The sequence below is a fragment of the Numida meleagris genome, chromosome 14 (assembly GCF_002078875.1).
Source record: "Numida meleagris isolate 19003 breed g44 Domestic line chromosome 14, NumMel1.0, whole genome shotgun sequence".
NCBI classification, from domain to species: Eukaryota; Metazoa; Chordata; class Aves; order Galliformes; family Numididae; genus Numida; species Numida meleagris.
Window position 1 is genome coordinate 11,830,137 of NC_034422.1, and position 143,268 is coordinate 11,973,404.

Here is a 143,268-nt window from a genome sequence, read left to right on the forward strand (position 1 = left end):
CTGGGCAGTGCTGTCAGTGCGTGGGACCGGGCTTGGGCGCTGCCTTCCTGCCCCTCGCTTTGCCTGGTTGCAGCGGTTGGAAGTGAAGCCAGCCGTGTGGCGTGCGTGTGCCTGATTGTGCTCAAGAAAAGTTGGAATCCGCGGGGAAGTGCATTGCTCTCCCTTATCTGGAATCCCAAGTGTGCTGCTCTCTTACAGCCCAGGGAATTCCCCTGCCCAGAGTGGGCATTGCTCGGCGCAGAGCAGGGGCGGGTGGGAAGGAGCCCAAGGCTGCTGGATTTCAGGTTTCTGTGCAGGTTTGCATGGCTTTGGCTATGTGGATTTTTCCCCGATCTCTTCTGTTGTTGGCCCAGCGCAGCCCTCATCCCCACTGGCTGTGTGCACGCCAGGCCCAGCAGAACCCAGGTACTTAATGTGGCTTTGAGGAAGATGCAGCAGAAAAGCAGTGTTACCCTCAGCACAGTGTAGCTCCTTGGGCACGCACGGCCAACCTCTGACTTCAGCAGCTACTGCAGGCAGCATGTGCTGAGCTGCTCCGCAGCATCATGGACATGAACACCAAGGGTGGTTTCTGCAAAGCAGATGCTGGTGTGGGACGTGAGGCAGTGTCAGGGACAGAGCAGCCAGGTGTGGGGCTGTGGGGCAGTAAGAGGCTAGAAACTCTCCAGGTGGCCCTGTGTGTGGTGCAGCCCTGTCCGACTGCTGGCAGCCTGTGGCTGAGCTGCAGTGCAACCTCAGAGTGGTAAATGCATCCTCTACATCTCAGTTCCCGTGCTATTTCTGCCATTAGTTTGTTTATTCTTTTTCTTGGGTAATGCTTTGCTCACATGATGGGGTCAGCTGATTGTCTGCAATGTCTCAGAGCCAAGTGGTAGCAGAGAGCACTTGGGTTAGATGTGGACAGCACAGGTATCCTCCTGCCATCCTCAGAGGCACTCCTGAGTGCCAATAGCTTAGTTCTCCAACAAGATGGGAAGCCCAGGCTCTGAGCACTCATGGTCCTGGCACTACATAGAACAGCGCCTAAGAGGACAGCAACTTGTACACTTAGTAAGCACGCTGCCGCGGCAGCATTTGTTTACGGTCTAGTGGCCACAGAAAGAATAAAGAAGATAGAGGAAAAGGGCAGCTTCAGCTTGGCAAACTGCTTGAGTCCCCCTGTGCTCTTCCAGGCGGTGCTGGGAGCTGTCCCTTAGGGTTGGGAGCCATCCCTCAGGGCTGCATGTGGGCAGGGGCTCAGGACACAGCCCCCTGTGCCAGGGAACTTCTGCTCCCAGCTGCAGGTGATGGCAGCGGAGGGAGGATGGGGGCCGCTGCGTGTGACCAACGTTTTGTCTCTGTAGACCATGCTTGGGATGTGGAGATGAAGGCTTTGCAAATGGCAGTTTGATAATCTATAATCTGACATCACCTTGAAATATCCAGCCAGGGCATGAAGTATAGTTGTCAGCGCCAGTTTGGCATACAATGTCACTTGTATTTCGCTCTATTAGTTCAGAAGTGGCAGTGTATTAAAATCGAACCCTGCTTGTCCCTGCCAGCTCCAGCAGCCTGGTGCTGTGCCCACCGTGCTGCCAGCAGTTCCCCCGCTGTTTGCTGCTAGGTTCATGCAGAGCCACTCTGTCCAAAGTCTCAATGCAGTTAATTATCTGTGTTAAAATGGGGTTGATAAGATTTCTGGAGATGTCACGCAGAGCGGTGCAGAAGTGCGGAGAAAACAAAGGCCCAGAGGCAGTGCCGCTGACACGGGTGGGCTGAGGGGCTCAGTGGTGCTGCCGCTCTGCAGGACAGGCGTTCACAGGGCCATGGCACAGAGGCAGTGCTCTCGATCTCCTCCTGGAAGGCAGGAGCCTGCCCTTGCTGCTGGCAGCACCGCACGCACCAACCCCACCAGCCCGTGCCCAAGGGTCAAAGTGTGCAGGGGAAACCTTCAGCGTTAACTTCCACGACGAACAAGCAGCAGAACTGTCAAAAATAAGCAGCTGTCCAGAAATGCGTCTTTCCTCAGGCAGGCGGTGGCCAGGCAGGCTGGTCCTCTTTGGGGAGGTCTGACCCCCCATGCACTTTACCCACTCCTCCTGCAGCGAGCTCTCCCGTACACATCATCCTTCCCATTTCCTCTCCTGCAGATCCACTCTTTTTCCATCTTACCCCTCGAGCCCCCTCCTAATAGCTTTCTTTTCCTTGCAAGGTACCCTCCTGTCTCCCACAGAGATGCTAATGAAGTGTGAGTGTACGCGGATGCGGGCTGCTTGGGAATTTGACAGGGCTCTTGCCTAGCCCTTGTTTTCTTATTAACCTTCTGCTGCGTGAGCGAGGAAGCAGGAGTGCCTTGTTTTGTTCCTACCTTCAGCTTTCTGAGCCCTCAGATATAATTTTTTCTTTAAATGTATTAATAACTGTTATTTTGTTTACCAGGAGTGGGACGCGTGCCAGTTGAATTGCCGGTGTAATCCGTTTAGATCAAGAAGTTACACGCTGCCGTGTTAGCTGTGAGCAGAGCTCCTTTTGCCAACTGCTTTAGAGGCACGGGTCAGCTTTTCCTAGGGCTGTAGGCAGGTGGTACCCAACCACGGCCTCGTGTCGTGTTTCTGAATAAAGATGAGCTAAAGAAATGCTGAGATCAGAGCAGGGACCTCCCGCCCGAGTCAGTTCGTGTCTGTCCTATGCAGCACAGAGTAGAGCGGCTTTCTTTTTTCAGGGGAACAGCAGCTCAGCGGGCTCTGCGAGAAAATGGGAGGATTTAAGGCCGGAGAGTTCAAAGTAATCAGGAAGTGTAGATGTCCGGATCTATAAAAGCAATGGGATGTGCCAGGGCTGGCTGAGATGGTTTTGCAAATACCAGCCGACGCGATCTGTTGTCCGCCAGGCTGACTGCTGAACATACGACATGAGCACGGGAAGCGTTCTGAGTGGGTCCTGCACCTCCCCACGTGCCCAGGAGAGGAGGGATACGTCACCAGAGGGAAAGGCCTCTCGTGAAAAATTTCAAAGCAAAGTGATATTTTTTCTTTCCCACGTTTTCAGTCCACGTTTTCGATAGACACTGTATTTTGCTTAAGGGAAGTCAGTTATAATTCCTTCATTTTTAATGAATAAATGGAAAAAAAGAAATTGGTAGGAGTGGACAATCCCGCCAGACAGTTTCAGCATTATAGGAGCGAGATGTAAAATAAACACATTGTCAGCAGCACTACAGAGGGACCGTGCTGGCACTCCTGTCAGCTTACCATCCACCCCACCACTGCAAACAGGATGCCGTTTGGCTTTACTGAGCCTTTTTCGGACCCAAAGTACCAAATTTGATCTATCTGCCGAGTGCCTATTGTGGGAAATTTGGAGTAACTCCACTGAAGTCAAATGGGTTGCCCTGGATTTACAGTGCTGTAAGTGAGAGCAGAATTTGGCTCAAAGTGTATTCCATTAATGAGTCAGATACTGGCGCTGCAGCCAGCGTGCACCCAGAAATGGCTTTCACATAGCCTAGGGTACTCAGAGTTGTTTTATTGGCGGGCGGGCTGAAGGCCAAGGTTCTGGGGCTCTCTTTTATCCCTTCTATGAAATTCACCTTTCTGCAGAAGGCCAGCACGAGGCTGATGCAAAACCAGGGAGTCATTTAATCTCTCAAACACTGAGCTCGTGAGATGCGTGAACGTCGAGCTGAGCTCCCTGCCTGCCCCGCAGCAGATTTATCACCCGGAGTTCAGGATGTTGTAGGATTTATCAACTTTTACGGGTTTTTAAAGATTTTCTGTATGTTAAGTGACACAGAGAGGCAGTCTGTAAAATATGATGATCTGTAGCGGGCCGGGTATGGCAGAGTAGGGCAGGGGTCCAGGGCTGGTGTCTGGGAGTGCTGCTCCAGGAGAAACAATAAATGCGGACTGAGTGGTTTTGCTTGCAAGAAATCGTTCAGTGAAATCTTGAAGTCTTTACACAAAGGTAACTCGAGTAAATACCTCTGTGTGTGTAAGCATTGATGTTGCCGGCTCGCCCTCAGCACCGCCAGCCCCGTTGCTCAGGACCCTGCGGCCGCTCAGGCTGTGCCGTGCCTTCCCATCGGCGGATGCGGTGTGTTTTGAAGGCCTCTCTATGAAGTCACTGTGTGTGAGAAGTGTAGGAGCTGGGAATCCCCTCCTTGGGATGTTCCATCGGGCTGGACGTGGCGGGGCACTTCAGGTGTGTGTGTGTGTGCGAGCCTGTGTACGCGCACACAGGGAAGCTGCAGAAACGGTGCGGCTAGCTGGTAGCACTGATCACAGCAGGACGGGTGAAAATGTGCTTCACGTCTCGATGATTCATTCTGGCTTCAGTCCTTCGAGCTATTTGTGCTGTTGCTTTGGATTCCTCGAAACTAGAAAGCAAAAACCATAAGCAGAGGGGGAGAAGCTGCGCTTGCCGCATCCCATGCACGCAGCAGCTGGGCAGCCGGCAGCAGGTGGGACGGAGCAGGCAGGCAGCAATGGCTCGAGGCTGACCCAGGCAGCAATGGCACGAGGCTGACCAGGGCTGCGGGCAGTGCCTTCCGCCCTCCTGCCCACCCCAGGTAATCCCTTGGGCAGTGCTGCTGGTCCGTCGTCACCTTGGCAGCGGCACAAGCAGAGCAGAACCACGGGAGGCGGGGAAGCGACTCTGGGTTTACACCGGAGTAATGCTGATCCGAATGTGCCTCAAAGCTGTTTGCAGTCCTAATTATACTCTGACTTCATAGCTGATGCAGTTGCAGAGTCAGCTGCTCCCCCTCCCTCCTCCCGCCTGGGTGAAATCACCTCATCCTGAAGGCCAGCAGAGATTTCTCTGCCGAGGTTGCTGTAAGATCGCTCCTTGCTGTGGTATCTGCAGCCTGAACGTTGGGATGTGCCCCAGCGAAGGCTGGCACCGACAGACCTAGGTATCGGTGCGGGAAATGGGAATGTCAGAGCAGATGCCCCTTGGGCACCTCTCCTGCTAATTTGCACTTAGATGGGTGCCTTTCTCTGAGCACTTTATTAATTAAGGCTTGCAGCCCACCTGTGAGGCAAATAAGTTATTACTGCCCTCATTTTCCAGCAGCAGCTGAAGGAGGTGGTTTGCCCGAGGCCGCAAATCTAATCAGTGGCAGAACCAGGAGCGAGTGAGTTCTGCCAGTCTCTCGTGATGCGCGGTGCACCCCACTGCCAACCTGTAGCAAAATGAACGGCTTCCCTAAAAGTTCACAGTTTTGTTAGCACGATGTGAGTGAAGATGGTGCATCCAAAGGAAGCCTCACAAAGTGGGAGCGCACCAGAAGCCCTGCACAGCGCAGGGATAACGGCGTCATCTTTGTGTGGAACCACAAATCCAATCTTCCCCATAAATTATATACCTCTTCCAGTCAGTAAATTTAGCAGGAGGGTTCAAGCATAAATTTTAAGGAAGCTTTTATTGTAACCAATGCATCAATATAATTAAAACCAAACACAATTCTTTTGCTTTCTTAGGCTGGAGAAAACCCTGTGCCCTTGGAGAAAATTGTTTCCCCTCTTCCTACAGGGAATCCAGAGCCTGAGCAGCAGCTGTGAAGAGTGGAGATAAAGAAAGAAGTGGAAGATGTTGGAAGCGCTTTGGGCAACGTGAAGAAGGATTTGCACTGAAGGAGCTGTTCAAGGGCCCAGCCGCAAAACAGAGACACATACATGCTTATATATAGAAGAATGTAAACCCTCCTGTATGCATACGTTAAAACGTGCATGCCTTGTTGAGAACGTAAGCAACATTCCTTGTAGATGATGGTGGTCTGAGCATTCGTGCTCCTGCAGTCTGAGTCAAAAGATTAGTGATGTCCTTGCTGTAATGCTAGCGTTGTCTCCTCTGCACCTTGTCTATGGTGGCATAAGTGTCCCTTTCGATGCAGCAGGCAAGAAAGAATAGATACACATCTGGAGTTAAATCATATCTGCTGCAACGTGGGCATGTTCTAACCGTGGTGGTGGGGGAAGAGGTGCTTAGCAGCTCGGACAGCAGACAGTTTGTGTGTGTATATATTAAGCGCTATAGCACCAGGTGAGATAAGCTTTTCTTATGGTTTTTGTTTCTCTGGTGCTACATTTACTATTTGTCTGGGGCTAGATTGCCTCTCTTGTGGTGCTACAGTTTCCCCAAGAGGATGTTCTGAAACATGGGACAAGGAGAAATCTATTTTGGTTATTGATATTTATACACAAAAGAGCAAAAAATACTACTTGTTGAGAAGGTGCTATTTTTTTTTTTCTTTCTTTCAGCCTCTGCAAAAACTAAGACAAAACAAATCATCTAGCTCAGAACTTTATAAACCTAATTTTCTTTGGGGCAGCTCTTTTTCTTTGGACAGTTCTGAGCTTGGGAAGCAGCATTCACGGAGGTGGCAAGGACACATCAGCTTCTGTCACAGCTGTGTCCACGTCAAAGTCTGCCACTGCAGACTCTCCTGGACGGGGCTGTAATCGGTCTCAACTCCTGTGATCCAGGGGCAGGAGTGACATCTAGGCTCAGCAAGAGACTCGTTGACAGTAATTCTTACGCACATTTTTTAGAAACATTTTTCCCAGCTTCAGATATTTGCAGCACAAAATTGACCTTCATGTGGCGGGGCAACTTCCAAAGGCATATGGGGATGTTAAGAATCCAGTTTCCAAAGGAAGTTCCTTGTCTCTTGACACTTCCTAACCCACGACCAATCGAGGAGCAAACCCAGGGGCTGCTCTGTCCCAGTCCAACTTTGCGTTTTTCACTACTGCAGGAGAAATGTTTCTAAGCAATCTAAAAGCTAAATTGTCTCTTTATCAAATATTCTCCGATGTGTTTTGGGCACCTGCAGACGTGTTCATGGGGAATATTGATCCGAGTCAGTTCACAAACAGCAGAAGGGCTACGCTGAAAGAGCAAATTGTTCCTAATGAGTAACCTTGCCCTACTTTATATCATGTGCAGTGGTGGGAGGGATCATGTAGCTAAGTGTATTTTGTCTGTGGATAGGGTGTGGACGGCCTCGGAGCCGCAGGGATTCGCCACCCATCAAATGTTTTTCTGCCACTTGTGGCCTGATGCTCACTGATACTCGGCATCCTACATCCCTGCCCGCTCAGCCTCCTACTGATCTAAGTAAGAATTCTTCTAGCAAAAGGAGGAGCCCCAGCTGATTTCAGCGGTGTTGCAAGGATTAGTGACTGCTGGATCAGATACAGTCTAAAAAAATACAGTTTTCTGCAAAAAAAGCCAGGGGAGTTGGCTTACACACCTCAGTGCAAGAGAGAGGGCTCTCCCACGTATCCCTCACCCTTAACACTTATTACTAGCTCCTGAGATCTGAATGTTTATAATAAACTTCTAACCTGGAATATGCATTATTACTTTTTCCCTTCTCTCTCCCGTGCAAACAGTTTGCACCGCATTGGTTTTGCTGCCTTGCTGGCTCTCCGGGCCTGCAGCCTGGAGACTTGTAGCATTTCTCCCAAACGGCAATTCCCCTGAAACATTACAGCACAGCAAAGAAAGGAGAAGGTTCTGCTCTTACCATAGCATTACTATGGTAGGCTTTGGGAAAGCCCCTTCAGTCAGCACCAACGTCAGAAACAGGGACTGGCTCGTGTTCCTCAGTCCGAACTCACCACGGACAGGCTCTTCTGGAGAGCAAATGAGCCAAACCACAAGCAAAGCAACAGAACCAGGGCGGACTTCCCAGGGGATCTCTTCCCTGCTTGTCCCCAGCGCCCAGCCCAAGCGGCCGAAGTGTGGTGCCTGTTGTTCCCCTCGTGGCACGACAGCCAAACCCGTGGTGCTTCCCAAGCGTAGGCAAGAGCAGGAATGGAACCCAGTCCTGCTTTCACCCCGATCGACTTCACTTTTGTAGTTCTAAATTGGGTGTTCAGTGTGAACCAAGGGTTAACTTCTGGAGACTTTGATCTATTAGTTGCTGGTCAAGCAAGCTTTGCCAGAGAGCAGCCTCCCAGCACTTTATAGCCAGCATTCGCTGTACATAAATCGCATTACTTACTAGAGGGTATCTATTTGTCAAAGCCTTACGTTTTCTGGTATAATTGCCATTCTTGAATGCCTCCGTTTTTTGAAAAGGGGTGTTTTTATCCTTTCTAAAATACCTGCTCTCACCCTGGTTGATGTTTGTACTGGACAACAAAGCACGCTGTACGCTCCCCTGGTGCTGTTCGTGCCGCGTCGCAGCGGCTGGGTAAGCTGCTACTGATGGGAAGGAAACCGGCACAGTTCCTCTCTCTCCCGCTCGCTCCTCTCCTCTCTTATTTTTTTACAGCAGCCAAGAAGTCATTGATTTTGATTAGCTCCGCAGTTGTGCCTCTGTGAAGACTGGGGAGTGCTCTCTAAATGAAAAAAAAAGCCCTCATCTTGGGTTTCAGCAGCCGGCGCGTGCGAAGCCGGAGGAGGAGGTTATGAGATCATAGTCTATATAGAACGCCGCATAATGTGGCTGTGAGAAAAGTCTTTATTAATTTTTAAAGCTGCTCTCCACCAAGGCAGCTCCCATCACACGGCGGAATTTCATATTTCGAGTTAAAACGGCGGTGCAGCACGGGCTGCTCACCGGCTCCGTCCCCGCCTGCTACAAGTCACTTGGCCGGATTAATTCTGCTTACAGGCAGCTGCCTTACACCCAGGGCAGACTCGAGCCCGTTGGGTCCGGATTCCTTCTTAGAATTGTTGTAGGTAGGCAAGGAAATAGGGAACGGGAGTCACACCTCCTGTCTCGTGCCTGGGACAAGTGCCACCCAGTAAAAATGCAGTTAACAGCCACGGGGCCTGAGAAACTCCTCCCGCTTCTGTTTTAGCGCATGTTGGCATGCAGAAATTATCCTAATTTAGCTAAGCCCATTACTCAAGCAATTTCCTGAAATCAGAAACACTTGTTAAATCAGCTTAATCCGATCTGCGAAGTTGTTTTGTTTCCATATCGTGCTAAAATTACACGAGGCTTCACTGCACCGCAGAAGCAGGAGCAGCACTCTGTCTGCTGAAAGTGATTGGAAACATCTGCTGGCAGCTGGTTGCTGTGTCCGCAGGCGCCAGGAGCCAGGAGCCAGGAGCCAGCCCCGTCCCTGCCCTGCTAGCACGGAGCCGTGCACTGAAGTTGCTGTGGGCCGAGCAGGAGAGCAGTGTTTTGCAGTGGGGCAGCGCGGGAAGGGGACGTGAACCCAAAGGGGATCCTTCCCTTCCGTGCCACTGTACGCAATGGCTGTGTCAGATGGGATAACACATCTCCCTTCATATGTGTTGTTCATTTTCTTACATTGTTGTAAGACAGCTGTCCTAATCTTAACAGAAGGCCGAGTTATATATAGCAAACTACCTATGGCTCTGAACGAAGCGCCTGTCAGTTTCCTGGCTCTGTCCTGCCTCCAGCACAGGCTGAGCAGTATCCTCACCACTGTTCTTAGAGCAGATCTGATTTGGAATCTCAGCTGCGCAGTCCAGCCGCGTCCCCCGCCTCAGTGTAACGCCGTGAGAGCTCACGCCCTCAGTACACGGAGTTAAACTGGTTCGTGTCTCCTTCCAAATATTAGGAGACACCGGCATGTGCACTCGAAATCCAAGGGAAAACCCCCGTCTGAATGGGGGAGGGGCTGCTGCCTTCCCCTCTCATTCTGCCCTGCTCTGAATGCACGAGCCCTTCTAACTCAGAGGGAGATGTTTGGTGCAGCTTTATTCCTTCCCCCGCCGTAAGATGTCTGTGCTCTCCCCTGCCTGTCCTGGCTGCAGTCCTGGTCCCGCTGCACGCAGCCAGTCTCCATCAGGACGCACTCCCAAACGTGGCTCCTCTTTGAGTACTTGAATTTCACAAGTTTTTCAATATTTACAGAAAGTGACTTTGGAGCTTGACGGCGTCTGGGCCTGGAGCTGTCGGTCTCCTCCCATTAGTAGCTACAGCTGCCACAGAACTGCACTGGGCGTTGTGTCCGGGGACGTTCACAGCATCACCTTTCCAGTCACTCCATGACTGCAGCTTAGCAAAAGAAGAAATCTCCCCCTTAACTTCAATCCTTGGGACGTTTGACAAGTGTCCGTTCTGCTCCCAGCTGCATTTCTAACAGAACAAAACAGATGAGATGCATTGAGTACACAATTCCTTGCACGTGTCTGGTTTAGCACGGCTCGGATGTAAACTCTTGCAGAGTCACTGTGCAAGTTTCCACCCTCAGAAAAGCGAGAGCAAAGCGTACGCTTGCTGCTGATACAGATTCACAGTCTCCTGTTTATAGTTGGATGTGGCTTCTCTCTTTTGTAAAAGGAATTTCATATGCTGAGACTCTTTGTACATATTTATAATGACTTTATTAAAAAAAAAAAAAAAAAAACTACTGTTCAATGGCAAAAAAAATGGCTCCGTTTTTTTATTTCTGCTCCAAAGTTCGAGAGAATAACTTCCTTCCACACGAACCCACTGTTTGCTCGTGGAAACCAACCCAAGTTTCCCGTGAGCTGTCATTCCCCGTCCCTCTGGTCCATGGGTTCCCTTTTGTGGGGATGCACCGGGCTGTCACCGCATTTCTGGGTGCACCGAGAGCCGTGCTTGCTTCCCTCCTGGGCTCTCCATCCCCATCCCAGGCAGTGCGTTCCCACTGGAGGTAGCCACTGGATTCCTTGCCTCGGTTTTCCACTTTCATGGGATCCATTTGCTAGGAATCAAAGTGCGTTGTTATGAGAAGTACGGCTGTTCCTCCTCCGCTTCCCTGCATCTCTCAAAGCAGATGCGGGCTATCTCCCCTGTTCAGGCTCTGCCTCTCCTCCTCTCTCCTCCAGCCATACTTAACTATTCTTTCCAACAGAATGTGAGCCTTAATCCCGTTACCATTAGCTGCTGTTTGCTTTAATTCTTCTCCCCGTGGAGTTCCGCAGCAGGAGGGGATGGCGGCACTCAGTGTCCCCCAGGTACAGCTCTTCCTGATTATCCACTCAAGTGGGATTGTAACCTTACGGCCATTTCCATAGCAATGAGCACAGAAGATGCCACAAAGCTTAATGAGACACCCTCTCTGGGCAAGGAGCACAAAGCAGAGGTTTTGCAGTGAAGGAGAAGGCTCTAGCAAAGGAACAGCAACTCCATCCGCATGTTGGTGCTCCTGCAGCACACTCAGCAGGGATGGAAACCGCAGCAATCTCTTCTTCCTCAGACACGAGGAGTGCAAATTCTTTTGTTAACAACACCAGGCATCTCCTTGAAGAGCTTTTTCTGAAGCGGAGCTGCTTGAATGAAGCCTGAACCTCTCAGGTGGGCAATCCAGCTTGGATATGAACCAGGCTGGCTCTCAGAGCAATGCAGCTGCTCCTGTATAATCCTGCCCTCCAGCCAGCAAATCTCACTGCAGCCAGTCTCTGCAGGGGCCCTGCATCCCATGCCCCAGCCCTTCTGCTAGCAACAGTGCTACCTGGGCCCCGCGCTGCACCAGGGCTCTTGGAGCAGGCAGCCTGGAGTGCAAAGCAGAGCGCTGAGGTGTGCTGGGGAGCGCGGTGCACCTTCACTTGTGAGGTTGGCCTGGTTAGCACCTTACATTCAAATCAAACCTGACTTTACTCTCTCCTTGCCTCCCACGGCTCTTCCCATCTGCCAAGAAATAGGAAAGCCCCTCATGAAAACTAAAGAGGAAAAACATTCCCGAGGAAAGAAAGCATCAGCTCCAGCTCCACCAGCACCGAGCTCCTGGAGGCGTTGGGAAGATGGCAACACAGCACGCACAGTTTGTGAAGCGGTCACTGGGACACGACGTGTCTCCAGCACCCAAACAGTCTTTGGGAACATGGTTCTAAAGAGTGGTTTGGAAGAGTTCTCTAAGGTAATGTAACAGCAACTGTGAAGTGCTATGAGGTTACAAATTCAAGGAAGCTACAGCCAGAGAATGACAGCTTTTTCCAGCATACCAGGTTATGCACGTGCAGTGGGGACTGCTGGTACAGCCTCCTCCATGCAACGCTTACCTCTACTAGAAGGACAGGAAGAAGGAAACACACCAATCAGTTTCAAGTCACGTAAGTTCAAGAAAAATTCTTGGCCATAGCTTAGCTACAGAGGTTGCCACAACATGAAGCACATCTCCCTTGCCTTTGAGGATGACTTTTCTGGCTACCAACAATTGCTGTTCTGCTGGCTGCTGGAGAGAGAGTGCTGGGAGAATGAGACAGCGACTAAACAGGGGCATGGGGTCAGCAGATGTTCTGCTCTTCCTTCTCTCCCCATGCCATTCCGTTGGGTGGCACGCGTTGGCTTTAATACACCTGGAAATGAGCGGAGGTGGTGCCGTCCTTCCAGCAACGCAGGGTTTCTACTGTGACAGAACGGCAAAGGGGACAGGTCTTCTCCCTGTCAAACCAGAGGCAGAGGCATTCTTCACAAAACACGTGCTGCGGAGACAAAAGGGCATTGTCACAACACAGGCAGCGGGTCTGTGCACGTCCCTATGTGTGCATGCCCCACAGCACGGCCTGGGGAGCAACAAACCATTGAGGTTCATGGGGACAGAGAAGCCAACTAGCAGTCCTCGGGTGATAGGAAAAACAAATCCCAGCATCATTAGTACATCAGTTGGCCCAAAGGAAAGGATATGTGATTCTATCTCTTAATATATCTCTAGAAAGGATGAAAAGAGCCCAAGAAATTTGCTCTAATGAAATAGTTGAGGATAGAAACAAGCTTTCATTCCAACTCTCCTTTACCCTGTTTCCACCCTCAGCACACTGGGTTAGTTTACAGCCCTTTGCTTAGCTCAGACAACCTCCTTTCTTCCTCCTCCCCCTTATGGCATTTGTTTCTGCTCACAGCACCTAGTCCTGGTCAGTGGCTTCCACAGCCCCAGTTTCCCCTTCTGTATAACACTCAGTTTTCAACCCTTATCTTATCTCGCATCCACACCGACCACAGAGGTCTCCCCTTCCCTCCTGCCTTGGGTGCCAGCAGACATCATTGTGCGGGCCAGCACACAACCCAGCTGTTCCCAGCCTGGAAGAGCAGGAACAGGGCAAGGCAATGCATTTAGGAGCTGAGGCCTTCTCAATACATGTGGAGTCAGCAGTATCAGCTCTTGACGAGCACACACAAAAATAGCTTCCTCTGGGGCTTACAGCTTGCTAACATCTGCACAGATGTTCACAGGAATGGAAAGAGGCACAGGTGAGCGACTTGCTTGAATCTGAAACCTCTGTTATAAGGCATGAGAATGTGAGAGCTCTTCAACAAAGGGCTCCAGAGCTTTCTGTTGACAAGAGAGCATGTAATCTATCAAGTCTTCCCTGCATGCACCCACACAACACCTGCAATCTCCAGGATGCAGAATTTCATCCCAACAGACAAAGCCTGACCAGGTTACGATGAGCAACTGAAGGGAAATTCTTGGGGAATATCACCAGCCTCACCGTAGGCAGTGCCTTCAGCTGGCCCCTGGCAGCTGAACAAACACACGGCAGTGCCCTGTGCTCCAAGGGATGTGCCAGCACCAGGTTAGGACTGATGCATTTCTCGGAGCACGCCACTCTCACACTGTAGCTTTCACCAGTGTTTACCAAATGAGAAACAGAACAACTCCCATGCACTGCCCGGGGGGACCACTTCTATATGCAGCACTACTTTTATTGCTGGCCAGACGTTCAGAGACCATGAGTACCTGGTGCTGCACCAGTACGAACGCATCCTAACGTGCATTCTGGATCTGTGCCCCTCTTGCAGCACTTGCTTGCAGTTCAGTGGGCTTATCTCCATCTCTCCAAGGGTCAGATAAAAACACCTTGCATTCCAGATCCAAGGTCTGGACTGCCAGCGGGGAGTCCTGGGACTGCAGGGCTCATCTTCTCCATCCAAGAGCTGTAATCAGACCCTATGGAGTGGAGTTCATACGGCTCAGCTATCATGAATCACTGGCTATCCAGAAGGGGATATATCCAATGGATATCCTATATCCAACAGGACCCAGCAAGAGCTGCCAGAATTGTCTAGGCTGGCTGTGCCTCTCCCTAGCTGCAGAAATGCCAGCAGGGGAAGGTGACGTGCGAAGCTTGGGGTCTTACCTGGCACATAAGGATCAAAGGTTCCCTGAACTCTGCTTGGCAGATGGCACAGATGTCCCCTGCCTCACTGCACTGCTGGCTGGTGGCACGGGCCCCGTAGGTCTGTTAGGAAGAACAGAGGAAAAAAAAAACACTGTCAAAAGGTTTGAAGATAACCTGGTTTGTGCCTGAGAATACACGCAGCGCTTTTCACACTCAGATTTCCTGCGTGATGCGGGAAGGAAAGTGGTGCTACTCCGCTGTGTGTGGGGAAGAGAGATGTGGGAACCAGCATGCAGAACCTGGGGAGTCTGGGGTCCTGTGCTCTGCCTTGTTTCCCCCTCGAGCCGACTCCATCTTTTAGCATTTCCACTTGCGGAGTAATGATAATGAAATTTAATGAGCTCAACAGGGAGCTGAAAGGATTAATTCAGCATCATTTGCAGAGGTGTTTAGATGGTGGGAGGCGTTACTATTAGCAAGTCAGGCAACAGAAGAAGGGTAACAGCAGCAGCACCCGGGGCTTCCCACTTTTCTTTTTCAGGATGTGGAAGGTAAATGTTGCTTCTCCTACTGTAACACTGTCGTAAGGGGAATGGAGACATGCTGAGGAAAAATGCCTGCTCCAAACCCACAGGACAAGCAAGGTGAACTCTAACAAACTTCCACAGTGTTACATTCCTTTCCTCTACATCTTTGGCTTTAACACTTTAAAACACAAATCACAGTGTTTCACCGCAGCAGATCTGAACATCAGCCCTGTACAACGCCACACCGGGGCGACTGCCGTGCTCTGTAGCATCGCTTTGGATGGCAACACACACCAGGCATCGCATCCGCTGCTTTGCCATCTTTCCCACACAGCACAGCTCCAAGTATTGCCAGCTTTGTGTCGGTGGGTGAACCCACGCTATGCAGGGCCCCCAGCAGCCTCTATGGCAGGCAGGACGGGGCAGATGTCAGAAAGGTTCCCAGCCAAGGGATGCTGGCTTACCCAGCCATGGGACAACGCGCTGTTTTGATTCTACAGTTCTGATACACTGAGCCATTTTCAACTCCGTCACTCAATAGGAGGAAAGTTCCACCTATGAAGCAGATGACCACTCACCTGTGGGGTGCAAAGGACCTTCAGCGCTTTCCGGACACTTCCCACACGGCCACAGATGTCAAAAGACTGCAACAAAGACATTTGGTAGCAGATATTTTTCACAACATGCACATGTACACAACTCAGAGACTCAGGAAACGTGCGGCAGAGTCTCTGCAAACGGATCCTTGGAGGGAGCAAAGATCCTAAGGAACAACGGAGCTGAAAACGTTCCATGGCGATTATGAAATGCAGTCAATGTGAACCAACAGTGCAGCAATGGGCTACAGCTCAGGGACTTCACAGGCCAGAAGGAGGAGCAGAAATCAGAGCGTTGCAGTAGGACAGCGTGCCCACCATAATACAGACCCTTTCCCACCCTAAGAACTGAGGGTGCCCAGAAATAAGGCCAGAAAACACCACGGCCAGCTTGAGAGAGAGGGAGGGGGAATGTGGAAGAGCTGGAAACGGCTTTCCTTAGCCTCCGGGGAAAAGAGGATTTCCAGGGCTGCAAGGCTCTGCCATACAGCTTGGGACTCCAGGGCCCAGCCAGTGTTAGGAGGGAAGGAGTGGGAATTGCCTGTCCTGCTGGAGAGGAGTGCAGTGATGAAATACCACCAAGAGAAGGAAGGCCTGCGGAATGAGAAGCAGGACTGAGGCTGGCTTGCTCCCATTTCCCTAAAGAAACCTTAAAAGCCAGGAAGGAAATGAGTTCCCAGCACCCACAGTTCAGAAAAGGGCAGATAGTAAGGCTGCAGAAAATGATTTCTGAAGTGCGACTGAAAGACGTGGATATTTACAGCTTGGCCAAGAAGTACAGAAATAAGCTCCCTACAAATACATAGGGGCTCAGCAAGAGAGGAGACACTGGCAAGTAAAGACACAGCACTACTACTAAAAGGGAAACCAGCTGAAAACCTGATCTGACTTGCCATCTTCCCTACCTGCTGGCAGGGCTCTATGAACTAGATAAGAAGAAATAATTGGGCAGAGAACAGTTCTGCATCAGTCGGGAGAAAGGCCAGAGCTCATCACAGGACCCTTCCGCTTCTAACCTGGGTGAGGAGGAGCTCGGAGGGCAGGGATGCAGAACGTGTGCAGCGGCAGCGGACCAGCAGCGCAGAGACACCAGAATGCCTGGGGTTGGCTTTCTTCTTTTCTTTTTTTTTTTTTTGGTGTGTGAGCATGATGAAGTGGGCTCACTGCAGGGAATGCCAATGAGATCATCGTGCAATAGACGTGGAATCAAATGAAGGCACCGATAATGCTTCCAGTCAGCATGTAAAAAGCTCCCAGGGTCCTTCCAGTAATGCTTCCAGTCAGCAGCTAGCACTTGAGGCTGCCGACTGCTACAGATTTTTTCTCCTCTAACAAGGATGGGGATCAGCTCCCTCCCACAGCACAGCTCACAGCCGTTTCTGGTTGCTTTGCCTGTAACGTGACTCTGAATGCCTTTGCTCTGGTTCTGATGTCTCCTGTTCTTCCAGCCTGTTTCCCCTCCTTTATTTTTCCTCCAGAGTTTCCTGTACCCCTGAAAGATGCACGTCCTACGAGTCCCTTTGACATCCCTTCATCTCCCCGTGCACTGAAATCTATGTTGCACCCGTCATCCTTCCAGCAGGTGGACTGCAAATCGGGTTCACAGCCAACGAGTGCTCTCTTTTGTCAACAGAGGAGCAGCTGCAGTGTTGCCATCACAGCCCAATGAACTAGCCTGAAGAGTATACACCTGAGACAGGACTCAAAGCAAACGCTGTCATACCACTTGGTCATTTCTTCCCTCCAGTATCACTTCCACCCTCAGCTGGTGCTTCTGTTCAGGACAGGGAACTGTAAGAGCTCGATGCCTTTATTCACAAACAAACATCTCCCAAAATCAGAGGTTTCCATTGACACAGTCTGGTCAGAGCGCCCAGACAGCTCCCACTGGGCGCACTACTTAGTGCACTTTGTGTGGGCAAAGGGGACGCAGCCCCAGCCAGGCCCTGGCCTTCTGCCAGAAGTGCAGAAGGTCTGAGTGCCAAATTGGCTTCTGTGGTTTTTCTAATGTGGTTTGTGGCTTTGCTAATGTGAACTCCTCTGGGTATATTTTCAGCGTCTCAGGCAAGGAATGAGACCTGCAACTCTTGTGATAGTAAATGGGATGCACGCACCTAGTATTACATGGACCTGTATTGGAAGGGTGCTCCCACTGCTCCTGCTCTTCTCTCTCATTTCCAATCAAAGCCTCCAGCAGGCACAGGTCTGCTCCTAACCTGGCCACATGTGCTGTTCTGAGCTGCTGCCACACACTGACACGGGACATACAGGCCCTTGTCCCTCCACCTTGCTCTGCCCGGCTCCCCTTCCCACAGGAGCAGGTGGCTCCCACTGCTCACTGACCGGTCCAGATGGGAGAAACAGCACACAGAAGTGCAGGACAGCAGCCCTTCTGCACGTGTCCCTTCCCTTGCACAAACAAGGATGCCAGACAGATCACTTGAAGTCTGCCCCCGTGTTGTGATCTGACTACCTGACCCCCACAAGGCCACAAAGCCTTGCAGGGGTTCCCCAGAGGAGATTCAGACAATGACATCTCTGTCCATCACGTGGACATCACATGCCCGCTATTCAGGCAGCGTACTGCCTTGACTTGGACACAACAGATTCCCATGACCTCCTCTGCCTCCCATCTCCACAAAAGCCCTGAGTGCCCTGGCAGCAGGGGCTGCACGCCTGACTCCTGCACTACACGTAGTTGCAGCTGCAGGCACAGCTTGGATTAACAGCCGTTATTTGATTGTTACGTGGTTCAGCAACCCACCAGCTCTCAGCTCTTTTCAGTTCAGGCTTTCTTTTCTCTCAGTTCTTCCATCCCACACTCCCTTTTTCCTATGCTGAGACAAGCATCAGCGGTGCAGTGAGCCAGACTTCCTTGGACCTTCTCGGTGCAATGGGTAACAGTGCATCTGTCTGCTTCAGCTGCCACCCTGCCCCGACATAACGAGACTCGCAGCTATTTCTAGACCTCAGGTTTGTGACATGTCTACATAAAGTCACACCTATTCGTTTATGATTTTAAAGGCAGACTCTGTGCCTCGTTATTTTTGAGCAAGCATCAACTGCGTTTCTCTGTCACCGAGACCCTCGACTTGTCCCAGAGACACCCGTCCCTAGAATGGGGCCAGAACGGCGTGATTCATCCAGGCAGGACCTGTAAGTCCCTTAATCTGCCTGCTGCACTCAGTGCTGCAACAGAACACCTGCTCTCTCTCACAAGACAGAGGAAGGCTTAGAAACATTTAACTGCGGCGATCCCTCGTGGTGCAGAACCCACAAGCCTGGAGGCAGCGAAGCTCTCTTCCGATGCTGGCCCCCCACGGCTCCGCTGTCATTCTCTTCTAGCCATCACGGAACAGAGAGTATTAGAGAGCAGCAATGATTTCATCAGCCTGATGCAACACTGCCTGAGCAGCCACACTTCTCCCTCCAGCTCACCGATGCCCGTACAGCAGCGAAGCAGAATGCTTTGGCAGCCAAAGCACGGGGCTGTCCCCAGCTGCTGCAGCTTCCCTTCCTGCCTAGCGATGGCAACACCTAGAGGTGCATTTCTCCCCCTCAGCTGTGCTTCTGGCTCTGCTCTTGCTTATTAATGAGGCGCTGCTCACCTTGCAGAGGCTGTACAGGATGATCAGGATCCCGCCCAGGAAGTAACTGCTGGATGGGTCGTCTCCCATGATGTATTTGTACCATAACTGGATGGGGACAAGGGATCGGAACAACTGGCTCAGCTCTTCAATAACCAAATAAAACTTCCCCTGTAAAAAAAAGATAGGTGATGAGTATCAGGAAATCCAAAGAAGAGCATTTAAGAGGTGCAAGGCTTGAAGCATATAGGACTTGCGTTCACAAGTGCACAGTCACCCGGTGCAAAGACTCAAGAGATGCAGTTATCTCTGTGGCCATCTAACCCAGTGCCTACAAAGGATAACTGCAGTGCTTCGTAGTGCTCCTCTCGATCTCTGACTTATCCAACTGTTATTTCACACTTGTGAATCTGAAGCTTTTAGAGCAGGTTATGGGTGTATATCTTCTTGCATATCTGTACAACGCTACAGCACGTTAGCAGTAGGGGTTAAGGCTTACAAGCTTTACATATATAAAATGTAGATACTATCAGTAATGAGAAAAGGAAAACAAGACAGGTCTTCTTCATGCTATACATATTCTGAAGGAACAGAGATTTAAATGCAAGGTGACACCAGACTTCTTGACAGCTTTGCAGATCATCCTGAAGAATCTCATTGTCTATTTGCCAGTATCCTTCCCCTACCACTCAGGTGTTGGAATGTCTACACTGCCTCTGAAAAACCACTAAGGCACGCTGCACTCCAAGATGCCAATGTTCCTCTCCTCCTTCCCCTTTCCCAACCCTTTGTTTCTCTGATTCAGACAGGAAGGAACCAGAAATCAGAGAAGTGTCCATGCAGTACACTATGGGATTCCTATGGATGTTGTCTGCTAAATGCAAAATAACTGCAACAAATTGGCACTCCTGTGTGACCTAATCTAGGTGTTCCTGCCCCGGTTTGGGCACTGGACTAGATGATCTTCCAAGGTTGTTTCTAATGCCTGACATTCTGTGATTCTGTCAAGCAATCCTATCTCCAGTAAGGGGGAGGCTGAGCCGTGCCTGCAGGTGTAGACAAAGGGTTGCTAAAGCAAACTTCATTCCAATGTTGGATTTAATGCCACAAGTGCAGCAAGGCAAACTTTCCTGAGGACCTTAAGGTAGTAAACCAGGGGGCGGGGGTCTCCCAGCCTCAACAAGGAGCTACTTGCGTTCTGTCCCACAGAGTGTAAGAGGGAGAAGTGGTGACAGCACAGCGAGTTCAAGCTGCGAGCCCAGAACTCCGCTTAAAGCATAATGACATTATCCAAGCCAAAGAAATATTTTAATGTCAGCTTCTATTTGATCGTAACAGGGAGAAGGGGGGAAATTCCCCTGGAATTTTGCTGTGCTGTCCCAGTCAGCTTTGTCATCAGCGATGTCATCACGGGTCAGCAGGCGACCGCTGAGCTGTGGAGGGGGATGAGCAGGACAGGATCCCGCAGGACAGCGGCAGCCAGCGCCCTTCCCCGGGGGCCGGGGGATGAGATCACTCGCGGCCATCCCACCGTCCCCAGCAAATCGAATCCTTCGGAGAGCTCTGGCATTCTCATGATCTCATATCCCCCCCGGGACAGGGAGTGAGGTCACACCAGCAGTTGCTAACGGACCCGGGCTGTTTTCTTCCTCTCCCCACACCCTCCCCCCCTCCCCTCGCTAATCCCAGGTGGCATCACATAGCACAAATGTAACGGCGACAATCCGGGGGCCTGAATGCAAGCAATTTATTAAATTAGCGCAGAGGGCTCCGCGCCGCCTCGTGCCTCGATACGATCATCGGTTATTTCTGGAGCCTTTGTGACAGAGGGTCGCAGCCTGCTAATGACTGCGCTGTCACTTCCTTCCCTTCACATGGGCGCTTCTCCACCTCCCCCTCCTCAGCCAGCTCTGATGAAAGCTACCAGCAAGCTCCAGGCTGCAAGCTGCTTGCCTCCTCGTTCCTCCCGCCGCGCTCAGCATCTTTCATTCGGCCTTGCTTCCCCGGCAGGCCGGGCCGTGCCAGGTCACTGCTTGCCTTCCCATTGCATCAGATGGATTTGGGCGCACCCGTGAGCTCCGTTCTCTGAAGCCTGAAATCAGGGCGAAGCTGGAACTCTTCTCCCTCAAAGCTTTAGAGACACTGAAGCAGCCGAGCACCACGTGAAGGTGGGCCACTGGCTGAAACGAATCTGCCGCGAGTGACAGAACTCCAGGTTTTCCAGCCACAAAACTTCAACCCTTCACAAAGCTTCAATAATTCCTCCCTGCTATGACGTGAGTCTGCAGCTTGCCATGCACCAGGACCGCTTAGCACCCTCACAGGAGCGCAGGGAGGTTTTCAATCGAGGCACGCTTCCACTCCGCCTGTTCCCACCACTGCTCGGCCCGCCAGGAGAGGCCTTTTGGTAGCTCAGTGATTACAGAAGGGGAAAGCAGCACAAGGACAGCAGAGCAGCACTGAGAAGAGAATTAGTGCTACAGTAAATGTTTACAGAGATAGAGCTTGTCAGGCACCTCAGTGCAACACCAGCCCTTGTCTAAGCTAGGGAAAGTGCCAAGGAAATAGAAGTGATTCTGCAGAGGGCCGTGCTGGGGATAAGTGCGGCCTTCTGAGCCACAAGCTTAGAAAACAAGGTTGTTACCTACAACTTCAGCAGCAAAATATAGTATTCTGATAGCAGGAAACCGCTGCAGGCAGCACCCATCATCTGTAAGTGCACTCAGTGCTCCTTTCTGCCTTCTGCTCTTCAGCTCTGTTATTTCTTGGCTATCTAGGCTGAAGTTTTCTGAGCTAAACATCTTTTTTCCAGCCGCACTTTGTGTGAAATCTTGAACTTCAGCTATTTTTCATCCAGATTAGGAAGAATTGCGTGTTCTATTGAGTGTGAATACAACTATTTCTCCTATACAGATCTGCTTTGGAACGATAACCAGAGGTAAGGCAAGGGCTGCTTCTCCTTCAGGTGACTTCTCTTATTTCATGGAAATCCACACAAATCTAAGCACTCGGACCTGGGAACCTTCTCTTGGACATGGTGTGATGCATGTCTGGGTTGTGCAGGATGCAGTCCTTGGGAGCAAGCCTGCTGCCATGCTGGGCTGCAGTGACCAACTAGGATATTAACGGGAATTACAGCTCTGCTGGGGGGAGTCAGGCACCAGAACAGTCCGTGCTCGGCTCTCATTAAGCTCTAGCACCAGGCTGAGTTGAGGTACACTGCTGAACCTCTGTCGGGTCAGTCACTGAGCAGAAAAGGGCCAAGGAGCCCTGCCTCTTTTTATGACGCTGCCACTGCTCGTTTGCATTGCTGGCTGATGCACGGGACAGCTATTAGCTGCTGCTTCTAGAAGAAAATTTGAGATGCTGAAGGACTAAGGCGAAGGTAAAGTTGTTTTTAGTGTCCAAGCTGGGACGTCTGGGCTTAGAGTTTTTCAAGCACTTACATTTACAGATCACATTACCTTTAAATGTTAAACCACTGACTTCAGATTGCGGCTTTAAGAGGCTTCTCTACCATCACATAGGAATTATTTGGCAAAGAAAAGGATGGAATTTAATTCTCCAGCGTAGCATTCAGCTTTAACCTACACAACACTCTTTTTCTTCCAGTGCCCTCTTTGCTCACTATGCACTTCCCAGTTTGTACAACAGCTTCTCTCAATGTACCCCTCGTTTCACCCATGGGGTATGGCATACCACGTCTGCTGATGGACAAAGAGGTCTTACAGAAAAATAACATGAAATCGCATAATTAAAAAATTAATCACAATACACACATACCAGAGGGGGAGGCGATTACAGCTGCAGAAGCACCGCTAACTCCCACACAGCCTAACCGAGCGTTGACTTTGGGCTCTCATTTGACATAAGGCTTTGCATCAGCGTGCATGTGCTTCCACAGAAGGAAATGGAGAGAGGCATGCTAAGGTTTTACACCGCGGAATTAAAACGGGATGTAAAAGAAGTGAGAGAAGTTGCAATGAGACAACTGTAAGTCGTGATTAGCACTCAAGGGAAGTTCCAAGTCTCACTTGTTCCGCTGCCAGCAGCATTAGGACATATACTAAGGCAGGAAGATGCTAGAAAAACTTCGAGACCTGCTGGCAATTTGGATCAGAGGAGAGCAGACTCTGCTGAGATTTCAGACCAGATTGCCAATTTAAGGAAGGAGCAGTAAACAGCACTGTGACACGGAGGATGCTGGTGAAAATCCATGCAAGGCTAATGAGAAGCAATTCCAAAGTGGGTCTAGAGGGACTAGGAGGTTTTCATGGTTAGTGTGCAGCACTTCCGACAGTCACACCTTAGACAGATTAAACGGGGAAGGTGCTTGAGAGCACTGTTTTCTTTAAAGTTTAGTAGCAGTGACTTTCAGAGCCTGTTAGGGAGAAGAAAGAGTCCCAGTTTCTCAGCACTTAGTCTTATGCTTTAGTTTCTTTCTTTAACAAATCTCTTAAAGCTGCTGTAGGCTGCAGGAGGGAAGTCTTAGCAGAACCATCAGACTTCCCGTGGCTCTAGAGGCGCAATGCTCACTGTTCTCCAAGCAGAGTGAACCTATTTCTGAGCGAGTTTCCGCCGGAGAGCATCCAAGATCCTCAAGGAGAGGATAGCAAGAGGATAGGCCATTGTCTATCTAGACACACCAGTTCAGCCACACTGCTGGGGAAGATTAGGATTAACTCAGGCACCACACAGACAAGGAACAGGAAGACCTTACTTGGATATTTTTTGTGCCGCACCACTTATGTTCCTACTCCCAGTACTTGTGCAACTTGTTTTAATGCCTCCATATTTTCAGTGAGTGGCATCTAGAGGACACAAACATTCCAAGCAGTATTTTTTTGTCCCCTAGGATGGAGAAAAGTACTACACCAGCTTCTTATTAAATGACTGATATGTACTCAGCCCTGTGATGAAAGAGGGGCTGCAGCAGGCATCAGGAGAAGGCTGCTGCCGTCGCTATTGCAGATAGCACAATCTCTCTCTGGCGTCTTCCCTCTTAACATAAGCTTTCTGGAAGAGGCTGCAGCCTAGAGGAATTGCAGTGGCAGCAGCAAGCTGCTCCTCCTTCCAATGATCCAATGGGACCCGTTCTATGTGATGTTCTACAGGATCGCTGTGTGCAAGAGGAGCTAAGTGTTCAAGGAACTTAAAATTCTGCACGTGCAAGTCATTTGTGTGACTAAGGAAGGGTCAGTCTGACCAGTGAGAGGCTGGGTCCCAACATTTTGAACCATGATATCTCATGGTGCTGAGCTCTGATGAAAGATGGAAGCAGACTGCTGAAACCCCTAACCATTGTGCTCACTTTCCTTACAATAATTGTCTAACTATACATGGCTGTTCACAGAGACAGAAGCAGGTGGTAACATGATAACCAAAGTAACTACAAACATCCTCATGCTCCATTCTTACATGGAAGAGCACTGGGACTACTCTAAATTAAGCCAGTTTCCATGATAGATCTGTAACCATCCTACACCAGAAAATTTAGGATGCACCTGAAAAGGGTATTTGGTCCAAAGTCCGAGGACAAAATTATGTGAAGAATGTCTGTCACATACAGACTAAGTTTTTTCCATCCCATTTTGTTCAGATGGTACTTAAAGAAAAACCAAACAAAACTAAACACACAAAACTAACCAGCCAAAAACGAACAAGCAACCAGAGATGCAGTGAGGAGTCAATAGTGCTAGTCTGTACACTGATGCAACTTGAACAGTCTATAGAAAAGACCTCACATGAGTAATGCCAGTATGACCCCAGACTTAAGCTCATTTGCAATGTCTAGATTCATCTTTCAAACAGAACGGACAAGTATTTACTCAAACAGTAATTTCATGCTATGTTTTCAACAAATGTTAGTGTTTTCCTTGTGAATTTCCAGCCTTCCAGACATGTAGCTCTGGGATTCCCTGGTGTTCTTGTAACTGGGCTGCACACCTGTACTGAACATGCAATGAAAATTCTGACTTAGGGCCTTTTTTATTCACCAGCCATTAGACAGCAGTGTCCTGTACGTGCCCTTCTCCCCTGTATACCTCAGGTTCTTACACAGCTCTTTTGTTCTGCTGTTCTTTCTCTACCCCACCCCCACGTTACTCTTCACTCCCCAGGATATCAGCCTAGATTGCTGACAGCACCATGAGGAGGGGATGGGAGACTTGCAGGCACCTGGGATTTCCTAAACGGAAATCTTTGGCAAATGTCTTTTTATTATTTATTTCCTTATTTTTAATTCCACCCCCCTCAAGCTGTCATTCCTTAGCAGTGAAAATGAAAAGCTGCCATTTGTGTGTGCACAACAATGGAGGCCGCTGCAGGCCACATGGCTCCTGCAGTTTAATTTACTTTAATTCATTTTATATTGAACCAAATGATCTTATTTGCTTATTTTAATGGACAGCCTTCAACATGCAGGGTGGGAGCCAAGCCCCTCCCCAAAGAAATTGTGAGCCCAGCTGCCATTAAAACTTGCACTGAGCTTTGAAGGGTACAACACAGCTCTTGGGGTGAAGGGACATCTTTAACCACAGACATGCACCTTCCCCCCCAAACCCCAAGGCAGAGGGTTCAAGATCTGACTCTGATTTGAGTTAGTTTCCTTTTTCTGCTTTTTCTGCTTTTTTTCTGCTGTGCACAAGTTACTCTTCCTCTGTGTTCCAGCCTGATTGCAGTCCCAGACTCTCTTGGCATCTCTGTTTTTCCAGGCTAGTTTCAATCTGGGAAACTCTGGGATGTTTTTACATTTTCATTCTTCCCTTGGTGGGGATACCTGCAAAGATATTCTGTTTCTAACATATTCAAGCTTGGAAAACCCTGGGTAGACATAGCAGTCTTCACACTTTGCATTCAAGCAATGAATACTGTTTTGGTTCCTGTCAACCTTTTCTGGGCCCAAAATGTTTATTGCTAAATGCATTCAAACTGAAAAGACAAACCTCTTTTTCTGCCTCTTAATGTTAACTTGTTTTTTCTCAGTTACAGCATGAGTTCATGCTTTAATAAATCTCATTCTGAAGATGGTGAAGCTTCAGGTTGGCCTTCAGCTGTTGCAGTGGGTCCAGAGGAGGGCCACAAAGATGACCAAAGGGCTGGAGCAGCTCTCCTGTAAGAAAGGTTGAGGGAGTTAGGCTTGTTCAGCTTGGAGAAGGTTTTCCAGTACTTGAAGGGAGCTTACAAACAGGAGGGGGAGGGACTTTTTACATGATCTGATAGTGATAGGACAAGGGGGAATGGCTTTAAACTAAAAGAGGGGAGATTGAGATTGGACGTTAGGAAGAAATATTTTGCTCAGGGGGTGGTGAGGGGCTGGAACAGGTTGCTAAGAGAGGTTGTGGATGCCCCATCTCTGGAGGCATTCAAGGCCAGGTTGGATGGGGCCGTGGGCAGCCTGATCTGCTGGATGGCAACTCTGCCCATGGCAGGGAGTTGGATCTAGATGATCTTTAAGGTCCCCTCTAACCTAACTCACTCTGTGATTCATTTCCATCGCCAATGGGAAGCCTCTTTACTTTTTCCTTCTAAATCTGTACTGGGTCCAAGATGCTCATTGACATCACCTTAACCAAATGCTGCCCTTCCTGTGATGGGGCCATACTAAGGATGCACGACCATAGTACTTGAGACTGGAAGAATTGCTCTAGCCAAAGTTTTTCGTGTGTTCACTGTCCAAATGAAAAGATGCATCTCAGCTAAGTGGAGTTTGATACTACTTACTGCTTTCATTAATGACGTTAATGATAGAACCAAGTAGGCTTACTAGATGTGCAGTTGAGGCTAAACTGAGAAATACATTGGAAGGAAGAATCATAATCCACAATCATCTTGTCAGAATAGAGAAATGGTCTGTAAAATATGGGGCTCATTTCATTAAAGGAACACCAAAGAGAGTCCAGCAGAGAACAGTGAGAAAAACAAAGATCTGAAATGAATGAGTCTGAGGAGAGACTCAAATAATTGTTTCTTCTATAGCGAAGACTGAGAGGACATGCAAAGATTTCAACGTACAAAAGGAAGAACATAATCTGATTTTGCTCCAGTCACAATGGATATGGAGAGGTAAGCAATTTAAGAGAAGGACACTGAGAGGTAACATATCACATTAGAAAAACGATGCAAGCGTCAGTGAAAACTATATAACAGAGAAGACCAGAATCTCAAGGAGCAGTATGAAAAGCCAGACTAGCTTTCAAAGTGCCTTTGAACTTCCCAGACAAGGAACATCTGAAGAGCCTGCTCAGAAGTTGACCATGGAATGATCAAAGCCCCTGATATTCCACCCATTGGCAAGCTTTATCATCTACTACCACCAGCAAGAAGATAATGCAAGGAAACTGAAGATTAAATACCTCTATCCCAAACACTGCTGTGCTGAACTCTGTCCCTGACAGTGCAGCAATCCCCACTTCAGGCCTTGCATAATAAGGAGCTAGAGGCTGCTGCTCCGGCCATTTTTTTTCCACAGAGAGGCCCTTGTTGAATATTTCCTGGAGGAGAAAAAAGCCCACAACGTTATAGCTCTACCCTAATTTATTTCCCCAAAAGCTTGCTATCTGCTGTGATTAAGGAACAGCCATCCAGTTCACAAACCATAGGCTAGGCTTCCAGCATAACTGTTAATGCAAGCTTTTGGGGAGGAAGACAATAACTTTGTATCTGGTAAAAATTAAGACAGGAGGTGGTAAATGCCTGGGTAAGAATTTGGTCAAGGTTATGTCTAGAGTGCAACAGAACTATTTTAACTCAGAACAAGCTTATTTGGGGATAAAAAGAAGTCACCTGAGAAATAAAACGAGTAGAATCATGTTGGCTCATAGAAGTAAGCTGGGTGAGGGCTGAGGGAAAGAGCTTGGCTACGTGGTTACCAGTGCTGGTTACTGTGGCATCCTGTGGTTCTCTTGGAGCTCTCCCATCCCAGTTTGATCTTGGTTAATTTGTTACATGAGATCTCATCCCTGGTTGGCTTAATGGATGCAGTGTAAAGAGCAGGATAAAAACCAAATCCAGATCCGTAGCAGCAGGTAACAGCAGTCTCAGATGTCAAGGGACAGTGAGACCATCAACAACATCCTAAGACAAAAAGGGACTTAAAAAAAAAAAAAAAGTGAGAAGTACTGCTATCCAGAAAAAGGTATTAAAAAATGAAGCATCTGTGCTCTGAGTCATTATAGGCCCTTGACAGATGTGATCTTACCAGCCTCCCACTGTAGCTGCAAATAAAGCCCCCTTCTCTTTCTTCTCTCCCGACAAGGATTAATGAGTACTTGGGATAGCTCTCAGACAAGCAAGCAAAGGCTGTGAACCTTTTCCAACGCTGCCATTTATCTTGGGAAGACTATTCACATCATCTTTTCCTCCCCTCCCCAAGCTGGATTACGCTCTGACCTAGCACATTAATCTCCCAAAATAAAATAATAATAATAGAAGAAGAAGGAAAAAAAAAAAAGAGGACTTGGACAATCGCCAGAAATAAATTAATAACCACCTCAAACAGCCCTGCTGTGCAGGAGCAAACTGCTCAACTCCCCTGCCACCCATGTCATTTGTAAGCAAAACTATTCCCAGTTTAGATAGCCCCTTAAGTGTCCTGCCTGAGACTTTCATCGATTAATGATGGTATCTACACAGTGCCTTTCCTACCAACAGCTGCCAGAAAGTTACTTTACCAAATGCAAACCTTCACCACTGAAACATAGACACTACTAAGTGGAAGAATGCAGAGCACGATAGACCTATAAAGAGTTAAAAAATATATATATATACGAAAGGATATCTTCAGAAAAGATGTAGTGAGAAAGTTTAAAATGCTAGGCCTGGTTTGCATATGATTTCGTAAATATTGAAGTATTTTAACTGTTTACTTAAAATATTTCTTCAACCATGCTTGGAACCACTGTTATCTTATCAGTAGCTTCACTCCAGTAGTTACTTTTTTGACCTGAAGTGGAAAGTCAGGAAGATGAGCGTTTGCAATTTCTTTCTATTAATAAGAAATCTGTGCCTCAAAAATACCTATTGACAAAGACTGCTTAGAAAACAGGGCTCAGAGCAGCATCCTCCAGAGAAGCAGTTCTCTCACTGCTAGCACTTACTCCTTCCCAAGCAATGCTTACCTCTCTCTCTCTCTAGGCTTCAATCACTTGCTGGCATTACCAAATCCTTGCTTGGATCCGTGATTTTTCAAAACCCCAAACCTATGACCCAGGTGACTCTGCTAAAGTTTTATCAGAAGATTTCTTATTTCTGCCCTTCCACCCATATTTCTGGCTGTACACATGTTGTAAAGATATCAGATTACTAAAGATACACATCCATGGATCCAGAAGAGGCTCTTACCTTTGACTTGACGGCTAAGATGATCTTAGGCAGGGCAACAACCAGGCATTTCAATGCAATGGTGAGATACTTCAGCACAAAGTCTGTGATCCCCACGATCCACATCAGGTCAAAAAAGTCCAATCTCTCAATGTTGGGCTTCAAAAATATAAGGCTGAAAAGCATGACAACAAGGTTCAAATATCAATGAGGAGAATCTCATTTAGGCTTCTTGAGACCATCTCTACCCACCGGTGGCCAAAGGAGGCCTAGAAACTCCAGTGAACCACAGTGAAGTTCTCAAGGGCAATAGCAATAAGACATGCAAATTAGTCCCATGGCTCCTCTGGGCCTCTTGCCCAATTCTACCAAGGTCAGCAGGTTTGCCCCCTATCAGAACACAGGACCCAAACATGTAACGAAATCCATTTTTGAGATTTGAAGCTTTAAAACCTGCAACCCACACCAAAAAAAAGAATCTTTGGTCTAACAACAGTGCCTTTAGTCCTCCTTCAGTCCTGACTGTGAAAGCCTTCCGTTGAAGCCTCGCTCATCAGTAGTTATGACTCCTAGGACAGGAAAGCCACGGCCAAACTTAAGACCACCTTCAGACCTTGAGTCTTCCTTCAGTGAAGCAGCCTTGCCACAGGTAGAGCTACTTCAGGGGCAGCAGTCCCTAAGGCTGTGCATGCAAAACGAGCAGGTGGCAAAGGAAGCACGGAATTAGACAGAACTATGGCAGGAAGGTCAGGGCTTCAGGAGGGTCATGCTCTGCCAGTGGCTCACTGGGCTTTGTTAGTTAGCAACTCTCACCTGAACCACAGCTCCAGAAAGGCAGTGGTCTTTACATAATGCTATTGACTGGGCTGAATGTCTGGTCTTTAAAGAAGGGGAGTCCAGGACAGCACAACTTCAAGTAGCCATGAGCAGGAGTACTGACCTGAGCAGCAGTGAGGGCTGGTCTATACCCAGACTGAAAGAATAGGATTCCTGCTCACAATATTTACCTACCAAAGCCTCATGGTGAAAAGCAAAAACTTAAAATAAATAAATAAATAATTAAATAAAAATAAAAATAAAATAAAATAAAAAGAAAGGAAAGATAAAATAAACAGCCCAGAAGGAAAAGCCTGAGCATGAATTTAAAATACTCACAACATTGGCACAGCACAACAGGTAAAATTAAACCCTAAAACAAAAACAGAATCAGAGACTTTACTACTACTTATGCACTAGAACCGAGTAAAGAGTAAGTAAATCAGGAAATGAAAAATAAATGAGGAGGAAGAAAAAAACAAAACAGTTATTTCTAACTTCACAGGCCTGCCTTGTGAACAGGCACAGGTCCCCACACCCTGCACCAGCACATCACTTGCAAGAATGGGGTTTTCCAGTGAAGCCATTGCCCAGGCTGTTCACTGTTAATAAACGATGCCCTAAACAGTGTGTAGGATGGCCCCAGATAGCAGAAACCCTTTTATTCTGGGAGACCTATCTCTTATTTTAAACTATTTCCATTCACAAGCTTAACCTTAACCTGCTTCCTAAAGCCACATTGTTTCCCTATGGTGCAATACATTTCTTAGCACCTTCACACCTTTCTGCCATACCTTTTTTTAAACTGCATGGAGATTATCCCATAGCTCACCATCTCTCACTCTGTCCCACACACGCACAACTTCTCATCTCTCTCTCTCTTCCTGGATGCCTTTACAAACACAGCTTTCCAATGATGAAAGCCTAATCCATCAGGAGCAATTCCATCAGGAGCAATTCCAAAAGCAACCAGGGCTGTGGGCACACCTTGACTCCTCCTCTGCACAGGCAGTATTTGTGGGAGGAATCTGAGAAGCACTGAACTAAATGAGAGAAAAACCATACTCGAGAGCCACCTAGCCATACTGATGCATATTATGCACATTGTGTATTCCAGAAAATACTGTCAGTCTGAAGTTCTAAGTTTCCTCCAGTGGGACAAACAATACTCTAATTGGTAAGATAATTCATACAGTTTTAACTAAGAGTACCAGAACTACTTTCTCAAGTGACTAGGTTTGATAATTGCTTCGTTTCTTCCTACTTATTCTACTAATATCTTTGCTTAAGTATCATTGCTTCCTATTTGTCCTTTAATCTCTCCTGCACAGTAAGCAGGGATAGTACTGAACCAAATCCAGGGATACTAACTTTTCTGTATTTGAGAATGCTTCAGTCAGAATTTGAAAGTGGAGCCCATCTTGATCACCCCAGATCCAGATGCCTCCGAGCCCTGAACACAATGAGGTAACACATTACTGCTTCATGTCCCCAGCTTATCTCCAGTAACGGACTAAAAGCTGGATAGACCAAAAAGAAAATATGAAGGAACAGCCCAACCAGTTGGTCTACTCTTATCTGCTTCCAACAGCTGCTCTTTACGTTCAATCACAGTGGTCAAAATGGAAAAGTCCTGCTATGAAAAACTATCCAACCTGCTTTGATACTTAAGAAATGGCAAGTGTATGTATTTCAAGCCGAAATTGTAGCGTATCATCACAGCTGGCTCATTTAGACATGGTTACATTATCACTTGCTGATAGGAGCTTAGTCCACTGATAAAAGTGATACGCATATTCTTTTCCTCCATTGGAAGGCATCACAACGGTGTAAGAAAGCAGACACACAAAGTGTCCACCCTTCCCCCTGAAGAGCGACGAGAAGTGGGTTTCCTCCTTTCCACCCTGACAATTATCACCTGCTCCCATCAGATGCAAGGTAAATTCTGCCCACCTGTTGTACAGTTGCTGGGAGCTGAATGTGTAGAGCAAGTACAGGGTGTTCCCCGTGAGAAAGGCCAAGATCCAGAAGACAACCAGCACTGATCTCTTCTCCTGAGCAACAAGAAGCAGAGAAAATAAAATTCCAAATCTCAAGGGCTGCACTGAGCTTCTGACTGCTGAAAAATGCAGGGCCAGCCCAGGGGACACAAGTAATTCAGTAATTAGTTATTTACACGGGACTAAGACTCACAAACAGGCTGTGAGGTAAAGTCCCTTAAAACACAAGCAGAAATGGCTCTCACCCACCCAACCTCTGCAGAGAAAAATAAAGCAACTTCAGAGAAATTAATGGAAACGCACTGGTGAAAATGACAGCCTGGCTTGCAGAACGCAGTGTTCAAAGCTGGGATCTTTCCTGGGACATCCGAGTTCTCCTGATATTTAAAATGCAGCTTGAGACACAGTTTAAAAAAAGTCACCTCCAGTATTGTACTGCAGTTCTGAGCTTACACCTGTGTGGAATGACACCTCATGAAAGCAGTGTTCTACAAATGCACCCAAAGTCACTTGGGAAAAGGCTTAGCTAAATCAAACGTAACATAACCCACCACTTCATGCAGCACATATGAGTGTTGTCTGAGTACATGAAGGCTCTATAGCATGTCTTTTTGATTCAGGAAACAATTAAAGGTCAAAAGAAGTACAAATTTTACATTACAAAGCACAAGGAACATTACAGATGGAAGCAGGAAGGCAGAAGATCTTGTCCTGGGTCTTGGCCCAGTGTAATTTTGGAGAGCAAATTTTGCTCTTGGGAAGGAAAAAAAAAACACCTTTATTTAGATTTATTAAGAATATAGCTATTTGTAGCTATTCAACAGCCAGGGATGTTAGGCTGAGATTTAAAGCAGGCGGATTAATGGACACGGTGCTAGGAAGACAGAGGTGCAAAGTGCAAGGCAACAGCCATCTATTACATGATTGTGCAATTTATCTGTTCATTGAGCACAAGATCACATTTATTTCACTGCTACTGGTGCATATAAATGTATGCTTGTGCCACCCGTGTCGTTTTTTTTTTTTTACAAAAAAACAATTCGTGTTTTATCCTTTTGGTGCTGTTGAAGTATTCTGCTGACACTGAAGACTGTAATGCCTGAGAAGATCCCCTGGTTTCTTTATATTCAAAGTGTAACATCAGGCCAGCATTGTAGAGATATTAACAAGTTCTGCATCTACAAATCCTCAAGCTGAACAATGAAATGCTAATAAATTATAACTCATTACTATCCAGTGAAATTGATTTCTGCTACACGCAGAGGGAAACTGAGGCACAGAGAAGTGCTTGATGAAGCAGTGCCAGTCAGCGGCAAAGCCAGAAGCAGATCAGCACCTCCCTGACTTCCCCTCTCCTCCTTTTACTATGGCTTACTTTCCCAAAAGCATCAGTGGGGAGAAGTAGGCAGAAGTGAGGATGATGCCACAGTACTCGTACTCTGACAGATCTGTATCTATGTAACAGCATTCAACCCTATGTTGCAAAAACATTTTCAATATAGACATTTTGCATACAAAACGCTGCTTGGGAACAAAAGAGAGCAAGATGCTGTGCTTACCTTTAGAGCAACCTGCTCTCGGAGTGTCGAGTTGGCATAGGCAAATGTGCTGGCCATACCAATGCACACAGCAATCCCTGCAGGGAAGGACACTGTGAGTATATACGGCTAGGTAGGGGGAACTTCAGCCCTAAGCCATCTGATGTCAGCATCCTGATCTCTGAAAAAATGTAACTGAGTAATGTTCTGAATGTACCAGGAATTAAAATAAATAAGCAACCAGAAAACGGCAGTCTGCACTCACAAAATTCAAATACAAGCCGAACTGAAATGAAGATACCACAATGAGCACTTGCCAGCCAGCCAAGTACAGTTTCTCCTAGCAGCAGGACAACAGAAGTGCTGCAAGTAGTGGCTGCACTGTGCAAGCAGAAATCAGCTGAAGACAGTATTACAGCAGCAGTTCAGCAGCTCCTAGAGGACAGGGCTCTCTATAAAAGGATATAGGATACCAAGTTTAAAGAGCAAGACGTGGCAGACATGAATCAATGGTGGTTTGGGGGAATACTGACAGTTACAAGCAGAGTAAACTGCAACATTACTGGCTTCCCTACGATGATAACCTCAGCGTTTACACCTAGTATGAGTAAGGACCTTCAGACATGCCACACCAACCATTTCATAGAAGAGAAGGGTTAAACGAGTGGATTTTACATGACCACTGATGGGCTGAAATGCTCAAGCTCCATTAAAGAAACTACGATAGACATATTCTTTAGGAAACTCTGAAGATGTCAACTGTGAGTTGTAACAGCCGATGCTGTTTGGCTTGATCCTCAGCCCCTACAGGAGATATGAGGAACAGGCACAGGAAGGATCTCCCACTTGTCAGCGTAGGAAACAGATGGGATGAACACAGATGAAAACAGCTTGCACTGGAAGTCAGGTGAAAAAGCAGAGCTTGTTATCCCATGTATTTTAATACGTCCCCTCCATGCTAGGATACCTGTAGATGCTGTGCGGGGATAAATGCATCAGCCATCACAGCGTGATAAAACCTGCTAACCACCCCGGGGTCCATTTACAACCCCCAGAGGATTGCTGCTTACCAAGCTTATGCTGGAAACAGACTTTAGCCAAGAGGATCAGGATGAAGGGAAGACCCTTCTGCAGCCAACCGACCACCGCTTTTAACTCCGAAAGAGCCGGGGCGGGAGTCCCAGCCTGCTCGTCACTGCCCTCCTCAGCGTGCCCGTGGCGGTCCCCGCCGGCCATGTGCAGCAGGGACGAACCCCGGTGATGGCCGTGGTGGAAATGATGGGGCTGGGGCCGGTGGTGAAACGGGGCTCCTTCCGTGCGACCGCTTCCCTCCTCCCTTGGGGCCGGCATCTGAATGAACACTTCCCCACCTCCTGCCGAAGAGCCCAGGACCAGGCCTGACTGGAACGGCGCGGCCGTGATGGATCCCGAGGGGATTCCCGCCAGGCCGGAGAACAGCTGCTGTGGTGAGGAAGCCTCGGCCTTCAGGCTTTCAAAGACTCCACTTTCATCCACGCTAGTTTCAGAACTGACCGTCTGGCTCCGGTTTCTGCAGCGGGAGGAGATGAAAGAAAAGTGAGTGAAACTTCTAGGTCTTGTAGCCCACTCCTGACAGTGTCGCTTAAGAGTCCTCCACGCACTGCCAGAATACACAAGGTCTCTAACAGATGCAATTTGCTCCTGGAAAGTCACAGTTGCAGAACCAGGGGCCAGCACCGATCGCAGGGCACCAGTTCCTTCCCCTGAGGGTCAGAGCTCTCCTGCAATCCCTTCCCTTTGGAGGAACCACATAAATAAGGCATCTAATACCTAATTCAGCACCTACAATAATTTTAATATTTAAAGAAAAACACGTAGACAAAAAAAACATGGAACCTCACACAGTGCAACCAAGACAGGACGCATTATGCGCAAACAAATTAATCATGCTAATTCTGAAAAACGGCCTGCACCCACAGTATTCCTTCTTTATTGAGGGGTGATCACTGCTTGCCCCCTGACAGTTGTACAAAGGAGAGATAGTCAGCTGCAAAAAAGAAGTGTTGGGAGCTGCCTGTGTGCCCCTAATCCAACAAATACTTTAAAGATATATTCATGAATCATGGAAAAATTGTTTTATTTTTATGTTCTCAGCAAAATAGACATGGATGTACTCATGGACGTACCAGGCACTGGACAGAATTCATCCTAGCACTGATTCTTTGCTAAGTTTGTTGCATAGATTATAGCCAGATTCCAAAAGAAAGTTCTGGATGTCTTCATCCTAACACTAAAAGAAAATACGCTGTCTTCACCTGAACCCAGCAGGGCAGTATTGAAATGAATACGTTGGATGAAAGGGGACAACAGAAGCAACACATAGAAAGAATCCTCGGGCAGTAAATGCCCCGCAGACAGCAAATACCTCTCTAACTCACAAAAGAAGACTAGAGGATAAATAAAGCGCAGCAAGAGGCAAAGCCCACAAGCAAGGCACGTTGCAGAGCTGCCTCCTCTCTTGGTTTTAAGCCTTGGAGACTTCCAGCTTTAGAAATAGTGGTCACAAGCTGAGACAGCACACGCAGGCACATACAGGGCCCTTCACTCCCTCTCTGCCACGGGTTCAGAAAGCAACCCAGGCTCCTCACAGGGCACAGAGCACTGCCTTCATCTGACTCCAGGGACAGCTTCAATCCTCTCTGGGCACACCTTCCCTCTAAGTAAACTCCTCACAAGGTTTTTTATAGTTACACCCCATTCCCAATGTCTCTCCACAGGTGCCAGCAAGGAGTCAAGTCAACAAGACAAGGCACAGCTCTCCTTGGTTCAAAACAACCAGATCTTGGCTTTTGCAGCTGGGGTTACAGCTCAGGGATGCATACACAAGACAGGGACAGAACACGACAGATCTGGGCTCACCTCTGGGAACACAAACACACTGGGTGGGACTCAGTGTTACAGACAAATACAGAAGTAGTGTTTGCAGCAATACTACCAGGATACACGACTTTTCGGCAGGAAGGAACTAATCAGGCACATATTTAAAGACAAACATGGATGAAACGGTGAGTCCGATGAAGTCAACAGGAGCAGGGATCACAGTGTCAGTGGCAACAGCATTTCATTCTACAGTTAGAAAACCTTCAGCCTTTGCCACTGATGTGTATTCACCTCTACCTCCAAAACCAGTAAAGACTTAGCGACTGTTTGTGATCCAGATCTTTCACTTCCAACCTCAGCTGAGCCAGAGCAATGAAATTTGTTAGTTCCATCTTTGTCTCATTAATTAGATTAGTTACTTCTTTAGGAAAAAAAAAAAAAAGAAAAAAGAAAAAAGTCAACACTCACCCTGGGAAAGCACAAGGGAATATATAGTACCAGAACAACAGGAGTGGCAAGCCTCCCTTGATGATGTTATAATTACAGAAATGAATTAGGAGTATTCTGCTTCTAAATCTTCCCATATGTGAAGCTAGATACGGGTTCTGGGATGATATCAAGAATCACCCCAAACATTTATGGAGGCTCTGCTCGTACAGACTGACCTTCCTGGATCAGTAGTGCTCAGAGTCCCCGCAGGACTCTGCCATGGGCTGCTCCTCCCGAGCCCCAAACGCCCTGCTGACCGAGCCAGCTGTCTCCACATGTGCCATTCTGCACCACCAAATGCAGAGCACTGCAGTTGGCAGCAGTCAATAACTGACATGAAAAAGAAAAGTAAATCCGTCTCCAAACCCAAGCAGAAAACCCGGCCGCGCTCCACGCACAGGAAGTAAATGTCTCCCTCGCTTCGGAGCTTTCGCCTTCTAAAACCATGAGCCACGCGGTGTGCCTAAATCAAAACACTGCCACCCGCAGAGGAAAAGGCAGGAGAAGCCAGCGGGGAAGACGTACCGTTCAGGAGGAGCGCTGTCAGTGTTGCTGCTGTGCCGCCTCTGCATTTTCCTCAGCACCTTGAAACACAACACACTCAACATCAACGCCGTCGCTCAGCGGTTCCAGCGTGACTAACAGAGATCCACCGAGCCAGAGCGCCGGGAAACCTGTTCAGCTAGCGACATGGCTGGCACAGATCGCTTGCTTCTCCAAAAGAGAGGCCTGCAATTGTTTCTCAGTATCCTTGCGAAGAAACAACTTTCAGATGGCAAATGGGAGCGCATGCAAACAGGTCTCCGGGCCGGGCAGGAACGAGTCAGAGCCCCTCCTGCAGAGCACTGCAGCCCCCCGGGGCGGGCGGCCGCACGGTGACATGGTCTGGTAGGAGCTGCAGGACATCCAGCGGAGCAGCTCCGGGCGTAACGCGGATCAATGCGTGCTCCTCCTCTGAAGAAACTTGCAGAGCAATAAAAAAAGGAAAAAAAAAGAACATGTATGAACATTTTTTTTAATGAAAAAATATAATCAAGGCATGACAGTGTTCTTTTAAATAGGCAGCCCATCCCTTTTAGGCCACAGATTACCATTAGCAAACCCTACGCAATGGCCAGAAATAATATCCATGTGTGCAGTAGATCACCTGCTCCTGTCCCATTCATTCTGGAGCTGTCAGCATAAATAAAGGAATGGGAAAGGAAAAAGCTCTGAACTGCAGCAGCTTCAGGACCTTCTACTGGGACAAGGAGAGAAAATCCTCATTTAATTATTTAAATCTCTGCTTTCAGGTGGCTAACTGGGGGGGAACAACCCCAAACGCACCACACTTTTAAAAAATAAAGACCATTCAAAAGTAAAAAAACAGAAAATCACTGTCAAGGCACAGCACGCGGTACCTGAAACGACCTTACACAGCTTAATGCTGTATTAGTTACATAGAACCTGAGACATGAGCTACTTCTGCAAGTGCTTTGTCCAAGTTCCAACAAGAAATAGAGAAATATGTGCAGCCCCGTATCTGTAGATCACACAGGTAAAATAGTGTTGAGTTTGTGAAAGGACGAGAAGAAAAGTAACACACAGACTTCAAGGCTCCCATCAAGCAGGGTGAGCTGGGACAACATGGGATTTGAGTCACGAATGACAGAAAACATCAAGGTTTTAATATGGGATGCTAACTGTTGGTCACTGCTTTAGAAGTTCATATAAATATACACATGTAAATAGAATACACACAAGTAAACGATCAGATACGGCAGGAAGAACATAACTTGCAACAAACGCTATGGAAAAAACACAGGCAGCCACCAGGAGTACCAGAAACGTAACTCTAACCAGAGTCTTGTGATAACCTAAGTTACCAGCACTCTCCTAAATCCCCTTTTAACCCAAACAGTAATTGAGATGTGATGAAACAGCCAAGGTCCCAGGCTGACCGTGCTGGCAGAGCTCTCCCACCAGTGAGCAACTCCGGGGTCCCTGCTTGTAACGAAACCTGGAGAACCCCTCACTCCTTCCCAAACCGCGAGAAGTCTCCTGGATTGTCACAGCAGGGTGAGAACAGCCTTTTAAACGACACACAGCTCTGTGGGGAAATCATTTTCTTTTAGCACCGTCTATTAAGGGGACTGAGACACAAATGTTAAGTACTGAAGACGTGAGGCTCCACAAGATGTAACCTGTTCTACAGATATGGTCAGGTACCATGTACATGGATGTTATTCTGCGCAGTGTGGTTGACACACCTGAGGGATGGGATGCCATCCAGACAGACCCAGGCAGGCTGAGCAGTGGGCCCAGGTGAACCTCACGAGGTTCAACAAAGCCAAGTGCAAGGTCTGCACCTGGGTCGTGGCAACCCCTGCTATCAGGATAAGCCGGGGATGAAAGGATGGAGCACAGCCCTGCCGAAAAGGACCTGGGGGTACTGGTGGATGGCAGCTGGGCATGAGCCAGCACTGTGCCCTCGCAGCCTGAAAAGCCAACCGTATCCTGGGCTGCACTGAAAGCAGCACGGCCAGCAGGGTGAGGGAGGGGATCCTGCACTTCTGCTTTGTGCTGTGAGACCTCAATTCGAGCACTGCATCCAGATAGGGAGTGCTCAGTGCAGGAGAGACACGGAGCTGCTGGAGCGTGGCCAGAAGAGGGCCACAAAAATGCTGCAAGGGATGGAACAGCTCCCTGCAAGGACAGGCTGAGGGCTGGGGCTGTGCAGCATGGAGAAGGGAAGGCTCCAGGGAGCGGCCTTCAGTATTTAAAGCAGCTGTAAGAAAGAAGGGGACAGACTCTTCAGGGTCTGTTGTGACAGGACAAGGGGAAGTGGTTTCAAATAAAAAGACAGAGACTTAGATGGGATATAAGGAAAAAGTTTTGTACGCTAAGGGCAGTGAGGCAGTGACACAGGCTGCCCAGAGAGGTGGTGGTGCCCGGTCCCTGCAGACAGCCAAGGTCAGGGGGACGGGGCTCCGAGCACTGATGGAGCTGCGAGTGTCCTTGCTCGTTGCAGCAGGGTGGGATGATGCCTTTAAGGGTCCCTCCCCACTCAAACGACGCTACGGTTCCATTATCCTATTCCCAAAGGCACTCCGCTCCGGCACCGGCTGCGCGCGCCCTTCCCAGGTTAGCTTCCATCTCCCAGCCGCTCCAGCAGCACCTGAGGCGGCTCAGGAAGCGCCCGCATCCCGCGCACGGAGCCCTGCAGCTCATCCGCAGAGGGTCCCCACCGCAAACTCCGCGCAGGTCCTCCCAGCACCGGGTACGGCTGCAAGAAGCGCGCACACACACACACACAGAATGATTTGCACGGCGTTCCCCCGCAGCACAGGGGCCGGGCCGTGCCGGCAGCACAGACGCGCGAGCACGAAGCCAAACCAACGCGCGGCCAAGGGCGTATCTTACACGCGCGTGCTCGCAGACGCCCGCGAACGCACCGCGTGCACGCGCAGAGCAGCGCGGTAGCCGATCCCCGCCGCCGGGCCCGCGCACCCCCCGCCGCGCGCCCCGTACCTACCGCGCTGCCCCGCACCGCCCCCACGGCGCGGCCGCGCCCCTCCGCGCACGCACATCCGCGGCCCCGCCCCCTCCCCGCCCCGCGGCCGGCGGAAGCGCTCGGGCCGCGTTCCCTGCGAGCGGCGCCGCCGCGGCCGGAGGCGGAGATGGCGCGGGCGGGCTGAGCCGCCATGGTGCCGTGCGGGGCCGTGCTGTGGCGGCGGCTGCTGAGGAAGCGCTGGGTCCTCGGCGTCGTCTTCGGGCTGTCCCTCGTGTACTTCCTCAGCAGCACCTTCAAGCAGGTCGGGGCGAGGGCGGGATCGGGGGGGGGGTGCCGCTGTGAAAACTGGTGTAATTGCTGGCTGCGGGCGGCAGGCTTAAGAAGCCGAGCGTGGAGAGGGAGATCTCGGTTATCGTGCTGCAGTATCTCCCGAGAGCTGCGTGCTCTCCATCCCGAGAGCTGCGTGCGCCTGCGGCTGTTGAGCATCGCGCACTCCGCTTCTGGAGCTGACCCCGCGTGTCCCACCGCGCTGTGCTCTCTGCGCTGGGTGTGACCCCCGGCAGGGTCTTGCAGGGAGCACGCTGCTCCCCGCGGCGGCAGCTGAGCCCCGTGCGGAGCCTGGTGTAGCAGCGGGCTGGGCACGATGGTCTCCAGCAGTCCCCTCTGGCCCCTGTGTGATTCTGTGCTTAGAACTGGAAAGCAGCAGGCGGTTCGAGCGGCGGGACGGGCACGTGGGTTGGCGGCAGAAGGAGCCCGTGTGTCTGCATGCGCTGCTGTCTCTCCTTGCAGGAAGAACGGACGGTGAGAGACCGGAACCTCCTCCAGGTGCAGGAGCACGAGCAGCCCATCCTGTGGAAGGAGCAGTTCAGCTCGGGGAACAGCAGCCACCTGAGCAACCAGTGCCGGAACTCCGTGCAGGGGAAGCTGCTCATCACGGACGAGCTGGGTACGCTCGGTGCCAAGAGCTCATTCCGTGCCTTGCTGAATGCTTTGCTGCCTGCCTGCTGATGGAAGCGCCTGGTAACAAGGGCTCCTTGTTAGGGCATCTCACAGCAGAGCCTCACCTGCTGATGTTTCCGTGGTCAGGTTGTATTGGTTTAGTGGGCACGGTGCATGTGGCTGTGCTGTTTGCAGGGCCGCCTTGGATCCAGCAAACTCCAGTGACCCTTACACAGCACCTAAACGTGCAGTGCTGAGCGTAGGGCGGTTGCTTGCAGAGCGATTTGTGTCCCCCTGCAGTGTGTTCCTGTGGTCAGGCGTGTTAGCAAGAGTAATCGGGGAAACCTGATTGGCATAATTAGTGCTCAGCCCCAGCTAACGAGCTCATCTGACACTTGTAAACCCTGGGATATTTCTGTTGCAGGTTCTCAGATGAGCTCCGGGTGCTCAGTGGGTGGAGCCTTTCCTGCCATGGCACGTGCCTCTTGTTGCTCAAGTGCTGGGCTGTTCTTGGCCAGCAATGAAAGGCTGTATAAAAATAATATTAAAAAAACACATTTTTTTGTGATTTACTACGTAAATATTAAATGCAGCACTCCCAAGTTAACACTCTCTGCTGGTTCACCAAGGTCTCTAAAATCAGTGGTGCCTTTCACTGTCTAGCACGGGTGGTACAGCTTCCATAAGGATGTGTGCTCTGGTTATAGGCTACCAAGGGCTCCTATGAACACTGAACATCACAGCTACTTTGTATGGATGAATCTAAGTCTCTTCTTCATGTTGAAGCATTAAGGGAGTTACCCAGGTACAGACAAGCTGAAAGAACAGATGTCAGTTTTTTTCCGGTATAATCACCACGGTTACCCTTTCCCTTTCCAATGACAACAATAAACTATGCCAGAAATATATTGTAACTTAAATATTGTGCATGGAAAGAATGGTGCTGTGTATGCTATATTAGTGAGGTACGTAAGAGTTGTGCAGACAGCACTCAGCTCTGTGGCCAAGTACCATTTCAAATAATTGCTATGTAGGACTTCAGTCAAATTGAGGAGGATCACAATAAATCAAATGATAAATAAATCTGCCAAGTAATGCTTTTCTTCCTATAGCATTTCCATAGAATGTACATGGAATAAGTCTTCCCAGTTCTTATTTTTGATTTTTTTTTTTTCCAGGCTACATCTGTGAGAGGAAGGACTTGCTGGTCAATGGCTGTTGTAATGTCAACGTGCCCAGTACAAAGCTGTACAGCTGTGACAGCTGCCTTCCCAACGGCTGCTGCAGTGTGTATGAGTACTGTGTGTCCTGCTGCCTGCAGCCCAACAAGGTGCAGAGACTTTCTTTTGCTTTTCAGGTGTGGCTAAAAGCTCTTGCATGTCAGGAGCCTTTTCCTTAGAGGACGGTTCCTTTTCTCTGAAGGATAAGAGAAGCCTGTGGCGGCCTGTATGAAAGCTTAAAACAATAAACCAGAAAAATCCTGCCTTCCCGCCTTTGAGAGAGAGTACTGGGAGCTCTGCAGCAGTTCAGCTTTAGTGGCACTGCATTTGCTGAAGGGAAGTGATTGCAGAAAAGCTATTCCAGCCAGTGGAAGTGTTCCCCTGTATTCTGCTAGCCAGGCAGAGTGGAGGGCTCCTCTGGATTCTCTCACTGCTGCTGGGGTGTCATGATGTTAACCTTTGGGTGCTTGCTAGTAAACAGCTCTGCTTGGAAGTTCTATTCCTCTGAGACTTGAACTGTGTAGGTTACAGTGGGTTTTGACTACTTTGTTGGAATAAGGTCTTTTTTTTTGGTTGTCATTATTATTTTCTTGCTAACCATTTTAGCAACATCTTCTGGAACGCTTCTTGAACCGGGCAGCTATTGCTTTCCAAAACCTCTTCATGGCAGTTGAAGATCGTTTTGAGTTGTGTCTGGCGAAATGTAGGACTTCATCACAGGTAAGGCACTAGGATATGTCTAGGGCCCCAAAAATGTGATACCTGAAAAGTCCCCTTGGTCCTGCAGTTTGTTGGTCTGTTGTGCTTACAAAATGCAGCTGGAAGCGTCGTGCAGCTGGAGTACTTAATAGAGCAATAGGGATGAATTGTTAACAAAGGGCTTAATTCCAAATGCCTCCAAAACTTTTTTACAGTCTCTGATTTCTAGTTCTATCTGCCAAAACCATCCACATCTCAAGAAGCAACTTCATGCCTCGCTTGCTTAGGACATTTGGTGATATCACAAATGGTTGAGGCTGGAAGCGACCTGTGAAGGTCCTCCGCTCCAAGTCCCTGCCAGAGCAAGGCCACCTAGAGCTGGTTGCCACGGCCAGGTGGCTTCTGAATACTCTCAAAGAGGCTGACTGCACAGCCTCTGGGCAACCTGTTCTGTTGCCTGTAAGATGCACAGCAAGGAAGTGTTTGCTGGTGTTTGGAGGGAGCTCCCTGTGTTCCAGTTTGTGCCCACTGCCTCTCATCCTGGCACTGTGCGCTGCTGCAAGGGGCCTGACTCTGTCCTCCTCCATTGCTGAAGCATAGCCAGCTTTTTGGAATGCTGAATACGATCTCACCTATTTGGGTAGTCTCCAGAAAATGAATTTCTAGTTATGATTCAACGTGAAAATGCTGTAGTATATCAGCTGTCTTTATATATGTTGAGGTGCAGTGATATTTGACTCTGGAAGGTACTGTACGCTATGGAAGAGTTTGGGAAGTTGTTTTTTACGTGCTTGTAAATACTCTGGGTTTTGACCCTCACTGAAGGGGTGTATTGGTACGTGTGTATTGTTAAAGTTTCTCCTGTTCCCAACAGAGCGTGCAGCACGAGAACACCTATAGAGATCCCATTGCAAAGTACTGCTATGGCGAGTATCCCCCGGAGCTGCTGCCTGTTTGAAGGCTGCGTGATCGGAGCAGCAAGGCGAAGGAACTGGAGACTAGAATCCCAAAGAGCGAGACAACAGCTGTTGCTCTACAAGAGCCTCAGTGTAAATGGTTTATGGTGGTTTTGGTGGCAAACGCAGAGGTGTACAGAGGAAGCAAGAGACTTAAGTTCTGTGGAATTGAATCTTGCTTTCTTCAGCTGACGTTGTGCACCTGCTTTGGAGCATTGGAAGGGCGTTCTGTGAATCATTCTTCTACAGTGGTTTGTGTTTTAGGATGCATGGAGTGGATCTAGCCTATAAAATATCATAGAGAAAAAATCTAATGTAGCTTTGCAGCTGTACCTGTAGGTTCAGTAGCCTCTGCAGTCCAGAGACTTCTCAGAATGACAATAATAATGACAGAATCTTTGCTTGCAGAGAGTAAAGCGTGCCTGTTTTTACTCCGGAGTACTGTCCTGATGTGCATGGTGTACACTACATATGTAATTATGAATTATTTATTCAGTTTATATGGATTTCTAGCTGAAAATATTGATGCTTTGCATAGCTGGTTGTCGATGCCTTTCGGCTCCTGTTTCTTTGTATCATGTAAAAAGGATATTTTACATCCTGACTAAAATTGGTTGGTGTTTTTCCTCCTTTGTCTAAGGGGTTTGTATTGGGCTTTGTGGCTATAGTGCTTATATTCCGCTTGGTGAAAGTTTAAAGCGTTTGGAACTCCAATGGAGTTGTGATCAGTGGAAGTCCCATTGCATGAGAGAAGAGCAGGGATCCCCCTGTGACGGGACCGTTATTGTCTGCAAGTGCTTTCCTTAGTGCTCTGCAGCAGTTTCCTCCAAGAGGAGCATTAGCCTTGCGAACAGCTCTCTGCCAGTCCACTTTCTCAGAGGAAGCAAAGAAAGTTTATTTGCTTGAACTTGTTCAGGTCCTGGTAATTCAATTGTACTTCACTTCTGGTTGTGCAGGAGGCAAAAGGGTGGAGTTCTTCCGGGATCCTTGTCTAATGACGTCCTTGTTCATGAGGTAATTGTGCTAGAATGTTAGAATATGGTGCAAGCCCTTCTCTGGGGACAGCCGTGTTGTGTGAGCTCAGTTAAACCATCAGGGTGTTTTACTTTGCTGTTTGACATGCTGCTCTGAAGTTTCAGCCCGATCAGAGTGGCAGTAGAACATTCTCCCAGTTTTCTATGGTTGACTCATTAAGTAAGGCTGCTCAGCACAGGGAAGATGGACAGAGAACGTGTAAGATATTGACTAAATCTGTGCTCTCCCCACATGTCGCTATGTGAAGGCCAAGCACCAGCCAAAACTGGGCTGCTTTTTGCTATGCAAAGCCTCACTTCCCTTGTTTTCACCCTAGCCATTTCTGTGCAGCGAGGGCACTTCAATTATTCTGACTTTGTGTATGCATGTTTAAATTGCTGTTTCCTATTCCATCTGAAAGAAAAACAATCTACAGAGGCTTTGTGATAAAACAAGCACAGTGGTGGAGGATCCTGGTGCAAAAGATATCTGTACAATGCTACAGCAAGATATCTCTTATGTTCCTAATTAAAATTCCATGCAATATGAACAAGTAGCGTTACCAGCCATCTGATAAATCCACTTGCTTTGTTTTCATTGTTCGTTCCCAGAAGTCATCAAGTGAGATAATGATTCCGTCAGCAGATTCTCTTGAAAATCTTGTTTCTCTGAAAGCTGTAGCGTGAGCAGTTTATCTGGATGGAAACGTCTTCCCCTTTGCTGCCATCCTATGGCAAGTCGCTGCAGCAAGCATGGTGCAGGGTGAAGGTGCAATATGAAATGCTGTCTTAAGAGGGTAGCAGAGGTTACTCACTTCTCTTTTCAGTGTTTAACAGATTCTTCACCTCCCTCCCACACTTCGTAAGGGAGGGCTATTGGGTTGGTCTTGTTATATCATTCCTACTGAGACGTATTCCTGCATGTCGTGTTGCTGCACAAAGATCGAGGTACTGATGGCTTACCCTTGCTTTCTTTTCCAACCTGGTATTTATTCTTCAGCTGGTGATACCGCTGCCTTGAAGCAGTAACAGTGAGAAATCATAAGAACCAACTTAACGTGGGTGACATTAGTGGGAATTCCTGGTCCCTCTCAGAAATGGGATGTTGAGGAGTGCGCTGTGACCATTGCCCGTTCACTGCGACAGAAAGCGTGTCTTCCTTCCCTGGTTGTTAGGCTGTTCAAATTGTCTATATGATGTGTTAAATCATTAAAAATATATCTGTGTTCCAGAATACTGCCTGTTCTCATGTCTTTCCTTCATCTGCAACAGAACTTGATTTCTGTTGTTTGCAATGATAATCATGGCAGCAGCTCACATTCTAATGAAGAACAGGTATGGTATTTACCTATCCCAATTTGGAAAGAGAAACCTATTGCAGAAGAGTGAAGTAGTAATCACTATAGCTGCTTTGGCTGAACTTGGGTGTGAGTCTTTGGTCTCGCTGTGCTGCTCCATTAGGATGGTAAAAGGAGAACTGGATTAAAAATTCTTAACATGGTGGACTGGAGTTCTGGTTTGAGGCCGGTACAAGACTGCTGATGAGTTGGGGTCACGGTTTCTATATCCTCAATCTCACTCACTGTAGTTGCAGTTGTTCACTTTAGCTCCTTTAAGCACTGGGGCTCTAATCACTGGCAAGAATTTCAAGCAAACTAAGTGAGGATTAGTGGATTGTCAGCTTCTGAATATAAAGCAAATCCTGAACGTGAATCTTACTTCTGATATGCTTTCAAAGAGCAAATGCTTTTCTGACTGTCCTTGTCATTTTGCTGGACAAGATTGAGCTTTAGGATTTGTTCTGTCTTGTGCTAGTCGCTTAAACTGTGAACACGCAAGTTCCTTGAGCTTAGCCCCATAATGTGGAATTTGTTCTTTGGTTATTCTAGTCTAGGAGAGGTGGGGGAGGAGATGAGAAGAATTCACTAACTCAGCAAGTTCAACAAAAACGGAGTTCAGCAAATTATTGGTGCTGTAGTAAGAGTCTCTACGTTTTTTTACAACCTGTGGCAAACAACTACATGCAGAAGAGGGGAAAAATGCCAACTTCAGAACCTGCGGGGAGCAATGCGAGAGTGCAGAGTTGTTCATTTTTGATCAATATCCGATTAAAAAGGCAGTTCTATCTCAAATTTTCTAAGAAATCTGACTTGTAGCAACATGCATATTGTTGACGTGATGATTTCTATTTTTGAGGCAGTCGGGTTACAACAGATTTCCCTTAATAAATCGTTGTTCTTAAGAGTTTAGAAGTGTAGGTCCTAGTCCAGAATTCTCAGGATGCCTTCAGATTGAAGTATGCTTGCTGCCGTGACCTGCTGTTTCACATACAGTGTAACACAAAGTCACAGAACAGAGAAAACTAAAAAATTATTCTAGCTGAAAAGTTTGTCTTGTAGAAGCTCTTCCAGTATGTATTTCAGTTAAGAGAACAGAATACAAATTATAGCTGCAAGAGGGAAATGAAGGCAGGTGTTGGTTCACCTGTGGTTTTCCATGGGCGAGATGACAATTAATCTGTTTCTGTTATTAATGGTTGAACTCAGGGCTCGCAAATGATTTCTTGCCAGTTTAACAAAGCTTCCAATAAAATGCAGCTCCCATTTATCCATTACGTTCTCTGTCTTTCTGCATGTGCCCACAGAGTGGGAATCAAGGTGAATGCAAAGAAGATGCCGGCTGTCTACGTTCTGTTCCTGCCCTGCACTGAATCTGTTTAAGCTTTAAATTCCTTGGAGCAAGAAGACAACTCTGCTCTGGTAGTTTGTATTGCTTCTGATCATGGCTCCACAAGAAGCATTTAGTGTGCCTGTTGGTATGAGTAATCAAAGGATGGCTTGGGTTGGAAGAGACTTTGTTGATGGTCTAGTTACACCCCCTGCCACGGGCAGGGCTGCCAGACACTGCACACAGCACTGGGCAGCTCAGGCTGCCCAGGGCCCCATCCATGGCCTTGGGCACCTCCAGGATGGGGCACCCACAGCTCTGGGCAGCCTGGGCCAGTGCCTCACTGCCCTCTCAGTGAAAGATTTCCCTGACATCTAATCTAAATCTCCCCTCTTCTAGTTTTAAACCATTCCCTCTTGTCCTATCACTACCTACCCGTGTAAAAAGTTGATTTTCCTCCTGCTTGTAAGCTCCCTTTAAGTACTAGAAGGAGTAATGCTGTCTTCCATACAGTAGTAAGTAACACTGTTGGGAGAAGTGGGTGAAGATAGGCTGAGCTCTTGACTTAGACCCAATGTAACACCCTGGGCTGTAGGCATGTGCACAGACATGCATCCCTTAGCTGTGTGACACTGTGGGGCAACATGCCCGTCAGTCCCAGTCACTGGAGGTCTCATAGAGATGAGCATCAACACCACTCTGACCTGTGCCAACACCGAGGTGCTGCTTTATCTCAGCAGGAGCTTTGTTTACTTCGAAGCTTCCTTGGTCTCACTGACTGCAGCTGACCCAGCCTGCTGCTGTGTTTTGGTTAAAACAAGCCTGCCAGATTCTAAGATGTAGGGAGCAGGAACACCAAACCATCCCCTCACACCTCTGCTTTCCTCCTTCCTTTCCCATCCTTTCTGCTGAGAGCTCTGTTTCTGCTCTTTGCCCCCCTGCCACCTTAAACCCACTTTGATTTTCCTTCTCTCAGCACACTGGCTGCTCTGGTTCCTCTTGATTTTTTTTTTTTTTTTTCCCTCAGGCCCTCACATCTTCTCTCCCTCTCCCTGCTTTGCTTTGGGTCCATCTCAGCTGCAGTTACTGAAGGTTGAAACAGAACAGCGGGAATCTTCTCTCCTAGAAGAAATGTTACTTTTCCAAGTAAGTAAAGGTATTATAGCACTCCTTCTGCTTTTGAGGCAACAGAGTATCTCTATTTTGATCCCTTCTCTTCAATTTCTCTTCACCCCACTTTGATCTGGTACTGGCCGTTGCCCCCAGTTTTCTCAGCCCACCTTTTCTTTGAGTATTGATGCAAGATTTCATGGCATCACATTTGCAGTGCACATTAAAGGGCACACTGACACCTAACCAGAGTTCTGGGAGAGAAAAGCAGTGCTCTCTCATGCTGTTGTGTGGGGTGGGAAGCAGAGCAGGAACATTGCTGCTTCCCCTTAGGAACTCAGATCTGGGTCCCTTTGAGCAAATGCTTCTCTGATGTATAGGTTTGCATTTAAGGAAGTGGTTTAGTGGGTCAAAAATGTCACCGGCATCCGTTATGTCAGAATGAACCCATATGAGCTGCACTCGTGGACCTCCCTCTCGCTGTATGGAAGCCCAGCCCCATGGTGAAGAGTAATACCACAGAAATAAATACACACGTGTCACTTGGGAAGGCTTTTTTCCTGTCCTGCTGGTCTGTGAGTTCAAGCTGGGCTCTATCTGCATCATGCATATTCCTGCTGATGAAAGAGTTGTAGCTGGAAGTGAGATGAACTAGTGATGATGCATGAACACAAGCACAGTGTTAAACCCAAATGTTCAGCAGTTGCAAGTGAGGACCGCTTCTTACACCACGATCAGCTTACAAATAAATGGGAGGCCGTGCTTGTTTATTGTCTGGAGGTGGAGAACTGAAGTTGCAGGGCTTTAAGTTCCTCTTTACAACTGTAGAGGTCTCATTTTTCCTTTCTGGTGAGGATTCTCTGTGTCTGCCTTACTGCTGCAGCTGGAAAAGAAGCAACAGATGAGACTCGTGAGTTAGCAACAAGGAAAGCCCAATTATTTCTGCAGTGTGAATGATATAAAAATCCAACTTCGCCCTGTGGGAGCATAGTTTTTTTCTATACAGCAAATGGAAAGTCCTTCATGGTTTTGGGTTTGGCTTTTTTTTTTCTGGAGGGGGGAGGCAGCAGTACAAGTAATAGCTACAGAGGGTCTGTTAAGGAACTGTAATTTTTAGGAAATCCCGAGTCCTACAACTAGAAGAATGATGAGAGCTGGTGGAATTGTTTGGAATGCCGTACGTGCTGTAGGTTGGGTACAGACTGAGAGCTTTGGGCCTCCTTGGGCTTCTCCTTGGCTAGGTTCCACTGAGAAGCCGATACATTTTGTCCTTAAACCAAGGTTTGCTGTGGAAACGCTGCCACAAACCAGGCCATTCCAGCAAATCAAGCCGTCTGTCTGCGAGGCTCGGTGAAACATTGTGTGATGTGACACTATATGCACTTGTCACAGCCCTGCCGCACCAAGGTTGGAGTGGGAAGGTGACTGGCTGGCACTCACTTCATCAAACTGAGATGCTGGTTTTGCAGGCAACCCAGGCAGGGTGAGGCCCTGCACGCTCTGCTGCTTCTAACAACCAGATAATGAATATGCTTCCAGAATTCGTGTTTCTCGCAGTGGAAGCTGCAGCTGCCTGTGATCTGTGTCTCTGTCAAGGGAAAGTGAGGTGTAGTTAATTCAGGTCTGCACAACAAAGATGTATTGATCAGGGCTCTCCTTCCTGCGGCTGGATGTCTGCTATGGCAAGGGCTAGGAAATGCATCAATCCCGGATGGGGAAAGCAAGGACACATTGCCTTAATGCTGGAAGTGAGAGGCTGCACCGGGCAGCTTCAGTGCTGAGCCTTGGCAGCTCCAGAGCAAATCTGCTCCAGCCTTCAGAGGGTCAGGAAGACACTAAAATCAAGTGAAAAGGGCGCATCTCGTGCATGTCATTGCAAATACACTGCGGTAGTAGCTATAAGGTTAAAATCGTGGATTCCATGCCAACAGCTTGTGCTGGATCCGTTTCACATGATTTCAGACAAAAGCAGACAAAACAAGAGCTGTTCGTGGCATCTGGATGAAGGTACACGGGGCTGCTTGCAGAAGTACTGAACACTGCAAGAACTAGATGGAGGGGGTGTTTCCTCCCCTGCTCCTTCTCTGCTAGTAGTACATGGACGCAGATGATTACACGCTTTATATTTACTATTTTTTTTATTGCAGTGCATTATTTCGTGCAAAGCTAAAAATCCTTGTATGCTGGTTTTGTAATAAAGACCGCAATGACATTTTATTTCTGCAGAGGTGCCTCACTTATCGTCCTTCTCCCACTTTCCCTTCCTGCCCGTTTCCCCGAGTAGCTGCACCTGTTTTTCTTTTGTTCATGTGCTACTCAGAAGAAAGATGGACACCAACAGGTTTACTAATTACTAGAAGATTCTGTCCGGCCTCGTTCTGTTCAGCTCGTTCTATTAGCTAAAGTAATGGAGCGCAATGGCACGATGGCTCTCCCACTTCTCATTATACAAGGTCTTTTGGTGCAATATATTGCTGGGGCTGTCACCAATAGCCTTTGATTTTCCACACCTGCTGTTTTCTTTGATCTCAATGTGCAATACCGCAGCCCTCCAGATCCTTCTGAAAGAGCTGTTAAGGGCACGGCACTCAGCCCCTCTCGTCCCCAGTTTGTGCTAGGAGATGGCAAAGCTGAGTGCTGGCGTGCTGAGCACCGTGAAGGACCATCCTTTGACCAGTGGCAGTCCTCATTCCCACCAGTGGAATCGCTCCTGTCAGCTCTCAGCTTTTACTCCTGTACCCAGAGGGAAGGTCTTTACCCCTGCTGCATCTTTTTGCTGCTGTTGCCTGTGCTCCCATCCTCAGTGCACCCCGTTGCTCTTGTCAGTGTCATCTCCTTTGGCAGTGTTTGCTGCAGCACGCTTTTTGTCTCATCAATGTGATTATATCAGCTCCCGTGATTGTACTTTCACCTCATTACTGAAATAAAGTAAACGTTAATGAGAGCCATGCAGCTAAACCTTTGCTCACCTCACTGGAAATTTATTCTAATGATGAAAAGGAGACGCACGTGGATCTATGTAAGAGCAAGCTGGCTTTTTTCCCACCCCACCTAGCTACCTACCGTGTGTTAAGTAAAGTATTTTGTTACTAAGTGCAGGTGATGCAAAAGAATCCAAATACATTATCCAGCATTTGTGAGGACAAATGATGTTTGTCAAACACGGGTCTGCCACACAATTCCTTTATGACTGAAGTTTCAGTGTCACTGCTGTGTCTGGGAAGGGTTTCTTCTGTCTGGCCCCTGCAATAGATCAGCTCTAAAGCACTTGGAGATGCTAGCGGGTACGCTAGGAAGGCTGAAGCTATTATCACGTGTTGCAGTAATTGCACCTATAAATGAAGTGTAGCATCGAGGGAGAGGTGGGAATTGTTTACAGAAAACATGGGCAGGCTTAAAGCCAAAAGGAGAAATGTATCTAGATAAGGAAAAGTTAATGAGATGTGATGCATGTGCTCAGCGAAGAGGCTCGTGAGATCTCTTTTCTGATCAGAATTTAGATTTACCATAAGGGCAGCCACGTTACGACTGGTTGCTGCCAGGGAAGACATTTCAGTGGAGCTGGTTTGGCTTTTTGGTTACTTGTTGGCTTGTTCGCTTTTAGTATTGGTTTGTTCGTCTGCTTTAGTGAAAGACTGGAGAATAAGGATTCTCTTCTCATTAAATCCTCTTACACGCAGCTGCCGTGTCACGGTTCCTGTGCTGCCTGAGGCCGCTCTCTGCTGCAGCAGCATGGGTTAATGGGAAAGGTACTGACGTTGGCTGAAAGGTCTACATCGTCCAAATGTGTTGTTATTTCATTTTTTCCATAAATGGTTCCCTTCTTATGCAGCAAAGTGGAGTGAGCCGGATTAGTTTAAGATGACCAAAATGGCTCTTGTAAAAAATCTGCGTATGTTTTAAAGAGCTTTTGTCAAAAAATAAAGAAGTCGTTCACTCCAGACAGTGCTGCAAGCAGACAAACCCCTTTGGTTTTGTAAGTATAAAGATACGTCCTGCTAAAAAATGCCTCTGGCTTGTACGGTGAGTGGCATATTTTAGACTCTGGAGTGCTTTCAAATGCTTGCTTTAGGCTCTCAAAGAAAAAAAGTGATCCAAGAAATACCAAAGTGCAGTTAACTCTGAAGAAGGAGTGAAATGTCGTAGGGATAATCGTGTCCTGACCTATTTCGAATTCCAGGCTGTAGGAGTATTTCCTCCCTTGTATAGGTCTGTGATTTTTAGCAGAGAGTTCCTAAGGAGGACGAAGCCGTGTCACCAACAGAGACGCTCCCCAGCAGGAGGGCTGCTGAAGTTAGCCTTTTCAAATGTCAGACTGCTAAGCAAAACAGATAAAGTTGGATCAAGGTAACCCTTTACAAAGGTTGGTGAAATAACATGGTCGCCCTTTGGCAGAGGAAAAAAAAGTTGAAACACGGTGTTTAGGAGACAGATTTTGACAGGAGATGGAGCACAAGATGAGCTGGGTATGCAGAGCTGGCGGCTGGGTTGTTGTCCTGCTCTGCCTTCTGGAGATTCTGAACTTCTCTGTCTGAGACTGTGGCTCTTGTGCCTGGAAATAGCACTGACTCATGTCAATGGTAAGAAACTCTTTGAGTTAGCAGGCTGAAATATGCCTTATGAAATAACGTGTATGTTCAGTTGGAGAGGTTTTTAAAAGACTCTGTCCTAAGCCAGCCTTTAGTATCGACACGGACAAAATGAAACGGGATCTGTGTAACAAAGGCAAATTAAATAAAGGTCAGTTCACATTTCATGGCCATTCCTACTGGTCCCGCAAGCACTCTGTTTTGAAAATAGTCTCTGTCAGCTGCAGGTGTTCACTTCACGGATTGTTCTTTTCCCTTTATGTGCACATCTCCCTCTTCTCCCACCTGCTTCCCAGCTTGGCTTTTCCTCATCTCGGTGCCCAGGAAATGCCAGTGTCTGGTTGAATGAGCTGTGCTATAAATCAAAGTGTCATCACTTAGCTGGCAGAAATGATTTAATTAATGCGTCATCCCATCCCCAGAGCCTCTCCCCACCTGACTGCTAATCAACCTTCATCAGCAGGAGGAAAACGTGGCCCTTTCGTAGAACAGTGCTGGAGAGACTGAAGGAGAGACAGCTAATTGCAGTTGCAGAGATCAGCCTCATCACTTGTCTGATCTGTAAGCTGCTTCTTCAAATCCTGCTGTCCTGCTCTCTTGCAAGCAGTGCTTAACTCCATTCACAGAGGAATTATCTAGCATCACATCAGCCAGTGCTTTCTGTCAAAAACGTGTCTGGCTGATGAGATATTTAACAGCATCCTCTTCTTGCATTTAAGTACTGAAGTAACTTTTTATGTCCTGAGTGCTGCTGTAGCTGGAAGAAGCAGTTTATATGTAGGTATTTTCTGTGCACCGTGGATGCACTTCCTAGTTAGGCAGCGCTGTGCGGTTAACACTGCAGATCACTAAGCCAAAAATGGTTGTGCCAGTATGAAATTACAGGGCAGATACTATCAGACATTGCTGTCCTGTGTCAGCTGCTGAATAATTAGCTGATGATTTTTATCTCAGCTACGTATCTCACAGTGATTATTTCTGTGTGAGCCAGAGTCCCATCTGAGTTCGGTGTCTCCATCACTTAGGGCTGCAGCTGTGGTAATGGGAATCTCAGCCTCCATCCACAGGGTCACGTGAGCAGGAGGGAATTAGAGGAGTGTTGTGTGTGAGATGATCGCAGTATGATCTTTTCTGCTGTAATACTACAGGTATTAGAAGGTACCCCTCTGCTTTTGGAGCCTACAGCAGCATCTGCTTTGTCCTGTTCCTCAACCTGCAGTAGGGATGAGTCAGCTACAACAGCACTCCTTCAGTTCCTTGCATTATCTCATGTTGCACGAGGCGAGCTCCCTGAGCCATAGCCTCAAGGTTGGGCGCTCTGCAGTCTGACCAGAGTCGTTGCCATTATGGTTAAGCAGCTGTTTCCTTTGTAAGTCCATAATTTTGAGAGTTTATTACATGAACATAAAAGTCCTCTCCAGGCAGAGATCTGGCAGACGCAACCCAGCCAGGGAGCTGTTGAATCATTTGTTAGTTTGTTTGGTTTTGCATCTGCTGGGCAATTTCTGGGGTATTTTGTGTACTAGGCAGCAAAAGACACAACTGCAGTCATTCTCAATTGTCTGCTATTAAGGTCTTTATCAGTATTTATTTTGTGATTGATCATTTATGTTTTGTTTCAAGAAACAAACATAGATTACTATATGAAAAGCATTTCCTATGTAAACACACGCAGTACTCAAATAGCAGCTTCTTCTGACACTCCACTGATCTTGTTTAAAGCATGGGCCATATTTTACTTAATTCCCACAAACTGCTGCTCTGTGATTGCTTATTGCTGGCTCTGTTGTTTTCTGCTAGGGTACCCCGGTGATTCAGTAGACAAAGACAGTGCTCACTGCATAGATTTGCTGCTATTTTTATTCTTTCCCCAGCTTTCTTGACAGAACTGAAATTCTGGAAGCGAGCTGCATGAATTCTGTCTCTTACTGGGGGTTTGAACTGAGAACTTTTAAGGCTGTGGAATTTCTGCAGTGTTACCCCAATACAAACAGTAGCAGTTTGTGCCTATTGAGGGGAATCTATTTATTTATTTAGCTATTTATTAAGGAGATGATGTTGAATATGACATTAGTAAGTGTGATCTCTGAAAGGAAACGTGTCCTCAGGCTTTCTAAAATTCTGCAGCATCCCATATTTCTAGTGTTTAAGACACACCTGAGCTGATTTAAAAGCGAGATGCACCGATACCCATAGCAACGGGTGCCAAATAAACCTCTCTCGTGTTGTAGGATTTTGCTTGGGGCACAGAGCTGAGCTGCCACCCTTGTAGTAAGGATTATGCTGCGAGTGAATGGAGCCCTTCCTTAGTGTGCAGTTGGATGTGAGTGAATGCTGCTGCTGACAGACACTGAGCTCTTAAGTGCTACACCCATGTGTTGTGGTTTCCTTCCTTGTAAAAAGCATTGACGGTGAAAACGGAGTTATTGCCTGTCCAGTTCTCACCCTGTGCTGAAAAATATTTTACGGACTTCTTTCACAGAGGGGAAAGGAGCTGTGGGTATATTCTCATCTCATCTCTTTGGTGAGCCTGAAATGTAGCATATGGAAGGGTTGCACAGCTCTCATATGCTGAGAAGAGGAAGAGTTACTAGTTCTTCATTGGTGACCTGGACAAAGGGATGGAGTGCACCCTCAGCAAGTTAGGTTGATAACAGTTGATGTTACAAAGCTGGGAGGAGTGGCTGACACACCAGAAAGCCGTGCTGCCATTCAGGCAGACCTGGACAAGCTGAGAGTTGTGTGGAGAGGAACCCTATGAGGTTCAACAAGGGAAAGTGCAAAGTCCTCCACCTGGGGAGGAATAACTGCACACATCAGTACAGGTTAGGGGCTGAGCTGCTGGAAAGGAGCTCTGCAGAGAAGGACCTGAGTGTCCTGGTGGACAACAGGTTGGCCATGAGCCAGCAGTGTGCCCTGGTGGCCAGGGAGGCCAATGGTTTCCTGGGGTGCACTGCACAGAGCGTGGCCAGCAGAGCAAGGGAGGTTCTTCTCTTCCTCTGCTCTGCCCTGGGGAGGCCACATCTGGAGCACTGTGTCTAGTTCTGGGCTCCCCAGTTCAAAAAAGACAGGGATCTCCTAAAGAGAGTCCAGCAGAGGGCCACAAAGATGACGAGAGGCATGGAGTATCTCCCTGATGAGGAAAGGCTGAGAGCCCTGGGGCTGTTCAGCCTGGAGAAGAGAAGGCTGAGAGGGGATCTGATCAATGCTTATCAATATCTAAAGGGCAGTGTCAAGAGGATGGGGCCAGGGCTCTTCTTGGTGGTGTCCAGCCCTGTGACAGACAAGGGACAATGGGCACAAACTGGAACACAGGAAGTTCCATCTGAACACGAGGAAGGACTTTTGACTTTGAGGGTGACATAGCCCTGGAACAAGCTTCCCAGTGGTGGTATAATCTCCTCCTCTGGAGATATTCAAAGCTCCCCTGGATGCTTTCCTTTGCAACTTGCTGTAGGGAACCTGCTTTAGCAGTGGGGTTGGACTCGATGATCTCCAGAGGTCCCTTCCCAGCCCTACGATTCCATGATTCTTGTGTATCACCCTTGAGGTTGGAGCAGTATGATTAGATGCTTGTGACCTGAAGATGCTGCGTGGAGGAGCGCACAGAGCTGTGGTGTGCATGTTCTGCATGCCACCAGGCCCCTTCAGCAGCGTCCAGGGCTCCTCTGCCAACACCTCATGAAAACTGGCTGCAGCACAGGCAGGAAGGTTGTGCTTTAGAGCAGGCATCCCACGCTTCTGTTACTGTTATCACGACAACTATGGGGTCAACCAGAAGTTCGTAAGTACTTACTGATGGAATTCTCCTATATAAAAATGTCTCATCAACAACTTTCTATCTTTCTTTCTTTTTTTTTTTTTTTTACAATACAATTACTTTTCGATGAAATGAAAAAATAAATCCGTTTTGATTTAAGACAGCTTCTGGAGAAAGGCGGCCGTTTAACATTTTTCCTTAAAATTTGTACGTTATACAGAACTTTTAAGCTTACCCTGAATAGCAAACAAACAGAAGAATCAGTCTGTTTTTTCTGCAAAGAATTTTTGGGTGGATGGATAACACACACTTGGGAGAGGATTGGGCTGGGGGGCTGATAAGAAAGCTGCCCTTGCTGTGGGGAGTGGAGGAGAAGAGGACTGTCATTTCCAAAGGTATCGGAAGAGTGTGCTTTTTTTATTTCCCCGTGACTGCCTCTCCTTCTCATTTCTGTGTGTGTATTAAGTGGCTCTTGCTGAGTTCTGCGTTGAGATGTGTCATTGTGATAAATCACTTTTAGTGGAGATTATATTTTTCCTCCAAATGAAGCTGCCAGCAAGATGCATTTTAGCAGCAGCAAGTGGCTGCGGCATTCTCTCTCTCCTCACCTCCCCACCCCACCATTATTCAATAAATCTGAGTACCTTACTTGCAGAGAACCGTGTTTTCTAACAGAGGGGAAAAATAACAGGGGTGACAACAACTGTCAGCTCTGGTCAAGGATCTTTATAGATGTAAGTAAATCTGCTTTTTTCCCCACCTTGCTTGTACTCGAGGAGTCCTAGGTTCCTTATGGTATTGTCCAGTGGAACTCTGAGCCCCCTGTGAAACCAGGGGCCATGCAACATCTCAGGGTTGCCTGAGATCCAACAGGGAAAACCATCCGCCATTCACTCTAGCCGTGTGAACACACAGCACCAGGCTCAGGTACCGTGTGTCAAGGTCGTATGCTATTTTCTGTATGTTTCCTAACTTCTTCAAAGAGATTTGGTCCTCTGTAATCACTCCAGAACTGGGGAGCTGTTAAATATTCTTATCTGTCTGGTGGTGAGGGGACCTTTGTCTGATTTCCCCTGTTGTTACGGATATTGTCACTGGTCTGACCCCCTAAGAAATTCCACTGTCATTATAGGAAGTATGGTATCATATTTGTAGTAAGACAGAACTACAAGAACATCATTACAATAAAAAAAAAAGCAATTCTTTATCTTTCATATTTGCAAAAAGCTAGCAACACACAAATATTGAACCTAACTTTTTCTTTTTTTTTTTGAAGAGTCTTATCAGGGTCATCAAAGGCATTCCTGAGTTTGTTTTGATTTTGACATTTTTTGAGGAAATCAATTTGATCAACCTTGGAAGTGCCAGCATTTAGCAGTCCAAGGAACATATCTAATAGGTTTCACACTCCGATGGCTTTTTGGTGCTCTTGGTAGTTGCTCAGTAGGCTAAGGTTTTATTCCCCAGGAAACAGCTGGTTGAATCCCAACTGGAACACATAGAGTAATTAAAGAAATGGGAATCGGTTCTTCATATCTTTATAAAATAAAACATCATCTCCTTCCAGAGGTGGCTGGTTCCTGAGGAATAAGGTTGAGTCACTGGTGTTACGCTCAGGCTACGTGAGCCCTATGGAGTGGGATACGAGTTTATTGGTCTCCCCAGCCGGTTCCTCCCTCTTAGGACTTCTCTGCTTGTTGTCCTGCTTTGCTTTCTTTCTTCTAACGTTTCTGAACTCTCTCCCATTTTTGTTTTCTCTCCAGTTTATCCCTTTGGATGAATTCCACATGTTTGCCCTTGAAATCCATTTATAGAAAACCACTGTGGGTGACAAATCTGCAATTTCATATCCCTACGTGAAAGCCAGCTTCAGACTTCAGTTAGCGCTTCGTTCTATTCTTCCTTCCTTTCAAGCTTCACATGGCCGGTGGGTGCTCAAAAGCAAACGTGATTTATCATTTTCTTTTTTCTTCAAAGAGGTCTGAGAAAACATGAACGTTACAATAGGTCCCATTGAAACTTCTTTCCTGCATCTGACCTGGATATGCACCAGGCACGCATTCTGTTTTTCTGGCTGAACCTCTCTTTCACAAATGAACTCCTTTAGAAAAAGAGGGCAAAATCTGCTGTATTTCCAAAGTCCATTTCCAGATGCTAATCCCAAATCTCTGTAATTATCAGACCCCTAATATTGTCAACAGCCTATGAAAGTCGATTATCTTCTAGAAAAATACTTTTAGATATGGCATTATTTTGTCTTGGATGACTGCTAAGAATCATAGCACAGATAACAGGTACAGTATACAGTCTCACAGTGATGAAGAGTGTGGCTTGGTCATAAAGGAGACTCCTGTTCCTCTGTGGTTACTTGATAAACACTTTTAATTATCAGCATTGTCATTTGCATAATGGAATTGTACAGCTGGCCCCATGCAGTGAATGGCATTACCACATGCTCTGGCAGTACTCATGCATGGGAAAAACAAGAGGAAGATTGCTCGCTCTGAGCAGGGGAAGTGCTTTGCACGTTGCAGATGTGGGGATGCCTGCACAGGAGGAAGGGGTTAACTGTGCTGGGCAATGGAACAATCTGCTGCCCTGTATCAAGAGCCACTTGCTGTTGGTTGCAGGAAGCTAGTTTAGGGCAAGCTGTAATTTTTTTTATTCTTTTCTTTCTTTCTTTTTTTTTCCCCCCTATTTTCTTTGAAGTCGTGGTTCAAAGCTGTGAGTATAGGGAATGGCTTTTTGACAAAGATCCAAGCATCTTAATGTAGTGGTCAGCTGCACTTTGATATCCTGCGGCTTTGGCTTTGGCTGCTGCTTGCCTGTAGCATCGACTCCGCGTTTCATATTCTCATGTACCAGCGTACGCTGAAATCAGAGCAGGCTGGGAGAAAAGATGGATGACTGCTTTACCTCGAAGGCTATAAACACAGCTGTGTAGATCAGCAGATGGCAGACTACTGCTAGCAATGGGCAGCAAACAATGTGAGCCGTTCCTCTTCCCCGTGCCGCTCCAGACGGGAGGATCTGAGGGCAGAACGCAACGTGCTCGCCTTGCAGTGGTCCCTCCTCGCTGTGCTTCCCTCCTGGGACTGCTTTTCCCCAGAGGTGCACAATTCAAGACGAGCACAGACGGCCGAGTTTATTGCATGTGCTCTTTTATGGCTCTTTTTGACCTTGTAACGGGTACCACCCCCTTCTTTAAGCTACCACCAATCTTAAACGTAGAATGAGATGGAATAAATGCTGTAATTTCTAACACAAGATTGAGCTACAAGTGAAGCTTTTGGACTGCAGAGCCATGGTCAGGGGATGACTTTCAGAGAGAAGGAATGCACCCAAATTAATCTGCACCATCCGGGGCAGCTGGAGGTTAGCTGCCAGCAAACAAGAATGTATCTCTCAGAGTGGCAAGGTTTTCCTAAATAAGTTCTAACATTGTCCCCTTGCTGAGGTGGTTAACTGTGCATCAGCAAAACCTGTACCTCAGATACTGATCTGCAGCACTGGCAGTTTAGGATGATGGAATATAAGAGAATTAAATTGATTTTTTGGCTATAGGAGTTGAATGCTTACTTGTGTCTTCCTGGTGTCAGCTTTCCCAATGGGAATTTCTTTCCTGGACATGTGAAGAAAGAGAAGTGTGAAACTGTTCGCATTTGGCCAGCCTCTGCCACTGGTGGCCCAGGCTGCTCCATGTTACGCCTTGGTGATGTCCTGCTGGTCGTGTGCTGGACGCTTCACAAGCTGCCCAGTTGCCTCCAGGTCCTGGCTGAGGAGGCACAGGAATGGAATGGGAACTCTGAGGAAGGATTTGGGAAGCCAGGCACCTCAACAGATTATTTTCCTAGTTGGCCACTCTAATTTCCTAGATAGAACATTTTACAGAATTTTCCTCTCTTGCACATGAAAAACTGTGAATTTGCTTTGACTTACATTATTCTCTGCTTCCCAAGAGTACAACTAATGAAACAGGCAGCGGGGGACACATATTCCCATCAATCATCTTATGTTTGTGTATGCTAGTCAGAACGTAAAAATCCTTTTGGGGTGAAAGGAGGAAAACTCTGGAGGATTTCCTTTACGTTACCACAAACGTGATTGCTTCCAGTTAACACCCAAGACCGCATGAAATGACTTTGTCAGCTGGCTGCGTGGTGGCATGAATCCAGGAGATGGCTGTCTCTTCTACAGCCAGCGAGGTCTTTCTTCTGGCTTCCCAGCAGGCGTCCACTTCAGGGCCCAGACAAGTTTCGGGGTGAACGCTGAGCAGCCACCAGGAGTCCTTGGGAGTTTTCCTGTCACATGAGCAATTGCAAACACCTTGTCTCTAAACACGGCTGGTGAAGATGCTCTGATGTAAGAATGTTACAGTTGACCACTCAATGTACATTAGTCCCCACAGAAATTTTCCTGCTAATCCTCCCTTGTTAGATAAAAACAACAATATTTCAGGGCTTTCCTCTTCTTGAATGCTTTTCAAGTTCGATGAACAATGTTTTCTTGGAAATATATATTGAAATGGCTTCTTGGAGCCAAAATCTCAACAGATACTGAGGAGGACTCAACAATATGAATTTGCACCTTGTCTAGAGTCGTCACTGTTTTGACACAAACATCTGTGTTACAGCATTTGGGAAAAGGAAGGTAAAGGCATGGTTTCTGCACAAAATGCAGTATTAAGGGAATTAGTTATTGAGAATGACTGCATTATAGAGTTTACTGTTGAGATTAACATGTTAAATTTATTAATGACCTGGAAAAATCGGACCATAAGCTTTCAAGATTTGTGGATAAAAGCTATGGAGCTTGTAATGTCATGCAAAGATAAGAGAATCACTGGGACAGTCAGCGTGATAGTAGATGAAATTTCACTTGGCTGGAGTTCGGTAACAGGCTACAAGTCAGGTACTACATGCGGGCAAAAGTGATCTAAGCATTTTATGTGTAGTATGCTGATGGATTTCAGCAGAAGGAAATACTGAGCAGTCCTTGCGGATATTTGGTTCAGAAAGATGTCTACCAAATAAGCATCAGCTGTAGAGCACCTAGGAACATGGTACATGGGACAAAGTGAGAGAGAACAGTGTGCGTCATCACATCAAGTGTTCACTTTCATCTTCTGTGACCTGTGGTTTTCCGTAAGTCTCAGGTTTGCCTCTGTTTTGCCCAATCTGTGTTTTAGAATACTACCACTGCTGCTCTGTGTGCTGTCTCATCTTCCATGCTACCTGTGCTTTTAGCACCTAAATGGCCATAGATGGCACAAAAATGTAATTCTGAATTGAGTGTAAGGATGTATTACAATATTGACACACGAACTCATGACCATCAGTTCCTGCTTTGAGTACAAAAAACACTTATCTAACAACACAGCATCTCACTGCCTTGCTGTGTTGATTTCCCAAGTGCAACAGTAGAGTTCGTGCTCTTCTCCTCACATTCAGGTGGCTGCTGTTGTGCCTTAGCCACTGGGCATCACCTCCGTAAGTCTGCAGAGTCCGATTGTCCTAGTGGCAGGAAAGCTAACTTCCCCTAGAGCTGGGGAAGAACAGATTTGTTCCTGGTGAGATGGTTATTCTGAACTTTCCATTTTTAGAACTGAGGAAAAGAACTGGTTTACATTGCTCAATTTCTCATCAATTGCTCATCCACACTGTCACATCCACATTTCTGTTCTCTCTTTTCCTCATGTGCTACTAAAACCTGGCATTTCAGCCTTGTAGGGACAAGAAAATTGAGCAAGATACAAACCTAAAACAATTAACACTGCATTAAACACAAACTTGCTGGATGTTCCATAGGCAGTTCATTGAAATCTTCCAGTGTGCACAGACATTTCATTTTATATAAAAACTTCCATTTATTTATTTATTTATTTATTTTTCTGTAGCATTTTCTTTCGGTTACTTTGTCATGGATGACGGAATTATTTGTTTAAGAAAAAATTGTGTTCCAATATCACAAACCACGAAGGCTTCCTAGCTAGTGCTCTGCCTGTGAATATGTATTAAACAAAGCCCTTAAGGCTCTGTGGCTTCCTCATTTCCACTAGTTTGTGTCAGCCTGGCTGAGAGCAGTTTGGGTGCTTTGGTGGGGTCTCGGATGAGCAGGAAAACAGGAGTTCCAGGGTAGCAGGCTCTGAGCCACACTGAGTCAGCATGGGAAGGGTTCAGATGAACAAACAGCAAAGAGCTATGCCGCAAGTGTCCAACCTTTTGGCTTGCCTAGGCTGCATTGAGTGAACAGGAATTGTCTAGGGCTACATCAATGAAGATTGCTCTGGATGATCTTGGAGGTCTTTTCCAGTCTTGGTGATTCTATGATTCTAAGACAGTAATGCCTCCTAATTATTTCCATGGAAACTACCAAAGACACAAAGAGCACAGAAACACTGTTTGATAGAGCAAATTCTTGGCTAAAAAACACTGTTTTTCAACACAGTCACCACCAGTAGCTCTGCATTTTCACCAGCAATGAACAAGAGCTGCAACCCGAACCAGCAGAGGTGATCCTTTGGGCTGGACATGCCTGGTCTATGCCATCCAGAGAAGCAAACTCTGAGATATTTCTGGTCTAATAGAAATTCCACACATCAGCAGAGGAGCAATGCAAGCTGTCGTGTGATCACCTGGAAAGCAAATTGTCACTATCAGCTTAGGTTACAAAAGTGAACTCTTGGGAAGTGATTGGCTTCTACCTAAAGATATTGTCACCTCTGCACTGGGAATTTGATAGCGGGGAAAAAAACAAAAGACACTTTAACATTGGCTCTTCTTGCAAAGTTAATATGAAATAAAAGTGAAATCAGAAGATAAAGGAGAAGTCTGAAACCAGAGCCCATGTTTTAATATGTAAACTCACCTTGCAATAATCATGGCAGCAGTAGTCCTCTAAACTCAGGCTCACTGTTTGTTGTAAGCCTAAACCTTAGTGCTTACAGAGATGGTTCTTTAAACAGTGAGACTGAGAAATACCTGTGAGAAGTAGCATGTGGGACACTGGTTACAGCTGCTGCTCTTGCCCAAAATTACCAGAGTGCTGCTTTAAAGCACTGGGTTAGCTAATGAAGTATGGTGTATAGCAGCAGGGGTGAGGCAGTCCTGGGACAAAGATTGCTTTGAAGCATGTAGCTGCTCTGAACAAAACCTGAGCCTGTTTGCTGTGCCTGCAGCCTGTCGACCGGCCCCTTGCACGACTCAGAAATAAAGTAAAAATAGGATTAGTTTTACTTTCTGCGAATTAGATAATTTTGGAAGTGTAAGAGAGGGACTTGGCTTGAAGTTTTATAGCTGCTCCTCACCTAAGAGAAAATGAGCTGCTTATAGCCAGCCAGATCTGGTTTGGGGATCTGGAGAAACCCACAGCTACAGGCTTACTGATTTTGGGAAGATCCCAAACGAGTACATAGCTGTAGGGGTTCTGCTCAGGCTGGGGCTGTTGGGGATGGTCCAAGAGCTTCTACCAGCTGGCAGCCTGACGCTGACACAGCTCTGTGTGGAGCAGCCAGCTGATGCAGCCAGAGGGGAGGGCTCTCGCTAGCACCAGAAGAAGCACGTTGTGGGTTGAGATCTGCTCGTGTTATCAATTAGCGCTTGGGATACTCAGATCGTTAGTCCCTGCATGCAGCTGGAACATCTCCTGGATAAAAAGTCTTCCTCCAGCAATCCCTATCCAGCCACAGGGGAAGAAGTGGTATTGCCACGTGTTGATAATGAACCCGAGGCTGAGCTAGCTGAGCAGCCCTCCCCTCTCCTGCTCACCCAGCAGGCAAGCACGCCGTTCCCCTGTACAGAATCTCTCAGCAGTTAATCCAGTGTCCTGCGCTGTTTTATGCTGCTTGACTTCAAGTGCTCTTAGCTCTACTGAACGTGTCTATACCATCTTAAGTGTCTGCGCAGAACGAAGGCTAAATTCCAAAAGCTGTTTTGCTGTGGCTGCTGCAAATGCTTGGCTGTGTTCCAAGTCCTACTCTGGCATTTAAAAGGGATTTTCCAGGATGTTACCGTTCACCCGGCACTATGACTGTGCCAATCCAAGAGCCTTGCTGCCTTCAAAGATACACTACTGCGTGTAGTAAAAGCGTGTTCCAGAGCACACAGAGCACTAAAAAGACCAACTCAGCCAATGGCTTTACTGGCATAGACATTAAACTATCCAGAAATGCATTCTCTGTGCCACTTTTGGGTGGTGTGGCCTACTCAGAACTTCAGTGCTGCTCTGTATATAGAAGTTTATGTGACAGTGCATATTCTTGCATCTGCTTCTGCATGTCTATGGCACGCTTAGAGCTTTTCACAAGAAGGTGGAATACCCCCTTCCTTTTTTCCCAGTAAATCACAGCATCCAAACCCATCCTCCTAATGTCAGTGCTTCCTCAGAAGAGAGGGAAACAAGAATGTAATGTTACAGGGACAGCCCTCAGAGAGCAAAGGATCAGTCTGTTTCTGGTCAAAATGAAAAAATAGAGAGCCCATAAGCAGCAGTGGCATGACATTATTCAAAACTAAATTACTAAATATTAAAAAAAAAAAAAGGGAGTAAATATACTTAGTTTTGAATAATTTACACCCCCCTGCCCAGGACTGAGTGCTTTACTGTGTCTAGCTCAAAGCAAATCATTTGTAACGGATGGGTTGACCCTATCTCTACATACAACACAAAACTGTGCTAAAAGTGAAGTGGAATAGGTGCAATTGAAAAGTTTAAACAAAGCAAACCAGAACCATTCTTCTAGGTGGCATATATGTGTTCAACTGCGTTGTTACATACCCTGAAAAATTAACATCATTCAAAGAAAGTTGCCTCGTGTTTGTTCTCAGGGTCCCAGATCTGGCAATTTGCTACGAATGTAAACCACAAGGCTTTCTGGAAAGATATGCTTTAGCCAAACAAAATTACTGGAAGGCTGCAGACGGTCCTGAGCTGGTTTGCTGTTGCGTTACTGGCTCTGTGACGTTAAGCTATAAGTGCTCCATGTCTTAATAAGAATAGCAGCGTGGAGAGTAGTAGTTTGTCAGGACGGACCAGCCGGTTCTCTGAGACATAATTAATTGAGTGCTGACAAGCTCAGACATAAAACTCACATAATAAATTAGTTATAGTTCCTGGGTAAGAAGGATGAACTCTGCCACGAGGGCAATTATACAGAATTTCAGCCTCAGGACCACTTCCACACATTCATGTGTGTTGGGAATCACATATGAATTGTATGGGTCCTTAGCAAAATGGAGAAATTATTAACATTAAAGCAGCTATAAATTTTTCAGTCCGAGTGAAATCTAGAATTACTGTTCCAATAACACGTGTTTTTGACAGGGATCTCATTCTGGCTTTAGAAACAAAGCAGCAAGTGTGGAAAGCCATTTACTCTGCTACAAGTGGACTTCTAATTACTGAACCAATATTAAAAAAAAAACAGCCAAAAACCAGCAATCTGGCTACAAGGCCACTAGGACAAGGGAGAACGGCTCTAAACTAAAGGGGACATTTAGGTTAGAGGTTAGGTAGAAATTCTTTGTTCAGAGGGCGGTGAGGTGCTGGAACAGGCTGCCCGGAGAGGCTGTGGGTGCCCCATCCATGGAGGTGCTCAAGGCCAGGTTGGGTGGGATCCTGGGCAGCCTGAGCAGATGGTTGGCAACCCTGCCCAGTGCATGGGCTTGGAGCTCCATGATCTTTAAGGTTCCTTCTAACCTAAGCCATTCAATGCTTCTATGATTTAGGGCTGAGAAACATTCTGGCCGTCGGTGAGTAGTTTTCAAGCCCAGCAATCACCACAGGAGCTGTTTCTAAAGTATTATTTGCTAGCTTCCCATTTGTCTTCGCTTATTTTAATTCTTTCCTTGTTCTATATCCATTCTGACCACATTCAACTTGCATTTAGCGTATCTGTGCTTTTACGTCGGCGGATGATTTTACCGACCCAAGCAAGATAAATGATTGAATTTTTCTGTTTTAAAATCCAGTTCACTGGGAGTGGAAGGATCCTAAAAGAGTTAGTGACCCTTACAGAACGGTCGTCATTTTGCTAACAATGACCCACAACCTTTGGAAGGAATTGCCTGCTATGCTTCAAATAATGAAGAACATTGTTTTATTTGCTTTCGTATAAGCAGCAGAACAGCTAAGATACCAGCTAAATTATTTTCTCTAATTATACAAGGTCTGGAACAATTTTCCTTATTGGCTTACACTAGAGTTTAGTTTGGGCTGTTAAAGTAAGGAAGCTATATAAATGGTAGGGAACGAAAAGACCCGAAAGAACAAAAATAGAAGATGTGTCAAGAATAGCAATATTTCATATTTCATAGTGTCACTGAAATACACCAGTGTCTGAGGGAGAGAAGGTGACAATGCAGCTAACGTGCTGTGAATATTATCCGTGGGCAGAATCTTAACCAAGAATCTGGGGCAAATGGCTACTCAAAATTAAACGTACCGTCGGATGCTCAGCGTCAGAGCAGATGGTGCTTCAGCTTTTTAGATCTCAGCCAAATAATCTATAAGCTAAACAAAAGCGTAAGCGGCAGAGAAAAAGGTTCAAGATGGAGGAAGAAAATAGCAAATGCAAAGCATTTGGGCACTGCTCAGGTTTGCAAATAATTTTACTGAGGAAAGAACAATTATGTAATTGAAATTAAATGGAGTCCAGGACATTATTAGAATTAACATCTACATTGATTAAATGAGTTGCTGACAGCAGCAGCAGCTTTGCTGGGCTATTAGTCTTCCACTCTTGTTTGACATTTTAAAAGAAAATGATGAATGCCACCAGGTTATTTGCCATTATTTGTATGAGGTAAGAGAGTTTGCTCGACAGATTTCAGATCTTATAGATTAGTGGGAAATCTTTACTGCTTATCTTGCGTGGAGGCAAGCTTAATTTGTTTCTTCTACTGTGGTTCCACAACGAAGAACTTGTCTACTTACACCTTGAACTAAAACAACAAAAAGCAGTTTTGACTGATTCGGACATTAATTTCAATACAGATCTGTGCATACATACCTCTTTTGGCTGTTGTATCTTAAAGTTGGCTGAATCCCAGTTTGTGTGTAGATGAACCTCAATAGCTGTCTTCCACAGTGCTTTTCTAATGCTGTGTGTTTTTCATACATTTTGAAGGCTGTGCAGCTGGACGCTTGGCTACAGCTCGCCTTTCAGGAAGCTGGTCTTCTGTTCCATGTCTGGCACTGTAATGCTTCTCCCTGTGCCAGGGAGGAGGCAGCAGCCCCTCTGCTGTGTCCTGGCAGGAGCGTGGGGCACAGATTGGTGGTGACCTCTGGTGGAATCAAATAATTGCCATGGAGCTGATCCAGTTGTATAAGGGCACACTCCATCCCCTTGGTCCTGGCTCTTCCAAGCTGCTGTCAAACCTCTTGAAAAGGAAATGTTCTGCTGAATATAAAGACTGATAACTAATTCTAATTAGGTCTACCAGACTAAACACTTTGAGTCCGGCATGTATTATCATGTGATTCTTAAAAGCCAGAAGAAATTTGGGTTTAGTAAATAGGCTTCAACATAAGGTGAGTCCTTATGTGCGTGTGAATCATCACCTGTCTAATGGAGGTTAGAGGCAGAGTAAACAAATAGAAACTACATTCCCCAAAGACTGAAGACTGATCTGAAGTCGGGCCCTGTGCCTCACAGAGCACCCAGGCACTGGGCTGCTGCTTCCTCACCCCTGGTAATACTCTCTGCAACCTTCTTACCTTTACCCACTTCCTCTGCTCTTACATTCCTGCCCACTAAACACACATGAAGAGGACCCGCAGCAGCCGGGTGACATGGCCCCAGCACCTCTTCTTCCCCAGGGCTCAGGCTGTGCTGCTGTTAAAGCTGCTGTTCTCATCTGCTTTGCCCTGCTTAGGCCCCAAGCTGCTGTTCTGCCCAGAGACCTCAGAAGCTGCGTCTTAAGCAAAATGTACTTCTGAAGATGTGAGCACTGCATCACTAGAGGGCATCCCACACCTCGCCACAGCCAGCAAGTCCCACGGGGCCAGAGGACAGGCACACAGGGTCCCCCGGCTCCATCCTGCTCCCTGGGCTTTCTTCTGCACCTAAAACCGATGGAAGAAGGGTGCCATTTTCCTTGCAAAAGAGTGATACATATATAGAGTTTGTACTGTAAGTGCTATTGTACCAGTACCAAAGTGTTACAGGCAGTTTCTGTTCAAGATCAGTTGTCAGCATCAATCTTCCTTGTAGTACCAGTGGAAATAGATCTGTGTACACATACGTACACATAGGCAAGTAGGAATTAGTTTGACTAGACTAAAATAAATAAAGCGATTTATTCAGTTTACAAAGAGTTATGAGACTGAATGTGCAAGTCAATGAGAACCTCTTTCCATCCCAGCTTTCCACGAGAGATGTCAGGTACACCCTGCCTGCACCCCGGGGGCTCAAGCTCTGTGGCAAAGAATGCAGTGAAATGTTCTAAGTGGAACATTAAAAAAACAAAGAACAAAACCACAACCGAAAATAGATCCCAGTAATGCAGCGAGAGAGAAGGGGGAGGCTGAGGGCAGCGTTGTTTTCAAATGTCTGTGTTGAGACAGTAACTGGATACGGAAATCCAAGGCGCAGTGGGGTTCCAGGAGCGCACCTCTGCCTCCCAGCCCATGCTCCCCAGAGCTGAGATCTTCAGGAGGCATCTGGATGCGTCTGCTCTGGGGCAGATCCTCAGGTCCCCCACTGGGTTCCCAAGAGAAAATGAAGGAAATGCCTTTTGCAGCCATTGAGCAGACCGCTCTCCGATACGGATCTGCTTCTGTATCTCTTGTAGAAGAGAAAAATGAAGTTCATGTTTACCAGGTAACTGTAAGGCTGGCTCTACCAAGCAGCATCTCCAGGTGGAGCCTATCGGAGTGAGCAGCAGCTGCTCCCTGAAATACTGTGAGAACAGAGGGTCTTGGGTAGAAATTCAGGAGACACTGCACTTCACACGTCCCGCTGAGCCAAGACAAGGTTTCGGTGGTAGGCCGGGATCTGTCAGTTGAGTTTTCTTCACCCAGCAGTTCAGCCAGCAGTACGGCTATTTTCCACTAACACGTGTTTCCATGTCTTACTCAAGGTCTCCCAGAGAACAAATCACAGCAGGCAGACATGTTTCCACACAAGGCTTCACACGTTCAGCTCTCACACAAGAATCACCACAACCATATTTCCTTTCCTTGTTTGCTGCCCTTGCCATCTGTATACCAGGGTTGAAGTACTGTACTGGAGAAGTCTAAAGAACCTGTTGCTTTCTCATACTGTTAACTGACTCCATACCTTGGCACCAGGTTCCTCTCTGGTCTTCCATATAGCATCTGTTAATGACAAATAGAGGCTAGGTCAACCTCACGCATTATGATTTTCCAGACCTAGAGTCTGTTGCTTTTGCACCCTCTGTTATATTGCCCTCCAGATCCTATAGATCAACTCCATTTATTTCAAGACTCATAACACGCCTTAGAAAAGGAGAAGGCTCGAGCTCTGTGGCAGTTCTTGGCAGGAAACTCTTTGCATAAAGCCCATTAGGGCAGCAACAGCTGAGCTTCCCTCTTAACAACTTGCAGAAGCAGATTGGAACAAATTGTTCTTGTGGTTTGTTTTTCTTTTAAAAAAAAAAAGTGTTTTGAGAGTGAAGTTTAGTGCATGAACACACACATACATACACTGCTGAATTACTTCATAATGGGAGCAGAAAAAAAGCACCAGATGAAAACAGAGGCCAAAGAGATGCTGGAGAAGGGATGTGTATCTGTCCGTTCTATGGCTTTGAATGGGAGGAAGAGCAGGCCACAGCCAGATTCTGAGAAATCAGCGTTCCCTTCGAACCCTGTGTTAAAGGCCCATGGTTCAAGTCTGATTCTGGGAGATTTTAACAAGCGAAGGGGAGCCAAGTGCTCGTGTTGTCTTTTCAACTCAGTTTTATTAACTTGCCTGTGCCTCTGGAAGTCTCCCTCTCTGTGTTTGTCACAAGGATCACAATTCCAAGAAAAGCTTTGGAGGTTCACGGAAGTTCTTAGGCCTGGATGGTTCTCAAGGAGCCCTGGGATGACACAAAGCATCCTGCCCAGTGTTCGTGCCTATCCTCAGTGAATGGGCATAAATCTGAACCCCAAATGCAGACATATTCTGCATTCATAGATACTTTCTGTTTAGTGATGCTAATTATTTTTTTTTACTTTACTAAATACTTTCCCGTACTACAGATATGGAAACCAATAGTTCCATAGAATTAAGTAGTTCCTTAAAAGATTTCTTGGTATTAAGGCAGATAAATCACCTGCACAGAGCAGAGCCCAGGAAGGCTCTGTATCTGCTATGTGCCTGTTACATTTCATGCACTGCACGTGTCAGTGGTGACATTTCTTGGTTCCCCAAAGATGCAAAGTAGCAGGTAGGTGTCTGCTGACCCTGGTTTCCCAGCAAGTTGCCTCCACAGTCCTGTTCATGTGAATGGGCGAATCACCACAGTAAATGCGGAAGGCATTAGAAACAAAGAGCTTGTATAAAGGGTTGTATAAACCAGCATATCCCATTAGGATCAAAAAACATGGGGCATGAAATATTCTGATGGAGTCACTAAGGGCTTTGGAGAAGTTAACTGCTTCCATGCTAAGACGACGGTCCGTCTCCTGTGAATATTTGTAACCAATATAAGCAGTATAGGACAAAAACCACATTCTGCTGTCCAGACACACTGCATACACGGTGCATTAAAAGGGTTAAATATAGTTCTTCTCGACACTGTTTGGCCTGGCTGAGTATTAGAGCTTATTTTAGCTGTTCCTCCTAAACATAGCACAGGTCACGAGGGAACAGGCTTTGTTGCTGAGTCTTATTGGCCTTGTTCCCTGTTGGGGTTTTGCAGGGGGACAGGATTGTCTCACTTACAAGGATAATAGATGACAAGTCTGGCGCTGATTAACCTCATTTTAATTGATAATTAATTTAAAACCCTATTTACTTTCCCTGGAACAGCTGAGACTTCAAGGGAATCATAGCAGAGGTGAACAAGAACTGAGATCTTCCCCAAGGAAATGACACGGGCAGGAAGGAAAAGGGGAAAGATGAATGAAGATTCAGATTGTCAGTGTGGATCTCCATTAGATTTATTGCTTCTGAAAATGGAGGCCTCTCCCCTTTTTGCTGGCAATTACCCGTGCCTCCTCTGCTGAGGCATCCCTGTCTTACTCTGCAAAGACCTCTGCACTTCCAGTTCTGCGTCCTCGCCCTCCAGTAAGCCAGCTTTTTCCTTGATGATGGCTTTGTTTGCCTACTTCTGTGCTTGTCAGATTGGTGGGGTGGCCTGCTGGCCATCTGGGAGCAAAACGCTCCGTCTGTACTGGAAACGTATGTGATGCGCTAGAGTTTTACTGTAGGAAAAGCCCCCGTGTGTGTGTAAAGGGTTGTTTTTATTCACAGCCCAAATCTCTGGACTTTCTGCACTTAGTCCTGCAAATCAGAGCCCTGCAGGATTAACAGCTGCATTATGTTTCCCAGCAGCGTGTTCCTGCAGGAGCTTTCTTTCGCATAGTTCAAATCTATGGCTGCAATAATCAGTGTGCCCTTTTACAACACCCTACCCAGAGGGATCTCAAATCATTTTACAGGCATCAGGGAGCTAACTCCTTAAACAACGTTTGGATGCATGTCATCCTCGTCGGATGGGCTGACGCTGGAAGGCTCAGTGCTTTATTCAGGGTCGCTTAACATCGGTGGCACAGGCAGCAGCTCCTCCTGGCACTCAGAACTGCCCTGAACTTATTGCCAGGACTGCGTGGCAATAGGAGCCACATTATAAGCACCTTGCTTATCAAGAGTGCAGTTTATCTCTCTGCAGCAGTTATGGCATTTCTGAACCTTTGCTCAGGGAAATTACTCAGTTTTCTTAGCTATGTTTGTAGCCTCGTTGCTTATCCCATATGTTGGAGCCTTTAAAAATAACTCGGTATGAATTTAAATAGTTTCACTTGATCACTGGCTAGAGTCAAGGACTATTCTCACAGCATCATTCTGAGATATTTGCATACATTGAGTGTGAAATGCCACCTAGGACATCTCCCCACTGCCATTATTGAGCAGGGTACCTCTCACTCAGGTAACAGGAAAATTGCTTTTCTGAGTCCTGAGTTTCCAGAGTGATTGAAGTGGGGCAGCTTCGTACTCTGTGGGACATCTGCGTGGGAGCTGGAAGGTTAGAAAAGGCAGCTCCCATTTGATCAGGTGGAACCAGAAATTCTTTGCTGAAGGGCGTCTGATGTTGCAGACAATTTTACTCTGTCAGTCCCACTTCCACCTTTCTTGTTTTAGTGAATGTTTGAATGTTTTTCCCGAGGGTTACTTTTCTTTTGAGAATTAACAGTTTGCATTTCCTCGTCAGTGCCCGCAGATTCCGGGTTTCTCTCAGTGGCTGTGGATCAGCTTTCCTTCATTTATAGGCAAAACAAAAATGCTGACCTGTAGGTCCACAGATTCAAAAGGGACTCTGAGACCCAGATGAGATCTCTCTGGCCCCTTCATCACTAGCAACATTCAACACTTTACCACTCATTTCTTAATTATAGAATACTTCTCATCCCTAGGAAAATTAGGAGGAGACCTATTTTCTTACGCAGGTGTTGGAAGGTGCAGAACTCTCCATTGCCAACAGTTTTTCCAAATGGGTCCCTCTAAGGGGAGAAGCATTTGAAAACGTGGCCATGGTTATCAGGACCACTTTGAAGTTTCTGCCATTTTTATTTATTTTTTTCCCAGTAACACACTCTAGCTGCAGGTCTCAGCAAAATGGTCATGGGAGGAACACAGCATGATGGTGGTGATGGAGAGATGGTTGGACTAGATGACCTCTGTGGTCTTTTCCAACCTTGATGATCCTATGATAAAGCAAGAGCTAGCACCCTGATTATATGTTCCAACCCCAGCACTGCACATCTCTTGCATCTGCCGCACCTTATAGAACACCAATATTTTTCTGCTTATGGTAAAGCCAAGTGTTTGTTTGTAGACTACGTTGGGATGCATGCACAGAAGGAATGTGGAAATTCTCTTAATGACAGTAATTCAGTTTCAATAGCTGCAGTGTGAATGCTGGATCTGCTCAAGCAGTGAGAAGTTATTAAAGGCGATGGTGATGATCAGAGCTAGCCCCTGGCTGCAACCTTTCCTACATTTAAAGTCAGTTCAAGCACAAGGGACCTACTGCTCAATCTGGCAGCACAGGTGGCTTACCTGCTCATGCACACATGTAGGATTTCCCTAAGCTATATATTCCACATGTTTTTTGATAACTCCTTCTTTCCCTGATCGCTCCCCAGCCCCTTTGCACTGGAAAGGGGAAAATATTTCCCTCTTGCTTTCTGTCTAACAACTGCTCTGTATTTTTAGCTGCTCAGGATGTCTCCAAGTAACACACAGACCCTGAAGTTGCACTGTCAGCCTTCCCTGCAAAGCCCCTCCTGGGAGGTTTATGGCCAACTCTCTGCAGCTTTGCTGATACAGCGGGTGATGTTTATACCTGCAATCAAGCACTGGCTGAGCTGCAGCCCAGTGCTGGCAGCTTCCCTCTTTCCCCTGCTGCCCCCCTTCTCTTGCAACCCAACTCCTCTGATAATGGATTGCTGCAGTACAGACAGCAGTGGTTGCCTGTGTAAAAGTTTAAAAAAATAATGGCGCTGCTCGGTAGGCAGAAAAATGTGTATGTGCTCTGCCCACAGCACGAGGTGGGCTCGGGGTCTGTATTTCTTCTTCTAGGTGATTTATAATGCCTTCTTCTGCTGTGTTGCTCTTTTCCAAGTGATTTCATGGATGTTGAGGTGTACCAGATTAGAGGCTCTTCTATAGTTCATAAACCATTTTGTTCTCCCAAATAGAAAATGAAAGTTAGCTTCTTTAATTTCTTTTTTTCTTTTTTTTTTTTTTTTGGTGCTTAGCAGAAATTCCCCCCAAAGCATCCAGTGGCCTGCGGTTATCTTAGAACAGCTCAGCAGGATTGCACCAGCCCACAGCCCACCTTGTGCTTTACCAGCAAAAAGGAAGGCCTCTGAAGCAGGGGTAACTTCTAGATGCAAATGTGAGGATAACACAATTAGATAAAAAAGATAAACCAGGTTTACTTAAGCATTCACAACGCAGACAGCTTTATTCCAACTCAGGATGGTCTTACTCATGTTTAATTTTGCTTTGCTGCGTATTCCCAGTCCATGTTAGCTAAACCAAAATAAACATATCGAATGGGATTTTGCCAGCATCTGAATTCATAGGTTTGAAGTCACTCCTTCCTTAAGTCGGTGCAGCTGTGGGTGAAAGCAAGGCCAAATGCACTCAGCTTCCTTGAAGGCAATGCCAACAAAATGCAAGCAGGAAGGTATGGTGCATGTTTGTCATGATTTCCATATCTGCAAGTTCTCAGTTGCTAACACAAAGAAGTGAGTGAAGTTCAGATTCAAATGTCTTGAAATTAAGAATGTCATTGCTGTGTGAATGCTTATTTATTTTAATAGTCTCCCTGAAGTGTACACTACTTTGTGTGGATGATGTTAGGTCACCGTTTGTCTACGTTCAGCATAAACAGGAAATTGTAGCTGCCACGCAGCTGTACAGTCAGGTCTTTGGGAGTCTCCTTTCAGCTGCACGAAAAGAAAACACCAGGAAAATCCCCTCCAAGAGCTCAGGTTCTGCTGGCAGGTGAAACTTGTGATGCTTTGGTGTAGCTCAGGTCTGTTTGAATCTCCCACAGGACGCCAGGACCCTCTCCTGACCCGCACTGGCCCCTCAGGCAGTGTCTCACTGGGTACAGGAGGGTTCCACTGACCAGAGGAGCTCGCTGTGCAGTTAACAGAGCTGAGGTTGTTCTTTTATACCTGAGGATTCTTGCCTAATTAACACAGCCCTGAAGGAAGGAAGACTGTCTTAATCTTATCTTTTACCTGAGAAAATGTTGGAGAGCCACGATTTTATGCAGATCTAGGCTTTATTTTATATTAACAGGAGATACTGCTGGATACCCCAAAGCCTTTTGGGCTGGCAGCCAGAATTCTTTTGCTACTTCATTAAGTTTACAGCAGAAGTACAGAATTGCATAGGTATTGCCAGTAACACCGCAAAGAAGAGAAAAATAATTAGATGGTAGAGTTCAATCAGACTTTGCTTTTAAACTTCACAGTCAATATCCCTGCTGCTTGTAGGGCTTAACCAACGTGCAAAGGAGTTTTTTCAGCCTGATCCACTGATAGAAGTTTGTCTCATCTGTGATTTGAGCTCCCACAATACAATCGGCTTCTTAAGTTTCCCATTAATTATTTGTTGCAATAACTCAACTTACATATGAATTTCCTCTATGAATCCTTGAGTTTCTTGGAGGGCAGGTGGTATGCCTGCTATTCAGCTGTTGCTATCCAGGACAGATTTTTAAATGGCTGCTACTTCCCAAACACAGCAAACAAGCCCATTACTCACCTTTCCAACTTGATACCCCCTTGGAAGCACATCTACTAAACCTCATGTGGTCCTTGGCCACAAAACCTCATCATGCACTTCAGACTTCATTACCTTATAAAGCACTTCCTACCTTACAATGCAGCAGCACACTGAGTTTCCTTGCACAACTGGAGCAACCGCTCCTGTAGCTTTGCGCTGTAGTTCATGTCATTTATTGGACATTGTATTTCAAATATGCAGAGGACAGATCGATGGATTCAGTTCAGAAATACTTGTTAAAAAGCTTCTTTCTAATTTAAGGTTAAATAGTAACAAAATTTCCGAGAGTTCAGTGCGTGCCTTCCTCAGAACAGGCCCTAGCAGCTGTGAAAATAAAACAGCTCCTTCTCCAGCAGGCTATTAGAGCAAAATTAGCTATTTAAAACACATAAATAGTCTGGTACTTTGGTTTATCAACATCAGAATAAGGAATTAGTAGATGGTATTTATGTTTGACTCTCAAAGCATTGAGGAAGGAGGAAGGTTTCTCTCCCCACAATACTACTTTCAGGTAAGAGAGAGCTGACATAAAGCATGATTATTGTTATTTTTTCATTTGTTCACATTCCACCTCTCAGTAATGTAACCTGTATGCCTTGAAACACACTTAATTGCAATAAGATTTCTGCTTAATGCTGTACAGCTCCTTCAGGGCAGGTGAATTTGGAGAGAAACCTGAAAGTGAGTTGTGGCTGCAGAGAGGCATTTGGAATTGCATTGAATTGGAGTTGAATGCGCTGTCAGGGAATGAGAGGTATGTGCTCCCTAGGTAGAGGTTGCCTCACGTACTGCATTGGTGCATCGTGGAGCTCAGGAAATCTTTCCAAGCAGCAGCTGCACAGCTAATGATGTTTTGGAGCGAGCAGCAGAGAGGTATGGGCAAGATGTCAAAGGTGTGGCTCGCTGTGTCCTCCTTGCCTCCCAGCTCTGAAGCTCCATTATGTGACTCACTGGGTATGTGTGCTGCTGCTCACAGCAGAACTGCTTACAAAACCCACATGATGCTGACGAAAACTCCCAGCTCCTGGCAAACTCGCTGTCATGTTGTGTGTGGGAACTGTGCTGAAGTGAACGTTTTAGTTAGGAAGATCTGCAGGGATTGAAAAATTTTGGTCTTAAACCTCAGCAAAAAGAGAAGGTGCCGACACAGATGTACACTTTCAAACTGTTCTCTGTTAAAATGAGTGGATGTCTCAGCTATGGGAGCCCAACTCCTAGTTCATCCCGCCCATGTGCCAGGCCGGGCACAGGACCACGTCCCACCAGCAGCTTGGGTCCTTCTGTTAGAACAGGAGAACCTGTGGCTCTAATAGAAAAAGTCACAAACTTACCTTCTGTGCAAGGGGCAGAAGGAAAAATGTAGGCAAACGGTGAGATAAAAATCGTGAGATAACTTGTTGCCATTCCTGCCCCTATTTTGAAGCGATGCAGACCTGCCCATCAGTGCCACGACTCACTTCCTTCCCAGGATTTGGCTTTAACAAAACACAGAGTGAGAAAACAAGCCCACGATGGCACAAGACCACATGAAAACCTGAGACAGACTGCTCCGTGCACACTGGTGGTTCCTGCCCCGTCACTGTGTGTCCGAAATCACTCAGCAAACGTGCTGGTGCCTCTATGCAGGGCAGTGGCTGAGCGTTGGCCATTTGCAGCTGGGGGCTGGGCTGCTTTGAAAGCCCATTCCTGGCTGTCAGCTTTCAGACGAGCCGACCATTCCAGCCTCTCTCACATCGCATTAACCTTCTTTGCACAGATGAATGGATAAACTGGCTGGAGGCCGCAGGCTCCCTTTGGGAAGAGCTGGCTCAAGGCACCACTGGGCCCATTACAAGACAGTTCTGTATAACAGTGTTCATAGTCATCTTCCAAACAAGAAAAGCATTTTTCTTCTTAAAATGAAGAAATAAATTCTGCAGCTGATGGCAATAACCATATCAACGTCATCAACAGCTGATGGATCTGGCTACCTGCAGCCTCTCAGAGCCTGCCCACGTCTCTGTAGGTCTTCCACTTCTTTGATTTCTCCTTAAATTATCAGAAGAATATGTTTTCATGGAGGGATGGATATTCAGGATGAAGTCAGGCAATAAGGTTAAATACTGTCTCTAATTGTGTTTACTTCTGTAGCCTTATGGGTGTACCTCTGACCAAGAGGCTGGATTGAGCGCTCAGGCTTCTGCTGGAAATCAGGAGTGACTCTGGATTTGTCTCACTGTGAACTGCACAATTACATCTGCAGGGCTTTAAGAAGTGCCAAGGCCAAGGCATTGTGGTGAACAAAACCTGAAAGAACAAAATGCTTTCCACAAACTTTAAACTTCAGACCCTGCTCTGAGTCTATATGCAGCCCATCAAACCTGCATACCGTATCATGGGTGCCACATTCTGTATGTTGCTCCCCAAGATACTGTAACCTAATACAGACAAAGCCAATTAATCCCAAGATAGCAGAGTGTTAAAACAAAGCTGAGCTGTAATCCTGAAGATTATAGTTTCGGGAGAAAGATTTAATGCCATCTCGGGGTGGTTGCTTTTGCTTCTTTTTCTCTTTTCTCTTTTCTTTCTTTTTTTTTTTTTTTTCTTTTCCATTCTGTTTTGTTTTCAGGCAAACTTCCAAGTGGCTCATTAGATGCCTTCAGAAGTCATGACGATGAAACGAGTAAGAAGCGATTCAGGCAAATTGTTGACTCCAGAGAAGGGTTTTAAAAAGCAACAACACAAAAGCAAAACCCCCAGGGAGAACTGTAATTGCATATCTGAAGAGAATCTCAGAGCTGGTCTGCCAGCCCCGCTTAGCTGAGGCACCTTCTCTTCATCCTGAGAAGGGCTGATCCTTTTTGTCCTGGCTTCTCAGACATCAGTCTGAATTTTCCTCGACTGCCCAAATTTCTCTTGACTGTGTCATAGTGATTGAGCCTCACAGATTTCCTGTGGGAAATGCTTTATGCTACAGAGTCGATTTGCTGAGGAGAGATGTATTCAATATCTGTTCTGTTTTTAAAGCACTTAGGAATCCAGGCAATGTGATAGCTGGGGAGGAAAAAATATTTTATTCCCCCCCCCCTTTTTTTTTAAAGGTCTATTTGTTTCTTTAAACTGATCTTGTATAGAGTGAGAGAAGGCAAAGAAATGAAAAAGAGTGATTCTCTCTGCTAGACAGTTTCCATGCTTGCAGGAGTTAGATCCTTGATTCACGCTCAGCAGTGAGCACTCCATTGGGAGCATGTGCTTTGCTCTGCCAGGTTTAGCTGAGCACCTCTTCTTTTGTAAAAGCACAGATAACACAGCAAAGCCTCTGCTGGATGACCCTGCTGCTTGGAGCAAGAATGAGGATGTGCTCCCTTTGCCAGCAGGGAAGGGCTGTAATTAGGAGCGGTGGGGAAGGAGGAGCTCCCAAGCCAGGCTGTTTGGAACATGGCATTCTGCAATACAAGTGCTACTGTGGCTGTCTGGGTGATGCTGATCCCTCTGCAGTGTCACAGACACCTGGAGACATGATGCCAAAGGTCAAGTGGGATGTGCTACATGGCTTACTGCTCTCTACAACTGCCTGAAAGGAGGTTGTGGTGAGGCATGGGTCGATCTGCTTCCAGGTAATAGCAATAGGATGAGAGGTGATGGCCTTAAGTCACACCAGTGGAGGTTCAGGTTGGGTGTTAGGAAATATTTCTTCTCCAAAAGAGCGGTGATGCACTGGCACAGGCTGTCCAGGGAGTGGTGGGGTGACCGCCTCTGGAGGAGTTCCAGAACGGTGGAGATGCAGCACTGAGGGATGTGGTTATGGGCATGGTGAGGTTAGGATGGGGTTGGACTTGGAGATCTTGATGTATTTTTCCAGCCTTAATGGTTCCATGATTCTGTGGCTTTTTGCAGCACCTCCCGACTTGACGTGCATCTTTCCCAAAGGAGTGAGAAGGGCTGTGGTGGCAACCAGCAGGCAGACACCTGCCTCCTCTTTTCTTGTCCTGGCAAGGCCAGCACCGTGCTGCGCTTCTCCTTCCTGACCACCTCCACATGGTTACTGGTACAACAGCTCCCAGTTCTCCTTCTGCATCTGCTGATTCAGCAGTCCCATTGAGTCCGAAACACAACGAACAGCAGCAGAGAGGGAGGGGAGCTGGGAAGGGATTTTATTTTCTCTTCTCTTTGTAGTCACTTTTACTACATAGACAAAGAATACACAAAATATAGGATTGGCTGAGGACAGTTCTGCATGTCATATACCAGCACACCAGCTTTTATAGGAGAAGTAGTAATTGTGCTCCAGTTACAACGATCAATGGGAATAAATCCAGGCAAGCTTTACAGGAGGAGGGCAATCGCTTTTATGGTGCTAAGCACTACAGCTGAAGAAAGCCAGACCCGCTTGCAGGCTCAGCCCCTTGCTCGGTGACTTGGTTCATCTTGTGCTCGTGGGTGTGTGCCAGAGCAGTGCCACGACCAGCGGCAGCCACGCGTGCAGCTCAGGCCCTTGTGTTGTAGGGGAAAGCACAGAAGAGAAACCAGTGGAAAACAGGAGCTAGGGAAATAACTGTTATTCCAAAACATTTGCTTTGTAACGGGGTCCTCCATAAATTCTGGGATTTCCTGCTTGTTGAACGGCAGGCTTTCTTTTTTTCAGGTTACGTTCTGGAATCATTTTATTGTGGCTCATTGTAACCTTCTTTCCTACCCAAGATTTGCAGCCTTTGCACAGAAATTTCCCAGCTTTCATGGGTTTTAAGTTGTATCCTTCAGCACCGTCCTCTTGAGCTGTGCTTTAATTTCCTTTGGGCTTTGGAAGCAGTGAGATCATGGTAGTTTGAGGGGGAAAGCATTAGACATATTAATGGGTTCTTTCCATGCTTGTTTGTTCTGGATACCATGAGAAGTAAAACTTAAATAAAGGAAACTGGAAAAATAGTAATATTAACCACAAGGAGCCTGATCCTGCACCGTGCACATCTTGTGAATTCTTCTGCTTGGCTGGGAGTTGTCCATGTTCAGGAAATACAGGTTTTAGGCTACAGCTGGAACTGGTCAGGATGTTTAAAATAAAAAGAAAGATTTTATTTCAGAAAATACCCATTAATGGACCTTCTCTGTCAAGAATGTGTCTGGGGAACACTGTCGGGGCAGTTCTTCAGCTCCAGACCCTTCTAGAGACCTGTCCCAGAGTATTACCCCTTCACAATAACAGCCTCATGTGGAGAGCATATAAGTGCTGTGTTACATCTAGGTCAGGGCACCAGGCTGGAGCAGGCAGAGTGACAATTTTCCACATGAGCGCCCTGAGTATGCGGACATCTTACTCTCCTTCTGTTTCATGGAAAATGGGGGGAAACAATCAAAAAATGCATCCGGTGAGACCCCCTCACTCTTCCTGATGATAAATGAGAGAGGAAGAGGAAGGTAATTGCAAAGTTTTGTGAGGCAAGATAAGCGTTTTCTGCCTGGCTGTGACACGAGATATGCTCTGCAATCTGCTGACACTGGTGGCATGAGCAGAGGGGTACCAACGTCTTCAGTCAGAGCAGTTGCATGTGGCTGACACTGCACTGCACAGGGCTTCAGACACTGAGGCACCCTCCTGACTGGCTTGGGAGCACCCAATAACCAGACTGAGCTTGATTTTTTACCAGTGACAGAAGGTTTAAGAAGCTCTGAGCGCACGATTTAAACACATCTGTTGCTGAGCATGCTGGGAGCACTCCGTCTTTATGCTGAGTTTAGCAAATGAGATTCTGGTCCTCAGCTAACGTTATTAGGGGCTACTGTAGCAATGATGAAAAGATGATTAAAATCTGCCTACTAGTGGCTGGGGATGGTGTTACCATACGGCAATGGAAGTAAGCTGGTGTGCCAAGTGTCATGGGTTCTTCACTGATGTGAGCGTGCATTGAAAGTGTCCCTCACTCTTACAAGAAAAAACGGAATTTTCAGAAGGGCTAAAGTATGTAATTGCTGTTTTCACTCCAACTGATGCGGTAGCTAGCTTCTTTTCACAGGGAACTGATGCTTTCCATGGAAATTTTGTCAGTGTTAACTTTGGTGAAAGCTTCAGACTATTTTTGGCAGCAATTAAAAGCATCGAAGAGATGCCTGTCACTTCAGCTCACATATTTCCAGAGGGTTCTTTATTTGTGTTTTATGAAAGAAATAGAAAACACAGCAATATGGCTTCTGCTTAACTTGAACGATGCTGCGTCTCGAGGCAGCAGTGACAAGCCATTTTTCTTCATCAGAATCTGTTCTTCTGGATGCCATCAGCACAGAGACACAGATAGCATTTGCACAAGAAAAATAGGAACGCCTGGTGTTCGGCAGCACCTGCTGTCCTGCAGGTGAAATATTCATTAGGATTCGTGGCAGTGAAAGTGGTACCATGTCACTGGAGTAGGTTTGCAAATCAGAAGGTGAATTGTTGTGACTCTAATACTCAAAATTGCCATTCATACTGAACATTGGAAGGCTTGGTTTGAAGGAACCGAGTCCCGATGTCCGAGACACATCGACTCCTGCTTTCTTCAGGAAGGATTAATTGCTAAACAGTTGAAGAGCTGGGCCCACAGCTTTCCAAAATGGAGAGAGGTAAGAAACAGTGATGCTGGGAGTTTGTGTCTGGTGATTGCTGAAAGGGACAGGTTTGTATAGTAGTTAAGCTGAGAATAAAACTTGGATCTATTTTACTTGAGGATCCTCTTCTCATTCAAATGTTTGCAAAGCTTGTCGAATGCATCTCTGTGCGGATTATGGGGGAGGAAGGATGAGATGTATGTGTGGTATCTCTGTGATAACATTTAGCTTAATGTGTGGGTATAAGCTAAAAAAACATTAGATCAGGGGCACAACTATGCTGAGCTCACCCGCCAAGTGATATATCCAGCTCCTGGGAGTGGTTGTGCTGCAACAGCAAATGCTTTGAGCTTCCACCAAAATTCCTCCAACCTCTGCATTATGAATTTTAAAATCTGTAATCTGGTTCTCTGACAGCTCTCACTAATTAATACGGTGTTGAGCCATCTGAAACCACAGGAGCAATGGCTGTTCTCCAGGCACGCTGCAGAGCTGCTTCTGAGCAATCCATGCTGCCTGCATGCAGTCCCCCACCACACTTGTTCATACACAGACTGCTTCTACTACTGCTCCTGCCTGAACTGAAAGTCAGTAGAGGTAATGCACGGCCAACGTAGGTAACCGGGCACCTCTGCACTGTTCAGGTGTACTGCAGCAGCTCTGAAGTCCTGCACACAGACCAGACCCACGTTCCCTAAACACTGCACAAACAGGGGAAAAAAGATGGTTCACATCTTCAGCTCCTCCTGTTTCTTCGGAATCACATTGCTACAAGTCGAGGCTTTGGCAAGGATAAAAATCCCAAGAGGGATTGGTTCATCTCCGAGCAGGGAAATTCTTTTAAATACAATTACAGCTGGATGCCAGAGTTTAGAATAAGGTCTCCTGCACGGCAAGGCTGTCTGCCAGTTTTTCTAAAGTGTATGTGTAATTTATGTGGTATTTCTGTTAATCATGCTTGCTACTTTTAAAGCCCATCGCGCTAATTTAATTGAAAAATTCTGTGGGAATCATATTAGATTTTTGCCCCATTAAATTAATATTACAGCCTTTAAATAGAATTTCTGGGCACCCATCGTTGTTCACAGAACTACTGTGTGAACTGATTTCTGCTTTCTGCCTTATTTGGATCTGTCCACTGCAACATTTCTGTTCCTCTTTTGCCCCCTGCCTATTCCCTTCTCCCAGTGTCTAATTATCCTCTTCCTTTTGACTCCTGGAGTCATTAACCTGATGCTTTCTGGCTCTTGCCATGGGACCCTCTTTGCTTTTCTGCAGTGTTAAGGGACGGGGACCACTGTGTGGCATCCCCCAGCAGCAGCCTGCCCCGAGGGGGAGGGAAAGGGCAGCTCAGCTCCCTTCTCCTCTCGCTGCCTGCAGAGAGGTGAAATGAGATCAAGGTTGCTCAGGACTGACCTTTAATTGGCCAATTTGGAGGTAAAGCCAGCGCCGTTCCCAGGGCTGGGATGGTGTCTGTGCGACGGAGCTGGAGCCCTTTAAGAAATAGGGGCACTATCCAAGTAGCTGCTGAATCTGAGAGCCGTGACCGTGTGTGCTGGAGGGAACAGGCTGTGCTCGCCAGGAGGAACAGGTGCTGCAGCACAACTGGGGGCACAGGCACAAGGAAACAGCAGCTCAGCCAGCGCTGCTCTGATATTGTTCCACCACCTGATGAGGGCACGCTCTGAAATGTGGGGTTGCACTTACTGCCTATCGCCCTCCCCCGTCCTGTCCTAATTAAACTCATGTTTCCCAGCCTAGATCAGCAAAATCAGGAGGGGGGAGGGCCTCAGCTCGTCCCATCACCCAAAGGAGCAGAGCAGTACTCAGCACAGGCCCATGAAGAAGAGAGGTGCGTTGTATGGAGTTGCACCTAATCACATAGCTGCAGGAGTCTGTTACCGCGTTTGTGGGTCAATGTGTTTTTCTTATCATTTTCTCTAAAAAAGCACCGGCCCTCGCCTCCGTGGTTATTTCTGCAGAACAGCTGTGTTTCCGGTGAGCAGCCGGGGGAGCTGCCTGACTCAGCACAACTCTGTTCTCAGCTGTCCAGAAGTGCACCCAGGCAGGGCAGAGGATGCTGCAGGGGAACAGAGGGCCCCTCTGCCCCTTCCTGCAACTGCAGCGGGAGAGATGTTCACTAGCAGGGATAGAGGAGTTCTGATCCAAGAGACAGGAGTCATTTGCTCCGCTAAGAAGGAGCAAACACACAGCCTTTACTTCAGAAATACATCGTATGCATCAGTTGTCAGTGTCTGTAAAAGCACTCGATCATGTGGAAAGAGCGAAGCTGATACACGGCTGGGGTGCTGCAGGAAAATGAAAGCTGCTTTCTGTCGGAGCGGAGCGGTCAGGGCTTGTCAGATCAGCCCTACAAAGCCGTCCTCCTTCTCCAGCCCTACGACAATTTGCAGTGCCCCCCATGTTTGTTGAGTCACTCTTCCCAGACAGGTTTGTCCCATCCTTCTCATGGCGTGGCATCAGAGCTCTCCGCATGTGTTACTGATTTGTGTGGTGTTTGCACGCTACGGAATTGGGGGATTTTTGAAGGGAGGAGGCGAGGGAGGCACTTCTGCCTAGTGGTCTGAGTAATGGAATGAGAATAGGAAGGCTGTGTTACCAGCTGTGCTTTTAACCTTGGACAAGTGAACTCTGCCTCTTGGTTTTCTGCCCATCATCTGTTTATTCTCTGATGTACAAAGGCTGAAAGGCTGTCCCTCTTCATAGGGTTGTGCAGTGCCCAACGGCCCAAGGCTGCACCGACAGAGAGCTTTTCAGAACTACTCTGCTACAGGTAAGTAGCAAAAGTAGTGTGGGAATGAATCTGCTTTGTAAAACAGTGAGTCTTGCACGGACAGCAAAATACCGGTTAGAGTGAGGAGGAACTAAACACCCACTGTAATTTGAGTCCACCATAAAAAGCAAACTAAAAGTTTGAGGTCCCGAAGTCAGGAGCAGGGGAAAAAAAAAAAGAAAGGGGTTGAAGGTTCAGTGTGATTCACTCCAGCCTGCTTCAGAACGACGCTTCCCTCTGCGGGGAGCGGTGACTCCTCGCACACTTGATTGCTCCATTTCCTCCCTAACCCCTCAGCAGATCCCGCTTCATGCCAGCTCACACAGAACTCGCAGGAGCACAGGAAGCCCTTTGCTGTGTAAGAAGGACTGGAGCCCTTTCACACGCTCGTTTGTGAAATTAGATGCACATGTTGCCTCAGTACGCAGCGTGCCAGAGCTCTGTCTAACAGGTTGGTGGAAAACAAAAGCACCGTAGCCATGGAATCATAGAATTGTTAAGGTTGGAAAAGGCGTCTAAGATCATCCCGTCCAACCTTCCACTGACCACCAACATTGCCACCAGACTGTGTCCCCGAGCACCACATCTCCCCTTTCCTTAAACACCTCCCGGGATGAATACAATGCGTATTTCTGTGTGTGCATATTTATATATGTGTGTACAGGGAGAGAGTGCTTTGCTACGGTTCGAGTTGACTCGGTGGGATTTGCAACTGATATTGCTTTCCACAGGGCTGCTGAGGCAGAGTTTTTAACATATGAATAAATAACCATCACGATCTGCTCCGCACAGACTTGCTGAACCATGGATACCATAAATATACAAATGGCCTCATTAGGAACAAAGGTTTCAGAGGCTCTTCCCAATTCATCTGCTCCAGTCCTCTGCTGTCACAGGCAGCTACATCTCATGCATCTGTTCGCTCAGGGAACAGAACTGTCATCTGAGAGCTGAGTGCTGTCTTTTGCCCATATTTTGTGACTTCGTGCGCGCACAGAGCTGAGAAAACACCAGCAGGTGGTTCAGAAGGTCTTCAAAAGTGCCATTGGTACATCACATTTTGCTGCTTGTGCTGTGGCAATGGCTCTGAGCTGCAGGCCGTCCCGCTTTCGGGTCTGTCCTGCTTATTGAAGTAGCAACGCGTTGTTTAATCCAGGTTTTTGTTTTGGGTGTCATCAGTGTCACGGCTTTTCTGCAGACGGTGCCATTTCTGTGCTCACGGATCTTAAAATGCAGAGACCTGTGTGAGTAAACAGAGGCAGCAGCACACTGCATCATGGAGGAGACAACGCATGGTGAGAAAACTTACGTGATGTGGACGGAGACAAGAACTGCTTTGTCCTCACTCTCACAGATCTAAAGCCTCACTGAAGGCTTCGTGTGCAAGATTCAGGGTTTTTCCTGCACTGTGTGATGGTTGCTTTATCCACTGGGCTGAATTCTTGAGTTCTGCAGTTAAAACTGAATATCAAAGGAGTCTGAATTAAGAGAACAGAATGTCTCTTTGATTTTTGTGAATGAGAGAAGGCATAGGTTAGGGGCTCCCTCTGCTTTTTCCTATCTACAAGTCCTCTTCTGTATCCCTCCAAGTATTTTTCTATTGAATGTGAATATTATCTTCTGATGGAGTGCACTGCAGATTGCTTTGTTTATGAGAAAACTGGCTCATGGCGTTGCGTCCGAGGCGGTCGTATTGTATTTCTCTACTATAAAATATTAACTAGATGGAAGTATTAAAATAAGTGGGGAAAATGCATTTCAGTCTCATGGAGGTATATTGTCTCTTCCAAACAGCAGAATTCAACCAAGATCCACCTCTCTGCGTAAAGCTTTCTTTTTAGGTTTTGAGATGAGTACATTAGCTATAGCTGGGAGAACTCACACTGAAGCACCTGATCATATCTGAGAACATCCAGAGCCATAAAAATACACTTTATTTTTGCATTTTCCTCAAATTTAATGGGCTGGTCTTTCTTTCTCAACAACTTTTCATGTAGGAAATGTAATTTTTAAAGTACATTTTGGTTCTAATTCCAAATGCCTCAGTGCTCTCTTCTGAAATTGAGGGTGTTTTCCATGTTTACTGCCTGCATTTTTAGGTTCACACAGCCAGCGAACCTGAAAGCACTAAACAGCAAATAAGTGTGGCAATATCTGACTCAGTAGGAACATTCAGACGTAAGAAGTTCAATCTGCTTAGAAGGAAAAGAGGGAGCAAAACCCTCAGATGTTTCCCTATCTTCATCGTTCACAGAAGGCCAAATTCTGTGTCCGCGCATACATTGCACATGTATAACTGATAGAACCTCAGTGAACAAGTGATTGAACTGTGCAGAAATGAATGAAAGCAGAATGCAAACTATGGCTGAGAAATGGAGAAAACTGTTTGCCATCCACAAAGCTGACACACAAAAATCTAAACCCCACAAACCATCTCTTGTATGAGCACACAGCCAGGTTTCGCTGGTGTTCTGGGAACCTGCAATGTTAGCCATGCTCTGAATATGCCAAAGCCCCAATTTTTCCATCAGAATGTGTACCAAAGTAAACATCTGTAGAGCTGCATGCATGCATAGATCAACTGAATGAGCTGCCCAGGGAGGTGATGGAGTCACCCTCTCTGGAGGTGTTCAAGAAGCGTGTAGATGCAGTACTAAGGGATGTGGTTTAGTGGGGAAATGGTGGTGGTAGGTGGATGGTGGGACTGGATGATCTTGGAGGTCTTTTCCAACCTTGGTGATATTATGATTCTATGAACTGAACTGGTGCTTGCCTCTTCAGGCACACTTAGGTGCATCTGTATCTGAATATCTGTGCTGCTGCCCTTCCCAATATAGGGCAGTGCCTGAGCTATTGCTCTTTAAATGACAGGGATGCATCCTTCCTTAACTTATTCCTTCTGTGGAGGAGAAGTCTTCTGAGTCCAGAACTCCAAGCAGTGGTGAATGCCTTGTGGAGAGACGCTGTGGGAATATGTTTGAATCCCCTTCAGACCACGCTGTTCAGTACTGAGGCATTTATAACAGGAAGACTACCCATGGGAATGGTTCCAGTTCATCTGAAAGTCTTTCAAATGAGTATGTACCAACCCACTTAACCTGTTCCTTCTGAGAGTGCCCCATGATGACAAATGGGATACTTCAGGGCCACTCCATTAATGCCTGTTCGAGTCTTGTATGGGAGCTCTACAGTCTGTGGCTGTAAAACTTTTGCACTGTTTGGGGTTCTTTATTTTTGTTGCGGTTAGGCAGAGTCACACGTGTCAAAAAATAGTTCTAAGATGAAAAATGTAACTTTTTCCGAGAAGGAAATGCAGGGGAAAAAAGAAAACCAAGCCATTAACTATGCAAAAATTTAGGAAATGCGTTTGATAGCAATGCAAGTCTAAATATGTAATAATACCATTGAACAAAATGATTTTCTAAGAAGCTGGAAAACAAATGAGTGCATGTGATGAAATCAAAGCACACTGCTCAAACAAAACTGTAGCAAAGTGCAGCAGCTAACCCAACAGACAAAATGCCGTGCTGAGACAGTTCAACCACATGCACAGCTGAGACTGATGTTTAGAAAGTGGATATAACAATTTTACTCCACCTGAGCCTTCGGGAAGGACTGCTTTGTGGGTGCATTGTAGCTGAGGCTCTTCAGATACAAAATCCAAACCAATCTGTGTCTAGATTGGAGGGAAGCTGGCTTTGGAGTCAGAGAGCATCAAGCCTAAGGCAGCAAGATGGTTTAATGGGACAGTTCTTGAGTCCTCCTCCCCAGTTAATGGGAAGCTATTAGAAGCCTAATTCCTGGATGGAAAAGTATATTTCTCTCCCTAACTTTCTCCTCTGCTGAAGGAAACTTCCTTTACACATTATGCACATTTATATGTATATGCACCCCCGTGAACAAATGGGCGTGTTGTTGAAGCATCTCACACATAGAATTTCTTAAAATTACATTTACAGAAACTTGTGCATCTTTAAACTTGCTCATACACACAGTTCGCACGTGAAACGTATCCCTCCTTCTCCTGAAATTCCTGCTTCTACAGGTGAAATTGTGCCCCGAATGGGCTGTTCAGCCCATACTCTATGTCCTCTTCCCTGAAGGGTCTCCCACCTTCTCTGTACTGAGATGAATGAGCCCTACCACTCAGTTAGGCACTAAAATCCACTTAACCCTTTCCCAGTCAGTTCAGCACAGATTCCTGCACAGCATTTTTGCTAAATGCTTATAAGCCCATTTTGGTTTTCCCCTTTGTCTCAGTTTTCTGCAATCCATTGCTTCTTATTAAATCGCTAGCTGTCCTGGGATTATTTAACTGCATGAGCAGCACTTCCCCTGCCAGAGCCATCAACGTAGGAGATCACCCCCCCCTTAACACAGGGCACTCATCCATAAAAGAAAGGAAGGTGGAGAGGGGGGAAAGACTCCAAGAAGTGGAAACAAAGGCAGGTGATGGGTGCTGAGGCTGCGTGCCTGCCCTGCACATGCAACTGTAGCAGCATCTTTATGCTCTGAAAGCCTCAGCCCGCGTCGTGCGATAAATAACGCCTTCGAGCAATGTGACCTGTGGCAAGCAGTAAGTGATGACATTGTCAGACACACACAACTGTTGAAACAACCAGGCTGTAATCATCACGCTGTACCCACGGAAAGGCATTTGGCAAATGAGATTCCATTTTCACATCGGTCTGTGCCGAGCATGTAAATTTCCAGCGGGACAACCAGCATTAGGGATATGTAATTGATTGTCTGAAATATAATAAACAAGCTGTGACAGGTGATCATCCATCATTTTCCTGCTGCGTGTTCCAGCGCCGCTGTGAGAGAGAGAGCTGGAACACGGGTGAGGGAAATGAAAAGCCAGATTCATGCCGGAGCCGAGAGGAGCGGTAATAGAAAAAGAGGACCACGGTGGAATGGGAGGGGACTGCAACCACAAGAAAATAACACAGAGTAAAAGGAGTAATTAATTCCTGTGATTTGTTAGACATTTCACTGCATTTGAATAGATTGGTGATGGCATTTTCCTGAGCATTTATAAGTATGCCTCAAGCAAACACGAACAGGAGGTTTTCTCTCCTCTGTACTGAAGATGACCAGCAACTACGAGAGTAATTTACCACTTAGTGTTCCCAGTTTCCTTGGTTTTACTTGTTGTCTATCCAGAATGAGTGATCAAACTCTTTTTGCATAAACTGGTGAATACTCGGTTCTCTCAGACTTGACCATGGACAGTTTTTCTGCCATTACTTGGCATACGCCCAAAGTGTAACTGTGGTGGGGTTGTTGGCATGTGCTGTTTGAGCAAACATCCCCCTGAAGGATTCTTTCCATAGGGATTTGAAATTTGCTCTCTAGAAACATGGCACCAGAAGTTGTGGTATCAGTGCTTGGGTATGAGCATGGCAGCTGCAAACTCACCTACTTGGGGCAAAGGAATGAAACAAAACACGGTGAAAGTTCTTCCCACAATCACTGTGAAACGTATGAGAAAATGGTATTGAAGTCTTTCCAGTTCAGATCAGTTTGGATTCGATCAGATAGCTGAAGAAACAGACACAACACAAACCACTTGGGTCTGCAATGGGAACAAAACCTGTTTTAAGGGGTAGAAATGAGGGTGGGAATGGAAAAGCTCTGTTGAGAAGCAGATGTACTCTGGGCAGAGAAGTTCTGAATCCAGGGCAGAACATTTAACTTCTCATCATTTTCTTTTCTGGTCGTTATTCTGTGACTCAAGGCAAACGCAGGGAGGGGTTGAAGTGAGAGATTTCCACGGAGGCTCTATCTAGGAGGGCAGTGGGAGCTCCAGAGCTGGGTGTTTGCCTGCATGGAGCTGCTGCTGGCACAGCAGGGTTTGCTTTGGCCCAGACTTGCCCTGGGAACAGCAGAGCAGTAACGCTCTTGGAATCCTCTCTCTTCATGATTCACTCAGCAACTTGGCTTCAAAAGAGTATTTGAAAAAAAAAAAAGGAGGAAATGCATCCAAATATCAAAGCCAACGTTTGTATGTAAAAACCCAACAACCCTGATCTCCCTGACCAGAACGTGTAAGGGGGGCTGGGAGGAAGGGCTTGTGTACAGATGAACGTCTGGGCAGTGGCTTCTATTCGGGAAAGCTTGCTCAGCCCTGTGCGAAATGTGCTGGAGATCTCTGGGAAGGGAGTGCTTGCTCTCTTCCCGAGCAAGCACGTGAGATGTGCAGTGGCAGGGAGAGGGTGAGAGTGGTGAGGAAGGAAGCATCAAAGCTAATCTTCAGTTTGTGTGTTTTGGATCATTCCAATTCTTGTTGTTTCCATTCGTGCTGCTGTTGTTCCCCCCAGGCTGCCCTCTCGCTTCCTTCCCTCCAGGCTGTGGTGTCCTTGGTCTGACTTGGATGTGTAGGAGGTGAACCACAGTGTCCTGAGACCACGTGGGATCTCAGCCATGGCACAACCAAAGCAAATGTTGGGATGGAAGTCATCCGATGCGTGATGGTTCAGATGGATTCAAGTTAACGCAACGGTGTGAGGAGTGTGTTTAGAAATTCCTCCAAAGCCGCTTAGTCAGTTCACACAGGACACAATTTAGCTCAGGTGAGAGCAGTATGGAAGTCTAATTTTCCGTATGGGCATTGTTTCTCACACGATGTATTTTTAGCCCAGAGAATGACTTACGTACCTGAAGTACCTGTTTCAGCACAGAGCCAAGTGCTTCACAAACCAGTGGCACGTGCTGGAACCCGTGGGTTATGTACAAGACACACTGGGTAGATTTGTTACTGCTGTAATGGTTGGTGAAAGGGCAACACAGTCACTTCCACTGAGGAGAATTATTGTAAATGATATTGTTTATAATACCAGACTTGAATGAAAATACGGTCTTTTTTCTCTTTTTTCTTTCTTTTCTCCCAAGTCAGATCATCTGTTAAGCTGGCCATGACTATATTTTTCTCCTCATTTTTTTACATCAACGGAACTGAACACAGTAAAAATTCTCCGTGGCCTTAAGAGATCCAATTTTTCACTTGACCTTTATAAAAAGTCAATTTGTGCTTTGTTTCTTTAACATGAAATCTAAAATGCCCTCCAGTCACTTCCTCGCGGTATTCGTTTTTGACCATAAGGGAAGCAATTCTGCATTTGCTCTTTTCAGGAACTGCTAATGCTCAGGGGACAGGGGATTCATTTCTTTTTTTTTTCTTTATACTGAAGAGTTCAGGTTGCAGAGATCTGGTGTCACCACCATAATGTCACTCACTTTGCAGTTAGATGTGTATTGCAAAATGTCAGTGCAAGCTCAATTTGAGAACAAGAATGGATAACAGTAGATTGAGTAGGGGGTGAAACCCCAGAGTTCTGACTTTGTGTCTGTGGCTGAAAAAAGGCAGCAAGTTAGGGAAGCTGCTTAGGCAAAAAGCAACATCATAATTTGAGTAACTCACAGCTTGGAGATCCCCCACCATGACGCAAGTCTGAAGTTTGGAGCAGGGAATTACCTCCATTTCCAGGCGGTGGCTCACAGGGCCCACTGCAGGTGTGCAGAACTCCTTGGCTATAAGACAAGTGTTCTGGGTTAGAGCAGTGTGAGTGACGTGTCCTCTGAGTTAATTCACTTCTGTTTCACAGGCACTCACAAACAGCTTTTTTCATTGCCTGTTTAGATACTCTGGCTCTAGAGTTCCCATGGGAGATTCAAGCCCAGAGATTTTCTTTGTGCCTTTAAATACCTCTTTCTACATAAATCTTGTTAAATTATTTAGCAGCTTGTTGGTGTCTCTCATTTATTTGGAATGGAAAACCCTTTTAAGAGAGAGCTGCCCTGCTAGGTCTCACCACGTAAGTGCTCCTCCACTGTGAGAGCTCTTTCCATCCAGGACCCAGGCCTGAAGGCTCATGTCCCTTGACGTTGTTCTTCATACCACACCCAGGATGCATATGTTTGGACATGAGTATGCATGCCTTATCATGCCAGCTGCTGCTCAATCTTTCTCATGAAACCTGGAGTTTCCAAAGAAGATGGTGTAGGCTCTCAGTGCTGGTGAAGAACTGCAGATTCCTACCAGTATCAGCCATCCAACCAATTGCTGTCTTAAATACAGATACAATTACATGAGTAGTGTGTGGCGCTGGGTTGGAAACAACATCAAGATGCAGCTGATTACACAAGTGGCATTTCTCTTCTGGTTGTTAACATGTGCCTTGGACACCTTACAAAGGCTGCAAGGTCAGAACTACATGGATTGAACATTGTTGTGTACAGACTTTTTTCACCTAACCATGATTTAATCAAGGATTACACTTTGTGAAGTTCCAATATTGTACAGTATCCCTTATTGTCCAGTATTCTAGAAATAGCAACAAAATCAGCCATAAAGAATGATCTGAGAAACTCTTCTCAACATTTCTGGTCTGTGATAATCCAAATTTTGTTTGTAAGGTATTTCAAGTATTTTGTTTCAGTGTGAGTCATTTGAATTAGGACCTCGAAATGCTTTATGAACACAGATGTGTTAAGTCTTCCAAGGCTCGGTGGAAGAAAGTGAGTGTTATTGCACTGGAAGTCTGCAATTTGGTTGGAGAGGAAATCTAGGCCTCTGAGTTCTGCGAATCCTTTAACCACAAGATCTTCCCATGACTCAAAAAAAGAAGTGATTTTTATTCACTGTAATGAGATGTAGTAATTAGAATATGGAAACAATCTGTGGCCTATGAAACTGTACAGATGTCACTGCTGCATTTTATGGCCACTTGGGGCTTTGTGGTTAACTGGAGATAGAATTTGAACTGTCCTGTCCTAAAAGCAAAGGCTCTTAACATTTAGGCTAAAAAAAGAATATACACTGACTCTTTGCTATAAAGGACTTCTGATGTTCACATATGAGAAGATACGGTTCTGACCACTTAAAACAACAGTGTGTCATTTATGTGCACATATGAAGGATATAGCATCAAGAGTTCCTGGACAGTTTTTTGTAGTTCTTGATGTCTGATTTATTAATCAGTGGATTTTTTTGATGCAGCTTTGTGTGCAGAGTGATATAGCTTTATGTTGTATAATTTATTTCCCTCCTACAAATAGCGATGGTCCTGGTTTGCCAATGAGACCTTGTAAATGTGCGTGCATGTTGCTCAAGCAAATTCTTCTTTTGCCTTCTGGTTTCATTCCTGTTTTTAGCCATCTGCTTGACATTACTGTCTGCCTTTTGTGCCTACAGAACTTCCCAAGCCATTGCACGCTGTGCTATCCAACTCTTCTCATCTGCATCCTCTTCATTCCAAAGTCACTCACCCATAGAGCCAGGGAAAAAAGCGCAGAGGTGGTAAAATGTATCTTCATTTATACTTTAAACATACATTTGTGTTTGATCATAAGGACACTGCCTAAAAATTCACCAGATCTAGAAACCAGTTAGTTTAGATTTCACTAGAAATTGATTGAATCTCTGACATTGATTGTGGTGGTAGGTGTAGACCAGGAGGACATTATGATTTTAAGAAGTTAACACTGAAAGATTGGTACTAGCTATAGAGAGAGAAGAGCACATTACCTGCATTTTTGTTGGGTGGGCAGCGGAGCCAATCCCTCTTCCTAGCCTTGTCCACATCGAAACTTCTGCTGATCTACCACAGGGGTGCATGCTCCAGCTCTCCCAGCTTATCTTACTGTGTGGAAAGGTTTTTTCCAGTGGAGAAAGGCTCACTCAGGGAGCTATACCACTGTAGCACTCAGTTATGCATACCCATGAGGTCTTACCTGCCAAAAGATTTGAGAAAGAAACTGTGGTGGCCAGTGAAGAGATAGATAGAAGAAACAAAATTTCTGTGACTATAAGGGAAAGTGGATTCCTATATTTGACCTAGTGTAGAGTGTTACCTCCACTTTTCAAAGCAACCATATATGTGCATCATCTAGGCCTTGCTTTTTTTTTGCCCCCAAATGTATTATTTGGATGGTATTCAAGGCTTTTATCCATCTGCCTGGAATTCAAGCAACCCCGTAGCCTGGCCAGAGCAGTGGGGACTGCTTCCAGCAAGCTGCAGAGGTTTTACACTTCCCAGATACATGAAGCTCATTGTGCATATTACAGAGCATGCACTAAACTTTATCTCTGCCCAGGATTTCCCAAAAGTAAATATGGCTTCCTACCCCGTTCTGAACTCAGATGAACTTTGCCGATGCCCGGAGGCTGCAGCCACTGTTAAAACCAAGTTTTGTTGCTCATAAGTGGAAAAAAAACAGCAGCTCTTTGTTTCTGCAACATCATCCAAGCAGGAAGTTTTGTTTAGCTAGAACCAGTGGCCGAAAGGAATTACACCTTTCCTCAGACTTGTTATCAGTAAGCCAGTCTGGAGCGGAATAATCCCTGTAACTCTCCTTGGAGAGGAGAGCTGGTGCAGAGAATACAGGTGAGATAGCAAGCATTGAATGAGAATTAGGATTCATCATCGTGGTAGTTTATCACACTTCCATTTTACATGTTGTATGGGAACTGCTGAGTCACAGCCTGAACCACTGATTGAGCGCCTGGAGGAAAGACCCAGTCAGCCCTGGGAGCACAGGTGAAGGCAATTCACTGTGTGAGTGGAAGGGCTGGAGCCTGGCCTCATTGAAGGGCTGACTGCTACTGAGGAAGGATCTCTTTCTGGAGATCCCTCCTTGGTGGAAGCTTTCCCTACAAACCCAGAATCTTCTGATATGGGTGAGTGATCTACTTCCCTTCCTTTGTAGCACCTTCCTATTGTGCTAGTCCTTCCATCTCTTTTGTAATGCCTTTTCCATTGTGTTGGTCCTTCCCATTGCTACACATGTATACCTAATTAACCTGATATTTGTTATCTATTGTATATACAAGTGTTACTCATTTGCACAAATCAGCAAAGGCCTGCTGTAGTTCTTAAAATAGCCAGATGTAGTGTTGCTCTAAAGGTTTCACTATTTCTAACTATAAAGTAAGCCTTAATTACTTCTTGTTTCTCTGTTGTGACTCTTAATAATTTTAGTCTGACTCTGTTCCTTCTTCATGGGTAGGTTTCAGACTAAAATTTGGAGCAACTGTCAGGAAATTGAGATATCATTTGTACGTAACAGCCTGAAATATTTCAGCTGCTGGCCTTATGGGGAGAAACCTTCAAGTGGGATCTCACGTGGAGAAGGAAAACATCACATTCTGCTTTTCTGCACCTACTTTGTGTGTGATAAGAATATTATGAATAAAATATACCTGTCAGCAAGTAGTATGTTAGCAAAACCACGTCCATCTGAGATCATTGCATGAAGGTTCTGGTTCCTCCAGCTTCAGCATGGGAAGTTGTTAGGGAATTAGTCTTCTCCACCAGAGACTTCCTGAGGAGAGAAATCTTCATGCCTGCATCACTCCTCATCGTCTTTTGTAAAGAACTCAGCATCAGTGTAATGGAGTTCAAGCATTACTCAAACCTCCGTGATTTCAAAGATAGTTCTGTCATTGTAGAATCTCCTCCAAATCTGAAGTACCTTCTGTTTGCAATTGTTCACCAAAGTGTACTGCTTTTTAATAGAGTTTTCATATCCACTTGTAATAAAGAAGGGGGATAGCTAACAAGCAAAGAGGAAGGAGCAGACCCTCTGTTCATGGTGGACAAACTGTTTTGTTGCCTATTATCAAGATACACTTAGGCAATTTTCAAAACAACAGCTTTCTGCTTTTAAGAGCTTTACTCATCACTGGGGAAAGATGTGAAGAGGAGAGCCTCAGTGCGCCCTCTTGAAGCTATTTCTTTTCCAGGGAGACATAGTAAATGTAGGTTACTTGTGTTCTGAAAGAAAGTGACTTCTGCCCCTTTCTTTTCTATAGGAGAAGACTTGCACCCACTCGTATTCCTCTTTGTCTGTAACAATAGTGAAATTCCATAATCTTTATAATCTCCCGAGTTTCTCAGCTAAAGAAGATCAGGACGTAACTACAAGGTTTCATTATAATCTGAGACAGTCTTCATTAAGAGGTTTTTTTTTGATATTAAATGCCTATTGATGCTGACAAATATACATTTCTTTTCCCTCTGAAGTTTACTCATCGGTACGTTCCTAGAGGCCACTAAGGGCTCATGTCTTTGTGGCCAATACTACAGAGAATATGCTGGTATTGTGTTGCAGCAGAGAGAAGTAATTTGAGGGTATTTGTGTACAAGAATAGTCATTATTGATCTGTCAAGGCAAAGATGGACAGCATCGTGGCACGTTACGAAGCACCAAGGGGCTGGAGGCTAGCTCCCAGTATGAAGTTGGGGGACAGCCTGGGTGGCACGGGCTGGCAACACCTTGGGTAATTGCAGTCTGGCTTACCTCTGAATCTGTGAGAATTCTTAGAGAGAAAGTAGTTTTCATTCAAAGAAAGCTGTTGGTAATAAGTAGAATTGGGTTTTAATGGGGTTCATATATATAGAACAGAAATTGAATTAGACTCTAATTGGCATACGGAAGATAGAAGGAGAAAGCAGAAAGCACAGAGCAGCAATGGCTGTCTTGAGCTGAGCAGCTCAGCAAGCAGTGCTCATGCAGCCAGTGTCCATTAAGATCCTATCCATAATGCATGAGGTTTGGAAACCCAGGGGATTGTCCAACAAAAAGGGAAGAATCCTCCCAACTACCCTTCAGACAGTGATGGGTATGCTGTCCCAGAAGGGCCCGTCTGCAGAGCACTTTTAGTAAGTAATGGTTTGCTTTGGCAGTAGAGGTGATAGAGCACTAATGCACTACCAGCCAAGTGCTGGCTTTCCTTCCACTGCACTCTAATGCTCTGCTCTTCAAGGATTGCTGCAGAGAAACAAGGCTTTTTTTAAATTTGTAGTATTTTCATCAGGATCACTGTTATATTTAGTTTTGAGCAGATTTCAGGAGGAGATCCATGCCTTAAATTTTCTCTCATGTCAGGAATCCCAGAGTTCCCCCAGTTACTTGATTAAGCTCTTGTTTACCTGTTAATTCTTTATTATTCGTTTGTAAGTCTTAAAAAAAAGTGTCTATTTCAATAATCCTGTAGTTTAGAAGAACTGATGTCTACGGTTGGACAAGGAAGTTTGAGTCAAGATTTTATGATATCTTTTCTAATGACAAGGGTAATAAAGCACTGAAATAAATTCCTTAGGGAAGCTGGAGGATTTTAAAATAATTTGAATAAACACAAATTGATCTTGCTGCAGAGCAAGGAAAGGACTACATGATGACACTTTTCCAGGCCGTGATTCCATGATTTCAGACTAGGTGACACCTGTGAGCAAAGTCCTGGGCTTCAGGTGGTGGTGCATAAGATGTTCTGCTCCAACTGTGTTCATCTACAGGAGAAGGTTTGAGAATTTTATCCTCATCCTTCTTTCTTTCTTATTCATGTATATTTCTCCATTTAGATGGAAAAGAGATTCTTGGTCCATGCTGGAATCAAAAGTGCACTTCACTGAGATTCAAAAGGCTGAAATCTAGAAAGAGCTGATTCTAAACTCCTCAAATTACGTATTTGGCCTGTTCCCGTATTGGCATATGCTTCTATATGGATCCTATAAAGCCAAGGTAAATGCTGAGCAAGGCTTTCTCAGCCTTTATGCCAATGCTTGGAAGCCTGGCAGTAGTATTCTGTGGAACATCCATCCTACTCTATGAGATTGCAGGAATGTGCCAGGTGGATCAAGTTGCGCTCCCCACTGCACTTGTCAAGGGAAGTTAATACATAAAGTAGTGGTGCAGTTAATCATACTTCCTTTCAGGTACAATTTTTTTCTTAGTGCATTGTCGTCAGTGCTGTAGACCCCAGGTTCTGAAGAATGTATGACCTATGGATCTATCTTATGTTCTGCTCATAGAAATTGTAGACTCTTTCTACCAGCTTACAAACCCTTAGAGTCTCATGTGCAAGTTGATCTGTCAGGGAGAGACTATTTTTTTTTTTTTTAACCTCATGAGGGCTTCATTTGATATATTAAAGGAAAAGCCCCTAAACTCTTGGTACTTGAAGTTCTAACTCTTTCTCAGCTGTGCTGTGCATTTTTGCAGAGATCAAGTTACTTCCAGTTCATGAGAGCAGGTCACCTTGCAGGAGCAGCCAATGCAGTCAGTGGGCACTGACTTGCCAGGTGACACTAATATTAGGAAAGTTAATGACATTTCTAAATCACACTCTTACAGCGTGCGTGTCTCTCTTATGAAGCCACTCAACCCAAGGATCAACCATTTGGACCATTTCTGCATGCATGTGGCACTTCTCTGTAAATTTCTTCCTTCAAAGATCATTGAGAGACCTGCAGTCAAATTATGTTTCTTTTCTTCAAGCCCAAAATTTTTCTGAGCTTTCTAAGAAAACCCTCAGAAATCCTGAGGAAAGCTATCTTCTGATGGCGTCACCAAACACTCTTTAAGCATTTTTTAATTGATAAGTCTTTGCAATATTTCAGTAATTCTTCATGCTGTGTTTAAAAATGTGTACATCTCAGGCCTTTGCTCAAAAACAGAATGCTTTAGGTCTAGTTGTCATTCTCATAACCTTTGTCTCTAGACATCTCTGCATGGCTTCCATGGTTCTAGAAGCTTTTCTGTTATTATTGATTGTTGTGGCTGGCAGTGACCATGCTTTCTATGTGACTAAATTTTTTTCTTCCACCATCTCTGCATACTGCCATTTGGAAACAGACCACCTAGGAGGAACAGATGTGAATTGTAAGAGTCGAGCTTCCCAGAGTCGTGTGCAGGCAGCCCTGGAGGAACCGGTCTCACTGTCTGGGATGGGAGTTCTCTGGAGGATCATGAAGAACAACAGAAACAAAATCAGACTTTTTGAAACTAGGTCCTTTGATTGCTCTAGGCATGATTTTGAAGAAAATCCAGTATTCAGATTGCTTTGAAAGCAGATGTTTGTCAGCAGTTATCACTGAGCTGGGGAGATAAGCTTGTTAGCGTGTCAGCTGTGGTGATGGAAGAGCAGAAAGGCCAGCTGTAAGGATGAGAAAGACCTTTGTATTTTAGATGCAGACAGTGAGGTCGTTGTTCCACAGTGTTGCAAAATGGTTCATAGAATCATAGAATGGCTTGGGTTGGAGGGAACCGTAACGATTATCTAGTTCCAACCACCCTGCCTTGGACTGGTTGCCAGCCACCAGATCAGGCTGCCCAGGACCCCATCCAATCTGCCCTTGAATGCTTCCAGAATGCATTCATGTCAAGAGTATCCTTCCTATATGCACTGATTTCACCATTATTACAGAAAAAAAAGAGTCATGAACTATGGGCTAAGGGTTGGTGGTATTAGCACCAAGAATAACGTTTACTGTTGGCAACGTATTGCAGGTCTGCATAACTGAATCTTTCACTTTGAGTTCCCCTTCCTGTTCAGGGATTATTAAGTTTACTGCTACTACGTGCTGTTAGTTTGACCATCGAGCACTCTTCGCACTTTTTTTATGAGTCTTTTCTGATTCTCTCCAAAGGATATTCGTGGTTCTGGTTGATAATTATGTCTTTTGCAAAGGTCTGATTGTGTAATATGCCCACCAAGACATCAAACTTGAGAGTAGCAATCAACTCTCGTGGCCACTAGTCACTAGTGAGGTGCTCCAGGGCTCAATTTTAGGGTAATTTCATTATAGTGTTTTTATAAAAGAGTTGAATGCATGAGTCAAACGTACACTGAATACATTTGCAGATGATTCTAAATTAGGAGAAGGGACAGGGCCTGAGGGAACAGCATGGAGCTGTGTCAGGAGAGGGTCCATGAAAGGTCCTGCACTAGGAGGTGGGGGGCATGGCACAGCTCCCCAGGGCTATGGGCATGGCCCCAAGCTGCTGGAGCTCAGAGGAGAGCTCTCAGCCATAGGGTTTGGGTGTTCCTATGTGGGGCCAGGTGTTGACTTGAATATCCCTGTGAGTCCCTTCCAACTTGGGATATTCTGTTCTATGATTCTACATTAAAGATTGAATGTTGGGCTGTTAGGCTTTGGCTGTCACTGCGTCTAATTAGAACCACTGAAGAGTGAATGGGAAGGTCCACAGAGACTAAAACATCTGAAGAATTTGCAAAATGCATAAACACAGCGTACTCAGAACTGTTCTAATACATCAGGAATTTCCTATAAATGGTACCATTATATTCATATAAAAGCTATAGTAAACACATTTCATTTTCGTAGGACCTATACAAAACATCTTCTGCTCTGATGCCTGAGAGCCAGCAGAGGGAGTGAAAGTTAACTACTAAACCACCTTGGGTAATGCTCAGTTGAGACACTGAGGAAAAAGCCAGAGCACAAACAAATTTCACATCATATTCCTTTCAAGTCCCATTAGAAATGAAGACTAAGTAATCAGTCTGCCAAACAGAAAATATGATAGCGGTAACAGAAAACATTTTAATTCCGTGCTTCTAAGTGGGTATTAGCAACAATAACACTAAGCACAATTAAGCCATTAAAAAGTACTCCGGAGTATCCTATTCACAGTCAGCATATAGAACCTGATGAGACTTCTGCTATGCTCTCTGCATTACAGATGCTGGTGTGAAGGAAGTGAAAGATCTCTGTGTTGCCCCTGGCTCGTTCTGATCATTGCAGTGTTTCTTTCTATAACATTACTCTCTGTCTCTCTCAATAGCTCATGGGTTTCAAACACTGCTTTGCTCAGCCACAGTGAAAGATGCTTAATGAATCTTCATTAATATACATGAAATGCTGTTGTCTGCTGGGGAGTTTGCTGTGGCTTTTCCATTGTGGATCTCAGCACAGGAGCTGTGCGTGCAAGAGAGAGAGAGAAGCAGAGGAAGAGGGAAAGAGCGTTGTGTTGTGTGCATTCATAGGTAGATTTAAATAAAAGATCTGCCTTTGTCGTTCTGGCAGAATGTATTTTATACATTCATAAGGCACTCAAAGTAAAGACTTGTGTCAGGTGTGGTGAGAGTAGAATGCCGGAGTTCAGGTCCAAGACAGAAATGGCAGTAAGGAAATGAACCCAAGTTTGTACCGAGGCCATATTTTGCTCTGCAACTCATAATTACGTAGTAAATGATGATGAATGGGGGATTTCTTGAAAATGATAAATATTAAGGGCTGTCAGTCAGCTCCTCATCAATGTGGTGTATGTCATGTTGGTTGTGAATCGTTCTAGCTTCTTAATAAAAACTTCCTGCTTTAGCGAATCAAATGACTTCTACAGCCATGAAACTGGTGTAAGAGCTCTCTGTCCTTGGTTTGCATGGCACAGCTCACACCGGCGTAGAAATCAGTGAGTGAGGTCTGTGTGCCATAATAGATCAGCAAAAGAGTAACAAAAAATAATAGGATATGCACATATATTATTAATCATGTAAGCGATTACAGTTAACCTACTGCTTGGTCACGTCTACAGCATTTCTTATGTTAATAAATGCTGAGATCTTTGCTAGTCGAGAGAATTCTGCTGTTTCCTCTTCTCAAAACAGGCAGATGAGTACACCAGCAGGTTTGCTTTGAAGTTACAGCCATGTGCTGAGGATAAACCATCTAATGAAATGACAACATCTTTTTCAGTGTCAGGAACACTGACTTCTCTGAGAAAAGCTGATCTTCTTTTTCATTTGCATCTCCTCAGAATATGTGCCTTGCAGTCTATTTACAGGTCATAGCAGAGGAAAGGTTTTTAGCAAGTAGGGGAAATTCTTATCAGCATCAATTCAAAGGATGAAATATCTGAAGGTTTGATTCATGAAGGCAAATCCAAAGAGCTTTTTTATGTACACTCAGAAGAGAAACATAAGAGAGAAGTGGTCGGATAATCTCAAATGTTTCAGAAAGTTTCAAATGCTGTGAGGCTGCAAAATGAAACCCAGAATGTGCAGCGCAAAACCCTGGGGAAAAGCCATTAAAGGTGGTACAGAGGAGCAATTTCCAGGGGTGAAATGAGATGATGAAATTTCATCTTGAGGATGAGTCAGTGTACAGAGCAGCACATTTCTAAGAAATATTATGGAAGCACAGTCACTAAGCCTGAATAACGTTCTTGGAATGCACTAATTGCTGCTCAGATCAGGAATACGGACTAGGCAGTCTCTTCTAGCTCTAATTTTTGCAATTCCATGGATTTGTTCACTATTTTAGCCCACGCCACATAATCCACGTTTTTGCAGCCCCTTTCAACAAACGCTTTAAAATAGCTTTAATTAATACTTATAATTCCCCTTTGAGATCAACAAGTGCTCTGTTTCCTGCACGCAAGCAGATAAAAGGAGACAGGAATGAGATGCAGCTCTGTGCAGGTGCGCACCATGGGATCTGTGCACTGTGCAAAATCGCTGCTGCTGGAGTGAAGGTGTGACAACACCTGAGCTGTGTAACCAAGTGGCCCAACCTGGGCTGGACATAGGAACAGCCCACCCAGAGCTGTCAGTAGCTTACAAACTGTGCAGTGAATGCTTGCAATTTATTCTGATAAAAAGTGCATTCAACAATTTGGCATGCAATATCTGAAGAAAGTCCAATTGACTGGAAACTTATGCTGATCTGTAGGTAATATTTTCAGGTGTAGTTGGTGGGGAAGGCTTTACCAGATAGCAGACCGTTATTTGGTGCTCATTTTATATACTCCAGGTAAAATCTGGAGTGCTGCACTGAGAAACACTATGGTTTGATAGAAAAGTGAAGGATATCAGAGTCTGAGTTAATGTTTGAAAAGAATCAAAGGCTCTTTTATATGCGCTGACACCTGATACACAAAGATTTCTGCACCCAAGATTTCCACTTCCAGTGCACAAAACCGCCGTAGGCCCTGCTTCCTGCTTCAGCTATCTGGGGAGTAAACCTCTCAAATTGTTCCAACCTGCACTGATGCATCATACCAGGAGGAATGTGCAGAGAATGGATAAAATGTGAAAAATCTACAAGGCTGAAATTAAAAACTAAACACCCCTCTGATCTGCATGTGTAATCCCATGGTGCAGCTGACCCAGAATTGTAATGCAAATATTGTAGTTCAATCAGGCTATTTTAAGATAGGATAGGAATGAGGCTTCCACTTTCCCCAGAAGGAATGTACACCATTGCCTCTTCTTTAATTTCCTTTTGATTAAAAAAATATTAGGCTGTCTGAAGAGCAAGTGCTATCTTTTCTGTGTGTTGAGGAAAAGAGAAAAATCAAAAGGAATGAGAAATACAGGTGAACTTGTTGATTCTGGTTCAGTAGGAAAAGCTTAGAACTTTTTATAGGATGCTTTTTGTGGGGTTTAGTGTGGCTGATTACAAAACTCAATTTCTTTCCTTCTTTCTTTCTAAAATTCTGAAATCCACAACCGAGATTCCAGCTAAGGCATTGAATGAGGGGACAAGAGGATGGGAGTTACATTTCTGGGTATTTCTTCCCTTACTAATTATTCAAGGCTTATTTACAATAAGTGTAAGTTCAATGGTCGGTGAGATATAGGTTGGAGATTTGGAAGAATTTCTTCTCTCAAAGAGTGGTAATGCATTGGTATGGGCTGCCCAGGGAGTGGCAGAGTCACCATCCCCGTAGGTGCTCAAGGAAAGGGTAGATGCAGTACTTAGGAACATGGTTAATGGGTGACATTGGTTGATGATGGATGGTTGGACTAGATGATCTTAGAGGTCTTCTCCAACCTTAATGATTCTATGCTTGTGATGCCTGAAGTATGCTGGAGCTGAGCTTTATTGTCACCTCATTTATTGCAGCCAACAAAAACAACTGGTGGCCAAACCTTTGTTTTTGAACTTTGGGTTTTTTTTTGAGGTTTGCAAAACATTTGCAAAATAGAAAGTCGAAAATTTCCAGATGGTTGGTTAAGTTTTTATTATTTAACTGATTGTGGTGGCCATTTTCCATGCGTTCTCTGTTTTTGAGCCTATTGGTTTAGCTTACTGTGGTTGACATGCAACTTTTGACCAGGTGGATGGCTAAACCTATACATTCTGCTTCCAGCAGAAAGCATTTTTACACTTTTTCAAGTTCTCTAGAAAGCATTTGGGAAATGTCACTTGCAGAAAGCACTCTGTAGATGACTGTCCAGGCTTTAAGGATATTATGGGGAGAGTGGATTTCGTGACAGCTTCATGGAATTAATTAGAGAAGAAAATAACATTTTAACAAAAAATGCTAATGAGAGATTTCCTATTAAGAAGGCAATATCAAAGAAAGTTGAAGAAAGAGAACTGCTGACAAAGAGAGAGCTATAGGCTTTATGAGACATACCCTTAAGCAACCAAGTGTTGAACTAGTTGAAGCTGTTGACTTTCTATTTTTGTATCTAGTTATACAGTCTCACAGCTAGATTGCATTGCGTAACTGCAGAGTGACAATGGGAATGAATATGATGCTGATGTAATAACTTTACATCAATGAAGGTTTGGGTATGTTAGGTAGTGGAAAATCAGACCCTGCATTGTATGTATATACGCATACACACAGGTAAAATGATACATAACGTTTTCAGTCCCTGACTTGAGAGAGCATTATTTGCTGTTGATGTGGTTTTCTTCTGTTTTATATCCACCATTATGGAGCAGTTTCTATTACTTTGTTTGTGAATCTGTCACTCCCACGCTTCTCTCCTAAAACCAGAGAAGATGGCTGTCTTCCCCACGAAGCTTTAAAATATGAAATCCTGATAAAATATGAAATCTTGACCTTGCCATGGGTTTCAGGAGCTGATCTCCCTTACCAGACACAATCGTTCCATTTGATACAAGCTCTACGCATTTTCAAGGATTTTAAAGTTTTTGCACTAGTAATTGGAGGATGGAGGAAGTTATTTCGGTGATTCTGCAAACTGGTTCATTGAAATAAAGGGAATAAAATCTTTGTTCAGAGAAGTTCAGGTATACCTGGTTGTTGCAACACTGGGCGCTACAGGACTGTTTGGCTAAACCATTGCTGTGAGTCTAAGTGACTACATCCTAAGTGAGATGGCGCTGATAGTTTCAGACAAGTGGCCATAAAACTGCCTGCAGTCTTCCCGGTTTTTTTTGTTTGGTTTGGTTTTGGATTTTATTTTCTTTTTTAAGGACACTTCCTTTGTTTAGTCTTAATCATTTTTAGGTGGTTTTTTTTAAGCCTCTTTTTAGATTCTTCTTCTCTTTTGCAATGCATTAGTTACTATAGTAACTATGCTATGAATGGTATGGAAAGAGGCTAGTGCACCCTAGCAGTGAAGTATAAAGCCACTTTTATATAATAGTTTGAAATTTATATAATGGTTTAGAAAATACGGCAGTTTTTTGTGGTGGTTTCCATGACCACGTATGTGATATAAGTATATATAGCACTCTTAGGTCATTGCTGGTAATTATCCTCTTCTGCCAACATCCAAAGGAGGGTAACAGCCTTGCCTACATTCTGCTGCCTGGACAGAGCATTCTGAAATGTGTGTCCAGTGCTCCTCCACCATCCATTTTCATCTTCTGAATATGCTTGTTATGGAAGATCTGTACCTGTAGGCATAACACTGTGTTATAGCAAATTTAACTTACACTTCTGAAATAGATGGTTGGAGAGGGACTGTGTCTGGAGTAGCCTCTATTTGCAGTATACTGAAATATTCCATATTACAGCCCACAAGTACAACAGCTGCTGTGTTTGTGCTGTGATCCTGCTATCTCCTAAGCTACCCTGCTCTGAGTCAGTATTTTCACAGCTGAATGCCAAACACTGCAGAAAGTGTCACTGAAGCCAGCTCTGACCCGAGGCTTCAGCAGTGCTCTGGGAGACACTGAAGCACGGACTGCAGGCTGATGGTGATGTATTGCGCACCCGGTAACTTTTGCCTCTTCTGATCATTAAGAGATGTGACAGGTTTTTGTCTTGTGACTCTTTTTCCCCCGGAGAGCATATTTAAGCACAGCCTGGTATGAATCTGTACTTTTGTAATTGCATTGTACCTAAATTCTCCCTGGAGCTCTGAATGAAAGCATTACCATTCATTGCTTCCTGTCCTAAACGCAGTGCTGCCAACACTCATGATTTTATCGAGTCTCAGGATAGTTGTTGTATTTTTGAGAAGTTCCAGCTCCTGAAGTGATGTGAATATGGGAAATCTTTAAAGGGTGCACTTTAGGTTTTCTCACTGGAGGGAAAACTATAACCAGAAACTAAGTGCACTGTTAAGACTAGAAAAAAAATTAATTTAAATGCATATTCTTTTTAATACAGTCTGTAATTAAGCAGATGTGTTTTCAAGTTCCTGACTCATGAATTTTGATGCTTGGACTTGCCAATAAAATATTATCTGTCTGTTTCATAGGATCACAGAGTCATTGATTATTGAATCATGGAATGGCTTAGGTTGGTGGAGAACTTACCTAAAGGTCATTGAGTCCCAACCCCTGCCCTGGGCTGGTTGCCCTCACCAGCTCAGGCTGCCCAGGGCCCATCCATGGCACCCACAGCTCTCCGGGCAGCCTGGGCCAGTGCCTCACTGCCATCTAAGTAATGAATTTCCTCTTAACATCTTCCCTAAATCTCCCTTCTTTTAGTCTAAAGCCATTCCTCCTTGTCCTATAACTATCAGACTGTGTAAATAGTTGCTTCCCCTCTACTTGTAAGCTCCCTGCAACTACTGGAAGGCTACAATGACATCTCCCCGAAGCCTTCTCTTCTCCAGACAAGCCCAACACTCTCAGCCTTTCCTCAAAGGAGAGGTGCTGCATCCCTTTGATCATCTTCATGGCCCTATTTCTGCTCTATTCCAGAGCTTGAGTTTATCTCTTACTGACTAAATTTCCACTGCATTACCTAACAAAAGAGCAAAGCCTAAATTAGAAACCCTTTCAAAGACGTCTTGAGAAGGAAACTGTGAAACAAACTGCCTGTGCTCTTAAATATGCATCAACATATAAAGCAAATTAAAAACTCAGTTCTTAAAACCTTATTCACATGGTCTGGAAGTCCATCGAGGTCTCTCTTTGACTTGCCCAGCAGGTTCCTGAGGAGGCGGCTGGTTCCATGGTTAAGTTCTGGGAACTGCTCCGTCGCTGCCTGACTTCCTTGGCTGGATGGGCCTAAGGAGCCCAGAGGGCCGTCTGTTTGTGGGCTATGGCTGCTGACACACACTCCTTTTTTTGTTACTAGTTCTTGAGTTCTTATGGTATGGTGAGGGAAAGGCAATAGCTGCAAGAGAAAAACAGCTTGGTTCTGCCAAGGTGTAGAGAAGAAAATGGAAACCAAAGTGTATATGCGTGCATACATATGTGTGTGTATGTATATACTGCTTCTGGATGGCACCTTGACCACTGACTGCTAAATCCCATGAGTGTGTTGTTTGACCACTACCTGCTTTCTGCAGGTTTTCTTGGCTCTTCCCTTTGAAACGCTGGGAACTGACCTCTGCTGGCTGGCAGTCCCATCTCTTCAGCCCTGCTCCTCTCCACTCCGTTGGCTGTACGTTGCATTTTGGGAAGTAATGCATCACGTGCGAGCTTGTGTTTTTTCACGTCACAAAGCAAGTTGTTTAAAGCATTCCTCACTGTGCAGTTGTCGGATGTTTATTTCAATAACATGACCTGCTGGATTCCTCTGCTTTTAAGCCCAGAGGAGGGGGAAGGAGCGGGACTGAAGCCGGAATGTTTCTCGCAGACTTTGCAACCTCTCCAAAGTTCTGTCAGAATCCAGCCAAGATATAGGAGGGTTTGGAAGCTTCCTGCGAGCCTAGGAGGAACATGCATTGTTCACATTGCTGCTGGTATTCTGTTTTCTGGACAACAGCCAACAGGAAATTCCTGGGACAAATCTTTCCGCTGTTTTTTTCTTTTTTAAATAATTAAATTATTTTATTATTTAAAAAAAAAAAGAGAGAGAGTGATGCAAAGTGTCAGAGAACAAAGAAGCCAATATTAACTCCAAATATGTAAAGTTTGGGGCCTCCTTTGTGATCTTATTTTATTTTCCCCTCTGAAGGATTTATGACCTCACATTCCCCATTTCTGTGACATCAGATGGTGTTGCCACAGGAACCATTTTGTTGCCAAAAACAAAAGAATTTTGAGGAGTTCTATAGCAGCACAGGACACAGTGCGAAGAATATATTTAGTCCAAATGATAAATCTGATTTATTAGGCCCTTGATTTTTAAGCTCTGTCCTGCTACGCACAGAGTAAATCTAGCAAAAACTACAGCAGTTGCACCTGTTAATCCAGGACTGCCTTTGTCCCTACACTTAAAATCTTGGGAATTTCCCTCTTGCCTACCTCCTCCAAATGACTGATAGTATCCAAATGCTTTAACATATGAGAATAGACAACAATCTGCTCATATGAGCTGTACAGGAGCAAAACTGTGGTAACAGGAAGTTTGTATTGCTGTTATTTAGGGTATTGAAAATACCTAAATATTGAATTAAAATCATACAGAACGAGCTATCGAGGAGTCGCATTTTGCTTCCGTACCACCTCCAAACCAAAGGCTGTGAGAGATTTCATTACGTGAAATACAGAACTCTCTAGTTCGTATTGGAGAAGGATGAGACTTGCTGCTCTCAGCTGGGATGGTGGAAACCCAAGGTAACAAATGAACAAAATGCTGTGAGTGAGCACAGTTAAAGTGTGGAAGAATGCCTAACTCCTTGTTGAAAGCAACACTGGATAAACCTGCTAAATACTGTCAATATGGAGCAAGTTTTATGGCCATAAAAACAGTAAGTGTGTATGATGTATATATGCATGCCGATAAAGCATGCTGATAAGCCTTACACTCAAATCTGTATGCATATCTACATAGAGAATTTATCATGTAGTAGCAGGGAGACAGCCTAACTTTCCCTAAAAGAAAAATGAACGTGGGTTCCCAAAGAAAGTTGTTAGAGGAAATATCAAAAATTCCTTCCACATACACATCCTGCTCCAGTTAAGATTCTGCAGCTGCTGAATTTAGTGCCCCAGAACTGTTGCCGTATTGCAAAAGACAAGTGATCTCATTGCCATGTATTTGCTAGAGTAAAAGTAATACACCCAAGGGGATAGGTAGGTTAAACGCCATATGGTTAACCCCAACATTTCTGTATGAAATGGTTCCCCATGCTTGGCTGTTTATCAGCATTTTGAAAGGTTTTGCTGATCTTTTCTTTTCTAACAAGGTAACCTGCGGAGGGAGGGAATGGTAATAACTTTAATTATTACTGATTTTATCTGTTCCCTGTCCAGTCCACCTCCAAAATGTATTCCCGGAGCCCTGTGCTGCTTAGAAGTGGATCTGAGGGAATATCACAGATGTAGAAACCCAGCATGGGAAGGAGAAGCAGAGCGCTGCCTTATACATTGACACGCTGCCAGATGTAGTGCTTTTTAACATTGGTGTGGGCTTGTTCACACTTGTCAAATCATACTGTGCTCGCTAATGTTGCGTTTTCTTCAAATATATTAGCTCTCTCTCTGTTCCCACTCTTCAGCAATTGTTTTCATTTATCTTTTCCTCCATTCCAGCAGCCTTTGTTTTCCCCCTTTTTTCCCTTTATCCTATGGCTCTTTTCTTTCATTCTGCCCTTCTCACATGAAAAATCAGTCTGACCCAATCGACATTTTTTCAGAACACGTAGGTTAAGCAGATGCCTGCCTGGAGGAATTTACAGCCTCATCCTGATGTACAACATGCGAGGAATAAATAGGCTGACATCCAAGAGGGGGAGTAGTTAGCTGTCAATCGGCAACTGAAGGATACGGGAAAGAAACATGTTAGGGATTTTCTCAGGAAAACGAGGAGCCTGACCTGAAGAAAAGAGATGCTTTGTTTGGTGTGCGGGGGAATGCAAATGAAGAAATCAAGTCCAGCATGTTGTACAGAATGCCAGGATGAACAACAAATGACAGATTATAGCAGGTGGGAATTTCTTACAGGTTAAAAAAAAAAAAAAAGGCTATTAAATTAGTGGAAAAATAGATGAGATTTACAACAGGATTAAGAACAATTACATGATCAGAATAGCAGAATATCCCCTTTGTTTTAAATCTATGCAACAGGAGCAAGTGCCCTTGCCCCCTCAGCTCTTCTTCCCCATTTCCCTGCATGATGTGGAAGGATAAAAAGATAATACACCACGGAGCCCGGAGCATTTGATTTGGTTGGACAGGAGAAATACAGAAGGGATCTTTGCTGAGGGCAGATCTGTAGGCAGCAAACAAGGGCGAGGGAAAGGAATTGTCCTGACAGGGTCTTATCCTGGATCTCATCTTGCTTCACCCAAGTGGGGGATGTGCGATGAGTGCAAACATTTCAGCAAGGCCGGCGTTAAACCAGACTGCTGCCCTTCAGTGCTTTGAATGCTGCTGCTGGAGGGAGAATGTTAAGCAGCACAGAATCCTAAAGGATCACTAAGATAGCCTGAGCTATGCAGGTTATGCTGTCTGGCTGGTACTAGATGCTCTTAGGGGCAGGTATCATATGATAATCTTCTTTTTGTCTAGGTTGAAAAAAATTATAACAGGTCTAAATCTTCTCTTCACACAGGTGACCTTTTACATTGCTCAAAAGAAGATTTTTCCAAGGGAGTATTTCATCTAGTTGTCCCCTAGTAATATCTGTTGTTCAATATGAACATGTACCTTTGTCCAAAAAAAAAACAACAACCCAACAACAAATGAGTTGCTCTAGAAGCAAAGCCAGGGAGAACTCTGTGTGAGTTGTCCCATCTTCTTCATGGACCCAGCACCTGTGCTGAGTGAGTCACAGCACTGGGTACTTGTCTCAGAATCGGTCTGGGTTAGCTCTTATTGCCCTATGGCTGTTATTCCTCATATTGAGGGGCTGAAGGTATGGACTGGGGTAGGATTCTGGAAGGTACTGCTGTACTGGAAGCCCTGGGAAAGTTCTGTCCAGACCAGTATGCTGTGAGAGCAGAGGAAGCCACTGATATTGTGGAAGAAGAACCGCAGTTCTACTCTGCCTCTCTCTCTTGCTCTCCTTGCAATGGATAATCACAGTTTTTGTGCCAGCTTAGCGTGTCACATCCACACACAATGTAATATGGACTACTAAATGGGATATTTATCAACCACAGCTGTGACTGTATATCTTTGAGCCTTTATGTCCTACACACAGCATGAGAATATAACCAACTACTTTTGAAAAATAATTATCTTTCTTCCTGTTGTTCACGCAAAGGGTATGGTGCTCTCAGGGAAGGGATATGATTTGTTCAGGCATGGGCTTACCATAAGCCATCCATCTTTCCACCATATGTAATCTGAGGCTTTCCTGTGTTTGGGGGAAGATTTGCTGGGGACTTAATTTACTTAAGGATAGCTACGTGTCAGAAGACACAGAGCTTCCAGTATTCACTGTAATGGTTGTAGGTATGACAGCAAACCCTTATCAGAGTCCCACTTGCCCAAGACCCTGCATCAGTGATTACTTTCCATCTAAAAGAGGCTTTACCTGAGTTAGTGTTTTGATTCAGAGCAATAGTGCAGTTTTGAAGCGAGTTCCCTGATCACCTCTACTTGCCATGCCTCAGAGTGGTTTGGGAATGCGTTAACTGAGCTTCTTTTGGAGGCACTACTCAGAGCTCTGCTGTATGAGCACCACAGCCCCCAGCTGGGATACAAAGACCCAAAAGAATGATTGGTCTCAGGGATATCCCTGAGCCAGATATACAGCAGGGGTACTCAGTGCATGGAGCCACTCTAAATCTAGTCCAAAGCTGAACTCCAGGCCTGTAGGTGTCTGCTTTGAGTTCCTAACCTGCTCCTGTTGTACAAAATTACTTGCAAGATGTAGACAGAAGTGGCTGGGGCTTAAATGTCAGAATAAAATGTAAAGAAAAGAAACAGGAGAATCAAGAACATCCATGCCAATACATCATTGCATAGTTCATCCCAGCAGCCTGCAGCACGAGCAGCCCTATACCTGCTGCACAGCTTCACTTTTGCATTAGCAGATGCAGCAAGTTCTGGTCTTCTTTGCTTACCAAATCGCTGCAGTGAAGGCAACCCCTCTTTTTCCCAGGCAGGAGAGTGACAGTCAACAGAAGACTTGTGAAAATTCACATATCAGAGAACTAAAGCTAAAACTTGACATCAAGAAGTGAGAGCAGTAGGTTGCATGGTATGGGAAGTCATTGGTATGTCCTACATGCCCATGCATTGCACTGCAAATTGATCTCCCTGCTCTTCAGAGGACAAGGATACCTGAGACAACCTCAGGGAACTTTAATTTTAGATTCCCTCCCTTCCCCACAGACGGTTATTTCTATGAGGAAGAAAGCTGGAGGTGAATGTTGGTGCTTTTCATCTGCGGGGTGAGGCAGCAATCCTCAGCCCATGGCTGTGTGCCGTCATCTTTGCCACTATTTTAAAACAGGAAAGATTTTAAAACTTTCATCTTTGAATTAGAGAACAGCTGGGGTGATTCCAGCACTCTATGCCCCGTGGCTGTCTGTAATTTCCTCTTTCTTCATGACGAGCACAAGCATAATTGTTTGGTTCTTTAGAGGAGGGAAGGTTATAGTTGTTTCTACTTTATCACTAATATGCATCCCTCGGATCCTATGGTGGATTTTTGGCCAGGGAGAAGAGAACCACAGATTAAGGGCTGGTGCAGCCCTGAGACATGGGCAGAGATGGGGCCTTGGGCTGGAGATGTTCAGCAGACAGGAATCCTGTTAGAGGACGGGGGGTTCTGCCGTATGTACCAGTTCATATGGGGTGAAGAAACGAAGGAATTCTTACAGAAAAGCAGCACTGCCATTGTATTCAAGTGAAGCTTTTTGTTCCCACTGGTTCTATGAAATTTCATGGTGTACCAGCCTAAATTATTACCTCCTAATTCTGTTGTTACTTGGCTTGTTTTTGTGAGAATGTTATAAATCTTAATTTTTATGGTGCTTTGCTTGATAATGCATGGTTGTTTGGCCACATGATTTCCAATGCAAGTTGCTGCAACTGTTAATATTGTGCTATATATAATTAAAATACATTAATATTTACCATGCATAGGTGTTTCCATATCCTCAACTGAGATCTTGAACTCAATGTGCGTGTTGGAATGAATTCTGGAAAGTGCTGAACATTTTAGCTTAAAACTGCTGCTGGAAAAGCCTAAAACATTGGAGTTTCACTCCCTCATGCAAATTTATAGCTCATATTTTTAAAGGAGAGGAGAATCTCCAGCTGACTTCATGTGTTTCTTTACATGACTATGGGACATTCAGAGTGCACAAAAGTCACAAATCAGATCCCAGAAACAAAGAGGTTGTCCTGGCTTCCTTTTGCTTATTAGATGGCTTTAAAGATTCAATTTTCCAGACCTTTCTACACATTTCAGAAGCTCTCTCTTAACTGACAGTATTGACTGCTGTGTAATTCCCTGATTCCAGAGCTGATGCTCTGTGGAAGATACAAGGCAAGAGGAGCCCCAAACTCACGTTGTTTGCATATAATTGGGCTGCATCTTGGTTTTTGTACTCTGATGCATTCTGTACTCTCTCATATGGAATTTATTCCACCTTAAATTCTTCACTGTGATCTGGCTTATATGCATCCAAAATAATCATTTTTTCCCATCACAGTAATCAGGATGACATGGGTCTAGGGAGGAAGGCACAAGGACAGCGCGGTGGAAGATTTGCCTTACATTTAATTCGGGTAAAATTAGTTTTGACATTTTCCTCCTTATCTCACTGCTTCTCTTCTCCTGTGGAAGGGGAACGAACACTAGGATTTCCAGGTCAGAGTACAGGAACATGAATCACACCAGAAGCTATGGGAAGCCTGCCAGTGCCTGCCTACTCCTCGCTCATGTCTGCTCTGCTGCGATGCATGTGATCACTAGATACTACTTTAAAACAAGGAGTGGAAAAGGACAGGTCTGTCTCTGCCTGGAGAGGGGTGAGATGAGAAAGAGAGTGATAAAAAACACTCCCAAACACAGTGCCTGAGAGATCTGGTGCTGGCTGCAGCTGCTTGCATGAACCCAGTTCAGCCCGTGGGGCAACGTGAGGGTTTGGCCTTATTCCCTAACTCCATCAAACAAAGGACCCATCCATTTGTGGATGTTTTCCGGGGATCTGCTCATAATAATTATTACTACGTGTGCAAGAGAAAAGAATGTGTAGGGCTGCCCAGCTGTCCCTTGCTGTATGCTGTCCTCACCAAGCTAGCAGCCCCGATCTCCCTGATTTAAGCAGGAATAGCTCTGCACTGGCCCCGTAAGGGAGCGAGGTGGGCATCAAGTCCATGAACTGCTCCTTCCTCACCTGTTCTTAATGAGGGCTGTGCAGCAGGTAGACTCTCTGGTCCCACGCACCAAGAGCTCAGCAGTTGCTGTGATGCTCCATTCCCCTGCACTGCCAATCTCATGCTGGCTCCACCAGCAGCCTCACGTGCCTCCTTAGTTGCAGGTTAGAGGCAGGAAAATGTCCCCTTTCTGTCAGCAAATAGCACTCCTGCGTGTCTCTCAGCTGGTAGCCCCCGTGCCCTGCAGTGTCGCATCGATTCGGCGCGGTGCAAGGAGGGTAATTTCTGCTCAGAGGGCGCAGAGCCACGTGTGTTCCTGCAGCCTGGGAAGAGCTGGCTGCACATCAGCTGCCTGCTGCTCACTCCTGCACAGGGCTGTCAGCTTGACTTTGCTTCAAAACCACCTTGGTCTAACAAGCCTGTTGGTAGACTGCAAATTCAAGCACAAGTTTTCGACAAATGTGAGCAGAAGAACACAGGCAGGTACGTTGAGTGTATCAGTGTTCGCAGAACATGCCGCCTCTGGGCTTTTCTCAGAGCTCCCATCCACCTTCACCCTCATCATTCCCTGTGTGAATGACCTCTCCAGTACCTGCCAGTGCCTGGAGGCATCCTGAAGTATCGATGGAACACATGTGTTAACAAGAGGAGTCCTCCATCGGGTCTCGCTGCAGCTCAGGCAGCCAGCCCCATATAACAGGTATTCAGAGTGAGAAGTGGAACATCAGCTTCCCTGCAAATGCACAGAAGCAGCTTAGGGGAGTATCAGCTCCACTGACACAGAAAGACAGGAGATTTTGTTAGTAAGATCCTGTGCTGCCTTTCTGGAGCCTGTTCTGGAAGGAGCTCAGCAGGAGGTGACTGGTGCACTCTGGAAATGGAGAGGTGCAATAACCTCCTCAGAAGGTCTCAGAACTGCTATAGTCACATGCTGGGAATCTCATGAAGTCAGCCTTGGTGAGACTGGGGTCGGCCTCTTCTCTCTGTAACCAGCAATGGGACTAGAGGGAATGGCCTCAAGTTGCGGCAGGGGAGATGCAGGTTGGACGTTAGGAAATACTTCTCTGAGGGAGAGCAGTCAGGCACTGGAATGGGCTGCCCAGGGAGGGGGTGGAGTTACCATCCATGGAGGTGTTCAAGAAACATTTAGATGCTGCACTGAGGGACATGGTTTAGTGGGAAATACTGGTGATAGGTGGATGGTTGGACTGGATGATCTTGGAGGTCTTTTCCAGCCTTGGTGATGCTATGATACTATGTACTCTTCACTTTCCAAATGAGGAAACAAAGTCAGGGGTTGGTTAGTCTGCACCAAACAGACTGTCCCGCTGTCCCGCGAGGCTGCCTTTCTGCAGTCCAAGGAGAAGGATGTCTGGTACTTCGTGTTTGTTCTTCACATCTGCAAACTGTTGGTACATATCCAAAGAGCCCATCAGGAAGGAGACCCTGTTTCTTCTGAAGAAGAAGGCATGGCTTTCCAGAGTATCTGAGGCCACCTTTTCGGAGCCCACAGCTCACAGTCCCAGCTGGAGGAGGTTTACAGTTCTCAGCTCTACCAAAATCCAGGTTAGCCACCTGTGCTCAGCACTTCTTAGATGAGCAGGAGCTGCCTCAGAACTACTCCATAAGTCCCTCACTTTGCACAAAGAGTTGCTACAGGTTTGTCTCTCCCTAAGAACTACTTCCTGCTATTGCATCTCTCCATTCATTGCTTTGCGCCCACAGCTTTTGGCATGGGGGCTGTTTTGTGAAATGCTGGCTTGTTTTTGCATTGCACTATGTCAGGCCACCAAAGGTACATAATATGTCTGCTTCCTGAGTGGTATTTTCTAAACCAGATTATGGCAAGTGCTGTCGTTTGGGTGTTCATATTCACCCTTATTTGTGTCAGACATGACCATGCATAAACTAATGTCCTTATTACAAACTCCAGCAACCGGAAAACTTCGACCAGGACATTTAAAATATGAATTCAAACAAACAAACAAACAAACAAACAAACATGGAATTAATTAAACTGTGGTTCTTTGTTTGTTCATTTGCTTCATTTTTCACTGCTATCCAGAACTGGAAAAATCTAAGAAATGGACTTGTTATTCTACTAAGGCAAAGGTTCTGGGTAGTCATGTGGCCTCAGAAACCAGGACTTTAAGAAACCTTTATAAAACTATGAGATCACTGCACGATTTTGAGAATGGACAAGGCGCTAGCACTTAGCCACATACAACAGCTCTCGTTGTAGGCAACAAGAAGGACAAAAAGCCAAATACCACATCTGATGAATGCTAGGGAGAAAATTTCATAATATTTTTCACTCACACACTAAACACAAAAACAGAATCCCAAATCAATTATCTATATTATTGTCCCCCAGCTGCTTTCCCGCTGGCTAATTCTTCTAAACTACTCTAAGGTTCTAGGGTCAAATGCAAAATGAGGAATAAATCTCAGAGAGCATAGGGAAAGTGAACGTTACTGTATATGAGAATAACTAATGGAAAATCGTGACAATAAATGATTTATCTCTTTCACCGGTCTCCTGCTCATCTTAACATTGTGTCCCTTTTTCTTTTCAGAATCTGAAGGGATATATTATAATAAATGATATGACTCTGAGGATAACCTTGCTAATGTGTTATTACTCGTAAGAGGAAAGGAAGAGATCTTTCTTGCAACGTTTCAGCTCTGTCCTGGCATTATTTATCCCATTCAGGTTTCCCAGGGCATCGTGGACAGCCCTTGGTCTCCAGCAGTGCTGCCACTGAAACCATGGGATCTGGGAACTGCTGCTGCCTATCCTATAGAATCAGTAATTATAAAGCTCTGTTACACTTCTAGCAACTGATGGCTCCTTCCTTCGCTTCTGGTCTTACTCTTTGCATACCCCTTCACTTTTACTATCCTTCATTGTTTTTATCTTTTTTCTTAAGTTTCCCTGTAGTGTGGAATTGTCCTACAGATTTGCTGGTGCACCCTCAAGGTCCCCAGCTGCAAAGCAAACTTGTGATGTTGTGTGAGTGTCACCTGAATGTGGGAGGGGTCTCGTGTCTACATCGTGATTTTTTTCTTGTCTGTAATTTTTCTAAATAGGATCATGAAAAATGAATTGAGCTGTGAGTTAGCTTTCATCCCTCTGGTTACCTTACCAAAGAAGCTGCCTTGCTGCTTTAAGTTTTGGGGTGTGAGGGTGTCTGAGGGAGGAATGATCTCCACATAGTGTTTGTACCCTGGGATGTGAAAGTTGCTCAGGCAACTACACAAGGCTTATTGAATGCCAAGGTAAATAATGGCAAAAGACTCGCATGCACTATTATTCTCATAATTTCCTGCTGCCCTCAGGCAGTAATAACTTACACACCCTATTTTCCAAATGTTTCTAATTTATTTCTCGTGAGCAGAATTATCTCATATGCAAAGCTCCTCCCCTCTGCAACCAACCGTGCCTCTTCTTTTAGATGGCCACAAACGAGGTGACCAGTCTTGGGACAAGATTGCAGTTCCCGTACTGTTGGACGTGGCACAGGATGGCTGGGGCATGCTTCGGTCCCTGCATCGCTCTGCTGGTTACTCTGCAGCTCTCGAGTTCTCTCTTTCCAGCATTAATTCTGCTTTCGCTGCAGTTCTGCAGACATATTTTGCTCCTTCTAATCCTGGATGATGGCTCTCATACAGCTTGTGCTTTGTACCCAAATCTTGGGCTGTGACATTCTTGTTATTCCAGTCCCACATCTGTCATGTGCACCTTGAGCTTGATTTGCAATATGCCTTTTCTATCAGCTGCTGAGCTTCTCTTGAGAAAGAGCTACATATGGAGGGAGTAGCCAATTTTATTTTTTTTTATGTTAGGACAACAGAGCTACAGACTTTCAGCTTTCCCGTGAGAAGGGGCACCTATCAATATCTAAAAAGGGGTTATAAGAAAGAAGGGGACAGGCTCTCTAGCAGGGTGTGCTGTGATAGGACAAGGGGAAATGGTTTCAAACGACAAGAGGGGACATTTAGATTGGATATAAAGAAGAAGTTTATTACACTAAGGGTGGTGAGGCACTGGCACAGGTTGTCCAGAGAGGCGGTGGTGCCCCATCCCTGCAGACACCCAAGGTCAGAGTGGACAGTGCTCTGAGCACTGGTGGAACTGTGGGTGTCTCTGCTCATTGCAGGGGAGTGGGATCAGATGGCCTTTAAGGGTCCCTTCCAACTCAAATGATTCAATGATTCTGTGATTTCTTTTTTTTTTTTTTCAGTATTTTTTCACCCTTACTGTCTTCTATGTGGGCATCTGAACTGGTTTTCAGAGTGCAACAAAGAGGTACTAATGATTATAAAATAATAGAAAATGTAGTGGACAGAGTGCCTCAAAATTAGATCCTGGGGATTGGTTAAGCAAATGAAATTACTCAAAAATACCATAAAACCATTTCAATGACTGTTCAGGTTAAACTGTGCTTTGAGAAGGACATTCCACTCTAGGCTGTAAATCCCACTTTATGAGTCCACCCCTTAACATCCTTTGGCTTGAAGGTCAGCAGTAATTTTCAAGCTCATGAAAGAGAGAATCTATCCTGGGTGACTCTGAAAGTACATATTTACACCTTTGGTCTTTCTTTTTTTACATTTCTGTGGAGCTCAAATAATATACTATTTGCATAATATATCTTTACATATTAGTTCAGTACAAACTGTGGTGCACAAGCACTGTGTCTCCATACGAGAGCACCATGTGTATGTCTTCTCCCTCAGACTACAGCCATCCTTGAAACAGCAAGGTTATTGTGCTTCCATCCCAGCCAAAGTCTGAGGAACCAGAAAGGTGCAGCGCTCAGAAATAGACACCGAACATTAATTTTGATTTAAGACAGTAGAATCTGTGCTAAATAAAGCAGCAATTAATTATTAAAAATATACCTTTTGTGGCTGAATGTTCCCTTTCACAGCTGCTGAACTCTGAGATGTGTTTTTCTTTTTAATTATTTATTTTATTTTATTTTATTTTATTTTATTTTATTTTACTTTATTTTATTTTATTTTATTTTATTTTATTTTATTTTATGAGCAAACAGTAAGTGCATGTCTTGCAGTGCCAGGATAAGCACAGGCACAATTTGAGTGTACAGTGTGTGCTGATATAAAAAGTTGTGTGCTCTCCTTCTCTTTCCCCACTGACACCCTGTGAATCAGAGCAGTATAAACTCAACATTTTTGTATGAACTGAGCCACCATAACTTTAGACAAAGAAAAAACTGGTTCTGAATGACAAGAAAAATGGCCAATTTATTTGCTTAAGGTTTAAAAAGTGATTTATGAGCTTTGGTAAGGAGGAAATTTCAGCTTTGAGCAAAGCCTTATGCATTGGGTGCTCTGTGACCAGCACCTCTCTGAATATCCCAAACAGTTTTGTTGCTTTTTAACACTATACTGGAACTTTACATAACTACCATTTTCCACTGCAGAAAGGACTGCACTCCAGTGGTAAAAGCACCATTAGGTTTGTGTGTGGCAACAATGGATGGAATACTGGGGTTGATGATGAGGGAAAATTCATCCTCCTTCAGTAAGGTGTGTGAATTAGTTCCTTAGGACTGGGTATGATAAGAGATTTTATGAACTATTCACTAACTGAGTGCTGTGAACTTGGAGAGCAGTCCTAGGAGCAGTGCTAGGAGCAGGGATGGGAGCCCAGGACTACTTCTTCCAGTGTGTGCCATAATGACCAGGATGCACATACAGAACAGCTCTTTCAGGACAAACAAATCTCAAATTATCTCTGCACAAAAGTGCAGCATGGACCAGCATCTGTATAGAAGTTAAAGGCGGGTACTGCCTGTCAGAACTTCAGAGCACTGTTGTGAAATGAAAGTCAACTCTGCTTCATGCAAAAGAAGAAACACAAATCTGAAAGAGCAGAGATTTAGGTGAGATGTCAGGAAGAAACTCTTTACTCAGAGGGGGTGAGGCCCAGGCTGCCCAGATCTCTGCGTGCCCCATCCCCAGTGGTGCTCCAGGGCATGGATGGGCTCTGGGCAGCCTGAGCTGTTGGGGGCAACGAGCCCAGGGCAGGGGTTTGACCAAGATGAGTTTTAAGGTCCCTTCTAACCCCAACCATTCTGTGATTCTAAAAGAATATGGCTGGAAAAGCTTGTCCAGACAAGGCCTTGACAGGTTACAGATCCTGGAAATGACTTTCTTTGGCTCTCAGACTGAATCTGGGCCATGAGTGTTAGAAAAAGGAAGAGTCTTTGTCCTCACTGATCACTCTTGACTGGCATAGGGCAGGTGATTTCTTGGATAGCTCAGGGTTTTAGCATCCATTCAGAGCAATAATCCTGGGTTCCATCTGCAATCTGTGAAGGCTGGAGGATAATTCTAGAGGGAAAGTCACCTAATTTAACACAGAGGTTTTCCTTGGATCATTCTGACTTAGATGCCTGGGCTAGGATAAATGAATGCCATCCTGAAAAGCTGAGACTTAGGGATTTGAGCTGACTTTTGACACGATAAAGAGAAATAGAGGAAAGTTTTTTACAGTTTTGCAAATAAAGAGTAAGTAGGAAAAAAACTGCTTTGCATGGGACATAATAAATTACAAAAGGAGACACTAAAGCAGAAAAAGCAAATATCTTCAGGAAATACCTGCGAAAGTATAAAAGTAGGGAAGTGGGAATAAGAGCGACCAAACCAGGCAGATCTGTAGTCAAGGATGGCCAAGACCTTTTCCTGAAATTTCAACAGGATTTTCCTGTGTTGTTAACATTTGAAATGCTGAAGTATTTAATTAATCAAGCACACTCATTACAATGAAAAGGCACCGAGCAGTCCAAGGCTGAGCCCACTGACTGACATCAAAATAGTAGTCTCTCTCCAAAAGAACCTATAGTTGACAGGAAGTCAAATGGTTAAAAATAAAATGAACAAGGAAGGTAAGGGCAGCAAAAATCATGCTTGTTCGTGTTTTTTTTTTTTAATAGGAGACTCTGGAAGTGGATCAGAGGTAGAAAAATGCAATAAACAGGAAAGGAAGGCAGGAATAAGTATGAAATAAGCCTGAGGTGTAAACACTGGGAAAACCTGGGTGTGAAGAGTGACCAAAAAACACAGCAGGAAGAAGTCTCTATCGAACCTAGAAAATACTGTATTCATTGCTGCATATGCTTTCCTGCCCCTTTTCTACTTCTCTGCAGTTTTTCTACCTGACTGAAGCTTTTTTTCTGCACTGATGGTTAAGATGTGTACTGCTAACTGGTTAATTTTCTTTAATCATTAGAAAAAACAAAACTTCTTCATTCTCTCATCTGGTCCAGCAGGGGATTTTTGCTAACACAGTGGCATACTCGTGTGCTCACCTCCAAATCTTGTCTTGAGCACTGGATTACCAAATGCATGTTAAAAGCATCAGGCTTGGGCCTTTGCTGGAGGTAATTCATTGCAAAGTACTCTTCCTGTGCCAATACTCAATCATACTTGTACATTCCCAGGCTCATTAAAGGATATCTCAGTAGAGGCAGAGAAAATGTGAGCATTAAGAAGAAAACTCAGGGACTCTTTCATTAGCTGATGTCTGATTCAGGATAGTCTTCAATACAAATAAACAATATTAAGAGTAATTACTTTGTGGGCTCTTGCAGTAACATGAAGGATGGATGACACTGTCTGTTGGCAAGCACTGAGGAAGAATTTACTGTGCAGGTTTCCCTGAGAGTTTATGTCAACACATACCACATTTGACTTGCTGCAGCTCCCCTTCCAGATTCTGGTTTCCAGTTCAGGTCTTGTCTTGAGCAAGATCCAGTCCTTCACCACAATGGGCACCCTGCATGATGTGCAAATAATAAAGCTAGGGTGAGGCTTCTGAATCAAGTTTTCTGTTCAAATATATAAAACATACTTCATTCTTTTCTTTTTCTAGAGGTGGAAAGCTAAAGAAGTAAGTCACAGTGATGTGACAATGATGGCAGTGGTGGCATTAACATATCTCTACCATATGCTTTCCAAACCATTGGGACAAATTTTGTGAAAGTCTTCAGAGCTGGAGATCACCACATTACATGAGGACTCTTTTTCCCTAGCTAAATCTGCTTTCGCATATTCTTAAAAAAATAGTCTATTTCTGAGCCTGCCAGGAAAAACCTTCCTTCAAGAGGACAGGTAAAAATGAACATGGCTTCTCACAGTGCTGACTTCAGTTTTTGGTGTCACGGAATCACAGAATGGCTTAGGTTAGAGGGGACCTTAAAGGATCTGCTGTCAGATTCTTTCAGTCCAGCTTTGTTCTTCTGGGTGCGATGTGGTCTCTGGTTGGGCTGTACTTGGTTTTTCTAGCACCCATTTTGCCCTGCAGGCATGGTCTTCCTATGCCAGCTGAGCTTGGAGAATGCTGGAGCTTCATGCTGCCAACTCTTCCCACACATCATGTGATGCCAAAATTTTGGAATCATTCTGATTTCCAGATCAACATAGTGACACAAGATAACTCAGTTTTCTTTTTTTTTTTTTTTTTTTTTTTTTTGTTTTTTTTTTGTTTTTAATGCAGCCTTTGATATTTCCTTTGGTTCTTCCCCATCCTTTGGTAGAACCTCATCATGCAACAGAATTTCCATACATATTATCTCCTCGGTATGAGTGCTTTCCATTTCAGTGGTTTTATTTCTTGTCTGCATGTACTTGGCTTTTTTAACATCATTTTCCTTGGGAAGACAGAAGACTTTCTTTATAGTAGTTGGGAAATGCTTTTGAATGTATATTCTGGAAATCAACTCGTACTTCTTAATGTAAATGATTATCCTACACTACATCCATTCAAAAGCAGTGATATTTCATGTTACAGGGGCAAGCGGAGACATGGAGTTCAGTTAAAAAAGCACACTGCATTTGGCAGGAACGTACGGAGTATAATACCGATCAGACTGCTTATGAGAGCAGCCAGTCTGGAATGTATGCCGTGGAAGCAAGGAATATTTCAGCTATCTTTGGCCCAAATTAATTAGCATTATGTAAGTGAAGAGAAAAGCAAAAATCAAAAGGGAAGGGAGACATCTGTTATGTCTCTGAGTTTTCAGGCTTGCCTGCAAATACAGGTCTCCAAGAAAGACAGAAGTATCTCTATGCTTTTGCAACAGCGAGGGGAGTAAGTGATGAGGAGTCACTGGCTAAAATCCAGCAGCACGGTTAGTGCTAATCCCAGCTCTTTTTTACAAGGAGTGGTTTGCTCCTGCAACAATTTGTTTATTATTATATCATGATAAGGATTATATAGCAGCAAAATGTAAGGACAGACTGAAACCCCCAAGCCCTCTCCCAAGAGATCTAAGCAGAGTGGCAGAGACCATCAGACTGGAGGATAAAATTCCCAAACACTCTTATCTACAGAATAAGGAAGTTTTCTGTGATATCAAGAAATTCTTACACAGGAATGTGTTCTGTTTGCTCTAAGTTGCTGCTGGCAAAAGTGTGGCGGCTCAAGAATACTCTCAAAGATGTACCACGCAAAGGGCTGATTACAGTGGCGAGGTGGGAGGTAATGTTCCAGCAATTTGGAAATCACTGTTGAGAGTTATAATGTTTAGCTAAGGAAACAGTTCTCTGAAGTAAGACATTGAGGCTTGCTGACTACTTCTCCCCCCACTGCTTTCCTCTGGTGGATTCTATTAAAGTGCATTGGGAGGAATAAAAGGAGTGAGGTCAGGTCAGTCTGCGTGGCAAGGAAGGTCAGACAGGGTTAAGCAGGTCAGGTCACATTTCTGCGTCTTCTGTATTTCTCCAAGAATTTAGGGTCACTGCTTAGAAACCGTGCTATTTGATCAGCTGTTGGTAATTTGAGCATCGCACAAGAGCAAGCAGAATCACAGATGATTCTTGAAGGTGAATGACTGGAAAGAAGGAATGAATGGAACACTGTTACATTAAAAAATTAAATATGCCCATACTTTATTTTATCCCCATTTCAGATAAGCTATAATGGTGGCTTGACCTAGAAACAAGCTCTGTCTGGCTTAGCAGCCATAAGCATGCATTCCAGTGTGTTTAAGGAATAAATTCAGGAAGGGCCGTGTGTCTGGGAAAGGAAGACACGTGCATAAGGTGACGTTCTGCTGAGAAAATTAACTTGTCATTCCAGAAGTGGCTGGGCACAAGGCTGGGACAATAGCTACTTTCAATGTCTGGCAAGAGATGGAATCGTGTTGAAGGGCTAAATATAATCTTCATCCAGTAATTGCAGAGTATTTAATAACTTTTTTTAAGAAAGTGTATTATCATGAAATAGTTTTCATCGCCATTCATCAGATGGGCAAATTGAGACTTCAGAGGTTAAATAACTTGCCTGAGGTCACAGCAGACCAATAGCAGTGCTGGCAGCAGGACCTGGTTCTCAGCCATGCCTGTTGAAATTACTGTCTCTGAAAGAAAGTAAATTCAAGGTGGATAAATTAACTTTTCTTGAATGATGTCCATGTCAGTGGGATCAAGCAAGGGGAGAAAACATCTGATGTCAGTAGCTCAGAGAAGATAACTTCAGGATGGCTTTCTTGTTCACAGCAAAATGGAAGAAGAAAAAGGAAAACTCTCTCTCAACGTATCTATCTTTTTTCCCCCAAATGATGTTGTTTGAGTCCTGGACAAGGATTTGGCTCAGATGTTCTCAAACCTCCTGCTCTTCGTGGGCCAGTCTCCATAAAAAGTAATATTTTCAGGCCTAAGAGTAGCAACATACATAGAAAAACAGATGCATCTGAGAGCTTTTTAGGAAGTTCTCTGCTAGTTGCTCTGGGCGAGGAGGGATGCATGTGGTTGCCCATCCCTGGCCTTCCTTGTCTCAGACCTCACTCTCTTAATTTCCTCAGCCCTGGGATCAGCTCTCCAGCTCACAGAAATAATGCTCTGAGAGAAATCACCTGGCTAGCAGCGAGTAGAAATGGCCAACCCTTTGTATTCAGTAAGGAAAAACCTATTGGGGAGCTGGACTAGATGGCCTTCAGAGGTCCCTTCCGACTCTAAGGATTCTATGATTCTACTGCAGACACAAACATGGAAGGAAAAGTTTATTTACAGTCTGGCAATAAAAGTCAGTTTCAAGGAGTCACATTTTGTGGCATTGCACTCACTTATGGCACTCCAGAGCTGTGTAACTCAGCTCAGAGCTCCTACTTCAGCCTGTCCCTCTGCCCAGTCCTGCTTGGCAGCTTTATCGTCTGAGTGTTCGTTCTGGGCCTGTGACAGCTTTCTGAACAGAACAGCAATCTCGCCGTGCTGTGATGTCCACAGTGTTCTCTGGTGCTCAGATGCACCTGCACCCCCACAGACTCTGAACATCGCATGTCCCGCTATGCAGAAATGGCTCTTTCTGAGTTAAACTTCTGCTGGGGCAGGAGAAGAAACCCAGCAAACAGCCACGTGTTTATCGAAGCAGGCAATGAACTCAGAGTGCATGTTAATTGTATGTACCATAAAACTGAAATACTGCAATAATTTTATTGGGACCAGGTGCTTTAAAATCATTAAAGCCTAAACACATTCAATTCATGACATATTTTCCAGTTTCTGGGTCCTGAGAATACTACTGTTGTTGGCAGTGGAAAGCAAAGAATCACAAAGATGACATTATGAGAACGTTAACGACTTTCCATTCCCTCTACAAATGAAGGAGCACCCTTATACACGTGTGGAAATTTGATGATGGAGAGGTTTAAAAGCAGGCTTGGAAAGGGAAGGCTTTCAAGAAGAGCAATCCCGCATCGTGTCCTGTGCTGCTGAGCCCCACGGGCACTTCTGCATGCTTGGGCAGCCTGTCCCTCTCTAGTACCTCTGGTCCTTGGGCCCAGGGTCTGTGCTCAGACCACGCTCTACTGCCAGAAGACACCTGCAGAATTCTCATTTCTGAACTTCCTGAAGAAGAACAGCCCAAGTCAACAGCTGGGGACTAATTCTGGTGTTTACTACAAGGCAATAAAAGGATTTCCCTTAGGGTTATGAGAAGTGTGAAATGTAGATGCTCCAGCTATGCCACCTTATTTCCAACGGCTTATTAATAATGTGCACATTCGCTCTTCGTCTGTAACACAACCAAAAGCGCCTTGTTTAGAAACAACACACAAATGTATCCTTACTTTTTATAGCAGGAGGGAGAAGGATGAGTGTCAGTCAGTCAAGACGAGCTCCAAAGATGTCTGCACCGGGCCTCCTACAGGATAAGTGGTGTTGGCCGGCTGCCACCAGGATTACACAGGGCTGTAGCTCTTTAAAGAGTGCTTGTTAGTGATTTCTACAGCAGAGATATTTACCGCAGAAGAACAAACAGATCCCACTACTCTACTCCCTTGTGCTTTACAGAAGAGCTCTAAACTGTTTACAGCTTTTCTTAATAATGTCTGGATTAGTTTCACTTTCTGGGTGCTTTTTTTTTTTTTTATCCTGCCCTGTGCTAGAGTTTGTGTGCATACAAACTGGATGAACCAACTCATCCGCCCCCCCATGGTGCCCCCAGTGTTGAAAAATCCTACAGTCCCATCATAGCAAAGGGCCAGGGCGTACAGCAGGGCTGTGCAGAATCATAGACTCAGAGAATGGCTTGGGTTGGCAGGGGCTTTAAAGCAATGGGCTGGTTGCCCCCTCCAGCTCAGGCTGCCCAGGGCCAACCCTGGAGCACTGCTGGGGATGGGGCACCCACAGCTCTCGGGGCAGCCTGGGCCAGTGCCTCACCGCCCTCTGAGAAATGAATTTCTCCCTAACATCTTGTACTTGAGCGGTACAGGAAACTCGAGGTAAACTAGAGGGGTGACTTCCGCTTGATAGAATCATTTTTTTTTTTTTTTTGCTGTTTGTTTTATCGTAATCCCAAGATGTTTGCCTTATTCAGAGATTTCTTGTATACTTTGTTCTTTGCTTCTCTTAAGGAATATTTCATACGATTTTTTCAACCTTTATGTAACCGTGTAGTGCCTCAAGCAATCTTTCAACTTAAAACACGAAGGCACAAAATGTTACTGACCATGAACGAAACCAAATATTTTAATCATTTATAGTATTATTTTAAATGTACATGTAATTATTCCTTCAGGCCTCTCCACATGACATTTGCAATCTTTAAAGACACTAGGATGATTTATTCTCGTACAAAGAGCAACTTACAACTATTTTGGTTCCCAGGGGACAGAGAGATGGAGAGCAGTTGTGGCAGTGGAAGAACAGGAATTGCAGGGATGGTATGTGAGTGCAGGAACTTTGGCAGAAGAAAGCAGGGGTTCAGCTGGAATGAGAGGGACTGCAGAGCAGTGTGGAACTCTAGCTGGTGACACAGAGACTATGCACTGTTAGACACCAGAGAGGTGTCTGGGGAAGTAAAAGGCATCGTGTAAAAGGATACAAACTGTGACTGCATGGTGCGCTCTGTGAGAAGACCACCTTGCGCCAGGGATTCTTCTGAGGCCTGGACCACTGGATTGGTGCTCAGTATTTGTTTTTCTTTTCCCTGTTGTTTATCATTCAGGCAGTGGACCTCCTCTTGGGTTTTATCTCTCCTTTTACAGCCCTGTCAAGCAGCAGTAATGTAGATAAGCTGCTGGGCGGTGGCAGTTCAGGCAGTAATTAAAACTATACTCAGAATTACACGCAAAACCTCAGATACCCTGGTATTGAAAAGAGACTTGACATAGATGTCAGTTTAACACTGGCAGTCAGAAGGCAATGCTTAGCTCTGCTGAGGTAGCACTGCCTGACTTGATTATAAGTTTAGACAGAGCTGTAACAATATAAAGATGTGGCTTTCAAGAAGCATCCACACATTGCATAATGGCATCAAAGCAAGCCCCCCTGTGAAACAGTGGGTGCCTGATATACTTTTTATTTCTGCCACCGTATGTCCTGTGATTTTAGCAGAGATCAAGAGCATCATTCTTTGTCATGGCTGTCAGGTGAAGTCTCCAGTGACTGGAAAAAGGAAATCATCACTCCCATTTTTAAGAAACAGAAAGGAAGACCTGGCAAACTACAGGCTGGTGTTCTTCACCTCTGTGCCTGGGAAGATAATGGAGTGGATCCTCCTGGAAGCTATGTTAAGGGCACATGTGAGATGAGGAGGTGGTCCAGGACAGTCAGCATAACTTCACCAAGGGCAGACCATGCCTGAGCAATCTGATGGCCTTCTATGACAGAGTGACGGCATCGGTAGACAAAGGAAGGGCAACTGATGTTGTCTACCTGGACTTGTGCAAGGCCTTTGACATGGTCCTGCAGCACATCCTTATCTCTGAGCTGGAAAGATATGGATTTGAAGGGTGGACTATTCAGTGGATAAGGAATTGGTTGGACAGTCATAGCCAGAGGGTTGTGGTCGATGGCTCTATGTGCAGGTGGATGACAGTCACAAGTGGTGTCCCCCAGGGGTCTGTCTTGGGACCAGTGCTCTTCAACATTTCCATCTATGACATAGATGTTGGGATCGAGTGCACCCTCAGGAATTTGCAGATGACACCAACTTGGCTGGTGCAGTCGACACTGCAGATGGAAGGGATGCCATCCAGAGGGACATATACAGGCTTGAAAAGTGGGTCCACGTGAACCTAATGAGGTTCAAAAATGACGAAGTGTAAGATCTTGCACAATCCAAGATATGTCTACAGACTGGGAGAAGAAGTCATTGAGACCAGCCCTGTGGAGATAGACCTTCACCAGAAGAAGTTCCAGTGAAGAAAACTTGATGTGAGCCAGCAGTGTGTGCTTGCAGCCCAGAAAGCCAACTGTATCCAACAGCAGGGTGGCAGTGGGCTGGGAGGGGACTGTCCTCCTCTGCTCTGCTCTCGTGAACCTCTGCTCCTGGTGGCACATCAGGGAGGTGGGAGGTGGTTGGGATGCGGCCACCACCATTGTTTGTCATCAAGGCTTGGAAGAAGGGGAAGAGGAAAGGGAGAGGGGAGATGATAAGCTTGTTTTCATGTTACATTTCTGTTTGTTTTTTTTTTTCCCTTTCTGACTAAATTTGGAGATTGGAATGGGTACCTGTGAAGGTTTTACAGGGCTTTGGGGAGTGTGATCCCATCAGGACGTGAAGTCTGTGTCATCTTCTTAGATTTTTACGGGGAAAGTCCCCATAAACTCCTGGCGCAGAGGAGGGCACTGAGATGCTGGAGGTCCTGGAGCGCCTCTTTGTGAGGAGAGACTGAGAACTGGGCCAGCTCAGTCTGTGGGTTGGGGGGGCTCCAGGGACCTCCTCCATGTCCCTTAACACCTGTGGGGAGGAGCAGAGAGGATTGGGCTAGGTGCAAAACGTTGGGTCAGGGCAATCCCCGTTATGTATACTGTCTGGAAGAAGAACTTGAGAGTGTGTAAGGACTTGTGGGTTCTGGTGGAGGAAAAGCTGGACATGATGCAGCAGTGTGCTGTTGTAGCCCAGAAGGCCAATAATATCCTGGACTGCACTGACAGAGGGGTGGCAGCAGGCAGGGAGGGGATTGTCCTCCTGTACTCCACCCTCGTGAGGCCCCATCTGGAGCACTGCTTGGGCCCCAGCGCAAGAAGAATGCAGAGCTGTAGATGTTGGTCCAGAGGAAGGCCAGGAGGATGCTCAGAGCGTGGAGGACGTCTATGAAGAAAGGCTGAAGGAGCTGGGGGTATTTAGCCTGGAGAAGAGAAGGCTCCCAGGAGACCTCATTGCAACCTTCCAGTACTTGAGGGGAGCTTATAAACAGGAGGCAGAGTGGCTTTTTACACAGGTAGATAGTGATGGGATAAGGAAGACTGGTTTTAAAATAAAAGAGGGGAGATTTAGGTTAGATATGAGGAGGAAACTTATTGCTCAGAGGGTGATGGGGCACTGGCCCAGGCTGCCCAGAGCTGAGGGTGCCCCATCCCCGGTGCTGCTCCAGGCCACGGATGGGCCCTGGGTGGCCTGAGCTGGTGGGGGCAACCAGCCCAGGGCAGGGGTTGGGGCTGAGGGGCTGTAAGGACCCTTCTAACCCAAGCCATTCTATGATTCTCTGCCTAAATAGCAGTGCAGTGACATGCACGCTATTCTTCCCAGCCTACAGTGTGAGTGGCAATGAGTTGTGTGGTAAAGAGTCTACAGGCTTTCACTGAATCAGAATATGTAATCTTTCACTGGGTATCTTGACACAGTTCATTATTTACAGTCTGGTTTGTGAAAGGAATTCAGGAGCTGAGTCCCGCAGAAATAAAGCAGTCCAGAGGGGTGAAAACATTGCCTTTCTTACAGGGTATCTTACTGAGTAAGTCTTACAGTGACAAAACAAACCAATTTCATACCTATGCATTGCCAAAGGCAGGACCACAGTGAGCAGCGCTACTTACTAGAGTGTTTGATGTGTCTGAAATGATGAACTTCTAAGGCCAGGGCAATCTGAGGACAACTGAAATGTAAAAAGGAATATCAGCAGATAGTGGGAAGGATTAGAGGTCACTGGGACAGGAGATGCCTTGTCACAGAGGCAGCCACGGTTCTGGAAGCTTGATGCAACATAGGCAGTACCTTGCCATAGATCACAGGCAGAACATATGTTTGTTTCTGGAGGAGGGCATACACGTACTAATCCCTCAGGAACATCTGGTTAATTAATAAAGCCATTAGGAAAATTCCCTTTGGCTTTTTTCTCTGTTTTTTTCTGATTTCAGTGTTGGTGAGCTTGAGGAACCATGCAAAAGCTGTTTACTGCAATGTCTGGGGACCTTCCAGCAGCAGAAAGCTTGCTTTTTAAAAGCTATTTTCTTGGAAATTATAGACACGTACCTGTAGAGAGTTCAGGAGCACTGTCACATTATGTGCAAGTTCTAATGTGGCAGTCGTACAGCGTTGAGTAGCACTTGGGTCATTCCACTGTGCAGCAGGAAAATGTACTAGAAAGTAGGTCGTGGAAATAATCCTGCTGGTTCCAGTAATCAGAGTATACAATGGGGTCGAAAGTTCAGGCTGAGCTGGGGAATGCAGTCGGAGAGTTTCTTCTGCCCGAGTGCTGGACACGGCATGCGCTCTGCGAGGGACTGCGGGCAGGGTTTCTCTGAGGGGGGACTCAGCCATCAGCTGGGCTCGATGACAACACCAAGTTTACAGGATCATTTCTGCCCAGGAACCTGGTGTCTTCCTTCCTCTCTGAAGAGCGGAGAGTAGGGAGAGAAAACATGCTATTCTGAAATGCAGGCTCTACAAACCAGGAGTATGTCTAAGTTTCTGGACAGCTCTATGATGATTCTTTATTCCTATGCAAAGTGTATAGAACTTTGAGATGGCTTAAGATGAATTTTGGGCTAGAAGCTCTGTATACTTTTTTTTTTTTAAGTGGTTGTATCACCTTGTAATTGCAGATTGCTTATTCCTGTGTTATTCTGGCTGCTCCTGCCCCAGGACACAGAATCCAAAGCCGTCCTGAGGACTTGATTGAGAATCCAAACCTCCCTCTGAGCTTTGGTTAAATGTGTCCCTGCTTATCCCCATACTTTTAGTCAAAACTCTGTTTGAAGAACTCTGAGAATGTCTTCTGTGTGTTTATGGCTCCTGAGTAATATAAAAGCAGTAAGTGTTGTGCTGGGGAAACCAGAGCTGCATGTAGGCGATGCACAGGATAAAACCCCACTGCTTCCTAATGGGTAGCTCACAGCGTGTCTTTCTACGAGCGACACACTGAAGTCATCACGTTCAATAACTGCTAGTGGATCAATTCTCCATAAAATATCTTAAGCCCTTTGAAATCCTGTTGCATCCTGCATCGATACATTCCGCAGTTTCAGTTATGAAATGTCTAGAAAAGTGTATCTTTGTTTTGCCTGTTTTTGAACTAATTTTTCACTTTTCTTCACCACGGATCCTCGACCCTGGTAATGTGAGGAATGCTAACTGTGAATATTTCATCCCCTTTATCCATCATACTCAGGATTTGTATCTCTTTTCACTATCTCCCTGTAGAATAACTGCTTAATACAGCTTTTGTCATTGCTATGGAGTCCTTGCATGTGAAACGTGTGTGAGACAAGGACAGTGCTCCCTACACCACAAGGAAATGGGTGCTTGTAAAGGTCTTAAGGACCATTATATAAAAAGGTGGCATGGCGTTCAAAATGCTGCATATAAATTAGTTCACCAGTATGCATGCAGGTGACACGAGCATAAATTTCGTCATTCTCGTTCACAAGTTGCTTTTCATACGGAACACAAATATCAATTACAGAGATCAGTTTTTGCAAATGTGGCCATTATTTACTAGAAAGCACTCCTAAAATTATCTTGAATATTGCTATGTTGGAAAGGTAGACAGTGAGCCCATTCAAAGCATTAATTGCTATTAGCTGAAAGAAATGTCCCCCACACCTCCTTACTCATTGACTCCCTCATGAATTACAACTCACATAATGCATCCATCATTCTTGGACCGAGTGAAAGGGTAATGCAAAATCCTATGTAAGTATTTCTTAAGTAATTTAACTGTAATTAAATTTTGATTTGTCTCATTCAAACCTTTTCTTCCTTGCTAAATCTTTGAAAGAGATTACTGTAAGTAAAGAGTTTTAATGGCAGCTTTTAAAGTTCCACCAGGTTCTCCTCCCAGGGGTTTGATTATAGCTAAGTTCTTAATCTTTAAAGCTTGTTTTCACCCTTTCAGATTGTCTGTTCAGATCACTTTGTTTTCCTTAATGTAAATATTCCAGCACATTTCAGAACCAAAGGGGGATGAACGTGATTAGAATCAGAGCTTTGTTAAGCAGCATGAAAAGATCTTTTATTTCTGCAAGGGAGATATAGCACCTCTGTTGCAAATTATGTCATGTTGACAGAGTGAAATGTACTGTAACCTGATGACAAAAAAGAGCATGATCTAACTGTATTGATATGGAGGGCAAGAAATGCACACAGCGTTCAAAACAAGCACGGCAGTGAGGTTTCTTTTGTTCCTCATTTTCGATTTCTGAAGCAGAGAGTGAGGTAATTGTTTCTCTGGATGAAGATGTACAACTGGTGCCTGGCCGGTAGGTGAGTCTTATTCATTGCTCATCAGTTGCCAGTTTATGGTATAAGTAAGGGGGACAAAGGCTGTAGAATATGAAGAGCTACCTCAAGCAGAAAGCATTGCAGGATCCCATCTTCAGAAATTATACTCTGAATCCTTTTAAAAACTTTTTTTTTTTCAGGGAGTAGATGGATTATTTACAGGCAATAATTAAGACCACGTCCCTTTCCTAAAATGCTTTCGATGTCAGGGCCAATTTTCATTTACTGTTACATCAAATCTCAGATTAAGTCATTACCTATTTCATCCAAGCTAACAGAGATGGCCAGGATTAATGTGAGGGTTGATGAGAGGTGCATCTCCTTACAGCATGTAGAGGAAGGAAAGCTGAATTACGGAAAGTGGTGGCATTGAGCACTAACATAAAGCAAAATTCCTCGGGTCTGTGGTCTGGGTTCCTTTTTTGCTGGATCCGCTGCTTTGCTGAATTGAGCCCAGAGTGAGCTGCAACTCACAGACTGGACTGCCCACCTGAAAACCCTCTGAGATTTCTTGAGGTCAGGTCGAGGGGCAGTGTTCACAGATGTTGCTCACATACGGGGTTTTACAAATACATGAACAGTATCATCTACCAGGTGTCATTTGCAGGTAGCTGTTAAGGGCACCACCATATTCAAGCTAAAGAAAATGAGCAGCAAGGCTGCCTGAAGCAATGCTATGAGTACGCAGAGCAGACTGTCCGTTCTCACTGTTCTCAGAGACTGTTTGGTGTGGGAGCTGAGGCTGAAGCTTCTCCAATGGAATGACTATTTTACTTTAAAAAGTCGTTTATCTCCCGGGTGAGGTTTTTTTGTGTCCTGCAGTCACTGACACTGCTGAACCTTCTGTTTTACTGCTCTGTCGCCGCACTCTTCACTCTAAGCCATTGCTACAAGAAACCCATTTCCAGCTGGAACTCAGCACAAAGCTTCCACTACACTTACTTTGTAAGCATAAGTATCTATTTTTCAGATCATCGAGTGTATCAGTAAATGGACCTGCTCTTTGTAAATGTTCCTTAAACCTATACTTAAGCTGGGCTATGAAATGGCAGAAAACTGCATGCTGGAGCTATCATTAACGGGGGGCAAAGAGGAGAGAAGGAAAAGGCGCTGTCTGGTGTGTGAATGGAAGAGCAAGGAAGCTTTTTCTTTCCCCACTGCTCATTATTCAAACACCTGAGGTTGCAAGAAAGATGGAATGAAATGTCTCGTGGCACTCATGATCATCATGATCAAATGGGCCAAAAATGAAATCTATCCCCAAACTTGAATGGGTGCTTTCCCACATCTAATTTCTTGCCTATGATTTGAACTTCTCAGTTCTACATGGCATTCTTCTCATGTTCCAATCTGCCATGAGACGTTGCCATACTGCTATGACTGCCTGCTATTGATACCAAAGCAAAACCTCTGCTGACTGTGATGGTTATGGCTCGTTCCTTCATGGCTCTGTCTTTCACTACATCAGCAGAGAATACTTAGCCCTGCACGTTAGCTGAAGTTTTCAAATTATTTTGAAATTCAGCGAGCAAATAAATATATGTCTACCTTGTGCTGCTACTGTCAGTCTTACAAATGTGTGGAAACAAAACTGTTTTAATAAATAATTTTTAAAAATTAAGTATTTTTTTTAAATACTTCCCCAAATGACTGGAAGGTTGCTTTTTTTTTTTTTTTTTTTAAACTTTTAAACTTCTCAGTTCCGTAATACCCAAGCGATCGTTTTCTGTACTTGTATAAAACAAAAATAGTTTTGCTCTTAAAAGATGAGATTTGGCACTCAGGGCAAAATTCTCCTCTCCAATCTGCAATGCAGATGCCTTCGCCGCAGAGCAGATTTCAGCTGCCTTTCTGCATTCATTTCATGCATAAAACTTCCACTGGCATCTATGGGAGCTCCATGCACAGGCTCTGCTCAGACAACACAGAACAGGCCGTGGGGAAGAATATTCCCCTGGTTTACCTCGAATGCCCAGGCCCAAAATTGAGCTGCGGATGGAAGTCAGGCTGCTTGTAACCATATTAGGCTGATTCTTACATGAGGAGGAAATTTTCTTGGGGGAATTGCAAGGAGCCTGTTGGAGAGGTTGGAGGCTTGGTGATGGTTTGGTGCTCCTTTGGCTAGCTTCTCTTCTCCGTGTGCGGGGCCGTTACCCTAATTTCCTATAGTACTGCCTTAAAGGTGCCCGTGTCTCCTCCCACTAGCAGCCAGGCTGGAGCAATTGGAGCTGCCACTGTCTCTCCAACCCATCCTCCTGTCACACGCATGAGACCACGTGCAAAGTATTCTGCAGGGAGGAGAGCCTTGGGATGTGGCTGTAAATCCTTTCAGCATTGGTACAGGGGAAGGGAACTTCTCCTTCCCTTGTGTAGGAAGAATATGCTAAAGCCAATGCCAATTGCTATTTCTGTGTGCCTTGAGGCAATGCAAGCAGGATTTTCTCTTTACATCACGGCTAATTGGAATGAATACATCCGGTGAAATAGCAGCACTGAATATTAATTGAAATACCCCCCATCTCACTCAGATGGTTTTCAAATTTTCTTTTTTTTCCTGTCTGAAGAGTCATACAGATGCATGTATGTATGTATGCATGTATGTCCATGTGTCCATGCCTTAGCATGAAACACAAATTAAAAATCACAGACCCCAGTGGAAATGTATTTTGATAGTAATCAGCAGCAGAAATATTTATTCAGCCATTTTGAAATCTGTTTCCTCCCTAAAGCACTGTGTTTGAGGAAAGGTAGGGGGCAGACAAGGCATCCAGTTCAGACTTCCGTGCCAGATGTGGTAAATAATTAAAGGTACAGGGTGAAACTTGGAAAAATATGGGAATCTGAGCACCTAGCAGACCTGCAAATCAGTGGGTCTTGGAGAAATCTGGCATTTTTGGAAATGGTACCTGAAATGATATTTCTCCTTTTGCAAGGACAGAAGTCAGCTCAGAGAACCTTCAGTCTCCTTTGGGTTCAGTGTGGCCGTGCACACGAACATGGGTCTTCACAGGTCCATTTGCTAGACATAGTGATCTTAATGATAAAACATAAAGAAAATAATCCACATTAATAACTTTATTTAGGTTTTCTTCATGCAGCAGAAAATTCTTTTGCCTAATTTCAAGCAGACAGGCAGTTTCCCATGGCAGTAACTCTGGTGGGATTAAGGAGAATAAAAATCTTTCTGGAAAACAGGCATAACATAAACCCATACAATTTCTGTTACATCGGAAGAATAGGAAGGCAGACATGATGTCTCCCTGCTGGCTTACTACTGAAGCGAGTCGCTTACCGCCTGAAGTTAACCTCCTTACAGAACAGGCAGTTTAAAACGTGGCATCGCATCCACCTTTGTCTGGAATTCTGTTCCTTGAAGAGATGCTATTTTTGCATTCCTTGGATGAGGTAAGAGGCCTTTCAGTGTAAGTGCTTGTCTTGGTTCTACAGTTTCTGTTTGGTTGTTTCTCTATAAATTTTTCATAACCCTGGGCAAGCCACTTAATAGCTCTGCCTCACTCAAGCCCAGACTGGATGCCAGGAGCTGGAACCTGCATGCTGACTTTGCCCCTCTCATAGACTTAAAGAGAAGCCTCAGTAAGAAGGAAAGAGAACAATGAATTAGCATCACTTCTTCTGGCATCATTCATTCACTCCAAAAAATTGTATGTAAGATGCCATGGGATCGAACGATCAAGGTTGATTCAATACAGGAAGTGCATTTCTTTCCAGAGGAGGTGCTGGGTCAGCCTTAGAGAAGTTTGTGGGTATTCCTTCGGTTACATAACCCATGTGGGTTTTGTTGTTGTGTTGATGTATTGTTGGTCTCTTCAATGAAAATGCAGAAGGAATCAAATTACCCTTTTCCTTTACAAAATAATAGAAAAGGGGAAACAAGTGTTCTGTACTTCACCCTTTTTATGGCATAATTGACACAAAAGCCAGAACACATTGCAGAGGACGTATTCTGCTGTTTGCAAAGTCACTGGTTCCAGTGCCCCAGATCAGCTCTGAGTTGCCCAGTGCCCCGGCTCATCCTATCTCCTCTGCAGTGAGATCAGTGGAAGTCTCTGGGATCAGTGTCTGCTGTGCACGTTTCCCATCCGCAGCCTGTTACTGCATTACACAGAAATCTCCCATTTAGCCTCTAATCCTGGCAAGCATTTCTTGGACCATATCGCTATCCTTTCATGTTGGCCAAGTTTAAAGGGGAAGAAGGAGGAGGAGAAAGATTAGCCAGCTGCTTTTAAAACCCATCAGCACACACTGTGTTTACTGAGATGGGTAATAAAGACAAGCTTTGGTTCTATTGTTTTCGTTTTGGATAAAGCCTGTGTTGTGTTTGGGGAGCAGAGATCTTGCACTTGTGTCCTACGATTGGCGTGCTGCTCAAGGACTGTGAGGAATAATCTTGTGCTCCAAAGGAAGTTGGCAATAAAGTTAACTCTATAAAAAGAAGCAGGCAGTCAGGATACAGTTTCCTATTCGGAGTCGAAGCAGGGTGTCGAGTCAGAAATTCCAACCTCGAGGGTCAGGAAGGATTCCAGGACTTCCTGAATCACGACTGGGATGTGCAGCCACCCTCCCGCTCCCTTCCTTTCACCCTTTTGGCCTGAGTCCCACTGGGATTGCTACCCAGAATTATTTTATTCAATCCACTGTATGACGGGTGCTTTCTGAAAACACCTACCATGCTTTCCCCCACTGCAGCTTCTCCCCCTGCGGCAGCAGAGCACTGCTGTTTCTGCTCTGTGTGCTGTGCACATCACCAGTTTCCCCCATACATAGGAGGCTTCTAAGCCATAGCAGACACTGGACTCTCCCCTAAACTGATGAAGAAAACAGCTCTTGCTGTTTCCCATGTCTTTGCTTGTGGCACTTCACTTGTAACACAAAAGTATTAATGAACCTATCAGCTGTTTGGGTAGTGATTTTAGTCCACAGTTACTTTTTCCTCAGAACTATTTTGAGAACACAACTTTTAAAGGATGGTTTTCTTTCTCCCTTAAAAAGCCTTGGACGTTTGAACAAAAGCATGCGCTTTGTTTCCATATGGCCACATTTGCAATAAAGGCAGTGCACAGTGCTGTCTTTATTACATGGCAGTGTGTTCTTTATTGACTGCGATTTTGCAGACATGCTTGTGTTAGGAACTTTCCCTGCTTATTTTTCTGTTTGTCCATATACATGCTTGGCAATTTAACCAGAGCACAAGGGGTATTTCTCATATTTTCAGTCTCATGTGGTTCTCACCCCCAAATATATGGTCACAAAATAATATAAAAAAGCATAAAATGATACATATATACACTATATAATGTGGTTCTGGAATACTTTATGATGTGAAGAAGTGAAATTTCAAATCTGCCTGAAAGAAGGCAAAATCTAAAATGAATGAATCTCTTGTAATGTAGAACAGCTTAAATTTGGTGGAGTGGCTCTAGTAGGACTGATTTACCTGGATGGTTTTCCTGAGTTTGATTGTTTATTGTATCTTATCCTCCCAATTTTCCTCCTTCTGAGAGTACACTGAATGAACTTATGATGTGATTACTTTCTCTCCACCGTTACACAAACAGCACGTGCAAAGGATGAATTCATGTAGAGATAATGCAGCAAATAGCGAAGAGAACCGGCACCTAAAAAAGGGAAGAAAATCTAAAAGGTGAATTGACAAAGTTAAAAGGGAAATTAACTTGTAGGCGAATCGAATACATAAGGTGAGCAAATTCACTGAAGGATTGAGTAGTAGTTCTGTGGATCAAACAGCATTCTTTTCCAAAGGGCCGACCACGGTGTCATCAGGTACTGCAGTAAGTGGTGAAACAAGGAGAAATGAGTGCCTTGATCGTTGGGCTTTAATGATTCTCCTTCTCTTCTGCTCAGTGTGTCTTTCACTGTGCTGCATGCTGGACTATCATCAAAGGATGGGTGGGGAACCACTTCACCTGGAACACCCTGTAATTTAGCAGTTAGGTCATTTTCATGGGAGATGTGGGTTTGAACCTCTTCAGGCAGATGTCTCACACTTTCTTGTTGCTGGGTTAAAAGGGGACATTACCCCAACATCTTAAGAAATTATTCTATGAGGAAAGACCTTGGGTTCCTAAACTTGAGAAGAATGTTCTCGGATGGGAGCACAGTTCTGGTTGAATGGAGCAAAGGTGGCCATGAAGGCCATCATTTTGTGTCTGAGGCTCACAGCCTTCCTGAAGGGTGAACTTCATACCCACGGCTCTCCTCTGTGCTCCCACTGGTGGGCTGAGAGCTCGTTCAGCAGTACGTTGTCTTCTGTGACTGCCATGCTCCATGATAGCACGTTGTGAACGCACACGTGGCTGTGGGCACCCTTCCACGAGGTGTGCTCTCTTTTAGACAGAGCTGTACAACAGCCTAGGTTCATGGCAAACCTATCCCTCAGTTCTTTTCAGTCAGATTAGCTACTCTGTTAGCTCTCAGCTTTAAATCAAACCAACTGACTGTGATGCCAGCACTTCATGCTCTTGATTCTTCTTTGCTAATTAACAGGAAGGTGTTAGGTGGTCCTGAATCCAAGACACACTATTCTGCATTGACCTGGCTCAACCTAGCCCTTATTCTTCCTCAGCAGGAAAAAATCTGCACCAAAAATCCAATGCCATGCTGAGAAGAATATCTCGAGCTCCTTTCCCATTCTAGACAGCAGCACTTGTTTATCCTTCTTATTTCTCATTTGCTATGCAATAGCCTACGAGGCTTCAAACTGTGAGAGCAAGCATGGAATGGCAGTCTTTTCTTTACTGCATTTACTCCAGCATATGCAGGTTATTTTAGATGATGATTCCTTTGCAGGAGAAACAATGAACTGTATGAATCAAACGTTTTCACAGCAGTTGAAAGGTATAGCTTGGCAACAAATGGGAGAGGGAAAACATTAAAGCCAATGTAGTAATAACAGATTGGGAAGAAAGAGAGAGATGAGGTGGGAGATAACAAGGTGCTGGGTAGAGCACACAAGCTGAACAGGAAAAATTAGATGAGGAAAGGAATGTGAAAAAATGAAGAGGTAAAGACTGAGAAATCTGTTCTGCCAGGTGAGCAAGATGCCATGCCTTGCTTTCAGAAAAGGGAAGAAGTTTTGACTGACCTGAGATGAAATATAGTACGTATTTTCACAATATCTCGATAATAGTGATAACATAATTGGATTGCACAATGGTGAGGGAAATGGGAGCTTGTTACACTGATTTCTTGCAGCCTGACCTGCTGCTGGGCAGCTGTGTGTGATGGGACTCAGGGATGTTCCGCTGTGTGGGGGTATGGTGCGTGCCATGCAGCTCACCTCCATGGGGCAGCACATGTCTGAGCTCCAGGCTTTGTGGTGCTTCTTAGCTGAGTCTCCACTCAACTCATACGTGTCCTTTCAGTGCAGGTTCCTTTTGTCTGAGCTGCTCTTACGGAGGTGAGAGAAAAGGTTTGGGTCTAGCACTTAGAACAGAAAGGAAATGTTACAACCTGAGGTTTTCATTTAGCTTGTGCAGGGAGTCTCAGGCATGTGGCCAAACACACAGCTGATTGGGTGTTTGTTGTGCAAATGTCCCCATGTTGAAACCTGAAGAGATTATTTTTTTTTTTTACTGTTCTTATCCGAGAAACCATTCTTAAATGTGTGTCCGACTGCCGTCTGTGATGGCCCCAGTGTTCAGTGACAGGTTACAGCTCCTGGGGGACACAAGGCCAAAGCCCAGGACCCACTGTGTACTTCCCAAAGGCAGAGACTGAGGACTCCGAGTCTGTGGGCCCCTTTTTGTGGTCTGCTACCGTGCTGGGGCTCAGACTGACAGCAGTATCTTCCCAAGCAACACACACGGCTCAGCGCTACCTTTCCCACCGAGCACTGCTGTCCTTTATTCCTCCTTCACACGGCGTTTACCTTTCTCTGTTGCTTGTTTGGGCACAGAGTCCTCCGCAGTCACCCCATAAATCCTGCAGAGAACAGACTGTTGTTTCCCTTCCTGAGCGCAAAGGAAGAATGGAGCGTGTTCGGTAGGTACAGCCCCGCTGATGTGAAAACCTGCTGGGGATGCTCACTGCACTTTGCCCAGTGGCTGCGTTCACCCAGGGCTCCAGGAGAAACCGCACGCTTTGGGCTGCCCCACATTTCCCTCTTGGTATAC

At 45.5% G+C, this 143,268-nt stretch overlaps 2 protein-coding genes and 2 long non-coding RNA genes across 5 annotated transcripts; 2 read left to right on the top strand and 2 right to left on the bottom strand.

Annotated features, from left to right (window-relative positions):
* On the bottom strand, positions 3,715 to 4,049 carry LOC110406205. Its single transcript, XR_002443353.1, has 2 exons — positions 3,960 to 4,049; positions 3,715 to 3,884 (listed from the first exon to the last, which is right to left on the bottom strand). It is a non-coding gene; the product is annotated as an uncharacterized LOC110406205 (long non-coding RNA).
* On the top strand, positions 4,104 to 5,703 carry LOC110406204. Its single transcript, XR_002443352.1, has 2 exons — positions 4,104 to 4,179; positions 5,460 to 5,703. It is a non-coding gene; the product is annotated as an uncharacterized LOC110406204 (long non-coding RNA).
* RNFT2 (ring finger protein, transmembrane 2) lies at positions 10,326 to 40,297 on the bottom strand. Of its 2 annotated transcripts, XM_021412396.1 has the most exons (10): positions 40,245 to 40,297; positions 37,256 to 37,693; positions 34,453 to 34,931; positions 33,404 to 33,480; positions 31,798 to 31,898; positions 29,050 to 29,203; positions 18,730 to 18,879; positions 15,104 to 15,169; positions 14,017 to 14,118; positions 10,326 to 12,360 (listed from the first exon to the last, which is right to left on the bottom strand). In XM_021412396.1, exons 2-10 carry the CDS (start codon positions 37,336 to 37,338, stop codon positions 12,226 to 12,228), a joined length of 1,347 nt encoding a protein of 448 aa, XP_021268071.1. In that variant the 5' UTR covers positions 37,339 to 37,693; positions 40,245 to 40,297; the 3' UTR covers positions 10,326 to 12,225. The 2 variants fall into 2 exon arrangements, with proteins under 2 accessions (XP_021268071.1, XP_021268072.1); XM_021412397.1 differs by lacking the exon at positions 40,245 to 40,297 and having other exon boundaries at positions 37,256 to 39,237.
* On the top strand, positions 40,323 to 46,286 carry C14H12orf49 (chromosome 14 C12orf49 homolog). Its single transcript, XM_021412399.1, has 5 exons — positions 40,323 to 40,524; positions 41,013 to 41,169; positions 42,341 to 42,492; positions 42,989 to 43,102; positions 43,956 to 46,286. Exons 1-5 carry the CDS (start codon positions 40,414 to 40,416, stop codon positions 44,037 to 44,039), a joined length of 618 nt encoding a protein of 205 aa, XP_021268074.1. The 5' UTR covers positions 40,323 to 40,413; the 3' UTR covers positions 44,040 to 46,286.

Bases quoted from the DNA above. Each gene is read 5' to 3' on its own strand.
- RNFT2 (XM_021412396.1), bottom strand. From the start codon at position 37,338: ATGTTGAGTGTGTTGTGTTTCAAGGTGCTGAGGAAAATGCAGAGGCGG. The intron at 31,899-33,403 runs GTAAGCACAGCA...CTTGTTGCTCAG, and splicing joins GAGAGCAGGTTGCTCTAAAG to GAGAAGAGATCAGTGCTGGT. The intron at 29,204-31,797 runs GTGGGCAGAATT...CATGCTTTTCAG, and splicing joins TCCCAGCAACTGTACAACAG to CCTTATATTTTTGAAGCCCA.
- C14H12orf49 (XM_021412399.1), top strand. From the start codon at position 40,414: ATGGTGCCGTGCGGGGCCGTGCTGTGGCGGCGGCTGCTGAGGAAGCGC. The intron at 42,493-42,988 runs GTGCAGAGACTT...TAACCATTTTAG, and splicing joins GCTGCCTGCAGCCCAACAAG to CAACATCTTCTGGAACGCTT. The intron at 43,103-43,955 runs GTAAGGCACTAG...TGTTCCCAACAG, and splicing joins AATGTAGGACTTCATCACAG to AGCGTGCAGCACGAGAACAC.